Source organism: Phodopus roborovskii, unplaced genomic scaffold (genome assembly GCF_943737965.1).
Source record: "Phodopus roborovskii unplaced genomic scaffold, PHOROB, whole genome shotgun sequence".
Classification (NCBI taxonomy): Eukaryota; Metazoa; Chordata; class Mammalia; order Rodentia; family Cricetidae; genus Phodopus; species Phodopus roborovskii.
Genome location: NW_026126651.1, coordinates 522,510 through 660,744, shown reverse-complemented (window position 1 = coordinate 660,744; position 138,235 = coordinate 522,510). Strand labels below are relative to the sequence as shown.

The window sequence follows — 138,235 nt, the reverse complement described above, 5'->3', positions numbered from 1 at the left end:
CAAGCTCCAAGGATCCCTTTGTCTCTTCTCTCTGAACACTGAGATCTATCGATCGATTTATCTATCTATCTATCTATCTATCTATCTATCCATCCATCATCTATCTACCTACCTACCTATCATCTATTATTACCTATCTATCATCTATCTATACAATCTATCTGTCACCTATTATCTACCTAACATCTACCTATCTATCATCTATTTATATATCTATCTGCCACCTATTATCTATCTATCTATCTATCTATCTATCTATCTATCTATCTATAGCTCTCTGCTACACTTAGCTTTTCCTCTGGGTGCTGGGTGTTTAAATGCAAGTCTACATGCTTTCACAGCAATCACTCTACTAACTGAGATATCACCTAAACTCCACATATCTCTCTTAAATCTGTGTCCATTTCTCACTATCTTCCACTCCAGTTCAAACTCCATTATCTTCTCCTTCAATGTAGACATAAAGTGACCTCCATAGCAACCATACCTAGTTCCCCAATAGTCCCCAACTGTTTTTGAGACCACCTTGTATACTAGAGAGAATCCAGTCTTCCATATCTTGAAAGAGGAAGAAGACAGGAGAGATGGTTAGAAAAAAATAAGATTAGGAAAAAAAAAAAAAAAAAAAGCAGATGTGTTAGGCTCAAAGAGAGTTGTTCCTGTCTTCAAATCTCCAAGCATCTGTTGCCAAGAGGAACCAAGTTCACAAGATAAAGAGCTATTAAATGTAATTGAGGAGACAAAAGGTCCCAGTAAGTAGTGATGTTATTTCTGTCCCCACTACCTACCTCTTTGGCTGCTTCTGTTCTCACCCACCCCAACTTATGCCCCACAGGACATTCATTCTGAGGCCAGAGTCAGCAGCAGGAATCATCCTTGTACTCTCTTGTACCTGGGATGCCGTGGGGGACCTCAGCCCTTCCTCTGTTGTATTTGGGTAAGTAGCACACACTGTGTGACCATTACCTGGGGCAATGGGAAAGGAAGGGGAAGGGACCATTGTTTGCTGTGAGCTACAGCTAAGTTACAGTTGCTATTACAGAGGACCACATGACTCTATAGCTATATCACTTCCCCCAGGAGAGTATTTCTATTCACTGCAGATAGAGAAGACAAACACATCAGACTCTACACAAGACTCCAGCTTGGGGACCCAATGGATTTACTGGGATTGCTTAGAGGAGACAGGTGATGTGGAGACAAGCTGCATCACTAAAAAGCATGTCTGTCCCCAGCCTCCAGGCTTAGATGGCTACTCACAAAAGCTTCATCCCGGGATCTCTTTGCATAATTTGTAGACAGCTCCACTGAAGAGTCTCCACTTTCCCAGAAATCCCTTATTGTCTACATAACCTCATGGAAGGACCTTGCAAATTGTGAAAATGCAATGACCCTCTGGAGTCCTCGTTCTTCCTCCAGGAAGGAAACTACTACACAGAAGTAGTTTTTCTTGAATTCCCACATCACTGCAACATTGGTACTATTGAGCTTTTTTTTTTTTTTTCCCAGTAGTTTAGGAATGGTGCAGGGTGGTGAAGTAATAAAAAAAAATAGCAAGGACAATTACAAAACTAGAAACTGGATTGGGTGGCACTGACAGAAAGAATTCTATTGGGGTGGGCAGTGGTGGTGCACGCCTTTAATCCCAGCACTTGAGACACAGAGGCAGTCGGATCTCTGTGAATTAGAAGCCAGCCTGGTTTACATAGAGAATTCCAGGAAGCCAGGGCAACACAGAGAAATCCAGAGAGAGAGAGGGAGGAAAGGAAGGAGGGAGGGAGAGAGAGAGAGAGAGAGAGAGAGAGAGAGAGAGAGAGAGAGAGAGAGAGAGAGATTATGATCTTGGAGCTGGAGGGATGGGTTAGCAGTTAAGAGCATACTCTTGTAAGGGACATGGTTTCAGTTCCCAGCACCCATGTCGGTGGCTCACAATCACGCATGACTCCTGATCCAGGACACTGGACACTTCTGGTAGCTGTGGATACCCAAACACATATGCACATATCCACACAGAGACAAATACATACACATAATTAAAAATAATTCTTGAGAAGGCAACTTTTTATTAAAAGAGAGAGACTAAATGTTCTGCTGGAGAGGAGACTTCGATATCAACCTTCCATCCCTGGCTCCAAATTTTGGCGAACACTGTGGAAGAAGGGGCAGAAAGAATGTAAGAGATAGACAATGGAGAAGAATGCTAAGAAAGGCTGTCTTCTAGACAAGACTTGGCTGTTACATTTGTGAATTCATAGTAGGTGTAGTTACTTGCCAGTTAAAAATTTCAGCATGAATGAATGGCTCCTCAGCCACTGAAGTCACATCTCTGACTGAGGAGTTACTGACAGTTGATGGCTGCTGCAAGAGTCACCTTGGGAGGTTGACTGCCCGTGCTTCACTGGATGACCCCACCCATTGCAAATATAGGTGTTAAGAACTGAACTCAGTGTTTTAAAATAAATACACAGACAAACTTGAAGTTGGGCGGAGGTGTTGGGAGTGTCCCAGGGGAACTGGAGCAGGGGCTCAGAGTGGGTATGCTCAAGCTACATTGTATACATGTATGAAATTTTTATAGAATAAATAAAATGATATTTAAAAGAAAAAACAATTTAATGGAACTGTGCCTCAGTAGGTAAGGTGTTTGCCTAGCATGCTCAAAGTGCCAGGTTTGGTTCCCTGAATCCTGTAAAGCTGTGATAATCTCAGTACCTGGATACTGGCTACATAGTCAGTTTGACGTCATTCTAGGCTAGAGATTTTTGTCTTGAAAAAGAGACTTCAGTGATCAAAGTATCACTATTTTCAGATGAAATGATAGTTTACATAATTGACCCCCAAATTCTACCAAGAAACCCTTGTAGCTGATAAACAGCTTCAGCAAAATGGTTGGATACAAGATTAATTTTAATAAATCAGTAGCCCTACATACAAATGAAAAATAGGCAGAGAAACCAGGAAAACAACACTCACAATAGCCACAAATTATATAAAATATTTTGGTGTAACTCTACCCAAGCAAGAGAAAGACCTGTATGACAAGAACTTCAAATCTTTGAAGAAAGAATTTGGAGAAGATACCAGAATATGGAAAGATCTCGCAAGCTCATGAATTGGTAGGATTAACATAGTTTTTTTTTTTTTTTTTTTTAATGGCCATCTTGCTAAAAGCAATCTACAGATTCAATGCAGTCCCCATCAAAATCCCAGGACAATTCTTCACAGACCTTGAAAGAACAATACTCTACATCATCTGGAAAATAATGAACCCAGGATAGCCAAAACAACCCTTACCAGTAAAAGAACTTCTGGAGGAATCACCACCCTGATTTCAAGCTGTACTACAGAGCAATAATAGTGAAAAAAACTGCATGGTATTGGCATAAAAACAGACAAGTGGGTCAACAGTATAGAATCAAAGACTCAGAAGTAAACCCACACACCTATGGACATTTGATTTTTGACAAACAGACAAAATTATACAATGGAAAGAATAAAGCATCTTCAACAAATGGTGCTGGCCAAGCTGGGTGTCTGCATGTAGAAGAATGCAAATAGATTCATATCTACCACCTAAACAATACTCAAAGTCCAAGTGGATCAAAGACCTCGTAAATTCAAATACACTGAAACTGCTAATAGAGAAAGTGGGAAATAGGAGACAGCTTCCTGAACAGAACATCAATAGCACTGACACTAAGATCAAAAATTAATAAGAGGAACCTCGTGAAAATGAAAGGCTTCTTTAAGGCAAAGGACACCATCAAAAGGACAAAATAGCAGTCTATAGAATGGGGAAGCGTCTTCATCAATCTCACATCTAACAGAAGGGCACAACCCAAGAAACTAGACATCAGCAAACTAAATAATCCAATTAAAAAATGTGGTACAGATCTAAACAGAGAATTCCCAACAGGAGAATCTCAAACAACCAAGAAGTACTTAAAGAAATGTTCAACATACTTAGCCATCATGGAAATTCAAATTAAACCTACACCTGTCAGAATGGGTAAGCTCATGATGGCAAGGATGTGGAGCAAGGGGAACACTCTTCCACTGCTGGTGTGAGTGTAAACTTATACAGTCACTGTAGAAATCAATATGGCAGTTCCTTAGAAAATTGGGAATTGATCTACCTCAAGACCTAACTATATTATTCCTGGGCATGTATTCAAAGAATCCTGATCCTCCACCATACCACAAGGACACTTGCTCAACTATGTTGTAACAGCTTTATTTATAATAGCCAGAAACTGGAAACAACCTAGATGTCCTTCAACCAAAACAACAACAACAACAAAAAAAAAAAATAGATAAAGAAAATGTGGTACATTTACACAATGGAGTATTACTCAGCTGTTAAAAGCAAGGACACCAGGAAATCTGCAGTCAAATGGATGGAGCTAGAATGGATCATCTGAGTGATGTAACACCAGATCCAGACAGACAAACATTGTACATACTCACTTATAAGAGGATTTTAGCTATAAAATAAAGGATAACCATGCTACAATCCACAGACCCAGAGGATTGTTGTGGGAATTCATTCCACCAATAGCTTTGGGGTACCAGACTTAAGGCATGGCTTCTTGTCTATGGATGTGATCTTGTATAAGGAGAGAGAGGGGGGTCCTGGGCTCTTGGGTTGTGAAGACCAGAGTCAGGCAGTGTGAAGCAGCATGTGGCTCCCTCAACCCCCAACTCCATGAGTCTGTTCTCCTACACACACACACACACACACACACACACACACACACACACACACACTCGCATGCACTCACACACACACACACACTCACACACATGCGTGCACACACACACACACACACACACTGAAGTTCACTCATCAGAGACCTCAAGGAAGGATGTTTGGATCTCACTGGAAAGAGGAAATTGATTTTGAGGGTGGACTGGGGGTGGATGAGGATGGAAAAGGGAAGGATCGGGTCAGAGAGTACTAGGACAGACAACTGGAATCTGAGGCATCTCTCGGATGAGCTAGAAACCAAGTGCAATGAACATTCCCAGGAATCTATGAGGGTGCTCCTACCTAAGACTCCTAGCAATGGGTAATACAGAAACTAAGGCAACCATCTCCTATAACAAGGTAAGACTTCCAGTGGAAGTTCTAGGACACCAATAAAGCCACAAAACATTCATTCTGCAATTAGTCCTGCCTACAAGATGTGCTAGGGTAAAGGTGGTACAGAGATTGTGGGAGTGGGCAACCAATGACTGGACTGTTCCAGCCTGAGATCCATGCCCTGAGAGGGAGCCCATGCCTGACACTGTCTGGAGGGCCAGGACCCAGAGGCCAAAATCCCAGAGACCTAGGATAGAGCCAAACAGGACTAACCAAAAAAGTCAATGTAACGATTCCTAATGAAATTCTTTTCTACTCATAGATTGATGCCTAGCCCAGTTGCCATCAGAGAGGCTTAACCCAGCAACTGATGGAAACAGATTCAAAACCCTACAGCCAAACATTAGGTGGAGATCAGGGAGTTCTGTGTAAGAGGGGAAGGAAGGATTGTGGGAACCAGAGGGGCAAATAACACCACACAAAAATCAACAGAATCAACTAACCTGGGCTCATGAGAGCTCACAGAGTCTGAACTGAGAACAGGGAGCCTGCATGGGCCTGACCTAGGCCCTCTGCGCATGTTACAGTTGTGTAGCTTGATCTTGTTGTGGGGCTCCTAACAGTGGGAGCAGGGGCTGTCTCTGACTCTATTGCCTGCTTTGGGGACCCATTCCTCCTACCAGGTTATCTTGCCCAGCCTTAATAGGAGAGGAGATGCACAGTCTTACTGCAACTTGTATGCCATGGCTGTTTGATATCCATGGGAGGCCTATTGTTTTTCTATAGAGAAATGGAGGAGGGGTGGGTGGGAGGGGGGAGAAGAGGTGGGGGAAAGGGACTGGGAGGAGAAGAGGGAGGGAAAACTGTGGTCTGGATGTAAAACAATAAATAAATAAATAAATTTTTAAAAAGAAAAAAGAAGACTTCAGTGAAGCCATTATCTTTATGGTGATAACCAATTATATCAAAATCACGCAGATTAAGATCAGCAAAAGGAAGAGATGATGGGAGAAGTAGCCAGAGGACTAAGTACAAGCACCCAGTAGGTCTCTCCTAGGGAAGCCGTCTAAATGGCACAGTCATCTTACTGTCAGTGCACAGGGAATCATAGAGTTTAAGTTCGCTTCCCCACTCAGGAGCCCACCAAAGTGTGAGTGCAAGGTTTTCACTGGGAATCTGGTCATGCATTTGTGGGAGACCTTAGCACCCAGTACTTCCAGAGATCAAGAGGATACTTATTATAAGTAATAGCAATGATAATGCTCTGCAGCAAAGAAGCTTAGATGAATTAATGCCTTCCCCTCCCCTCTCCACAAACACAAAGAGCTTCCTCAGGGGAGCGACAGACATCACACAACACAATGTCTTTAAAGTAAGTTGGAGGGACTTTTCTGCTCTTACAGACTCGGGACAGAGGGTAAGTCCCACCAGAAGTGACAAGACAGGAAGGCAGTAAGTACAAGTGACGTTATAATTCGGACCAGGGGAGTGCTCAGAGATTCATGGTATGAATTCAGTGTCTGCAGCCCACACAGTGTGAGGTGAGAATTGACTTCCACTAGTGGGCCTCTGGCCTTCACAAAATGCAATGAAAAAGTAACATTTTAATTTAAGTCTCACCTGGGTATCAGAGAGGGCTGGGATTGCAGCTTCAGAGGGCCTGAGGCCACAGCTGGTTGTATATAGTCTGCTTTCTGTTGCTGTGATAAAACACCGACCAAAAACAACTTGGGGAAGAGTGTATTGAAGTGTACAATTGATAGTCTATTGATAAGGGGAGCTAAAGAAGAAGCTTGCAGTCAGGGACTGAAGCAGAGGCCACGGAGCATTGCTGCTTACTGGCTTGCTCTCTATGGCTTACTAAGTTTCCCATGCAATCCAGACTGAACTTCTTAGGGATGGCACCGTGTCCACAGTGTGTTAGCCCCTCCCACGTGAATCAGAAATTCCTAAGGAATCAGGCCATTTCTCAACTGAGATTCCCTCTTTGGAGATATGCCGTTTGTTGCGTTAACAAAAACTATAACATATCAACCGTCTGTCCAGAGGGAATTTCAGGCAAGCATGACCCAATTTGGAGGAGACTGGCAGCTAAAGAGACTAAGTGAATCCCAAATACTCTGCCATGAATTACATGACTCTTAGAGTATCTGATATGACTGCATCCTAATAAAGACTTCCCAAGAAGGACTTTCCAGAGATGAGCAAACACCAAGCCTGTCCTGAGTGACCTGACCCTTTAATCCATAGGCAGAACTCTGGAAACTTGAGGTGGGACTGCTTTCCATTTTAGATCTCTCCCCACAGGGTTAATTCCTCCACTTTTGGTTGTTATGAAGACAACAACAGTAGAAGACAATCTATGCAGTACAGTCCCTTGTGTGTTTGAATTTCGCAAGGCATCTCCCAGAAATCCCATGACTGTGCACTACAGGCATAATGAGAACATCAGCTTGCATGCAGATACCAGGCAGCCCCGAGCCCCCATGGGTGATCTCTCCACAGAGGAGGTGGAAGCCTGCATCCTGCTGACCCGAGACATGCTTGGAAAAGAAAACATGACCTACTTGCTCTATGTAGGTGTAGGAGATCAGAAAGACACCACCCTGAAAGAGGACATTGGACTCTCCATGTCAGGTGATGGGCAGGCTTGAGCACTAAGTGGTTTAGGAGGTAGGAAATCCAGAGGGAGTGCTGGTGGTCAGAGGGATATTACTTCATCAGGAGTTAGACTTTATACAACCTGAGGCGCACGCGCGCACGCACACACACACACACACACACACACACACACACACACACACACGAGAACACAGCACAAAAAAGTATATGCAAAAGAAAGCTGGGGATTTGTGAGGGAGGGCAATGGATAAAGGCACTTGCCATCAAGCTTGAAGACCTGAGTTCTATCCCTGGGGCCCACGTGGTAGAACTGACTCCTGCAAAATGTCTTCTGACCTCCACATGCATGCCTGATCACACATAAATTAAATTAACTAATGTAAAATTACAAAACTGGGCTGAAGAGATGGCTCAGAGGTTAAGAGCACTGGCTGCTCTCTCAGAGTTCAATTCCCAGCAACCATATGGTGGCTCACAACCATCTGTAATGAGATATGGTGCCCTCTTCTGGCATGCAGGAAGAATACTATATACATAATAAATAAATAAATAAATAAATAAATAAATAAAATCCTTTTTGAAAAAACCCAGAAAACCATAGGTGTTTGATTTCCAAAGTAATATAATGCTTTACATACAGTTAGCATCTCTATAAATAAAAAGTTCAAAGACAGGGCAGGCATAGTGGCTTGTTTGCATAAACTCAGCACTTGGGAGCTGTGGTAAAAGAAATTAAAGGAGCTTAAGGTCAGCCTCTCCTATAGAGGGAGTCCCAGGCTTACCCACAGAAAGCCAGGCATGGTAGCACATGTTTGTAATTTCATCATTGCTATGATAGGATGGAAAGCAAAGGTATTAGGATCCTGGGAAGCTGAGGGTCATCTAGCCTGGCATTCACAGCAGAGAACAAGAGACCATCTTGAGCAAGGTGGAAGGCAAGGTTTTTCTATAAGCTCCACGCATGTATCTTGGCACACTTGTGTCTGTATTCACTTGTATGAACATGCCCATACACATGTACATAGATTTTTTTTTTTAATTTTAAAAGAGCATAGAAATGATCAAAGATCAGTTTGGGAAGGAACTGAACTCAAGGTGAGGGGTCGGTAGCAGGGAGGCTAACCAGGATCTCTCAGTGGGAGCCCTAGTCTGAGGAGTCACAGGCACTGTAGATCAAGAAACTCATTCGCCATCAGTGTTGATCCAGACTTCAGGGTGGGAGATGGCCCAGAGGGTAAAGATGCTTCCCACCAAGGCTAACAACCTGAGTTCAACCCCTGGAACCCAAATACTGGAAGGAGAACCAACTCCTACAAGTTGTCCTTGAACCTCTGTGTTCACTCCATAGTTTGCACACACTCACGCTCGCGCGCGCGCGCACACACACACACATACACACACACTCACACGCCCATGCGCGTGCACACACACACACACACATACACAAACTAGAGTCATCTGCGAAGAAGTAACTTCAGTTGAGACAATGCCTCCATCAGATTGGCCTGTAGGTGAGTCTATAAGGCATTCTCTTGATTAATACTTGGTATGGGATGGCCTAACCCACTGTGGGTGGTGTTACCCCAAGACAAGTGGTCCTAAGTTGTATAAAAATGCAGACTGGTTTCTATGGTTTCTGCTTCAGTACCTTCCTCCAGGTTCCTGCCTTGAGTTCCTGTCATGACTTCCCTCAACGGTGGAGTGTGACATGGAAGTGTAAGATGAAACAAACCCTTTCCTTCCCAAGCTGCTTTTGGCCATGTCTTTATCGCTGCAATAGAAAACAAACCAATATAGTGTGTGTGCATATGTGCATGTCACTGTGTGTCTATGGAAGTCACAACCTGTGAGAGTCTGTTCTTTCTTCCACAGTATGAGTCCTAGGGATAAGCTCAGGTCAGGTTGTTGGAGCTTGTGGCAAGTGCCTTTATCTGTTTAGCCATATTGCCAGCCCCAATAATGTAATTCTAATCATTTAAAAAAAATCCAGACTTCAGAATCAAGAGTTTCCACCTTACTAACTCCTCACCTTGTTCAACTGGTGAGGTCTGGTGAGGTAGGGTGGGCTTCCTGATAGAGAGCAGAAATTGGCAAAAACAAAAAAAAAAACAAAAAAAACAAAAAAACATGGTCATGGTAATCCTGGGTTCTGTGAGGCTGTTGGGAGAAGTTTGAGGATTCCAATTAAAAATACTGTGCAGTGGCCTGCCCCTACCTAAAGTGTAAATCTAAAGTACCTTGTTCTCTCCTCTAGACCTGACCCAAAAGCCAGAGCTTCACATCCCAGAAAGTGGTGTGGCTGGAGAGCCTGCAACTTTGACCTGTGCCATCCAAGGCATCTGCCAAGAACCCAAAGTCCTTTCTGTCTCCTGGAATGGGCCTGACATGTCTTCCAACACAAATGTCTCAATCAACTCCTCTTCAGAGATGTCCACCTTCAGATGCCACTTAAGTCTATCCCTAGATAACCTGGTCAGCCGTAAATCGGTCAAACTACGACTGGTCTGTGAGTGTGGGTGGGCACTGCCGGGGTCTACAGTCTGGGGGGAAATGGTGGGCCCCAGAGAAAGACCTGGGTCATGGAGGGGAGCAGCCATATCCCCCTGGGGTTGAGAGACCACAGGTAAGAGGGAAGTTCAAGTTTTGTGCAGATGATGAAGAAACATGAATGAGAACCTCTCTGAGTCTCAACTACTCGCTCCCAGGCTTCTAGAAAGTCTCCAAAGCTCTTTGGGAATGACAAATAAGAAGTTTGGGGGCTACAGAGATGGCTTAACAGGCTGAGAGAACACATTACTTATATCAGGTACTTTTCTGTTGCTGTGATAAAACACCACAGACAAGGAAACTTGTACCATAAAGAGTTTGTTTATTGTGGTTCCAGAGGGATAAAGTCATCATGGCAGGGAGGCATGGGGCAGGCATGGTGGCTGGAGTGTGATGCTGAGAGCTCACATCCTTTACCATATGCAGGAAGCAGAGAGCAAACAGGAAATGATCCAAGATTTTTAACTCTCAAAGACCACCTCCTGTGACATCCGTCCTCTAACAAGGCCATGTCTCCTAAACCTCCTCGGACAGCACAACCAAAGGGGGACCAAGGGTTCGAACACCTTAGCCTCTGGGAGACATTCTCACTCAAACCATCACACTTCTCTTACAGAGGAACTGAGTTCAGTTCCCTTGAGAACCCATGTTGTAACTCTAGCTCTAAGGGATCCAGTGCCCTCTTCTGGCCTCTACTGTACTCACATGTACATGCACAGACACACATGTTTACATAATTACAAGTATTTTTTGGCTTTGGGAGAAGTGAAGGGAAGTGTATATGTCTCTCTGACCCCTGTTCCTTCTTCTCCACAGCACCTGCTAGGCTGCTCAACTACTCCTGTTTATTGAAGAGGACACTAGCATGTAGTTGTTCCTTCCATGGGATCCCCACACCCTCTGTGCAGTGGTGGGTTGGAGGAGTCCCTGTGAGTGCAAAAAGCATAGATACCATCCTGCGCATGACCTCCACCACACTGGAACCCTGGACCAACAGCACCATCCACCTCCTATGGGAACCAGAAATCATAAGGAGACTACGCTGTGAGGGGAGGAACCAATATGGAGTTCATGCTTCCAGAATTTTCCTGATACCAGGTGAGCAGACAGAAGTCTAGTGACTAGGCTAGAAGGCCAGCACTTAAGGGCCAGGATGAGAGGGAGGAGAGTCATAGTTTGAAAGCCTCAGGACAACCACCCTCTCTTCCCTTTTGTTTCAGATAAAAGCTCCATTTCCAGTGTCTTCCTGAGAGGGCTAATCCAGGGCATTGTGTACGGGACAATAGCATCTTCTTTACTCTTTTTCTTCCTTGTTGTCCTGGCGTGAGTATCAAATTCAAATTCAACACCAAGCCCTCCAAAAGTCCACCACATACACTTATTTCTAAAATTACATTTATTCTTTCATGAGAGAGAGAGCAAATGCACTTGTCATGCCTAGTATACAAATGGAGGTCAGAGAACAACTTCTGGGAGTTGGTTCATTCATTTTATCAGGCAGGTCAGTCTTGGCTGTAGGCTCCTTTATCCATGGAGCCATCTCACTGGCCCCTTCATTGACTTACAATGTTCATTTCCGCCATCATATTTTCTTCTAGTTTAGTTTCTGTTGAAATGGACTCATCATTAAGTTCCAGCCTTCTTTATTTGCATTTAGGGCTACACATTTCCTCTTTAAGCATAAACTTAACTTTAACTCACAGATGTGGATGTGAACTACGTTATTATCACTTGATTGAAACATCTCCAATTTCCATTATGATTTTTGATCTATTAGAAATGTGCTTTCTAGTAAACCCCCCCCCATACACTCTCTTTCAGTACTGAGAGGACTGAATATAAGTCTTTGGACATGGTAGATAATTGTTCTACTACTGAGTCATGGCCAAGCCCCTCACTGGGGAATTCTAGGGAGGGGCTCTACTACTGAGCTACACCCCCAGCCCTCTTCATACTTTCATTTTAAGGCAGAAACTCAATATTATGGTCTTGGACTTTCTCACCTTCCCAATAGCTGGTCTGTACCACCTGGACCAATTGATCCTCTTTCTAGCCTAAATTAAATAAGCTCATACAATATACTATGCATAATACCAATTTATTTTCCTTGCAGCAAATTTTTGTTTATTTTTAATAAAAGTTCTACATAAATGTAAATGAAATGTGCATTTCACACCTGTGAATGCATCATTCATGGTACACACTTCCTTTAAGTCAAATTCATTCATGGTGGGGCTGGAAAGGTGGCTTAGTGAACAAAAGCGCTTGTCCCCCACCCTGACCATCTGCTGGTCCCCCAGGGCTTAATAGTGGAAGGAGAGAATGAATACAAATCCTGCAAGGTGTCCTCTGACTACCACACTCATGCTTACACAAACCCACACACACAATAAATAAAGACAATGTAATTTTATAAAATTCGGTGTGTTGCGAAGGTCAACCATCCAAAGCCAGCCCTAGCCAGTGCGTCTGAGCTTCAGCTTCTGCCTAGTTTGTGGCAGTGCTTTCAAAACCATTTTTGGTCATTATGTAGAAGGATGGCTTTCAGACAGGAAATGAAAATTTGGATCTTACTCTCTCAATTCACACTGAAGCCAAAAAGAAGGCTGTTCATCTGGAAAGGGATAGAGACCAATGGACATCTATAGAAACCTGGCTCCAGCTGTTGGGGTGAGGGGAGGTGTATGATAGGACAGAGCCCACAGGGAGCTAAGAAGTGATCCAGCAGGCCTTTGCAAGAGCATCAGGTGACTACTGATGTAACCTGTGGAAGTTCCACTGAATGCAATACTATAGAGCCACCAAAAAGACTGAGTTCCTTGTGCTCTGATATGAGACATGTGCCAAAAATGTTAAGAGAAGGAAAACATATGCAAAATAAGCTTGTACCCACACAAAAGGTATATATAGATATATAGATATAGATAGAGAGAGATGGAGATAACAATAGAGAGATAGAGATAAATAGAGATAGAGAGATAGAGATAGAGGTAGAGATAGGTAGAGATAGAGATATTGAGAGAGCTATCACAGGGTTTCAAGAGAAGCAGAGAGAAGGCACTTTGTACCGGAGTTTGTGAGGAAGTCCAGGAAAGCTATGACCAAGAGAGAGAAACAGGGCAGTTTCTAGGGCCTAGGACATGAGAGCCTAGAGACCAGGTGGTGAGTAGAGGCCATGGAGAGTCCACCATGAGAGAGATCAGTGGGCTGGTCACAGAGCCAGCATGTGGAGACAACCCGGTGTTGGGGCAGCAGCCCAGGGCTGGAGCTGGGAATGGTGGTGATGTTAAAGAGCTCACCAAAGGGCTCTTTGTCTTAGAATGAAGATGCTTAATTGGTGGGAGGAGAATCAAACTTTCAAGAACAAAGAAGCCCCGGCCCTCAAGAAACCAGTTTCAGGAGGAGCCAAAACGGAAGTCTGAAACTGTTTGGGGTAAGTACCAGTCAGCCTTAGTTGTGTGCTTGGCTGCCAGAAGGGATACAAACCAGGCCCTCCTGCCCCTCCTGGGCACAGGCACAGGGGAGGGGCTTGCACTCTTAGAGAGCAGCCATTGCAGCTCTATCCTGGCACTCCAGCTCTGAGCCCCTCGACCAGCATGGAGGGCCAGGGGCTTCACTGGATGTGGTCTGGATCTATGCATTCTTTACGATGAGCTCACGTGGGACAGTAGAGCTCTGCAGCGACCAGGGCAAGGGCCCTGTGTAACTTCAGACCCAGTATTGCCCCACCTCTCAGACGCCAGCAGATGGAGCCAGTTGAGGACAGTAAATTCCAGTGTAAATGCTTTGCAAATTAGCCATGAAAAAGTGCCACAGGATTGTGCCTTCAAACCACGAATTTTCCCCTTAATCCTGGAGGCTAAAGATCGAGGTGCAGGTATCTTGAGGGCTGGCCTCTCCTGGGGGTGCTGTCCTTCACGTGGAGATGTCAGTCTCCTTTCTGTGTCCTCACAGGACCTTCTCTGGGTGCATTTGCCATCATTCCCTCCTCCTCCTCTTCCTCTGACATTTTGGTCTGATTGTTTGTTTTCTGTAGCTCCAGGTTTGGACTGCAGGATCTTGCTCGTTCTGACCCAGACAAGAGCTACATTGCAGAGCCATGCCCCAGCCCCTCAATGGGAGGATTCTAGAAAAACACTCTACTACATTCCTACATTCCTTGTCTTCTTTTACTTTTTTTCTTTTTTTCTAAGACAGGGTCACCCAGGATGACCCTGAACTCTGAGACTCTCCTGCTTCAGCCTCCTAGTAGGTAGGATAACAATTGTTCCCGGCCATTTCCATCTAACCTTTTGTCATGGTCCATATGGGGTCTAATCCACCCAGCTTAAGTCATCTTAATTGATTACCTTACTTGATTACCTCTGTAAGTCTTATTTAAAAATATGATTGTCTTCTAAGATGGTAAAGGCCTGGGTTTGCCATAGGAATTAGGATGAAGGGACTGTGGCGGTGGCTCAGTTGGTCAAGAGCCTGCCTAGCATGCATGAAACTCTGGGTTTGATCCCCAGCGCCACACAATTGAGGTGTGGTTCACACCACATTCATTCCAGCACTCGAAGACAGAGGCGGAAGGATCAGGAGCTCTGGCTACATAGTGAGTTGGAGGCCAGCTTGGGCTACATGAGACCCTGTCTCAATCAATCAATCAATAAATGACAAAAAGTAAGACTTTTTTAAGATGCCAAAGAAATATTTTTTAATTGAAGTAATGTATGCTTTCCAGCCCAACCATAGTTTCCTTTCTCTCCTCTCTTCCTACTCCCTCCCACCTCCCTTCTCCCCCCCACCCAAATTCACTCCTCCTCTGTTTCTGGTCAGAAAGGGTCAGAACTCTCATGGGTGTTAACAAAGCTTAGCATATCAAGTTGTGGTAAGCACCCCCCCTCTTGTATTTAGGCTGAGCAAGACAATCCAGTAAGAGAAATAGGTTCCCAAGAGCCACACAAAGCATTAAGGGAAACGCCTATTCCCATTGTTAGGAGTCCCACAAACAGACAAAGCTACACCCTGGTCACATGTATGTTGAGGGCTTAGGTCAGTGCCATGCAGGCCCCCTAATTCTTGGTTCAGACTTTGAGTTCCTATGAGCCAGGTTAGTTGTTTGTGTGGATTTTCTTGTGATGTCTCTGACCCCTCTAGCTCCTACAATCCTTCCTCCCTCTCTTCCACTGGGTTCCTGAGCTAGGCTTAATGTTTGGCTGTGGGCCTCTGCATTTGTTTCCATCAGTTACTGGATGAAGACTCTCTGATGACAACTGGGGTAGTCACCAATCTGATCACAGGAGATGGCTAGTTCAGGCTATGTATCCGCTATTGCTAGGAGTTTTAGCTGAGGTCATCCTTGTAGATTCATGGAGTTTCCCTTGCATCAGGTTTCTATCTCAACCCAAAAACCCCCATTTCCAGTTATCTTTCCAGTACTCTCCCCCTCTACCCACTCCCAACCCAATCCCTCAAGTTCCCATCCCCACCTGCCCCAAGTCTACCCAGGAGATCTCTTCTATTTACCCTTCCCAGGGAGATCCATGGCCCCACCCCCTTGGGCCCTCCTTGTTACCTCACCTGTGGATTGTAGCCTGCTTATCCTTGCAAAAAGTAAACCGTTTTTATGAGCAACACCTTTTACCCGAGGCCAAGGATTAAAGGAGCCAGTCCATGCCTGCATGAGTGGGACACTCGGAACAGGACCTGGACTTCCTAACACCAAGGAAAGGCACCCTCTGTTTCCTCTGTGGCCCAGGGCCATGGGGAGAGAGAGGAGACTCCATATGAGAAATGCACATGCATCATGGTACTTGCCAGACCCCAACAGACCTGCAGAGGAGCAAGATGCCATCTCCACCTTAGACTCCAGAGCCAGACACCTACAGCCTGGCTGTCACTGTGGCTGGGCAAATGTACCCTCTCCAGGCCTCCGCCTTCTCCTTCCCCCTTCTGCTTCCCTTTCCTCTCCCCCTTATCTCACAATCCTCCATTTTCTCCCCTTCTCCTTTCCTCTCCCTCTTTCCTTCCTCCTCCCTCTCTTCCTCCCCTTCTTTCCCTCCCCTCCTCTTCTTCTCCTAATCTCCAGGTAGGTGCATCCCACATGGATGACCCAGTCCTTGCTTAAGGCTCAAGGGCAGGTATCAAGGGAGGGAGGCCTTGGCTGCACCAGGAGGTCATGCAGGAAAGGGGCTGAGCGAAAGTTCAAGCATGGGAAGTGTGGGCTCCAGACCAGTGAGAGTGTCGGAGCAAGCAGAGATAGCCGACCCAATCAATCAGCTACCTTTCCTATGTGTGGTGAGATTTCTAAACAGAAAACAGTTACGAATACCATGCCACATTGTTGGCTACACTTATCCTGCTGTGGACAGGCCCCCTTAACCTTACTCGCTCTTTATATCCGTTTTTTTTTTTTCTTTTTAATGCCCTTTGCCTCGCACACACGCACATTCCACCCACCCATCATAACCATGCTTTATTACATTTCTGTTACTTCATATATCTTTGGCTCTTTTGTAGGTTCCATGCATTTTGGGTGCATCTGGACCTCTATCTGTTGCCCCCCCCCCTCTCTATGAGACAGGGTTTCATATAAGCCAGGCTGGCATCCAACTTCATATGTAGCCAAGGATGACCTTAAACTCTTTATCGTCCTGCTTTCCCCGGCCCCATGCAGGGATTGCAAGCATGCTTCCCTATGCCTGGTTTACTGGTACTGGGAAGGATGCCAGGGCTTCACTCATGCCAGGCAAACACTCCACCAACTGAGCCACATGGCCAGCCTTCTTTTGCCATCTGTCACTCTTCCCTCCCTCCTCATTCTCTCATTTATCAAACATTTCCCCTTGGACCCAGGTGACACTCTGCACATGGTCACAATCGTTTAGTGACCATCCAGACCAAGATGCAAATGTATCCCATGGGATGAAGCAAGGGCAGATAGCCCACAGAGGAAGATATTCCTGTCCCCCTCTAGGCTTGGTCACCGCAGGATCTTCTGAACTGTCTTTGGGTTCAAAGGCTGACTAAATCCCCAAGGGAATGTCATAGCAGTTGGTGGTTGATCCTGGAGAGGAGATGACAGAATGTACAAGAAGGAGAGGGCCAAGCAGACAGTTGTGTGCCACTGTCTATTCCTACAGACGAAGGGAGCATCTGAGACTGTGGTCTGAGACCTCCTCAATCCAGCAACCCCAGGACTTTGTGGGGTCAGCGTACCTACTTGTAGAGCTGGAAACTGAGGCATGCATGGTTAAGGAGTCTCTAGGAAGTGAGGCAAGGAAGACATCCTCTGTTTCTCCTTGCAGAGTCCCTCCAGGGTGCTTCTGCTGGCCATAGCAAAGCAGAACTATTTAAAGACTGCAGCTCTGTTTTTGCAATGCACACAATAAAGGGTGATATCTTAGTCACCTTTCAACTGCTGTTAAAAAACAACAACAACAACAACAAAAACATGAAGGCAATTTACAAAAGGAGGAGCTTGTCGGGGGCTCACAGTCCCAGAGGGTTAGTCCATGACTATCATAGTGGGGCACATGACAGGCAGGTGGGCAGGCAGGCGGGCAGGCAGGCAGGGCATTGGAGCAGTAGGGAGCTCACATTTTATCCACAAGCACAAGGCAGAGAGAGTGTGTACACAGAAACTGGGAATGTCCCAGGCCTTTGAAACCTCATAGCCCTGCCCCAGTGGCACGCCTTCTCCCACTCGGTCATCCCTACTAACCCTTCCTCAGAGTTGAAATATTTGAGCCAGTGGGGATTGGGGAAGCATTCTCTTTCAAACCACCCAAAGGTGGCTTCACAGAGTCAAGAGGCAAAATCCAAGTACTGTAACAGTGTGAGGTTCCATAATCTGAAAATGTGAACTCCAAAAAATGCACCAGAACCTGAAACATTTTATTTTGAGAAAGGATCTCATGTAGCCCTGGCTAGCCTTGAACTTGATATGTAGTCAAGGATGACCTTGAACCCATGAACCCCCTGCCTTCACTTCTCCAGAGCTGGGAATACAGGTGAGCAACATATCATCACACCAAAATGAATAAAACGTCATTAAAAACTAAAACCTTCCAAATTTACAATGATTTCAGGTCTTCGGATTAGGATGTTGAACCAAACTTAAGCCCCTTGCTTCCTAAGTTGCCCATGCCAGGCATTTTGTCACAGCAATGAGAAAAGCATTTAATGAATAGCATGCCTGGAATACTTCAAGGGACAGGAAGTGGTTCACTGTAGTGCCCAGTGGGGAAACAGAGGGTGGAGAACTGACGCGTGTGTCCTGTACCTTTTGTGCCATCCGGTCACAGTAGTGGTTGCTGCCCTTTGCTGGTTTTCCAACTCATTCGCATGCCTTTATTAAGAATCCATAAGGTTGGGGCTGCGGTCAACAGTGACTATCTTGTCTAGAATCCCCCGGTGAGGGGCTGGGTGTGACTCAGAGGTGGGGCTTCTGCCTAGAATCTGCAGTGAGGGGGTGGAGGCATGCTCAGTGAGTGGTAAAGCATCTGCTAGAGTCCTCCACTGAGGGGACGCAGGTTAGCTCAGGGGTAATTCTCTTGCCTGGCAAGCCCAAGGCCTTGGATTCAATTTGGGGAATCAGTGAATTCTACTACGGCTTATGCCAGCTATGCTGAGCCCGAGGAGTGTTACTTCCCCATGGTGAACATGGAAAGAGAACCGGTATTTTCCCACTGTCTAGCTTATCTGACTTCGGCTCAGAGTTGTGGCTCTTACAATAAAAAATAAATTATTACATTTATTTATTTTGTGTGGAGGGTGTGAATTCCTGGGTCTGAGGGAGGAAGCTGAGGTTGAACCTTGTCTAAGGGACATCTGGGTGTGAGGGAGGAGGCTGGGCACTGGATTCCCAGAATCTAATGGAAAAGGTTGGGGTCTGTGCATCTGGGTCTGAGGACGGAGGCTGTGGCTTTTGCACCTGGGACTGAGGAAGGAAGACTGGGTCTAGACTCCTATGACTAAGGGAGGAGGAGCTGAGGGTCTGTGCACCTTGGGTCTGAGGGAGGAGGGTTTTGGCTCCTGCAGTAGGAGGCAGCTGGATGAAGTGCATCTCAAGCCCGGGTTCTGGAGACCAGGAGGACGCCAGTGGCACGGGGGAGGGCGGGGAGGGCCGGGCCACAGTAACAAAGGCCTCTCCCTCCAACGAGCAACCCCCCCGGCCCCGCCTCCGCGGCCCCCCGCCTGCCCTGATTGGCCGGTCTCCCTGCCCGTCAGCGCCACCCCCCTCCCCTGGTCTGCTGCAGCTCCGGCCGCCTCGTCGCGCCCCCCCAGCCCCCTCCCCCCGCCCCCGCCGCCCCCCGGGCCGGTGCAGCCGCAGGCGGGGTCCCCCTTCCCCTCCCCCTCTCCCCCAGGCTCGCGCGCCCCGACCGCCCCCTCCCCTCCCCCTCCGCGCTGCCGCGATGCCCCCCCCTGCGCCCGGGGCCCGGCTCCGGCTCCTCGCCGCCGCCGCCCTGGCCGGCCTGGCCGTCATCAGCCGAGGTACCGCAGCGCCGGGGGCGGGGGATCTCGGCGGGGACGCCGGGGTCCCGGGAGGGGGTACAGGGCCAGGGCGGAGGCGGGCAGGGAGGTACCCCTTGAGGGAGGGGGTATGCGGATGTCTGGAGCCGGGGACCCGGTGGCAGTCCTTGGATGGGCAGGGGGTCCTTGGGTGCATGGATGCGCCGGGGTTCAGGTGTGCATGTCCCCATCTGGTCAGCTGCCCCACCACTAGCAAGAGGGTCCCCTGCTGCAAGCCTGAGGTGGCAGGAATGTACTGCTCTAGGTCGGGGAGGGGCTCAGACGTTGGGGTAACAGTCCCCACATGGGCAGAACCTCCAAACTGAGTTGGGGTACCAAGCTGGAATGATGCCCTGTGTGTGGAGGGATCTTGTCTTTGCGGTTTTGGAGAGGGTCCCCTGCGCAGTCCTTGCCTGGGGACAGGGCTCTGCGTCTTTAGGCGAGGGTCAGCAAGCAATGGGGACAGAGTGTCAACAGACTGGAATCGCAGACCCAGGGAAATCAGGCAAGGGGCTGAAACTCCTCTCAGCTGAAAGTGTTGGCGTTTGGGGTGTTAACTGGGAGACGGTCTTGGAAAGCAAAGAAGTAGGGGTGCTGGGCTAAGGATTCTGATGACAATTCGAATGAAGAGATGGACAGGGGAAGGTGTGAAGGTGGCCTGGAGAAGGTAGGTCAGGAAGAGCTAATGCAGGGTCGCAGGGGTCTCAAGCAATCCAGGGGGCCTGGAGACCCTCTGTAACAGCAGGTGTGAGTCTGGACTGCCTTCCCTGCAGGGCCTGTCAATGAGAGTGTGATCAAGGAAAGGGCCAGAGGGCACAGGGGGGAGAGGGATGGGGCAGAAGACTGAGCTGTTGGTACCCAGGAAGCCAAGAAAGTGTTAATTTGGCATTTCCCCATCACTTCCTCCAGGCCCCATCCAATCAAACATCACAGAACCAGGAACATGTTAAGCCATCAGGGATACAGCATTGTGACCCCAGCAGCCCCAAGGGAAGCAGCTACTCTGGGTCTCCAATCAAGTCACTCATAGTCACAGAAACATCCCGTCATCCAGCCAAACCACACCTGCAGACTACAGTCACATAAACAACCCTGTCCACGCAGGACACCCACACACAGATCCACTGGGGGAGGGCATGGAATCTTCCAGGAATGGAAAGTCCACCTCTTACCACAATGCAAGACTGAGCACTGCCTTACTTGCTGACCAAGCGTGGGTGCCTTTGTCCCCTGTCACTTTAGGTTTTGGTTTCTTTCTGGCTTATTTAAGAACACACACACACCCCGTTCACCAGCCTCAGATATTTGCTGGTGACACTCCCAGTCTCCCTGGGCTGTCACTTCATCCCTGCTGGTTTCAGCACTGTGGCAGACAGACACATCGCCTCTCAGACTGACCTCCATCTGCCCCTGTGTTTGAGTCCCTCACCCTTACCGTACCCTTCCTCCCTTCACTCCACCTCCTTGACCCTGACCTCCACCCAACTCTTCTTAAGCTACTGTCCCATTTGCCAGTTTGCCTGTTAGAAATAAATCATTACTATGCGAGTCTCCTGGGGTCCTCCCCTGGGGGTGGTGGGGGCTGGGGGGGTTTCTCTGGCATATGACCTTGATCAAGGAAAACCTGAGAGAGAAGATCGGACCCAGTGGGTTGAACCAAGATAAATCTACCTGTTGGCAGGTGCCCCATTCATATCCCGCTGCTACTTTGGGGTGGGGCATACCTTATTTTATGCAGTATGCAAATTAGTGCCTCCTCTTTTATGCATGCTTTCATGAGGAGTGTGTAAGAGCCAAGCCCTTGACCCCATCGTCCTCACATACAGCCATGTGTTTTTCTAGTCAGAGTCTCACTATGTAGTCAAGATGGCCCTGAATTCAAGGTGATCTTCCTGTCTCGGCCTTTCACGTGCTGTGATTATAGGCATGGGCTGCCCCCTTCTCCCACCATTTTTTTGTTTTTGCTTTGTTTGTGTGTTTGTTTTTTTTGTGACAGGATCTTAATATGTAGCCATAGTTGGCCTGGAATATGTAGACTTGAACTGAAGGCAATCCTGCCTCTTCTTCCTACCACACCCAGGTCTCACACACACCTGAGGGAAGCCAACAGTCAGGCCCCAAGCAGCAGAGGGCAGGCAGTGGAGGGCTTGCCCCCCCCCCCCCCCCCCCCGTCTTTCCCTTTCACAGATTCATCCCACACAGCCTTTCAATGCAGCGCAGAGACCCTGTTGGTTCTTGCTAGTGTTTTCTTCCTAAAACAGAGATAAAGTCAGCCCATGCCCCTGTTGTTGGTTTATTTACACTTAGGAAAATCTCCCCGATTATGTTAACTATGAGCCTACAATTAATCCCCTCCCCAAAATCCTTTATACCAATTCCATCCACATACTTACATATCCATTTACAGAATAAGGCTATGCTGGCTGGGGATGTGGCTCAGTTGGTAGAGTGCTTGGTTAGCATGCAGGAGGTCCTGGGTTGGATTCTCAGAGCAATATGAGCTGGTGTCCACCTGTATCCCCTGCATTTGGGTGGCAGAGGCAAGAAGATCAGAGGTTCAAGGTCAGCCTTTGCTACTGAGCTGTCTGAGACCCTGTCTCAAAACTAACTGCGCCAAAAATCCAACAGAATGAGTGAGTTGGTGGGGGGAGGGGGCACCTTTTGCTCCTGGCAGCTGGAACAGCCAGGAATGAGGCTCAGTGCCACTGCTGACCATTCCAATGGCCCTTGCACCCTGTGCCAGACTCTAACTTGATCCTTTTTTCTTTTTCGTAATGTTACAAGCTGTATGATACATTGACTTAGTTGTGTAGTGGGGGTCAAAGGACAACTTGTGGGGGTCAGTTCTCCACTTCCACCATGGGGGCCTAGGGATCTTAACTCAAGTTAGAAGACTTGGCAGCCCAAGCTGGTCTGGAACACAGAGTCACATGCTGTCTCACCTTGTGAATAGCCCAGAATGGTCCCATGTTTGCAGCAGTTGTCCCCCACACCTGCTTCAGTGACTTAGCAGTGCTCTGCCATTTGAGGCACCTGAGAAATGTGCTGTGTGTGGTGAGGGCTGGGAGCAGGGAGCAAGCCACACCAAGCAGTCCCTCACGGAGCTTATCGTGGAGAGAAGAGCGATCAAGAATTCAGCTGGACAAATAAAATCTAACAAGCAAGTAGACAGGTCATCTCAGAGAGTGTCACGCAATGGGAAGAGGCTTGACGTGCCCTGGAGGATGGCGAGTTGTCCGTTTTAGAGGAAGGTGGTCCAGGAAGCCACCCCTAGGAAGGTGAGAAGGGAGTTCAGGCCTGAAGGAAAAGAGAAGCCAGCCTTGGTTTTCCAGGTCCCAAGAAAAGCAGTGGGTGCAAAGACCCCCAGGAAAGGGTGTCTTATGTGCAGCGCCCCAGGCTTCCGAGTGGAGCAGAGAGGTGGCCTTCCAGGTGTCTGTCAGGTCAGGGATTATCCCCGGGCAGCCCTTGTCTGCAGCCTACAGGAGCACCATGCCGCAGGTCCCTAGCTGCCAATAACAGTAGGAGGGTGGGACCATAGCATTCCAGCCTCAGTCCTCACACACAGCATTCCAGCCTCAGCCCTCACACACGGGCCCCAGCTTTGCCTGAGGTTCATCCAGGGTCCCTAAGCTTGTCAGGAATCTCTTCCTGCCTTGACTGTGACCTCTGTTTATTGATTTATTCTGTTAGTCTAGACTGGAAATCTCGTAAGAGCAGGGATTTAGGAGAACCCTGTCCCCACAGGATACCTCCCTTTAAATCCCTAAGCTCTCTTTCTCAGCTTGTTTAATGTGTATAACACACACACACACACACACACACACACACACACACACACACACACAATTACATATAACCCCAGTTTCACTATGTATTTCAAACTGGCCTAAAACTCACCCTGTAGTCCAAGCTAGTTTGGAACTCTGTAGTCAAGCTGGCCTCAAATTTGGGGCCATCTTCCTGCCTCACTTTCCAAGCGCTGGGATTACAGACATGAGCCACCAAGCCTGACTTTCACAGTATCTTTCTAATCTACCCTGTCTCTAGTTAAAGAGGGAGGCCAGTCATCATTTCCATTTGCCAGTGGGGAAACTGAGCCCCAGAGAAAGGAAGGGACTTTTGTACCTGCTGGAGAGAGGTAAGCCTTGATCCTAGGACTCTGCCTTTTTCTCCCAGGGCAAGCTGAGGCAGGATTGCCAGAACATAGATTGGCAGGAGTGGCAGAACTCAAAACTATCAGCTGACCAGACAGTCCTTTCCTTACCACAGCCAGCGGAGGCTGACGCCAAGCCAGTGGGAAGAGCATGCAATTCTTTTAAAAAAAGAACGTGTGTGTTGGACGCAGCCAGCACGCTTCAGGCTAGTTTACGCGTCAGGTGCTGAACTAAGCATACCATTTGCTTATGTCCTGTCAAGGCAGCACTCAGAAAAAACGCACTGAATTCTTATTCTTTGTTTTCTCCAGATGGAGAAACTGAGGCTCAACCCATGGGGATGTGTAGTCAAGACAAGGAAGGGTAGACACTGGGCTTCTTTGAGATCTGTTACGTCTTTAGATCCATATACTTCCTCTCCACAGACCCCCTCCCTGAATTAAACGAAACAGAGTCCTGGGTCACACAGACAAAAACTAAGAATCACAGCATGTGGGACTGAAGAGATGGCTCAGAGGGTAAGAGCACTTGCTCCTCTTAGATGACATGGCTCTGGCTCCCAGCACCCATATGGCAGCCCACAGCTACCTCCAGGAAACCTAACACCTTCATCTGGTCGTGGATGCTTCTGCAAGCACATGGTACATGTAAACTGGCACAGACACACATGTGTACACTTGAAGTACAAGTAAATGGCTCTTTTTTAATCACACCACCTAGAAATCCAGGTCAGGTGGGGGGAGGTGCTATGTACATCTAAACTGGCCACCTAGAACAGGGCGTGGGGGCTCTTCCCTGAGCAGTCACAGAGTTCTTCCTGAATGGGGTATTTATGTTGGAGTCTTGAGGAATGAAAAGGAGTTCAAGAGTCACAGGCATCCATTCATATTTATTCAGCCAACAACTATTTCCAAGAGGACTCCGGTGGGAGCTGGATGACACTAGGGACACAAATCTGAGTCACAATGAGGCTCTTCAGGGGAGACAGCATCGTGTGTGATTTAGTTATAATGAAGATGCCCAGGCTCTTTGGAAGTCCAGACTTGGTGGAGTCTGGGAGTGTTCTAGCAGGGTTCCCACACTGATACATTAAACATCTTTTGGGGGCATGCTGTGGGCCAGGCACTACACTGGATCATGCTATAGCCCCGGCGGAGTCCCATACATGGCCACAATCGAGAAGCTTAGGCAATACGGAGAGGATTCGGGTCCAGCAGTGTTTGAAGGTTGTCTTTGGGCCAGGTGTGGTGGCGCACGCCTTTAATCCCAGCACTCCAGAGGCAGAGGCAGCAGATCTCTGTAAATTCAAACTGTCCTGCTCTACATAGTGAACTCTGGGAGAACCAGGACTATGTAGAGTGACCCTGTCTCAAAAACAAAAACGAAACAAACACGCACACACACAAATGAAGATAAAATGAAGCTTAAAAAAAGATTGCCTTTGGGTAAATGAATGCCTGCCTGAGGATCTCTACACTCTTTGAATGAAGCACAGGATCTGGGTGTTTTAAAAATATGTATATATGAAGGTCTATGGTGTCCATCATTCACAGGCAAGGAGCTAAAAGCCCATTGAGAAACTGGGACACGTATCACAGGTCTCCTAGGACTGTCCAACACAAGACCACCCTGATTCAAGGTCATGTGACCTGAACACAGAGGCTGGAGTTCACCTGAGCCACTGGAGAAGAAGGCATTTGAGCGTTTAGCAGAGAGGGGCACATCTGGAGTACACCCAAGCCAGGGGGCTGGAGGAGGAGGGGGTCACTGGGTCTTGACAGGTGAGCCTTCGTCACAGGGATTTCAGAAGTGGCAGTGTGCCAGGATTGGGAAGAGTCCTGTGGTAAGGGGTGCCTCTGTGCTGGCCCCTCTGTCTGGAGAACCTGTGGCTGAGAGTATGCCTGTAGTGTGGGCCTTACTCTACCTCAGGGCCCCATTTGCACCCCGAGCCAGTGTGAGTGGGCTGGGCCTGCCAGCTCTAAAGGCACTCACCTTAGACAGCTCACCGGTTCCCACCTATGGTCTTCTCTTCAGAGCCCTGGGAGAGTGGAGTGTGATCTACCCACAGGGGACTTCCAGCAGTATCTGGGGGGGGGGGGTGTCCTGTGTTGTCACTGCTGTAGGGTGGGGGAATCTAGGTACCCACAATGCCCAGGAAACTCTAGCCCTCAAAGGACCAAGGTTGAGGGACCTGTCTAGGGCTAGGACACTAAGAGTCTCCTGCAGTGTTTCTTGTTGGCCAGCTTATGAAGGGATATCGGAGCCGTGCACGGCTGTGTTTGTTCCTGAACCCATTGCCACATTCCCTTGCTTCCTTTGGTCTGGATGCATATTTTGATCTGTGACTTATGCTCAGCCATGTGTGACCTGTCAGAGGTGACAGCATGATTTGCTGTCTAAGAATTACAAATTATTAGACAGGGTAGCCCCTGTGTGTTGGAAGGGTTATGACAGGGTGGTGGTCTGTCCCCTTGGACAAGTGTAGCTTTGGGCAGGTGGGACCCAGAGCCTTCCAAAGTGGGTGAGGGGAATGCCTGCCCAGGCTGGCAGTGATGTGTGTGCCTGAACTCTGGCTGAGTGGGCTTTGCAGCTGTGGATGAGGTACAAGGCTGTTGTCAGTGGAACATGAGGGGACAGCCGGTGACTGTTTGGCCTTTGGTGTCTTAGTGTGCCTGCTTCTGGAAAACACCCGATTTCTACAAATGACCTTCTACCAGGCATGTGTCTGGGACTGTGGTGTCCCTCTGACCTGGGCCATGTGTGTGACAGGGCTTAGCCTTGGCTTTATGTTTTTCCTGGGCCCTGGTGGAGTGCGTATATGTGTACACATCCCATTGTTACCTGAACACATGTGATGAAGTCCCCTGCATGGGCTTTTCAATAACCCCAGGCTGAGAGGCATTGGGCTCAGACCCAAACCCCAGGCCTAGGCAGCCTGCTACATTGGTTCTTTCCTAGCCCCATCCTGAGGGGATGTTGATTGAGAGCCCCCAGGGAGTCATTGGGATACCATGGGCAATTAATTCATTAGATTAATTAGCTCCTTTTCCCAGGCTGGGGGCAGGGCAGCCCTCTCAGGGGCCTGCTGATCCAATCATCCAAGGTCATCCCAGCCAGACCGCCTCTCAGGGCAGTCTCCTTCACCCCCACTTACCCAACCCCCGCTCTCTGGCCCTGGTCCAGCCTGCCGGCCCCATCCACTTGATAGGCTTGAATGGAAGTATGACCAGGCCACACTGGTGCCTGCAAGCTGGCCTGTGTGTGCATTATAGCACTGACATGCTGTGTGTGTGAGAGGGGGGTGGGGAGAGGGAGGGAGGGAGGGGAGAGAGAGAGAGAGAGAGAGAGATTTGTGTTTAACCGCACAGGACATCCAATACAAGCCCATGTTTAATATCTGTGATAGCTCCCTCCTTGTGCATGTGAGTCCTGAGCACTTGTATGTATAAACATACCTGTGTCTGTATGTGAGCACACCTACATACGTGTTTATTATATCTATGACCTGAGAAGACTTGAATAAACGTCTGTCCATGGGGCTGGGGAGACAGCTCAATAGTGAAGGCAGTTGCTGCTGCTGCAGAGGACACGAGTCAGTGCCCAGCACCCATATCGGACAGCGTACAGTTGCCTGTAACTCCAAGGGCTCAGACGCCGCCCTCTCCAAGGGCGCCCCTATGTACATGCGCACACCTCACATACATACAAATAACCAAAGCAACAGCAAACCCCAGACAGGGCCCAAACAATATTTGAGAGAACGTTCTGAAGTTCAAATCTAGCTTAGTGGACCAATGAGTTCTAATGGGGTTACTCACAGGGGTGTGGGTGACGGTGACTCACAGGCACGGGGCAACATGCAGGCAACTACACCATCAAAGAAGAGTTGCCCCCACCACACACACTCCTGGCGAAGTTAATGAGGCTCCTCCTGTGGCCCGTCTTATGTGCACCTCTTGAACTGGCATGGCCAGTTCTTGTACTGCCTCCGGGGCCTAGAAAGTGCCATTCCCACAAGGGAATACTGCTTACTCCAATCCTGCAAACATCTCCTGTGGTGCTCTGCTGTCAAGACAGAAGCTTGTCGTGCCCAGTGAACAGCGCTCATGTTATGTAACTGGGAGTCTGCGTGCTAATGCGGCTATGGGTGATTTGCTTTGCATGTGTATGTGCTCTGTAGCTGAGTGCTTAGACATGTCTGTTTGTCTGTGCCACTGTTTGATGTGTGCATACATGTGTCTGGGTGCACAGGTGTCTCTGTGCATGCACATCTGTCTGTGTGTATGGGCTGTGATTGGGTGTCGTCTCTGTCAGTGCACTGTCCCGCAAGAGTTCCATTCTGTTTATGGGTCAGAGCAGACCCAGAGGAAGGGACATGGCATATTGGCCTACTCTAAGTATGTCCACTGTGTGTGAATTTCTGAAAACAATAAATTCTTGTAGCAGTGGATGCAGGTGCCGGTGTAACCAAAGCCATGCACACGTGTTTGTGTCCATGAACAGACTGTTTGTCACAGCTGGCCTCTCCCCAGCTGCCAAGGCTGAGCAATCCCCTCCCTTCTGCAGGGTTGCTATCCCAGAGTGTGGAGTTCAGCTCACCTGCAGACAACTACACAGTGTGTGAAGGTGACAACGCCACCCTCAGGTACATCCCTCCCCTCTGGACCTTAGTGTCCTCGTAAAAGTGAAGAGATGGAACTACTATGATTCAAAAGCCTGTAGACCACGAGGGCCAGGGATGCTGGCTACGTGAGGGCTATCGGTCTCTGGGGCCCTGTCTTCTCACTAGGGGCTCTCCCCCTGGGTCACTGTCCCTTGTTCTCGCATCTGTTTCTCTCTGAAATTATGTCTCTACCTCGATGTCTCCCCTCCCTGACTCTTCTCTCCTCTCTGTCTCTCTCTTCCTCTCTCTCTCTCTACACCCCGTCTCCATTTTTCGGGGTCTCTGTCCCATCTTTCTTGTTTTCTGTCTCCATCTCTCCCCACTTGCTCTGTTATTTCTCTCAGGGTCTCTATCCCCTCCCTCCCTTTTCCCACCTCTCAGTCAGTCTTTCCCTCCCTCCCTCCCTCCCTCTTTAATACACAGCACTTCCTCAGGAGTCTGGCTTCCAGGCCTCTTCCATCTCTGAGGCTTGGTTTACCCTCCTGTACAGTGGGCACCGCCAGGTCTGCGCCCAGGGTCCTGCAGGTATAGTAGCAATAAATGGGGAAACCCTTGCCTTCTCGCCTCATCCTCCTCTTCCTCCCCAGCTGCTTCATCGATGAGCACGTGACCCGAGTGGCCTGGTTGAACCGCTCCAACATCCTGTATGCAGGAAACGACCGCTGGACCAGTGACCCCCGGGTGCGGCTGCTCATCAATACACCTGAGGAGTTCTCCATCCTTATCACCCAGGTGGGGCTTGGTGATGAGGGCCTCTACACCTGCTCCTTCCAGACCCGCCACCAGCCCTATACCACTCAGGTCTACCTCATCGTCCATGGTGAGCCCTGTGTGCACATGGGAACAAGTGGGGAGGGGCCAGGCCTGCAGTATGGTCGGGGCGGGGAGACACCACTGATCAGCCTGTACTGTGTGCACTGGGTCCACTGCTGGTCACTAGCCTGGGATACAAGTGAGTGGAACATGAGACTACCCTCGAGTGAGGACTCTTCTGGGTGCCGAGGAAACGCCTGTCTGTCTCTTCCTATTTGCACTTATTTCCCAAGGAGAGGCTCGGGGGAGGGTTAGCGAGTGCACCCGTGGGTGTGAGTGAGGAGGCTGAAGTCTGGAGGCCTCGATCTGATGAGACAGGATTGTGGTCTGGCCTCCTGGGTGTGGTGGGAAGGGGGGAGACCTGCCTGGAGTCTGCACCGCAGGGTCTGAGGAAATACGATTGAGTGTGAGTGTGACTCCTGGATATGAAGGAGGGCTGATATCTGGGCCCCGGGGTCTGAGGGAGGAGGGCTGAAAGCTGTAGTGTGGAGTCTACACCCATGGGTCTGAGTGAGGAGGGTCTGAGCCCACATCCCTGAGTCTAAGGGAGGTAAGCTGGGTGGCTGGGAATGCACACTCACCCCAAGTCTCCCCTCTGTCTCCAGTCCCTGCCCGCATCGTGAACATCTCCTCACCTGTGGCAGTGAATGAAGGGGGCAATGTGAACCTTCTCTGCTTGGCTGTGGGAAGGCCAGAGCCCACTGTCACCTGGAGACAGCTCCGAGGTGAGGATCCTCCCCCTGGCTGTAATCTGGGCCCCTCTACCCTCCCTTATCCCTAGCTGGGGTCCCAGACGCCCTCACTCTGAACCCCTCTAGCCCTTCTGGTGACTCTATTCCTGCCCACTCTGATCCCCATTTCTTATCAGACTCGCACCCCCTGATGTCTAGGCTGGGCTTTTGTCTCCGGGTCACCTGACACTCCCCACCCCAGCTTCCTTCTACCTGACAGGCTGTCCTGACTCAGGGCCCAAGCTAGGCTGCATCCAGTGTCCAGACATTCTATCGGCTGGCAGTCCCCTCCTCTCCTCTGCTGGATGTTGTAGCCTAGTGGTCTGAGTGGTCCACAGACCTCAGCATCAGCAACTCCTGGGAATTTTCCTGAAATGCACATTCTTAGGGCCCTGCTATAGATCCAGAGGCAACCAGGAGCTCCCCTCTCCTACCCACAACCTGCTTTGAGTCCTGAAATCCAGTTTCTCTGAAGGTGCTGCCAAGCTGCCTGACATATCAGGCCAGGGCAACAACACCACTTTCTCTCCATCCCCAAATGGCTAGTCTCTGGCTTTTCCTTCGTCTTTGCAGACCTACAATAGCATTCATCACTGGATCCCATTCCTTAGATGCCTTGAGAGCAAGAAAGCCAATTTAGCCTCATGTCCCTTCATCCTGACCCTTGTTTGGTGTCTCCTGAACCCTAGATCCTACTTGTCATAAGTTCTAAATGGTCGTTTGTGACCTCGGGTCACAAGTATCTGGATCACCAATCTCAATAAGCAGGTCCCAATTCCCTGAACCCAGAGAGAATTCTGGACCCTCCCTCACAGTCTGAATACCTGAAAACCAAAAGCCTGGCTTCACTCCCTACTCCCAAGTGGGTCCCCTGAGCATGACATAAGAGTTTCCAGATTCCTAGATCTTTTGTACCTGAAATCCTAGGCCCCTTCCCACTGGGTTCTGAGCTCCCCAGCCCCTCCCTCAGCCCCACCCTACCCCCACAGTACCTTCCCGGCTCCTACTGACCGGGGCACTTCAGGCCCTGCTGTGCCCTGCTGATGTTTGTCCGTGTTGTGCCCGTGTTGTCCCGTGTTAAGTGTTTGTGTCCGGCCCCGCACCCCCTTCCCCGCCTCCCCCACAGACGGCTTCACCTCAGAGGGCGAGATTCTGGAAATCTCCGACATCCAGCGGGGCCAGGCGGGGGAATATGAATGCATTACTCACAACGGGGTGAACTCTGCGCCCGACAGCCGTCGTGTGCTGGTTACAGTGAATTGTGAGCATCAAGTGGGCACACGGGCCAACCCTGGCTGCCTGGGGAGGAGGGGTCTGCCGCATGAAGCTGGAAGCTAGGTGGGAATTCGGATCTGAAAGGGGAGGGTGCTGAAATTCCATGTAGCAAGACTATGCCTCTGTCCCCTATCCCTCTAAAGATCCCCCGACCATCACTGACGTTACCAGTGCGCGCACAGCCCTGGGCCGGGCCGCCCTTCTCCGCTGCGAAGCTATGGCGGTGCCGCCTGCAGATTTCCAGTGGTACAAGGATGACAGGCTGTGAGGACTGCACTGGGCAAGGCTGAGGGAAGAGGGAGGGGAAGGGGAGGAAGGTCCTAGGTCTGGGATCATAGAACCAGGGTGGAGAACCTGGCAAAGCAAAGGTGTGAAGTCCTTGGTCCTGAAGAGTCTAGGGTCCAATTTCTAGGTTATAGAGTCTGTGGGCTCCTGGAGGAAAGACTACTTCCAGCACCAGTCTAGTGAATGCTGGAATTGACCCCCACCCCACCCTGCCTGCTAAGGTCTGGAGTCAAGCGAGGGTGGATGCTCAGTGTGTGGAAGACAGATTTAAAGAGACCACCAGGGCTGAGTTTAAGAGACTGGCGATTAGGGATGCATGCTGGGAATGTACTGAAGTGGCCTGGCTCGTTGAGAGGGGATCCACAGGGGAGCCTTGGGTCCTTGGGAGTATATAGAAGAGTTCTGGGTCTCATGGAGGAAGAGAAGAGCCTGGGTGTTTGTGTACTGAACCCCAAGGGAAGCCAAGACCAACCCTGACCCGGATCCCCACAGGCTAAGCAGCGGCTCGGCGGAGGGTCTCAAAGTGCAGACCGAGCGCACCCGCTCCATGCTTCTCTTCGCCAACGTGAGCGCTAGGCACTATGGCAACTACACCTGTCGAGCAGCCAACCGACTTGGAGCATCCAGCGCCTCCATGCGGCTCCTGCGTGCGTCTTGCTGGGCGGCTGGCGGGGGCTGGGGTGGGGGAGACAGGGCTGTGGGGGATGAGCACCTGTGGGGCACAGACGTCAGTGGGTGGGACAAGACGGTGGAGATACAGGGATTGCCACTGGCCCAGAATTTAGGAAACCCCAGCCGTGCCACGGAATAAAGAAACCGATTCTCAGGTGGTAGGATGCTTGCCTGGCATACACGAAGTTCAAGATACGAACCCCATCACTATTTAAAGCCAGCGTGGTGGTGCTTACCTGTAATCCCAGCATCCAGGAAGAGAAGGCAGGAAATTTCATAGTGAGTTCAAGGTCTCGGGACTGGCAGGGCCTAGCAGAAAAAAACAATAAACAAATGGGCTGATAGATGCATATCAAAGAAAAGGGGGCATGTACAAAAACAGTCAGGGTTTGGGGTGGTAGGTCTGAGATAAGACTGCTGGGGAAAGCCCCCCCTCCCCCTCCCCGTGCAAGTCAGCAGGTAGCGGGAGCTGCCCTTGCAAAGACAACAGGGAGGCCGGTAGTGTGAGAAGGAGCAGCCTTTAGCTGCTCTTAGAGAGAGCTGAGCCTCCCAGCAATGATAGAGGTGTTGGACTTACTACACTGCAGGCTGTGGCTGGCAAACACTTTTACTGCTGCAGGAGCCTGCAGACTGTTACTGGCTGGGTGCAGAAGTCTGAGTAAAGAGAGCAGCTGTGTCAAAAGTGACTGCACCAGGGACATGTATTGCAGGGTGTTAGCAAAGGAAAGTTCAGGTGGAGCCTAACCTACGTAGTGAGACTGTTGTGAGACAGAAAGTAAAGAGAGGTTTCGGATATCATTTAACATTTGCCTAGAATCCCCCAGGGAGGGGCTCAGGGTGGCTTAGAGCATTTTCCTTATATGTATGAATCAGTACATTCCACTCTCAGCAAAACAGTGATTTAAAAAAAAAAAATTTAAAGTCGCCAACAGCCAAAGAAACAAACATAGGCATTGCTGAAGTTTCTGGTAGGCGAAGAAGGTGACTGCTAGGAATGTTGACAGAATTTTTAACAGAGAAAATCAAATCCCAAGAATCCAGACTAACAAATAAAAAGGGAATAGGGAAAATCTGAGGGTATATTGAGACCCAGAGCATTTACAGAAGAGGCAGGCATAGGGAACCCAGACCCTAGCGAGTTCTGATCACAGCAAGCCTGGGAGGCTGCAGGGAGAGGGAGCACCTAGGAGAGACCTGCAGGGCCTCCCCCTCTCAGCCTCCCTTGGTGACCATCTCTCTTTTGCCAGGCCCAGGATCCCTGGAGAACTCAGCTCCGAGGCCACCGGGGCCCCTGACCCTCCTCTCCGCCCTGGGCTGGCTGTGGTGGAGAATATAGATGTCACCCAGTAGAGCGCACCTCCCCCCTGCAGGGGGCCTCGGGCCAGGAGCAAGAAAAGGGGGGTGAGCGAGCGCCCGTGGGTCTCAAGGGAACAGAAGAGCTCTCAGCCACAGAGGAAGAAAGAAGAGGAGGAGGAGGAGGAAGGTCTTTTAGAGAACCCATCACTGTGAGGGATAACGCAAAATTATGCATCTTTCTACAGCCATTCTCGCCACCCGTTCACGTTTCCAATTGTGACCCACCACCCCCAGCCACTCCACACCCCTCTCTTAGCTCAGGCTGTCAACTGGCTCGTGTGTGTGTGTGTGTGTGTGTGTGTGTGTGTGTGTGCGCGCGCGCGCGTGAGCGTGTGTGTGCACGGGCATGTGTATGAGTGTGAGTCTGCATGTTGTATATGTGTGTATGTGTGTGAAGGTGTGCTGGGGGAGGAAACCAGGAGGCCTCCCTCCCTGGAACTGACTCTCCCATGGCCCCTGCTCACTCTTTCTGCCTCTCTTCCTCTGGCTGGAGGTAGGTGTGGGGGGCTTCATGGTGGAAGCTTTGACAAGGAGATTGCCAGCTCTCCACCTTCCCATATATGCACGAGCATCTACCCCTCTCCTCCCTATTGAAGGGGCAGGTCGGGTGGGTGTCAGGTGTCACTCAGCCTTTGTGAATAGGTGGGGATCTTCATTATGGCTTTTTTTCTCCCTGCTCTATCACCAGTTGCCTGCAGCCAGAGGCCCTATCACTGGCTCAGTGGCTTGAAACCTTCCCTGGCCTACCCTTTCCCCACCCTGAACTTTCTGGCCCCCTTCCTGGGCCAATCGGTGCTTCCATTCAACTGATAGACTAGTGGCACTTGTCACCTGTCTGTCTCAGTGCTTTGCCCCACCCAGACCCCCCCCCTCCCCTTGGCCACAGTGGCACCCTCCAGCTGCCCTGCAGCTGACCCATAAGCATGGGCTCCCTGGCCACCTGCTCCTTCACCTCTCAACCCATAGTACCTCCAAAGGCTGCTGTGACCACACATACACACACACACACACACACACACACACACACACACACACCAGCGATTGACCAGCAATAGCTCCTGGCTTCAGCTGCCCCAGAGTCTGTGACTACCTGTAATTCCCTCAGAGTAGGCCACTATTATCCACAAAGGAAGCTGCCAGGCTCTGTGTGTGGGAACACCCAGCCTGATACACCTGGTGTCACAGAGTTGGAGAGAGAAGACACACAGACATCCTGAACCCAGGCAGAGGCACTATGTCACCAGCCCTAACGTAGAAACCACACACCCCAAACCATACCACTCAGAGCCTGGTGAAGATGAGGGCAGAGAGAGGCAGGGAGTCAAGGGGCAGTGACTGTACCTCAGACGGGGGCGTGGGCCCCATCCCACATTGTCTTCCATTCCCAGGGCCCAGGGAAGGGTGGGGAGGGGGAGGGACACAAGGGGAGGTGGGAGGGGGGCCCTGGGAGCCGTGTGTTCCAATTCATGGGGAGTGTTGAGACCACCACACCAATAAACGCCTTTTTCCAAAGTCCCTGCCTGTGGAAGTCAATGTCATTGAGGATTTGGGCAAGTGGATGGCAAAGGAGATGTGGCATTTGGTAGAGAATCCCCAGGGCCGTTCCTACCTCTGCCCTTTATGGAGGTGAACTCCAATTGGCTTAAACTGCTCAACAACCCAGTGAATTGTCTCCAGGAAGGGGGGATCTTCTGCTGGCCATGGGGGCTCAGTCTCCTAGCCTGGGCAGGCAGTGTAGCTTTATTATGTGGAGGGAAGGGTTATAGAGGTTATGAGGAAGTGGTAGGGCAGCTGAATCAAAACCTATCTGAAGCCCACTCTCCCACACACAAGCAATAAAACCCACATTTGTATAAGCTCACTTGTATGAAGCTTTCTGTTTGCAGTGATTAAAAAAGATACAAAATCTTGATTTTTCTCCCCTTTTGTATTGAACCCAGTATTCAGTCCTCACTGGGGGAGTCTAGGCAGAGGCTCTACCACTGAGCCATGCCCCAGCCCCTCACTGGGGGATTCTAGGCAGGGGCTCTACCACTGAGCCATGCCCCAGTCCCTCACTGAGGGATTCTACTCTACTATGGGGGCCTCATCCCAAGTCCTTGGTGTTTTGAGACAAGACCTCCCTATGAAATTCTGGCCTTGAGCATGTGCTCTTCTTATCTCAAGCTCCCAAGTGTTTGTATTAAGCTGGAGTGTGATACCTGACTGTATGTGTTGCTGCTTGCTGTACTCTAAATTTCCCATGAGAGTTCTTGTTGAAAAGGGAAGACATATCTTGCCAAGGATATGTGTGTGCAATGGCAGCAGCTCTTCACAGGCATGAGAACTTTTCATCGGTCTACAGGTATTTATTGAGTGCCTGCTGTGTGCCAGTCTCTTTTTCTGCTAAGATAATGGTGTGGTATATGTCCCACGAAGCTCTCCGTTCAGAGAGGGAAACTTACTGACATCTGTCATTGTACACTTACAGGACCAGAGGGAAGCTGGGGACTGTGGGACTTCACTCATGTGCAAAGAAGGGGAAGGTTCCTTCTGGGGTGGTGATGGCTACTTCAACCGTTGATAAATCAATGACATGGGAAAGAGAAGTGTCCAGGTAGAGCGAACTCTAGGGACAAAGAGCTGGAGAGGCGGGGAAGTATGATTGGCAGAGGCCTGTGGAGGAGTACTCTTGGGAGATGTCACAGGGGTTGACAGAGGCCAATCCACAGGCCTCACAGGTTTGAATGCAGAGACTGAATGATGTCTAAACACTAGTACAGCCATAGAGAAATTTAGAGATAGAAGATGCAGAGAAGCCATGGTAGAACCCAGGGTACTACCCAGTACTCAGCACCCAGGAAGCTGAAGCAGGAAGACTGCAAAGTGTGAGGCCAACCAGGTCTGTGTTGAGATCCTTTATTAAAAAACAAAAACAAAACAAAGGAAGGTGTGCGAGGTGGCCCATGCCTGCAATCCCAGCACTTGGGGGACTGGGGCAGAAGAGTCATGGGTTCAGGGCCAGTTTGGGCTAACAAGTCTGAAGCTGGCCTGGGCTACATGAGACCCCAGGTCAAACAAAGCAAAACAAAAAGGAAATCAAGAGATGGGGGAGGAAGTGGGAGATGGGATACATGCAAGATCTCATGTCTCTGGAGGGCTCAGGAGAAGGTGGCAGACCTTTGAGAAGCTGTGCCAGACTCCCCTTCCAGCTTGGAGAGAAACAGTTTGTGCCAACCACATTTGCCCATCTGTAGTTGGCTCTCCTACCCCAGAGTCACATCGATGTCCTTAGATGCAAAACTATAGGTTGAGTCTTCAGAGACAAGAGGGAGACCGGATGTCCCACCCTGAGGGTCCAATCCTCAGTCATAGTAGGCCCCATGCCACCGGGCCAAAGCGTAAAGTTGCACCCTGTTCGGAACACTGCATGGAGAGTTTTTGTCATACCTGGGTGGCTGCCCGAACAGTCCATGGGCTGCCACCTGAACAGAGAGATGGACTGGGGCTGATGACCTAGAAGAGAGGCAGGTAGGAGGTGACTTCAGGGGTTACCCTGGGTACAAAGTGGCATGCCCAACTAACCTTTCAGAAGCTAGCTGAGGACCTAGAGAGATGGCTTATTGCTTTTGCAGAGGACCTGGGTTTAATTCCTGTATCTCTGTGGCAGCTCACAACTGGCTGTAATTCCAGTTCTGAGGGATATGACGCCCTCTTCTGGCCTCTGAGGGCACTGCATGTTTGTGGTGCATAGACATAACAAGCAGGTCAAATACATAGATAAAAATGAAAATAAATAAATTTTAAAGGAAACTAGTTGAGTTTCCTTTTCTTTTCTTCAACCCCCTTCCTTTTTTCTTTCTTTCTTTCTTATTTTTCGTTTTTTGTTTTGTGGGATTTTTGCTTTTGTTTTTGTTTTTCTTTTCTGTCTGTTTGAGACAGGGTCCTGCTACATCACCAGCATGACCTTGAATTTGCAGAGGTCCTCCTGCTCAGCCTCCCAATCACTATGACTACAGATGTGGACCCTCTGTGTGCCAATGAAAAACTGAAAACAAGAAAATTCCATCTACCTCAGAGTTTAAAAATGGAAGTCTAGCCTAATTTCTACAGGAAACAGAAGTCCTATCTCACTCTCCTTTGGAAGACAAATCGGAATTTATATTCTTTTAGTATACATAAGAGCTGGGAAGGATGTCCAATTATTGGTATTCAAAACAAAACAAAACATGAGGGGCTGGGGCTATTTGCCTAGAATATATAGGTCCCAGGCCCCATCATCAGATCTACATAAGTTGAATGTGATGATTACTGAACATTAAGAGGTAGAGGTAGGCTGGGCAGTGGTGGCACATGCCTTTGATCCCAGCGCTTGGGAGGCAGAGACATGCAGATCTCTTGTAGTTTGAGACTAACCTGGTCTACAAGAGCTAGTTCCAGGACGGGTACCAAAGCTACACTGAGAAACCAACCCTGTCCTGAAAAAAAAGATAGAGGTAGGAGGTTTCCCAGTCATATAGACTGTGATATACAGTAAGGCCCTGTTGCCAAACAATCCAACAATACATAATTGGAATAAGTCTTATCAACCTTTGTGTGCTGGCTAGTTTTATGTCAACATCACACAGGCTAGTGTCATCTGAGAGCTGGGAACCTCAAACGAGAGAATGCCTCCATCAGCTGCAGTAGGGTAGATTCTTAATTAGTGATTAATGTGGGAAGGCCCAGTCCACTGTGGGTGGTCCCGGGCAAGCCAGTAAGCAGCACCTCTCCATGGCCTCAGCTTCTGCCTCGACGTTCCTGCCCTATGAGTTCCTGTCCTGACTTCCTTTGATGAAGAAAGTGTAAGCCAAATAATCCCTTCCCTCTCTGTGTTGTTTGGTTGTGGTGTTTCATCACAGCAATAGTAACTAACCCTAACTAGGACATTTTGTAAGTCATGAAGAAAAATGGGAGAAAAACATTAGAAAATAGAATTAGAATATCCTCTTCTTCCAAGAAGCTACCTGACCCCCATGGCAGGATGAAGCAACACCCACACTCACTTGTTGGGCCTTGATGGGGTGAGGGCTCTGCAGCTGGCTTTTGATAGGCAGCAGCCGTGAGGCCTGCAATGGGGTCAAACTCTGCATCTTTTTTTCTGGCGGGGTAAGTACAGGAGCCAAGGTCAGGGGGAGCTGCTTTTTCGTACAAGTCCGTCCTATGAGAGGATGACAGGAAACATGATTGATTGCTCCAACAGGCCACCCTGGTCAGTAGGAAAGGAAGCTGGTCCTAGATGGAGATAGGGACATGGGACTGTTACTCAATGCATTGATCACCAACCATGCAAGCTTTTGCCTAGGGAAGCCCGGTTGGCCCCAGTTTCCTCTTCCCAGGTCCCTCATCACCTGGGAAACGCCTCAGGCAGCAGATACACAGGAGGAGAAGGCCGACCAGGAGTGCCAAACCCAGCAGAGAGCCGAGGACGATTCCAGCAATGGCCCCTGGACTCAGGGCAGAATCTGGAAGACACACACCAAATGAGACAAGGAAGCAGGACCTAGGGATGCACGTAAGTTTGTCTAAGCTCCTAACTCATCCTTCCTGGGAAGACCCAAGGAATCTGAGTTCAACCTCTGGGACTCTCATGGCAAAAGGACAGAACCAACTCCCTCAAGTTTTTTCTCAACTCCACATGTAAATCCATCCATAAATAAATAAGCCAATAACCAAATGCATTTAAAAAGATATGAGAGAATAGATGCTTGTTGTTTCAAGTCAGCCAACTAAGTGACATTGTTAAAGGAGCCCCCACAAAACTAACAGAAGAGGAGGGTCTGGTGGAAAAACCCAAGTATGGCTGGTCAGGTGCTAAGAGGAAGGCAGAAAAAGGTACCACAGCCCAACTTACCTGCTTGGTAGACCCGGCTCTGGGATGGGGTCCCTGGCAGAGACCCCAAGATGGGCAAGATGCGAAAGGCCCAGGCCCCAGGGTTCCGCGAAGGGACTGGCAGTATGGCTGACCGTTCCTGAGGGCCCAGAATGAGCAGGGAGACCCAGTCCCTACTCATGGTGACTCTATCCAGGTCAGAGCTATCGGTCCATGCCTGGATGTGGAAGCCAGTGAGGAGAGCGCCTCGCTCCACATCCCAAGTGAGTACAACAGCTTCTTGGGTTCTCTGCAGCCTCCATGAGGAAATGGAGGGCCCTGGGAAGGAAAGATGCAAGATGCCAAGGATCTGGTGGGAGACAGTGAGGACAGATCTAGAGGAGAAGGGCTATGATCTGGACCACTGAATGTGAGGGAGAGGGCTGGCTCCTGGAATCTCGGTTTGGCTGCACTCACCAGCAAGGGTGATCTGGTTGCCTCCAGCACCCAGCGCACTGCTGCACAGCACAGAGTAGTTCCCCAGGTCCCAATCCAGGCTGAAGTTTCTGATGAGGAGCTTCCGGCCATCCTGGCTGAGCTGCAGCCGACCCCCACCTCCTGGAGCCAAGGGCCTTCCTTCCCGGGCCCAGGATGCTCTGGAGGGGGGAGGACAGCCAGTGGCCTCCAGTGCTACCACCACATCCCCGGGGTGTGTCTCCTCTACTGTGGGCTGCAGCAGCACCTCCTGGGGGGCTTCTGCTGGTGGAAGGGGCTCAGTTAAGAGAAGCGAGACCTTAGGGATGTGAAGAACTGAGTTCTGTTGCCCTCTGTTAAAGCACAAAGTGGCAAATGCCCCCTCCTGCTCTGTGACCAGACGAGGTCACATTCTGCCTATTCTTTCTTCTTCCTTCCTTCCTTCCTTTTTTTCTCTTCTTGACAGTTTTCCTTTTATGTTTATTTATAGTGGGTGTCAACCAATGAAGGTACGCAGAGATCAGAGGACAACTGCTAGGAGCTGGTTTTAGCCTTTCAACTGCCAAGGTTCTGGGGGTCACCAGGCCCAGGTCACCCGGCTTGCTGGCAAGTGCCTTTCCCATTGCGCCACCTCTCCCACCATCCATTAGCTCTCCTCCTTCTTCAGCACACACTTGGTGAATGCGTGCCAGAGGGCCCTAGACTGGGACACTCGTTATTGTTAGCTATCTGTCCCTTTTTTCTCTTTCTCTGGATACCTGGGAAGATGGCAGGCCTTTTTCTGAGTCCAGGGGTTTTGGATGGAACGCCCTGCTCCTGCTGGCTTCCTATCCTGAAGTTCAGGACAAAACTTTGGGTTCAAAGAAGAGTGAAGTTTGAGGACTCAAGAGAAGACTTGGCAGATAAAAGCGATCGCCACCAGGCCTGACTACCTGAGTTCTATCCCTGTGAGACTTACATGATGGAAGGAGAAACCCAACTCTCAGAGAAAGTGAAGTTTGGGTTTCGTAAAATAATTAAAATTCTCGCTGGTCCTTTACTTAAACCCAAAGGACCAAAGAAAAAGTTACCCACTTCCTTTAAAGATAGAAAGGAGGCCCAACCCCTCTCACCCGGGATGATCGTGCAGGTGCGCGTAGCCACCAGGTGGCGGGCCAGACAGGTGACTGCAACGCCGCTGAGCTCCGGGCGGGCGGGGACAGCCACCAGGAGCGCAGATGACACAGGCCCAGCACGGACGCCTTCGGGGAGACCCTGGAACTGCAGAGAGGCGGCAGGGACCCCGCCGGGCCAGGAGCAGCGAAAGCGGAGGCTGCGGTCCGCGGGACCACCTTCCACTGAGCATTGTGGAGCCCCCGGGGGCAGATCTGCCACGGAGAAGACCATCCAGCCTCAGTCCTTCCATCTTCTCCAGTTCCGCCTCTATGAGGGATGCCCCATTCCTTCTCCGGTTTTCTCTCCGCCCTTTTTGTCCCCAGATAGCTCCACCCTCCCGCGTGCCCTTCGTGACCCCCTCCCTCTGCCTTCGCAGGTAACTTCAACTCTCGCTGATCCTAATTACTAGTCTAGGTGGCTAGTGCCTTCACTTTCAAATCCAACTCTGCCATTTAACTTCGCTGCTCACTCGATTGAGAATCCTTTCCCAAGACCACCCACCTTCTCTTTCCGCTGGCTCTTCCCCCTCTCCTTGGCATCCCCACCCCTTCCACCGGCATTGTGCAAACTTACGGGCCCCGCTCTAAGCACAGGTGTCCTTATGCACTTTTTTATCCTGCCCATTAGCAATTAGTGGGTGTTACACTCTCAAATATCCCTCCTCCTATCGTACACGCCCACTTAAATTGTCCCGCCTCCTCCCGGCTGGACACGCCCCTTTCCCGCCGCACCATCACGTTTCTGTTCCGTCCTGATGATGTCGCTCCTCTCCAGGTGATGCCACCTCGCACACAAACATTCCTGTACCTTCCTGGCTAGCTTTACTCTTTCCCTGGTGGCCATGCTTACTTGAGGTTTTCTCAGAAACCGCTTGCTAGCGCCTCACCTTCCTGGAAGCCATGCCCATCAGCAGCTATTGCCCATCCTTCTCTGCTAACTCGGTTTCTTCTCCAGTAGCCACGACCACTAGTAACTGCCCCAGCTCCTCCTTGTTGAATCCTCCTTCCCCGACGAAGGGCACGCCCCTGAGCTGAACTTCACGTTGCTGTCCCCTCCCTCCCTGACACCCCTGCCTCCATGTGCTTCCGCTCTCCCTGCTGGGTGAACCCACAGCTCTTACCCGCCACAGTGAGGTTGAACACAGAACGCCTGCGGCGGCCAGTGCGAGGGTTTGCGGCGATGCAGGCGTAAGCGCCGGCGTGGCCTGGCCCCACCGACGGTAGCAGGAGGCGAGGCCCCGCAGGCACTGCGGCCTCTGTGGGGTCCGCCAGACTCCAAGCAATGTCTGCAGACGGCCGCGAGGGGGCCGAGCAGTGCAAGGTGACATTGCTGCCCGCAGTAACGTAAAGCGCAGGATCGGCGTCGCGGTCAGAGGAGACCCTGATTACCGGAGCATCCGGGCCGTCTTGGGGGGTGGGGGGAGGAGCGGGAGAAGGTGGACAAGAGGGTGGGTGAGACTGTAAAGGAGTCATAGACACTGGATCCACTTCTCCCCGGGGACTCAAGACTCGAATCCTCCCTGGAAACATCCCCCCCCCCCCACTCACAGAAGACACTGACGTCAGCTGCAGCCTCTGTGTGGCCAAAGGGGCTGCGGACATGGCAGGTGTACCGGGCGTGGTCATTTCGTACTGGACGTGAGATGACCAGCTGGTCCCGTTCTTCGCGGATGCGAGGTGGCTCTATGCCTTCAGGGTCTGGGGTCTCCAGGGCACGTCCGTTTCTGCTCCAGCTTAGCTCCCCACTGCCTGGATTCCACCCGATGCAGCGCAGACTCAGTTCGGCTGCCCCCTCTTCTGTCTCTGGAGCCCTGGGCTGTACCGACAACTGGGGTAAAGGCTCTGGAGACCCAGAACAGGCTCTGATGAGTCGGAGAGTCCATACACCAGAACTCCCTCTCTGAGCCCCAAGTCTGCCTCCTCAGCCCTTCTTTGCTCTCCACACTGCATCAGGAATCTGAGCTCACCGTCCTCCCTCAGATCCAGGCATACAGACCCCAGTCCTCCTCCCTCCTGTTCCGCCAGTCCCAGAAGTCCAGACTCCAACCCTCTTTCAGACCCAGCGGTCCAGACCCCAATCTTATTCCCTCAGACCCAGGGATTCAGACCCCAGGCCTGCTCCCTTAGACCCAGGGGTTCAGGCCTCAGGTCTCCTCTCTCAGACCTAGGAGTCCAAACCCAGACCTCCTCCCTCAGGCGAGGTGTGGTCTGGTCCCTGTCTTGGCTCCTATCCCCACACCCCGGCTCTTCTCTGGGAAGGGAGCATATTCACCCTGCACAGATTTGCTCAGATGTCAGTGAGGAGAGCAGGCTTGTGCTCTGCACCACAAGGCCCACTTACCATATACACCCACCATGAACTCCCGAATCTGTTGGGAGACTCCTCCCCTGATGACCTCAACTGTGTACACCCCAGCATCATCCAGTCGTGCAGAGGTGAGTTCCAGACCCCCTCGAGTCTGGTCAAATCTCAGACGGGCCTGATGCATGGGGTCCAAACTGATCAGCGGAGCCTGTGACCCTAGGCCTCCAGCTGCCAATACCTTAGAGCCCCGGCGCCAGACCACCAGAGGGGCGGGGGGCCTGCGGCTGGGGACTGGGGTCAGGGGGAGCTTGATGGTGGATCCTACTAGCACAGCCAGGGGTCCCCCCACCTGCTGGGGGAAGCTGTCTGTCTGATAAGTCTCCAAAGGAATTTTGGATTCAGGGTTCTGGACAGAAAGTTCAAGGTTGTGATGATCCTGGGGTAGCTTTGAACCTGGTGCCTTGCTCGGTACCGTGGTGTCTGGGACTTGAACAGAGAAGGAAGGCCTAGGGTCTTTAGCAGGATCTTGAGAATGGAAACTATCAAAACCCACTTGGGAAGCAGGTATTTTAGAGAAGGCGACGTTAGGGCTCAGATATTGTCCCCCAGAAGGCACATTGGTCTGGAATGACCCAGGAACATGGCTTGAATTCAGCCCTTGAGGAAACCAGTTGGAACCAGACATTCCAGCAGAAGCTTCTGAACCTGGAGGCTGATCTGGAAAGTTCCCACTGGGGGGCTGGCTGGAGACTTTTGAAACAAAGGTCTGAGAAGAACCCACTGAGTCCGAAGAGGAGGCAGAGGGTGGCCCAGGTCTAGAAGCTGGATGAAGGGCCAGGATCCCTGCTCTGAAGGCTGCAGAGGAGAGGAGGAAGGAGACAGTACTGAGAGACTGCCCGGGGACAGGCTGCTGGGGAGGAGGGTGGCACAGGGAACTTACCCAGGAGTAGGAAGAGCAGCAGAGCCGAAGAGAGGCCCATGGTGATGGTCGCACTCTGGCAAGGACACTATACCGACATCCACGCTTGTATTGTCCCAGGTCTGACAAGTCCAGCAGGAATGGGTGGAGAAGGAGGGCAGACCTGTGGGAGGTGCCAGGGTCCCCTGGCATGATACAGTGGCTAAGTGACCCACCCCACCCACCCTTCTTGTCTTCATCAGAGGATGTATGGAGAGGCCTAGCTGATCCTCCTCACCCCTAGGGGAAGGTGGACTCCCAGCTGGAACTCTGGGGCCTGTGCAGGAAGACTTCCTCCAGGAGTGTCTGAGAAATCAGAGCCCCTCCTGTGAACTCCTTGCCTGGCTCAGGCTTCTTCCTTCCCAGCCCTAAACTCCATTCTGCCTGACCTGCAACTTCTTTCTGACCCTGACCCCTTCTCCAGATCTTTCTGTGACTTTCCTATGTCTTTAGAACCAAGTGTTCAGTTGATGTCTCTATTGTGGCCATCTCCCCTGAGATCTAGAATTCAACTTCCGTTGTTCAGCACCTGCTAAACTCAGCATCTTCCCTCTGACCGATACTTTCGGGATGGCTCCAGTCATCTATGCAAAGGCTGGGGAGCCTCCCTACTGTCCTCCCCCCTGGCACTGCCATCAGTCTCTGATGCTACCTAAACCTCTCTTCCCATTTTCGCCTCTTGGTGTCTACTGCTCAGACCTTATCTTCTTCACCTGCATCTCCCACCTCCTTTCTGCAACCTCTGATTAAGACCCCTCCCTGGCCAGCTGACCCTTCCCTCTGTGTCACAGCCTGCCTGGCTCACAGCATCCTTTGCAGACATCCTTATAGGTACTGCCTACTTCTCTACACTCCATCCCTTACCCCCTGAACATGGTGTTCTTCTGATGACATCTCACCCCGCCCCAGCCTTTGTGAGCATCCTTTACTCTACCTGGAATGCTCTTTCCCTCCCCAGTCTGGCTGCCTCATAACTGGTCCTTCAGGTCTCACCTCATTAATAGCCACAATAACAATGGCAACTTCAGTTCAGCCCGGAACTATGCTAAATTCTATCTGTGCATTATTGTCAGGCTGGTTTCTTCTAAATGTTCTCTGAGCAGGATATTTGGTCTTCACTACACAGGCCAAGAGATGATGATGTAGAGGCCAAACTTCCTGTGGGAGGCTGCACAGCCAGGAGGAGAGGCTGGACTTGGGTCAAGGCTAGTTGGGTTGCTTAGTTCTTCAGAAAGCTTTAGGCCTCTGCTCAGCTCTGAACCTCTGAGACTGAGTATAGTGCTCACAGGGCTGGTGGGAGGCATGGTCTGAATGTACTGAGCATGCTCTGTGTATCACATACAGCTCTTAAACGCTATGTCAGAAAACTGAAAAACATAATGTTTTGTTGGACATGGTGGTACATGTCTTTAACTCAGCACTTGAGAGACAGAGGCAGGCGAATCTTACTGAGTTCAAAGTCATCCTGGTCTACATAGGGAGTTTTGGGGCAGCCAGGACAATAGAGAGACTCTATCTTAAAAATAAATAAATGAATGATAATAATAATGTTTTAATTTATTCTCTGATAATATATTTTGATCATATCTCTTCCTGTCCCCTCACTCCTTCCAAACCTTTCCCAACTTGCCTACCCGCTCATCTCCATGTTCTTTCTCTGTCATAAAATAAGGTGAAAGCAGGGAGTCCACTTTTGTGTTGGCCGACTATGTTTGACCATGGGACCTGCCCTGGGATATGGCCAGTGTTGCACCATTGAAGAAAACTGATTTCCCTCTCCAAGCAGTTATCAGTTTCCCATAGCTTCTTGGCTAGGGGTGAGACTTTGTGTCCATTTCCTGTTGCCCATGCTGGGGTTTTGTCCGGCTGGTGCTTGGGCAGGAATTTGTGCATGCTGTTACAGTCTCCTGGGAGTTCATGTATGCATCAAGCTTGTATCTGGAAAATGATGTTTCCTTGGAGTCACCCACCACTTCTGACTCTCACAGTCTTTGCATCCCCCCTTCTGACTAGATTCCTGAGCATTTAGAGGAGGGGTATGATATACGTATCCCATTTAGATAAACAGAATACATTTACACATTAGAAGACAATTCAGCTGCTTAGAAACATGAAAAAATGAATGGACCTAGAAACGGTCATCCTGAGTGATGTAACCCAGAAAGACAAACATTGCATGCTTTCTGTCATATGTGGGTGCTAGCTTTTAAGCTATAGCTGTGTGCTTTTCACTTGACCCATGGGGAGCTGTCACTCCATCCAACACTTGAGGAATCTGAGACAAGAGGACTTCCTATTCGAAGTTCAAAATTCACAGCCTGCCTGTGCTACAGTGAGCTCAAGGCCAGGGTGGACATCTTAGTGAGACACTCAAAGAGGACTGGGGTATGACAGGTGACATAGTGCTGGTCTAGCACGCTCTTCTTCAAAGGCTATGTGTATAGCTCAGTGGCAGAGCTCCTACCTAGAATCTTCCAGAGAAGGGCAAGAGTATGGCTCAGAGGTAGAGCCCGTGTCTAGAATCCCCTATTGAGGAGCTGGGGGTGTGGCTCAGTGATAGAGCTTCTGCCTAGAATATTCCAGTGAGGGGTGGGGCATGGCTATTCCTAGCAAGCATATGACTCTGAGTTTAATCCCCAGAACTAAATCCAAATAAACACACGGAGCTGGCCTAGTAGCACACACCTGAAATTCCAGCACTTAGAAGGCAGAGGACAAGCCTGGGCTACATAACAAGTTTCAGATCGGCCTAGAAAAATACCATGGCACCATCTCACCACCAATAATATAAATATAAACAAATGAGGTAAGAGAAAAAGAGAAGGGAAAGTAGGGTCTCTATTCCATCAGAGCTAATAAGTTCTGTGATAGCTCTAACCAGAGGACTTAGAGGACATTCCCAGACCACTTTCTGTCCTCAGACTAGTTGCAATGCACTTTGCTGTGTGGTTAAAAAAAAAAAAAAAGCCGTTGGAACACAGCTGCTATTGCTGTGTCCTCTGGAGCAGCCCCTTGGGGAGGAGTCACGGCTGTTGGCCCACAGCCTTCTGAGGCCCTCTGAGACTGTTAGCTTGGGTCAAGAGGCCCAGCCTGCCAAGCATTTCACTGCATCACTCTAACCTTAGCATTAGAGGAGACTGAAGCTGGAGGAGCTTGAGTCTGAAGCAAGCCTGGATTATATAGGAAGACCCTGACTCCACAAAGGGGGCTGGCTGGGAACGGAGGGAAGAATCAGAGGTTAAGACCACTGGCTGCTTTTTCAGAGGACCAGAGTTCAATTCCCAGTACCCACATGGTGGCTCACAGCCATCTGTGCTTCCAATTCCAGGGACTTCTATGTTCTTTTCTAGCCTGTGTAACTGCATGCATGTAAGCGGCACACAGACGTACACATACAATTTAAAAATAAGTAGTGAAACTTTTTTTGAGACAGGGTTTCTCTGTAGCCCTGGCTATACTGGCACTCACTCTGTAGACCAGGCTGGCCTCAAACTCAGAGATCCACCTGGCCTTGCCTCCTGAGTGCTGGGATTAAAGGTGTGGGCCACCAGGCCCAGTAACAGCTCTGTTTTTTTTTTTTTTTTTAAAAAAAAAAAAAAAAAAAAAAAACAGGACTTGGCACAGGCAGGTGTTGCTCTCACTTGGCCAGAGAAGCCTTTCTGCAGTGAGCAGAGATTAACATCGACTCATAACTGCTCAAAGTGCTGAGACTAAGAGACTTTTTCCTCAACGTAATATTTGTATTGATTATCTGGGAATTTCACACAATGTACCCTGATCACACTCACTTCCCAGTCTTCCCAGGTTCACCCTCAACCTGTGCCGCCCCCCCCCCAAAAAAAGAAAGAAAAAAGGAAAAAGAAAAAATACACCAAGTCCAATTTGTGTTACCATATACTCACTGGAGCATGGCTAGACTCCCAGTGGCCAGTCCCTGACAGGAAACTTCCCCATCCCACCCGACCAGAAGCAATCAGCAATGAAGAGCTACATTCCAGCATCCCTATCACAATTTTAAGGGCTCTCTCCAAAGGCTTCCTGCCTAAACTATTTCTTTGCGGGGGGGGGGGGTGTTGTCACAGAAGCCTTTAATGTCTCTCATTCTCAACTGTGAATCTGCAGTCATTAATGCCATTGCAAAAGGAACTTTTGATCTTTGCAGTCAGCAGTAGCATGGACTCCCACATGGTTTCCGGTGACAGCACAGACTACAGACATCAACATGGCCCTTGGCAACAGCACAGACCTGTTGTGGAATATTGCTTTAACTGGCCAAATATGTGTTAAGTTTGTTTATGCTGCGTTCGTTTAATTATGAAAAGATGTGTTGTTGTTTCACCTTGTCTGATGGGTTTAACAAATAGCTGGATGGCTAATAGCCGGACAAGAGAGGGGCAGGTTGGGCTGGCAGACAGAGAGAATAAGTAGAAGAAATCCAGGCTCCAGAGAGGAGAAAGCGGAGGAGGAAGAGTGACATCCCCAGGGCCATAAGCCCGGCAGCCACCGGCCAGTCATACATAGAAGCAACAGAAAAGTAAGATAGACAAAAAGAAGGCAAACCGTAGATGAAGAGAAACAGGTTAAGTTAAAGAAAAAAAAAAAAAAAAGCTAGCTAGAAATAAGCATAAGCTACGGCCGAGCATTCATAACTAATAACAAGTTTCTGTGTCATGAGTTGGGGGCTGGTTGGTGGCCCAAAAGAAAGTATGGTGCACAGGCCTTGTACATCAAGATGGCCTTCAGTGGTAACACAGATCATGGACATCGACATGGTCTCCAGCAGGAGCACAGACCATGGGCATCCACAGAGCCTCTAGCAGCAACAGGGAACACAGACCTCAACATGGTCCCCGGTGACAGTACTGACTGAAACAGGAAAAATTAATAAAAGTCTAAAAACTTAGACTTCAAAAAGATGAGTTTCAAGCTCCTCTGAGCTCTGAAAGGCAGCCAGACAGATAAGGCTAAACAAAGGACTGGGCACTGTGACTAGAGGCCTGAGACCAGATAACACACCCCAGCCCTGTCAACATCTGTCCTCAACAAGACCAGATAGCCATCAACTCATGGTTGTAAAACTCCCTGGCCCAGGAGATAATTAACAAACTTATTTCCCCTACAATATCCTGCTCAATTGTATCCTGCTTAAACATACAGTTGTTTTATCCTATGTAACCATGGAAGCTTTGTAATCTCAAGACTTTCAATCTTGTGGACTTTCCCTTTAAAAATCCCTCTTAGCTGTAAGCCTTATTCCGCTAGCTCCTTAGCAGGTAGAATCCTTGCTGCACCTTGCTAATAAAGGAAACCTTTGTTTTTGCATTCGAGGAGTCTCTCCTTGGTGGTAGTCTTTCTGGGGGTTCCATAACATTGACCACAGACTTCAATTCAGCCACCAGCATGGACCACAGACACCAACAGGGTCTCAGGCAGCAGCACAGGCCACGGACATCAAATGGCATCCAGCAGGAACATGAACCCTAGATATCAACATGGCCTCTGGTGGCAACACAGACCACAGACACCAACATAGCCTCCAGCGGCATATGGATCTTGAAGGTCTTTCAAGAAGGTCCAATCCAGAAAATGAACTGTTCTCCATCTCCAAAATCCTACCCTTGCTCAGAGGTGGTATGATTGTCTGGCTGGGCAGCAAGTTTGGGACCAGAGCCTGCTGCACACCATCATGTACATCCTGTTTGGCAATGACATGCTCCCTGACCAGCAGCCACCCTCTCACACCTTCCTGTCTTCAGCTCCATCCCTTTGTGGATAGCACACATCCTATCCAGCCAGCCATCTTTCCCACCTCAGCTTTATGTGCTAACACTGACTGCAGTGACTCATTGGTCTGGCTTAAGTTTTCTAATTTCCGAAGGACCATAAATCCTGGACTACCACTGAGAAGTGTCTCTCTGTTGTTGCCCAGAGTCAGGGTGATCTTGAGGCTCCACAGGGCATCAGGGGACAGGATCCTTAAGAGCTTCAGGCCAGCACACACCTCCCTGCCTTTGGTGCTGGCTGCCCCAGCAGGCTGAGCAGCACGGGCTGCAGCAGATGTGGCTCCGTGCTGCAGATCAGCCCACTGGCTAAGGACAGGCCCCGTTCAGTAGTAAAGGTCCTTTATCCCCTGCAGCCATCCCCACCTCCCCCGCTTCACTGCCATGTCTAGTTTTACCATTCTCCACCAAGCGCATAGCTGTGCTCCTCCATCTTCCCTTCCAATAAAAAGTGAGGCCACTTTTTAAAAGCATCTTCCCATAAGACCAGCCTGGTTCTAGTTCTTTTTGGAGACACTGTGGGCTCTGTAGACTACTCCTCTCCCCTCAGGGTCTCTCGGTGGCTGCCACCATCTTGAGGAAATTAAGTGACTCTGAGTGCTCAGCCCTAAATTGGACATGGGTACCATTCCCTCTGCCACCTGAACACAGCAGAAGAGGCAGAAAGAATCTAACAGCTGGAGGAGGGAGGAAGTGCTGTGAAATTTGTAGCTATGGTTATCTGCACAAAAATTGGCCAACAAGAACAGTCCAAATTACAGCAGACAGGACTGATTTAAATTAGTGGGTTACAAAAACATTTAAAAATAAAAGGATGTGAAGATAGGATGGGGACATGTTGGAGGGACACGGTCTCACTGTGTAGCTTTGGCTGTTCTGGAACTTGGTATATAGACCAGGCTGGCCTTGAACTCACAGAGAAATATTTACCTGCCTCCACCTCTGCCTCTGTCTCCGACTCCCCAAGTCTGGGATTAAATGCCTGCATCATCATGCCTAGCAAGGCACATCGTATGCATCTATGAAACCTTCAAAACAAATCAAAGGTATCCTAGGCTTGGGGAAAAGGCATGGGCTAAGTGGTTACTTCCTGCTCTTGCTGAGGACCTAAGTTCTCTCTCTGCCAGCACCTGTCAGGTGGTTCATGGCCACCTGTCACTCTAACTCCAGTGGCTCTGCTGCCTCTGGCTTCCAGAGGCACCTTTAATCATACACACATACCCTCCTGCCACATGCACACACATACACATAAATACGGTAAAATAATAAATGTCCTCTTTAAAAAGAAAAGGCTTTGGGGAGGGTTCCAGCAGCTTAGCGATTACCTTGGAGAGGGCTGCTACAGCACATGGCAAACTACAGATGCTCAGATGAGCAATCTAAGCCTTGAAGCATTGGGGTGACTGGTCACCCCACAAAAAGCTATGTGTAGTCATAGCCATTGTTACCTTAATCCCACCTGGTGAGCTGGAACCCTGACTCAAAGACCATCTGCCTCAGGATCCTGGAGCTAGAGACCAGCCAGAGGTGGGGTCTGAACTCTAGGCCTAGATACAGAACCCATTGTCTTAACTATGACACCATGCTGTCCCCATGTGCTCTGGCATGCCAGGGACAGCCTGGTAAGGGTGAGTATGAGGATCTAGACTCTCTGTATTTGACTGTGGGGTCCTGACCTCTTCATCTCACCTGAGCATTTTGGTTTTCGTTTCTGTACTATGAGGCCCACAGTGATCCCCAACTTGTGCCATTCCCCCTGGGACTCCAGTCAACAGCCACCATGCTTGACTCAGTTTGATTCTTCTGCCAGTGGAGTGGAACACAAGGTCTCTTGCATGCTAGGCAAGTGCCCTGCCATTGAAATACAGCCCTGGCCCACAAGCTTTTAATGTCTTCCTGGCCTATGTGTCCCAAAGCAGACAACACACTCTTACCTCAGTAGCGACATGTCTGATCAGACGTCAGACTGCCCAAACCCACTGCAGCTATGAGCCTGTGTCTCCCTGAAATCCCCCAGCACTCATCTGGACTCCAGCTTCAAGTAGGTTCTCTGACCCTACCAGCTGGGCTAGGCATCTCACATAAGACCCCAAAGGTGAGTGTGCCTCCCCACCCAGCCCTCATGGTTCAACCTGAACCATTCCTTTACAGTGACGTCAGTGGCAGGGATGTGACTTGAAAGCTTGCTCCTCAGCCTCACCCTGCACAGGGCTGGTCACATGGGAGATTTATGTAGATGTCTGCCAAGTGAATCAAACAATGCCATCCACAGAATGAGGAAGCAGAGGCAGTATCTCGGAAAGGCACGGTTTTATTGCAGCGGATAAGGGAGGGTCTCAGATCCGCCCCACCTCCTTCAGCTTAGCTACCAGGTCCTCTGTGGTCTCCACCTTGACGCCTGCTAAGCGCTGAGGGGGCTCCTCCACACTGATCACAGAGACCTTGGAGGTCAGGTCCACACCCAGGTCTCCAGGCTTGATCACTTCAATCTTCTTCTTCTTGGCTTTCTGTACACAGGAATTAGTGGCTCACAGGGCTACCCTACCTCCTTCTGGTGAATGGTGTAGAGTCATATCTCTTGCCAGACCCCCCCCCCCAAGACCTCCCTGCTGGCCAGGGCTGGGCTTCCTCAAAGCTACATGGATGTAGTCTATTCCACAGGCTGGGATGCTCACCTACGGCAGGAGATCTCCCTTAGTGACCCATCCTCAGCTTCTCACAGAGCAGAGACAGAATAGATGCTGCCCTTTTGGCTACGGTAACTCCAGACTGCAGCTGAGATGGCCTACTGATGCCTCCATATTGGCTGACTTGACCCACTGAACCCTTCTATAAGCCAGGGTGACACACTCCACCTTCCATTTTGGCCACGATGACTCAACAAACACACCATCTTGGTCAAGCTGACTGAAAAGAACTTATCTTGTTTGCTATGAGGATCTGGGATCAACTTATTAACTTTCTTTCAACCAAGAGACCTTAGCTCCCACCAACGTGGCCTATGCAATGACTTCCAACTGGCAGAGATGGCCACGAGCCTTCCCTCATGAGCCACGGTGAGTGGATTTGTCCAGGATCATCTAGTGAACTCCTTCTGGCTAGGACAACAGGAAGAAACCTCTCTGGGATCTGCAGAGATGTTGCACCAGCTGTGTCTCTGACAGGCTCTCCTGTTGCTACACTCCCCATCACTTTACCACTGGCAGACACAAGCCTGGGAATGGCTAGCCAAGACGGCCAGGTGGCCCTCTCCTTTGGACGTGATATGCCGTATGCCATCCAATCACTGGGGAAAACCAGCCCTTCCTACAACAGGCCCCAGTGGCTTGCCACTGGCCACTCACCATGATGTTGGGCAGTGTGGCATAGCGAGGTTCATTGAGCCTCAGGTCAGCAGTCACCACTGATGGCAGCTTCAGGCGCAGGGTCTCCAGACCCCCATCAATTTCCCGTTCCACTTTTATCTTGTCCCCCTCCAGTGTCACCTGAGAGGCAAATGTGCCCTGGAGGGGACAGAATCAGAGAAAAGTGAATTCAAAACAGGCACTGAGCATATGCTCAGAGAAGTGAAACGCAAGGAAATGACAGCAAAAGACAGAAGTCCCTGTGAGACGTAAAGTCAGGAGGGACCCACAGCAAGCACATCGGTCACATCTTCATTCAAATGTGGCGATGGGGCTGGACGGGTGGCTCAGTGGCTAAAAGCACTTGCTGCTGCTCTTGCAGAAATCCCGGGTTTGCTTCCAGCATCCCTGACTGCTGGCTTACAATTGCCTGTAACTACAGCTCCACTGTAGGTATCTGTACATATGTGCACACCCCTCCCTCAACTCCCTACCAACACACACACACACACACACACACACACACACACACACACACACATACACACACACACACACAGTGCCCACAGTGGCCAGAAGAGGGTGCTGGATGCCCTTGGAACTGGATTCACAGGCAGTAACCTGCCCGATGTGACTTGGATACTGGGAACCGTGTTCTTAACTGACCCGTTTCTCCAGCCCTCCATACAACCTACAGAACCTGAACCAGGTTTTCAGTTCCACTGTTGAATCAGGAACTTCGAGGTTGGGGATGAATTATAGTTTTCCTTGTTGTTAAGTACATTTTGGACTCATCAAGATAGGATAGATACGGAGAATTTTCTCTGAATTTGTCAATTGTTGAGCTACACATTGTTGATGTACTTATTGCCTGTACATATTGTGCATAGTTATTGTACTTATTGTATGTAGTTTTTCTTAAATTAGTTGTAACTTTTTTTTTTTTTTTTTTTTTTACTTTTAGACAAAAAAAGGGGGAATGTGGTGATCTCTTGTTTATACTCTAACAAATTAAGCTTGCCTGAAGATTAGAGGGCGGAGATAGCCACTAGCTAACCATAGAGGTCTGGAGGTCTGTACAGACAGACAGGAAGTGAGACTGTAGCTCAGTTGGTAACAGTGCTTGCCTGGTGCGCACAAAGCTTTATGTTCCCTCCCAGTACCACACAAATTAGATGCATACCTGTCATCACAGAACTCAAGAGGAGGAGGAAGAGAATTAGAAGCTCACAGGGATCGAACTCAGGTGGTCAGACTTAACAGCAAGTGCCTTTACCTGCTGAATCATCTCACCATGTCCTAGTTAGTTTAAATTTAACCCTGACATTTGAGGTGCATTATCATGACTCTGCAATGGGTCAACCTGTATCCAAATGTGTCAGGCCGCAAATCTGGAATGTTTTTGCACATGTGTGGGCTTGCACATGTGTGGGCGTACAGATGCATGTGGAGTCCAGGGGACAACAGTTGGTATCTCCTTCAGTCATGCTCCCTTTTATTAATTTTATTAATCTTAAATTTACATTTATTTGTGTGTGTGTGTGTGTATGTGTACAACTTGGAGAAGTTGGTGTGTGTGTGTGTGTGTGTATAACTTGGAGAAGTTGGTGTGTGTGTGTGTGTGTATAACTTGGAGAAGTTGGTGTGTGTGTGTGTGTGTGTGTGTGTGTGTACAACTTGGGGAAGTTGGTTTTGACTCACCATGTGGGTCCAGGGAAGCAAACAGGTCAGCACCCTTATCCACTGACCCATCTTGTCAGCCCTCGACCTTATTTTTTGAGACAAGGCCTCTCATCACAAATCATACACTTAAGGGGCTCACAGCTTACTGTAGGTCCCTTGTTTCTCAGTAAAGCTGCTACAAAAACCCGGATAATCTAGTCTAGTAACTGGTAAACTTGTCTCTTCAGAACAGTGCTTCATCCAGTGTGGACAAGAAAGGGCCCTCTGAGCAGAGACCTGAAGCAGAGCATGAGGGAGTCAGGAAGTGAGTGGGGGAAACAGCGTCACAGGAGGTGAAGGCAGCAGGTGCAAAGGTCCCAGGGAAGGGCTGAGCTTGGAGGATGAGGTCAGGCGCTCCTTACCCCAGCCTCACCTGCGGCCAGTCCAGAAGTCCAGCTGTCATCTGACCCGTCTGGTTACAGTCATCATCGATGGCCTAGAAGGGAGAAGCGGGGAGGAGTCTGTGATGATGGTTGGGCTTGTGCCAGCCCATTTAGACTTCTTATCACTGACAGTGCCCAGCAGGCAAGACAGGGAACACTTAGGCTTTGCAAACTGTTCAAGCAGGCCACATAGCACCCTAGCTACAGGAGATATGCAAATGAACACGTGTGGGTGTACCAATAAAACTTTATTGGCAAAGCAGATGTTGCTTGAAGCCATAGACTGCTGATTCCTGTTCTAGAATGACTTCCTCCCTGGGACCAAGGCAATAAGCAGTCCCTTGTGCAGGGATGTGAAGCCACCTGGCATCCCTTTTGACCTCTGTGCAGTTGTTCATTCACCTAACTCCCAAGGCAGCCAGGATCTGTGCTAACACAGCAGAAACAGAAGGAACGAGAGCAGAGCCAGTGAGGGTATCCTATCTACCCTCCCCTCCTTATTTCACTGATTGGTTCAGGAATGGGCACAGTACTCAAGCTGGAACACAAGCCCTGGTGTTCCTGGAGCTGCTAAATGCCAGGCTGCCGACACCTCGTCCTGGAGGTACCCAACCCCACCAGGCCCTGTCTCTGTGGTTTGTTCTCTGATTCAGCACTCAGTCTCAGTTTATGCAATATTGCTGTGACTCCCTGGCTTTTGCTAATGTTTTCCATTACCTGACTTTCACAGTGCTGGCAGGATTCCCATAACCTGCACCCATACCGTCTCCCCAAGGCTGGCCCTGGAGATTCCGCCCCCCCCCCAGGTCCCCAGCTGTCTCCTCTGGTTCCTGTATGTCTCATTGATCTCCCACCTTCTCAGTACCATCCATAATCCCTCATCTCTCTCCTCCCCTCTGCCTATGGCTCTTCCCACATCCCCCTTCTTCAGCCCTCCTCTTGAGACACCATGAAGCATATCTTTTTTTTTTTTAAAAAAAAAGATTTATTTATTTTATTTATGAGGCTTTATTTGCATGTGTATGACTTTATGCCAGAAGAGGGCATCAGATCCCACTACAGATGGCTGTGAGCCATCATGTGGTTCCTGGGAATTGAACTCTGCTCTCAACTGCCGAGTCATCTCTCCAGCCTGGAAGCTTTTCTTTGTTACAAGGGTGGAGGTAGCTCCCACCAAAAGGGCAGTGTCCCTGGGTCTCCAAAGGGGACAAGACTGCCTCAGTGAGCCCAGTGTGGTCCACCTCCATTCATCCTGGCCCCAAAGGAGATCCTGTCCCTTTCCTGCTCACAGACCAGCTGCGGCTCCCTAGTGCCCTACAACAGACACTGTCAAGTCTGTGTCAAAGCCAGGCAAGTCTCCTGAATTCCTACCCACATCTCCGTGATGTCTCGGCTCTTCACATACCCACGTGTCTGACTCTTCCACTCAGCATGTTCTTTGGTTGTTCACACTCTTGACCCAAACACAGGCACAGTTACCAAGCCAGACTCGGTATGTTCTTAACCTGTTACTGCCCCTACACTGCCCCTGGCTTGGGCCAGGCCTCTGCCTCACCCATGTGAGCCCGATCCACAGCTCACTGAAATGCAAACGTCTTTCTGACACAGTGGCCTGTGGCTGGCTCATGCTCTGTCAGTGGAGAGGGCAGGGCCCTGTGCTGAGTGTCCTGGGCCTGCTGTAGTGTGGTCTCACACCCGCCCTCAGCAGGGCGAGGGTAGGCAAGGGGAGGATTGACATACCAACCTGCTTGCCCAGGAACAAAAGATCCACCTTCTCCTTCTCAGCCAGCTTGGCGAGGACCCGGGCCACCTGCAAGGGGCCTAAGCTTTCTGCCTGCGCGGCTGGCACCTCCACGTGGATGCCTCTGTCTGCACCCATGGCCAGAGCAGTGCGGATGGTCTCCTAAAGAGGGCAGAGCAGTTAACTAGATACCTTCATCCTGCTCGCAAATACCCAAGACCCAGCCTCCTCCCTCAGACCCAGGGTCCAGGCCCAGCCTCCTCCCTCAGACCCAGGGTCCAGGCCCAGCCTCCTCCCTCACACCCAGACTCCTCCCTCAGACCCAAGGTCCAGGCCCAGCCTCCTCCCTCAGACCCAGCCTCCTCCCTCAGACCCAGGGTCCAGGCCCAGCCTCCTCCCTCAGGCTCAGGGTCCAGGCCTAGCCCTCCTCCCTCAGACCCAGGGTCCAGGCCCAGCCTTCTCCTTCAGACTCAATGGTTCAAGTAGCTTCCTCCCTCAGATCCATGTGTTCACACAGCCTCTTCCCTCAGACTCAGGAGTCGAGGTCCCAGCCTCTTCACTCCTACTCAGGGCCCCTAAGCACCTGGCACTGTGAGGGGCCACAGCTGACAGCGATGACCTCCTTCACTAGCTTCTTCTCTTTCAGCCGCACAGCCTCCTCTACTGCAATCTCACAGAATGGGTTCATGGAGTGCTTCACGCCATCGGTGACCACTCCAGACTTGTCAGGCTTCACCCGGATCTGTGCGGCAGACAGGGAAGGCACGGCATCAGGGAAGGACTTAGGGCGAGGGCCTTAGTGCTGACCCTTGCACAGCTAGATGGTGCCAGCAGAGGTCCACAAAGGGCCAAGACCTTCTTGTCTAGGGTCACCGGTTCTAGGTCGTTCAGAACTCACAGGCGATGCCAGGCCACCCTCTCATCTCTCATTTGGATTTTACTAAGCAGCAGGGCCATGTGACATGGTTGTCTGGCCTCTCTCTACTCTTGGCATACCCATATGCATGTCTGTGTGCGTGCATACACACACGTGTATTTACGGGAGAAAGTTTTGTATGCTTCAGCCCCAGTGAACACCCACCAGGAAATCCCAACACTGGAGTGGGTGGCTGAGGTAAGAGGTTCAGGAGCTGGAGGGCAGGCTGAGTAGTGAGAGCAAACAAAAGCCAAATTCTTTCATTGACCTGAACTCAGGATGTGGGCAGAGCCCTCCCTTTGGAGGCCCAGGGGATCGGTGTACTAAATCTGTGTAATTTTTGAGGACTTGCTGCTCTTCCACCACATCTTCCTGTAACTCCGACTCCAGGGGATCTGACACCCTCTTTCGGACCATGTACATACTGTGCTCACATATGCACATACAAACACACACACATGTAAAATTAAAAATGAAAATGTAAATGTTATTGTTGTATGTTAGTGTGAGCCTTTGCGTGTGTCACGGGATGCACCAGTAGATCAAAGGACAACTTCCCTTCCTTCACTAGTGCCAGGATTACAGGTGTGTGTCATCAGTTGCACCCGGTACCGCCACCCACCACTGTACTTCTAGCCTCAGAGACCAGCTCTCATCACCCGCCATGCCCATAGCAGGAAGCAGGCTTTGAGCTGCAGCGCCTGGTTGAAGGTGTCACAGTCTGGCAGCACCTGTTAGGGAAGAGCTCCATGGGATAGCGGCCCTTAGGCTAAGATCAGAAAGAGGACTGAGGTTACTCAGCTGAAGTGTGAGGAACAGTTTCCAGGGAAGTTTGCAGCAGTTGTTAGGACCACGATGTCTAAAGGAGCCGGAAGAGGAAGTAGAGTCAAGGGAAGCCAATGTGGTCAGGGCAGAGCGGGCTGGCTTCATGGTAGAGGCCACCAGCACTGACTTTAGTGATAGGCATCAACGGCCTTCCAAAGGCATGCAAGGCAGGGGGGCTTTGGCTCTGAGCCACACTCCCAGTCCCTCACTGGGGGATTCTAGGCAGCATTCTCCACTGAGTCACACCCCCACCACTCACTGGGAGATTTTAGTGGGGATTCTACCACTGAGCCATGCCCCCAGATCCTCACTGGGGATCCTAGCAGAAGCTCTGCCTCTGAGGCACGACCCTAGCTCTCATTGGTAGATTTTAGACAGGCCTTCCATCAGTTAGCTACATTGCAGTATCTCTTTGTATGTTGAGACAGGCCTTGAACTTGCTCTGTGGCCCCGGCTAGCCCCAGAGTTGTGATCCTCATTAGTGCTGGGTTACTGGTCCTGGCTTTGATTAGTCCTATACATCACCATAGAAACAAATACTGGTCAACCAAGCAGGGAACATTGCCCCACAAGGTCACAGATAAGGCCCCAGAGTACCTCCCCATGCATTTAGACAAACCAGCAAGGAGAAAAACCAAAAACCAAAAAACCAAAAGACCTTTGCCTTAAAAGATAAAATTCAAGATAGGGCTGGCGATATAGCCTAGTTTGCAGAGTGCTTTCTTGGCATGCAAGAAGGCCTGGGCTCCACCCCAGCATCAGGTAAATCAAGCATGGTGATATGGGCCTGTAATCCCAGAATTTGGGACAGAAGAATCTAAGAATCTGAAGTGCAAGGTCAACTTTGGCTACATAAAATTTGAGACCAACTTGGGCTACATGAGATACTATCTTAAAAAGAAAGAAAGGAAGAAAGAGCAATATACGACTTTCCTCTTTAAAGGCAGGGAGGAAACTCCCTCCCCAGGAAAAGCTTGTGCTGATTAAATTGGGGAAGGCCCAGGGCTGACCTCACTGTGGCTTCCCCAGGACAAAGTGACCAAGGAAATCTGCCAGCTCACCTATCTACCTGCTCAGTGAACCACCTTTTAAGGTGCCTGACACGGCTCCAGTCTCTTCCAGTCTCTTGGAGGGACTGGCCTCACATGGCTACAGTAGTGTTTTATTTTCTTTTTTGGCAGAACTGAGGGTTCAGCCCAACATGCCAGCAAACCCCCATGACTGAGTGGCATCTCCAGACCTCTCTTACGTGTATTTTAGCTACAGATTCAGATGATTCAGCATTCTAAGCTTTGCCCCATGCAGACAGCCCTACCCCCAATGGGTCTAATTCACTTTAGCAGCCTGGATTCTTGTGATTTGTCCTAACAGCCAGAGAACACCATCACTGTCATCGCCATGTTGGAGCAACTGAGGCACATGAAACCAAGTGCTGATCCAAGATCCCCACGGAGGAAGTGGGAACAGAGGAAGGGGTCTGACTTAAAACTGCCTTGGAAGCAGGAGGCCCTATGGAGCCAGCAATTGTGTCTATTGCTTCTACATCCAAGAGAGGGTTTTGTATTTTGAAGAAAACTGAAAGCAGGCATTGTCTGCAGATTTTGACTGATTGGAAAATCAGGACTGTGCAGAGACTGGAATGTTGCAGGTCCAGAGGCTAACTACCTTATCTTGGGCTACTTCTAGTCTTGTCTAGTCTAGTCTAGTCTTGGCCCTCCCTTGTGTCTGAACTAACTTCTTTGGACTAAAGATACAAACTTTTAGAATCTATTAACTTAACAGACCACCAGTTTCCACTGGTCCAAAGGCTAAGAATGCCATCCTGTAGTATATTAGGCTATAGAAAAGCTTCCCCCATCTCAATGAACCCACCTCTCTGGTATAGCCACTACTATATTTTAAACTTGCCTTGATCCATGATTTTCTTTGTTCTGAAAAACTATGAAAATTTCAGGAAACTGCTTCCACATTGGAAGATGTAATGGGGTAAAATTAATCTGTGTTCCAGGCCATGGTCACTCAAAATGGCTCTAGAATAAACGATCTCTTACTCCCTGTAAAAGACACAACCCAGAGCTTACTGTGTTCTAAGTAAACACTGGGCCACTGAACTATATCACCAGCAATGATCCCCCCCCCTTTTAAGACAGGGTTATCACATTACTCAGAACGCCTTGGATTAGCTGTAGCTTAGGCTGGCCTTGAACTTTTAGTGTTCATGGGGAGGCTTCCTGGGTAGATGGAATTACAGAGCAAAAGGGTTTCTATGAGTATGAGCAGAGTGTAGGGGTGCAAACTTATAACCCCAGTATCTGGGAGATAGAGGCAGGAGAGTCAGGAGTTCAAGACCAGTTTAGGACACATGAAAACAAAACCAACAAAAGACAAACAAATATACAGGAAATAGAGGCCAAGCGAGAGGGCTCAGTAGGTGAAGGTGCCTGCTGCTAAGCCAGACTTTGAACCCCAGGATCTAATAGTGAATGGACAGAAATGGTTCCCTCCAAATGTCCTCTGACCTAGGTCCAGGGGATCATACATGTATGCTTGCTTGTGCATGTGCACACACACACACACACACACACACACACACACACACACACATTTTTAAATGGGAAAGTTTTTAAATGCAGTTTCTGGCAGCCTTTCCTGGGCCCTTGACAAAGTGTACAGACTTCCCTTTGGGTATGTGCCATACCTTTCTTAGCTTGATGGGAAAGGGCACAGAATAAGCAGAGTAGCAAAGCCTGATGGGAGATCACACACTGGTGGCACCAGTGACAGACTGGCTAATGTGGGGTCAGAGCTGCCAACAAGGGAGCTCAGTGATAGCGAACTGAGAACGTCCCTTGGAAGTGGTCCAGGGCCTGAGGTTGGGAGGTGAAAGTGTGGGTAGTGAAGGAAGGTGCAGAGAGCCAGTGTCTCAAGCACTAAAGGGGCAGGGCAGTCACTCCACAGGTAGAGACATGCTTCCTGGGTCACAAGGTTCTATTCTGGGCCTCAATTATCCAGCCTCCCCTGGATAACTCAAAGAGAGTTAACCTTCATGGAAAACATGTCCCTGGTCATAACCAAACACCACAGAGTTGCCAAATTAATACCTTCTTTCTCCATCTCTGCAAGTACTGGTTATATTTTAAGGAAATTGCTAAAGAGACTTCTATCACTCACAGTTCAAACAGTTAACAGCACTCACTGCATACCAGGCACTGTTCCAAGGACTATCTAACCTAACTCCAATAGCCCACATGGGGCACTTGCCAGTAGGATATGCTGAACAGGCTCAGGTAGGAGGATGATGAGTTTCAGGCCAGCCTGGGCCACCCTTTTGGGCCACTGAGGTGGTTCAGTAGATAAGGATGCTTGCTGCCAAAGCTGACAATCTGAATTTGATCTCTGAGACAGACACAGTCGAGGAAGAGAACCTACTCCCTCGAGTTGGCTTCTGGTCTCTACAGTAGTGCTGTGGCATGTACATGGCCACCACCACCCCTAAAACAAATAAATGCAATAAAAATGAACTAAACCCCATAAAGTAGGAACTAACATAAGTGCCAATGTCAAAAGGAGGATAATGAGGCTCTGAGTGGCTAATTTAACTTCCTCAAAGTCACAGAGCCAGGAGTGGGCCCAGACAGCTGGTCTTGGGGTCCCTGGGACTGGAGAGAGGATTCAGTGGTTAAGAACACTGGCTGCACTTGCAGAGGCCTGGGGATCAGTTCTGAGCATGCACTCACATGCTATAATTTCAGTTCTAGGGGATCAGGTGCCCTCTTCTGGCCCCCAAGAGCACTGCATGCAAATACTGCACATTACATATTTACAGGCCAACATTCTTACACATACGACAAAAATAATTTTTAAGGGTCATTTTATCAGTGTGCCAGACCATTCTGATGGCATGCCTGCAGCCTGGGGCTGTTCCCACTGTGAAGATACCTGGCACTCTTTCACCAGCACATTTTAAATTCCAGATTGTCAATCAGAAAGTGACACTGGTTACATGCTAATAGTATGAGGGCGGAGGGCCCCTGAGCACTGCGGTCTTCAACAAGAGATCACAGAGGGCCTCAGAGAAGATGATCTTTGAGCAAACACTATGAGAAACTGGGTGACGCTGGGAACAGAGGTGAGGCAGACCTGGTCCAGCTGTCAAGGAGCTGCCAACCTGGAAATTGGCGTCTGGTGGTGCAGTGGGGTAAACCGAGACCACCATGTACTATGGAAAGGGATTATAGAACAAGATCAGAGGTCCTGCGAGGGAGGAGATTGTTTCAACGTTGATGCAATCAATTGGTCAAGACAGGAAGATGACACTGGGAGATAGAGAAAGAACACGTTCAACGTGAGGGAATCAGTTAACATGAGGTACAGGCTTGAGTAATGGGAGCAGAGATGCTAAGGGAGGGTCCCAGGAGGGACGTGGATGACTGTACCAAACAACAAAGGGCTCCCAAAGCCACCCAACGAAGCGGGCCTTTGTATCGAGAGTGCTGGGGAGACACAGAACCCTGAGGAGGGCAACGCAAGGTCAGTCCTGCATGTAGGAAGTCCCCGAGGCTGGATGAACAAGGGCTGAAGGGGAGAGCCCAAGATACAGGGGTCAGGATGGAGCTTGGGTTTAGGTGAAACAGGGGCTGATGCAGAACCTGGGACCTTGGGCCTGAGGCTGGAAAGGAAACAATGGTGTATCAGGGTTGGGGCTGAGAACTGACAATCCATGGGAGGCTGTGGGTTAGGAGAAAGAATGGTGCCTAAGTCTGGCCCAAGTGAGCAGGTGGCTAGCAGGGTGTGACACCCTGACTTCCTTGGAGAGAGAACCAGCAGACACCGGGTATGAAGTAGGAAGCCCTCATAGTGTGGGAGAGAAGCACCACTGACCCCGAGGAAAGGAGAGTGGCAGAGGCCATGCTGTGTTCACCTCTCAGCTCTCAGCTCTCACTGGAAAAACCAGAAATGCCCACCGACTGATTCAAGGCGTCGAGGATCCTGGGAGTGGTGCTGCAGGCCAAGCATCAAAGCCAGCCTGGGCAATAAGACACCTCAGAATAAAACAGAGATGATGCAGGTATGGTAGTGCACATTTGTAATCCCTGCGCTAAGGCTGTGGAGGCAGGGGATCAGGGTTTCAAGGTCATCCTCGCTACCATAGTGAGCTCCAGGCCAACCTAGGGGCTGGAGAGGTAGCACAGCTAAGAACACTTGCTCCTCTTCTAAAGGATCCAGGTTCAGTTCCCAACACCCCATCAGGCAGCTCACAACCAGCTGTAACTCTGGCTTCAGGGGCTCTGATGCCCTATTCTGGCTTTCAAGGGCACCTACACTTATGTGCGCACATCCACACACATGAACATATTTAAAATAAAATTAGGGACTGGAGAGATAGCTCAGTGGTTAAGAGCAATGACTGGGCTATCCACATGCAGATGTCTGTAAACTCCAGCTCCAGGGTATTCAACATCCTCATACATGCATGCTTCAGGCAAAAACACCAATGCACATAAAACAAAATAAGTAAATCATTTAAAAAATATTAAATAAAAAGGACCCTGTTTCAAATAATAATGATTTAAAAATAAAGCAGAAAAAGGGCTGGGGCTATATATAGCTCAGTGGTACAACACTTGCCTGGCCTAGCATTTGGAATTTGGATTAGATTGCCCATCAAAACACACACACACACACACACACACACACACACACACACACACACACACACACACACAGAGAGAGAGAGAGAGAGAGAGAGAGTAAACAAACAAATAAATGGTAGTTGAGCTGGGTCCCAGGAACCCTTGTGTGCCTCAGTAAAGTTGGAAACTATCTCTGCCATGGGCTGCTAGAAGCATCCTCAAGCCAACCTGTTTTCTCTTTAGCAAACAGGCTGAGAGCTAGACTTGCCTGGACTTCTGACTCCTGCTGCTTTTCCAGCTTGAGGATCCTCCCAAGCTTGGGCATCTGGCAAGCAGTAAGGCCTCCACAGGCCTTGGTTTACTCATCCAGTCTATGGGGTTGAGTGTAGAAGATGTACAAATGGATTATAGTCTCTGTGTAGGACTTGTTTCTGCTGGTGCTTTGTACCTATTTCTGCTGTTAGGGTCCCGGCCACTTCCCATCCGAGTCTCTCCTGTATCTTCCCGATACCATTCCTCAGTGGGGTGTGGGGATGTCAATATTAATGTCAACGTTGTAGCCAGTTTTCACCTATTTCAGAGGTCTCTTGGGTCCATAGTCCCTATGCTGGGAATGCTAGGGAATTTGAAGGACACGGAGGGAGAATTCCCAGTATGATGGACACAGACATGAACTGCCACCAACTTTTTCAGGTCAGATCAGTCAGGCCAATCATTGAGAGGGAACCAGTCTGATTTAGTGCTGCCTATACCAGCTTCTTTCCGGGGAGAAGCCAGGACCTCAGGGGTCCAGCTCTCAAACCTCTCGTGAACAAGGACAGGCCAGGCACACTGCACTGCCTCAGTCAAGCTGGCACCTTTGAACTAGGTTCTCCAGCAAACACAAGTCTCCTCTTTCTAGCAAAAGAGTTTCCTCAAGCCACCTGTGGTTATTTGTGTGAGGCAGTTTCTGAGTCCCATGGAGCCAGATGGCTCCCCACGTGGAACACTTGCAGAGCAGGTAATGCAGTGCAGTCTGGAAAGGGGCGACTGACTCAATCACAGGCCCTACACAGAAGTCTCTATTCTGCTTCTCCCTTGCCAAGTGACTTTGTGCCTCAGTTTCCCCATGTGTTAAATAGGGACTATGACCCTGCAGCCCACAGTTTATCAAGGGACTGGGGAAGAGGGAGGGGGGGTCGTAACCCCACAGGGTTCTGATTTTCGGAAACTCACAGCCCTTGATCTTTGCTCCAGGCATGACTGACTGGGTCAAAGGGCAATAGAATTTGAGAAGGATCTCCCATGCAGGGTATGCTCCTGATCTGGAAGCTCATAGCTGCGCTCTCAAGGTGCTGGGACAGAGTCGGGGTGGGGAAAGTCACCTTCACCGCGAAGTCGATGACCCGCTTGACAGCCACGAGCGCGCGCAGCTCCGCCATCTTCCTGTAGCAGTCACTGGCCAGGTCAGATTGCGACTAAGCCAGACCTCAGGTCACTCCGCTCCGTAGCTGTCTCTGCGCCTGCGTGCCGCACCACCAACCAATCAACTGCCGCATAGCCCAGAGAAAGCCAATGGGAAATGGCATTCAGGGAGAGAGGCGGGATCCAGGGTGGGCCGATGAGTGGAGGGGGCGTGGCGCGGAAGTAGGGGAAAGGGCATTGCTAAGAGTGAAGTTTTCTGGGAGACCCGCCCCTCCTCCTCCGCATTTCTGTTGTCCTCAGTTCTGCGGTTCACATCCAGGTTCCCTCTTTCTCCACCACCCCAAGTCTCCATGTCTGTTTCCACGCGCACCCAGTGCCTTTTTTCCCACGCCCAAGGGCCCCTTGCTTGCTTGTCTCCGCGTTCTTTCTGTAGATTCCCTCCATATCTATGCATCTACGCTTTCCTTCCCTGTGACAACCCCGTGTCCGCTCGTCCCCAGCCCTCACGTCCCCTTACGACTCCCCCGTGTCGGCTAACCCCCATATCCTCTCCCTGCGTCCAAATCTCCTGCGACCCCCACCTCCACCCCGGGTCCACTTCATGTCCCAGTGTCCATTCCCAAGGCACACATTGCTCCTGACCTCTTTACTCTCTACAAGCGCCCCCCACCACCCCCGTATCCGTGTCCCTGCCTATTACGTTCCGCATGAAAGCACACAGGACCGGCGCTAAAAGCCATTCCTTTATTCCCCCCAGTCAGGCCGCATTCACAGGCACACTGGGAATCCGCTGATGGCTTCGGTGCTCTGCACGATCATGTCCGCCAGCAGAAAGCAGAAGCCTGGCAGAAGGGGAGTGCAGAGCCGGTGGAGGAAGGTGGGCCCTGGGGCGGATGACATGGCCTGCCTGAGGACTAGGGATGGGGGCTCCAAGGGTGTCTCCCACCGGGTGTGCTGGAGTCTGGAGTGCAGGTGTTGGGGAGTCCCTGGAAGTCATTTAGGCCTCCCTGGGAGAACAGGTGACTGGGAAGTTTCTGGGGAGGGGAATCCTCTAGAGGGGTAATCTCCACCCTCTTCCCCTTGGGCTGGTTACCCGCAAGAAATGAGAAGGGTAAAGCCAGCCATCCGAAAAAGTAGGACCAGGAGAAGAAGACTTCGTGCTTCCAGGCGTTCTTTGCAGTGTATCCCGTCAAAGCAATCAGCAACAGCAGCCCTGAGTCACGCCCACCGGTCAGGTGAGCAGGGACCAGGTAGGGGCAGCACCCAAGCCCACCCCTATTGCCAAGACCACGCTTTTCAGAACGGCCTCTGGCCTGTGCAAAGGTAGCCCAGCTACCCTTTGGCTTCACTTTTGTGACCCCCCCAACCCCCCACTGCCCGTTGTCCTTTCTATTTTTTTTTTAATAGATTCTTCCGTTGTACAGTACATCCTGACCAGTTTTCTCTCCCTCCACTTGTCAGTTTCTCCATATCTTCCCCCCTCCCCAAGGTAGACTTCCTCCCCTCTGCTTCCTCTTCAGAAAAGGGCAGACCTCCAAGAGACCCCAGCCAAATGGACAAAGTAATATACAAAATGGCAAGGCAAAAGCCCTCATATCCAGGCTGGACAAGTCAACAGTCCTAAGAGCAGGCAAAAGAGTCAGAGATACACCCACTCCCCCTGTCAGGAGTCTGTCCTTCCTGTACTGGACTCCTCCACTCCACCCTTCAGCCACACCCCTTAATTTCTAACTATATCAGTCAACCTCTCTTGGCCCACCGCCTTCAGGACCGCCATCACCACCACCCACTCTCCGCCAAGGAGGTGGCTGTCTTCTCACCGCTGAGAAAAAGTAAGACAATGGTATTCTTGCTACGCAGTGACTCGCCCTCTTGGCACCGAATCCTGATCCCCAACCCCAAAGATATGATACTGAAGGTCGCTGCCAACACCATGCATGCTGCGGTCACCGCCAGGGTGTCTGGAGAGACAAGGTAGCGTCAGCCGGGCACTCTGCCACCATGAAAGAGCAACCTTGAGCTCTTCTGGCCACCCTGGCCCCACCACACACACACCTGAGCATCTAGAGCTCAGCTGTCTGCAGGTGTTTATATGGGGACCGATGAGGTCATGTAGGAAGATAGCAGCCAGACAGGTCTGGGGAGAAAGAGCTTTCATGGTAGAGGAGGGATGGATCTGAGCCTGGGGTGGAAGGGCACAGCTGGAGCTGGGGGTAAGGGTGGGCTCTGGAATGTGGTCTGATATAGGGGCAGGTAAGGGTCTCACTCTGGCAGGGAATGTTGGAGCAGATGCCATGGGTGCAGTCCTGCCACAGGCCACTGTGGCCCCCGGGCTGTCGGATCCAGTAGTTGGTAGCAGTGGACAGTACTGTGAGGATGCTGGTCAAGAGATTAAGCAAACTGCCTCCAGTCTGAAGGCTCCTCTTCACCCCCATGCCAAGGAAGCAGCTGCCAAGGACATTGAGGTAGGCTGGCTCACATCCCTGATTGGGGGGGGGGCTCCTCCACTGCAGAAGGCCTCCCACCCCAAGCCCTCCTGCTGGATGACCTCAAGATCCCCAACACTAGTCACGTGGTAGCTCAAACCTGTAATCCTGGCACCAAGGAGGCTGAGTCGAGAGACTGAAAGTCCAAGGCAGACCTGGACCATATAATGAGTTCTGGGCTAGGTGGACTATAGTGTGAAACCCTGTCTCAATTAAAACCTACCAACCAACAAACAAAACAGGAGCTAGACATGTAGCTCTGTGCTAGAGTGCTTGCCTGGCACACACAAGGCCTTAGGTTCCATTCCCTAGTACTGAATAAACCAAGCACAGTGGGGCACACCTGTCATCCTAGGACCTGGGGGTAGGGGCAGGAAGTTCAAGGTAATTTTTCACTACACACTGAGTTTAAAGCCAGTCTGGGCTATGTGAGACTGTCTCAAACAAAACAAAAAGATTCCCAGTCTCCCATCATGCTCCTGGCCTCTTCCTCAACCACCTTGGCAAAGAACTTATGATTGCCTCTAAGAAACTCTCTGCCGCCTAGTGTACTCTAAGACGGGCTCACTGGAAGACACCCCTCCCCCACCCACCATCTTTACTTCAGGGCTCTTCCAGAGACTTCCAAATCAGCTGAATGCCCCATGTACAGGGTCCCATTGACTCAGTGCCCTCCACACACCTACCCCTACATGTATACACCTCAGAAAATGACTCACAGCCGGTCCCCTGGGACAGACAGCCCATAGGGTGGGAGGGGTGGAGGATGGGTCTCTGTGAGGCAGCAGAGATTCCAGAACCCTCTCCTAGTAGCCATTTAAAGGGATACCCTCCCCCGGAAGCATGTTCATTTTCTGACTCTGTCCTTCTGGAATTTTTCATTTTTGTTGGTTTCTGAGACAGGGTCTCTCTCACCTTGTAGTTCTGGCTGACCTGGAACTCACTATGGATATCATTCTGACCTCAAACTCAGAGGTCTGCCTGCCTCTGCCTCCGAAGTGCTGGGATCAAAGGTGTGCGCCACTATACCCAGCAAGATTGTTGTTTTGAGACAGGGTCTTTTAACTCTGTAACCCATGGCGCTTTCAAACTGTCTGAGCAGTCCAGGTGTGACCTTGAACTTCTGATTTTTCTGTCTCTACCTCCCTGGTGCTGGGGTTATAGACTTGAACTGCCATTCCTCTATTCCTTTCTGTTCTGTTTTGAGGCAGAGTCTACCGAGTAGTTCTTAGCTGTCCTAGAACTTACCATGTAGACCAGGCTGACCTCCAACTTGCAGCAATTCTCCAGCCTCAAACTCCCATGTACAGGGAGTGCACCACTAAGCCCAGATCCCAGCAGTTTCACTTTTAAATTTTTTAATTTTTCTTATTTTTGAAAGGTAAATTGTCATTTTTAATCACGTGTATCCATGTGTCTGTGTGTGTTATGTCTTCTGAATGCAGGTGCCCAATGGACGGCAGAGGCACTGGATCCTTTAGAACTGAAGTTCCTTTGGCTTTGAGCCACCCTGATGTGGGTCCTGGGAACTGAACTCAGCTTCTGAGCCCAGCTCCAGAGGCTCTTTTAACAGAACAACAGCTCAGAAAGCAAGCTGGGAGCCAGGTGGTTGCTCCTGTCTGCAATCTTGGAAGGATTAAGCAGGAGGCTTACCTTCAATTCTGAGGCTAGTTTGATCTACATGTGAGTTTCAGGTCAGCGGAGCTCCTGTCTCAAAAAGAAAAGGGAAGAGGATGGAGGAAGGACAGGTGATTCAGGAAAGAAGAAAGGGAGAGAGGGAGGAAGGAAGGAAAACGAGAAGGCAGGAGTTTCAAACCTACAACTACTGCATCGCTGATCAAGTTCTAAAAGTTTCTCTTCCTTTAACTATCATGGTACCCTATAAGCTCTCCTGGGCCCCATGCAGGCAGGGCTCCATCCTCTTCTCCATTTCCCTAGTAAATGCTGATCTCTTCTGGGTGCCATCATAAGCCTCTATCCAGGAGAGCCTTCCTCTCCCCAATCTTGACCATCTCAGAGAGCAACCAAAATGCCACCTCTAGCCCCAGGTTCTTCATCTGATCCCTAAATAGCCTGCTCCTGGCTCTCCTCTATGGCCACTCAACCACATTGCCACTAACATCATGGGCATGGAATCAATCACATCTGATCAGGGATCAAACTTGTAACAGCTTGGCTGTCTCATCCACTTTGTCAGACCAACGCCTTAGGTGCTTTCCTTCTGGTGTACCTTTGACCCTGAGCTCTGTCCCTTCCTACCTGATTTCCAACCTTCCAATCTCCCCCCCCCAGGTCACACACACACACACACACACACACACACACACACACACACACACACACACACACACACACACACACACACACACACACGGGACAGCTTCTCCCCTGTTCAGTTATTGCCCAATGTGTCACCATTGTAAGGAGAAACCTAGCTGTGGCAATAGTTCCCAGATGCTTCTCTGTCATAACTTCCCACCTCCACAGTCTCCACCACCTTTCCTGCCCTTTCCATGTCTCCATCCATCTTTTGGCATCTCTGTCTGGATAGCATCGTTCCTGTGCTAATGAATATTTGTAATCCTAATACTTCAGAGACTGAAGCAGGAGGATTGCTGTGAATTCAATGACTGCCTAGGCAGTTAGTGAGAGAGTTCGGGATGTAGCTTGGTGATTGAGGGCTTGCCTTAGCTTGAAGGAGGCCCTGTATTTCATTCTCTGTGTTAAACCAAAAGAATAGTTGCTAAATGTCATCTCTGGTTTAAAAAAGAAAGAAAGAAAAGAAAAAGGCATGCTTGGGTTTAGTTTTCCTCCCACATCCTCAGGCTGTGGCTGTCAACTGGCCCACGTCAAATGCTAGTGGTTAGGGCTTGTTTGTGATGCATGTCAGTGGTCCCAGAGTGGCCTCACACAGAGAGAAGGAAATGCCTAATAAAATGGGGGCCACCTGGGGAAGAAGAAAGAAAAACAGATGCTGGGAAAAAGAAGAGCCGTTAAATAGGGGAGAGAGGCAAAGGGAGCCTATGTCCACACAGGGCAGAAGCCACTTGAGGTGTGCAGGTCTGCATGGACATGGCTCTCCCTTCCCTGAGGGCTCCTCTGTTACCTACCATAAGGCTCACATATGGTTGACTTAGGTGCTAGAGATGGAACTTGGACCTCACTTGTGCTCAGCAAGCCACCATCCCCGCCCTTGTTTTATTTTTTGCCTTGAGGCAAGGTCTCACTAAGTCACCTAGGCGAGCCCTGAACTCACTGTGTAGCTCAGAGTACAGTGTAGCTTTGAAGGTGTGATAGTCCCTGCTCCAGCCTCCTGAGTAACTGGGATGATAGGCCTGGCTCGGTTTATGTTTTGACTGATCTGATCTTGGGACAATTAGATCTCAGTATGTTTTTATTGAATGTGTGAAGAAACCAGTGAAGGGTAAGGCAAGGTGGGGGGTGGGGCAGAGACAGAATCCTGCATTTCGTCTGTAGCTCCTGAGAGGACAAGGCTCCAAACATCCTGCAGACCCCACTGTCTTGCCTTCTGTTCACAAGTTTTCATACCCAGCCCGGTGGGTTCTACAGTGAGCACCCAGGCTCAGGCATCCTGGGGTGGAGACAGAGTTGTGAGGGGAGAGTAAGTACTTGAATGCCCTGCACTTTCCTCCCGCACCCCAGCAGGGTCCTCCCTGGGGAGGTGGGCTGAGTAGTTACCTGCACAGAGGAAGAGGACAGAGGAGACCCAGCCCAGGTAAAAGGACCAGGAGAAGAATGTCTGGACCTGGGGAGATGGAGTCTGGCTCCATCTGTTACTGGTGTACACTGCCATGGCCACTATTATGGAGAGAGCTGAGGGCAAGAACAAGAGAGAGCTGCTTGGCCACTGCAGGACTCACCAGCTCTGCGGTCCCAGTGCAGCCCAGGTCCCATCCATACCTGCAGCAAAAGCCATTACAGTTGAGACCAGAGGGCCACGGCCTGGGATGGACAGGGCCGGACTGTAAGACAGAATCAGAAAGCCCACGGACACCAGGCTCCACAGGGCGGCCAGGATACAGAAGCTCTGTGTCACATGGATATAGCCTAATGCAAGATGAGACTTCTGGGTGTCTGATCCCCACTGGACATTCCCACCCCAAGAGCCCATTGCACTTTACCTGCTACTTGACTCTCATGTGTTGTTGGCCAGAGACCGCTGTGGGAAGAGGATATGGGGCCTGTGGCCACTATCCAGAAGTCAGTGCTCAGAGCAATCAGAGAAGAAATCAGGCCCAGGGAGCCGGCAAGCAGGGCCAGGGACTGGCAGGGCTCCATGGAAACAGCTCTGAGTTTCCACTTCTTAGGGGATGAAGACACAGATAACCCAGACTGTTGGGTCTTAGAAAAGGGACATGCGCCCAAACTCCCAGGACCTCTGAGCTAGAAAAGCAGTCAACGAGTGGCAGGCTTGACACCTGACTCTTCTGACACCCTCTCTTCCTGCGTGGCTTCCTCTCCCCTCTTAGATTGGCTCTTCTCCACCTGGGTGGTACCAGAAGGCCTGCTGATGTCTTTACTAGCTGGCTGCTCTGGGGGTCTCCACCTTCCGTGGTCTAGGTAGTGGTTTACACTGGTGTCACAGGCTCTGCAACTCCAAAGTTGGAGACAACAGAGAGGGTTTCCTGGAAGAACTTAGGGAGGGGTTTGGGGGGCCCAGAGGGAGGGGGGCCCAGAGGGAGGGGGAGGTGGACTAGTCATACTAGGGTGCAAATTAACTGAAAGGGGAGATGTGGCTGAAGGGACAGTTGTGTCATACTTTCCTGTGGTTTTTACACTTTGCTCCTAGACTCTAGCACTAGAGTTTCCAACAGTAGAGGGGAGGGGAGGTCAAAATACCAGTTCCATGGGAGGAAGGGCTTGGCGTGGAGAGAGATCCCATGTTCCTAGTTAAAGCTTCTGCCCCGGACAGACAAGATTCCATAAAGCTTAGGGACAGAAGGCTGGCTTTCCTACATCCTCATCTCACACATATGGTGAGAAGTCACCCCACCCAGGTGGGCCTTCCAGCATGGGAGTCTTATCACCAAGATGAGGTGTCTGGGGAGTGGAGACAAAGTGGCCCTTCAGGTTCTTCTGCCTCTGTCCTCCAGTAATGGTCAACCCCTTTACAGGGAATCACAAAATGTGTCTGTCATCTCTTTCTCTGGTGACTTAGAACTGTCTTCCCAACACTCAAGATCTGAGGCCAGAGGAGCGTGAGTTTAAGGCCAGCCTGGGCTACATGAGACCCTGTCCATCCAAAAACATAAAATAGAGAGGGGGACAGAGCTGTGCTCTCCCTAGTGAAGGGGTCATCCAGGGAGGGGAGGGGAAGGGAATTAAGGAATTCCTGGAGCTTAGGTGGGTGGAGAGCAGGAAAGCTATGTTTCTAGGATCAATTTGTTCATCCTCTTATCCCACACATTCACTTCCAGACATTACACCATGGCTAGCTCTGAGGGACCCATTTATCTTGTTCCTTGTAGAACTGAGGAAGAAAGGCCAACACATCAGAATATGTCTGTTCCCGACAACCACACTAGCTCGTTTCTCTCTAAACCAGCCCTGTGAGGACTCACACTTTAATAGTTTCACATCAGTTTTATTAGATCCCAAAATGTCTCTCTAAAAGGTTTTCGATTTTTCTACCACCCCTTGTGGCAGATGGAGGTTCATGTCTTCTCAACTCCCTCCCACCTGACCAACACAGAACAGAGGGATCAGGGACTCCCCTATCTAGAATCCAGGAATGAGCCCCCTCATTCCCTCAGGAGCCAGGACTTCTGGCACCTAGGTCCTCCCCTTCCTCTTCAGTGCCCTCGTGGTAACTTCCAGCTGCAAGGTTTACCCCAGGTCTCAGCGTGGGGTGGATAGGCGCCGGCACTCATGCATCCGGTAGGCACACATGTAGAAAATCCCTGTGGACAGAAAGCATTGACACGCCAAACCCTTTGAACCTACATGTCATCCCAAGAGACTCCTCATTTCCTCCCTCCCCTAGGGTCACCAGTCCCCAGACCCCTTAGACCTAGAGTCTGTCTTTAGATCTGTGTAGGATACCTTGCCAACTTGCAATCTGAGGTTGCTTGCCTTGCCCTAGATTTCAACCTTCCCACCCCCCTGCCTCAGTACCTGCAAAGAAGGTCATGAGCAGGGCCACCCAGCCCAGGATGTAAGACCATGAAAAGCGCCAGTCCCCAAAACGGCGGCCCAGGAAGCTGACGGTGACTCCAGTGTAAATGGCCAAGGCCAACAGTACAAAAAGAGCTGGGGAGAGAGCATGGGGTGCGATGGAGTGGGATGAGAGAATTGGAGATAAGGAAGAGGGAGGCTGATGAGGGTGGGGACAGTGGTGTTAGTGAAGGTGATGTGGGGGATGGGATCGGATGAGGACAAGGCAGAGAAGTACAATAAAGCATTGGACAGTTCCTTGTCTCTGGATTCTGGGAGGGAAACTAAATCCCTGCACTGTTCTGGTTTATAGAGTTTGTACCAACTAACAGGTGGCTCAGAAACACCCACCAGGGGACTGGAGGCTGTGGTAGTTTGAATAAGAATGGCCTCCTTAGGCTCATATTTTTGAATGAAGTGGCATTATTTGAACGTATTAAAAGGATTGGGAGGCGTGGCCTTGTTGGAGGAAATGTGTCCCTTGGGGTGGGCTTTGAGGTTTCAAAAGCCCATGCCAAGCCCAAACTGTCCCTCTGTTGGCCAGTGGATTAGTATGTAGCTCTCAGATACTTTTCCAGCACAGTGAATGCCAGCAATTTCCCCTCTATTAAGATAATGAACTGAGATCTCTGAAACTGTAAGCCAGCCCCAATTAAATGTTTTTCTTTATAAGAGTTGCTGTGGTCATGGTGTCTCTTTACAGTAGTGACTAAGACAGAAGGTTATTAAGAGCCTGTGTCTGAGAGTGCTGCCTCTGGGACAGGGGAAGATGGAGGTTAGACAACGTCACGGGCAGTGAGTCCCTTTGTGATGGTTTGGTCTTCAGTGTCAGCTCTACTCACCTAGGAGTGTGTGTGGTCTGTGTGTGTGTGTGTGTGTGTGTGTGTGTGTGTGTGTGTGTGTGCGCGCGTGTGTTTGCCTTTCCAGAGAAGGAGTTATCATTTTTTATTTGATTTATGTGTGCATGCCATAGCACTGTGAGGATGTCGGAGAACAATCATTAGGAGTCTGTTCTGTCTTTCCAGAATGTGGGTTCTGGGGATGCAAACTCAGTTCTCCAGACTTGAAAGCAAGTGTCTTTAGCCACTGAGCCATCTCACCAGCCCCCCAGAGCATTTGAATTAAGGTAGAATATACATCCTGCATGTGGGCAACAGTAGTATCTCATGGGTTGGGATCCTGAATAGCATAAAAAATAAGAAAGTGGGCTGAATACCAACTGCCATCTCTCTGTTTCCTGACTGTGGATGACTGTGGATACAGCTGCCTCATGCTTCTGCCATCATGACTTCTCCACCATGATGGTCTGTGGCCTCCAGCTATGAGACAAACATACTTTCCTACCTTCCTTAAGTTGTTTCTTGCTAAGTATTTGGTCACATCAATGAGAAATGCCACCAATGTCCTTTTCATCACCTGTGCGAAAAAATTCTGATAGGACTCCCCTTACGTGTCTTCATTAGTTGGTCTTCAGCTGACTGTCTATAAAGACTGTCACTGTGAGTGTAAATATTTTTAAGTTCTCGAGGGTGTTAGTTAGTATTGGAATCCCTGCCTAGAATACCCTAGTGAGAGGCTGAGTGTGATTCAGTAGCAGAGCTCCTGCCTATGGTTCCAGTGAGGGGCTGGGGTGTTTTCAGTGGTAGAAGCTCTGCCCAGAATTCCCCAGTGAGAAGCTAAGAGTGAATGCCTTTCTAGTGTGTGTAAGTTCCTGAGATTTTATTCTATCACCAGGACAAAAGAGAGAAAGGAAAGATGGGAGGGGGGAAGTGGTTGTCTTTAATTAAAACACAGAGTTAAGAGCTAAGAAGAAAGAAAAGTCAGTGGAGCTGGGTGTAGGGATGAGAGGGAATGGAGTGGAGAGTCACAGGAAGTGGGTGTTGCAGTGGGGTTGAGGAGTTAGAAAATTTGGGTGGGGAAGGAAGGGTGGGCTCACTCACTGGAGGCAAAAAACATGATGCCGGCGGAGAAGGGCCTGGAGAGGCGAGTGAGGGTGGACTGCTGTGCGAAGGCTAGGACGCCCATGATGATGCCCGAGGTGGCACACAGGGCAGACAGGATCATGAAAGCCCGGGTGGCATTCCAGTATGCTGTGGGGACACATCACAGTCACTCCCAGGTCACTACTTCTGACTCAGCTTTTCCCTCTTTTGACCTAGCACACTCATACTCACACTCCAAAGCCCCAGCTCTCATGACCTCTTCTGGGAAGTGTTGCTCTGATCAGGGCTACTATCCTCAACCTCTGCTTTGGGTTCTAGCTGTCTCTCTCATGTCATCCCCTCCAGCTGACTTCTCCCTGAAGATAGGGACTGGCTTGGGTCTTGCTGTGAACACCCCAGCATGGGTGTGGCTCGATGTAGGTCATGTATAATGTTTATTGAGTGAATGTTTCCCATACGCTCTTAACAGTAATCTCTATGTTACTCATCCTTTCCTTTTCATCCATTATACTTTTCTGCATCCACAAAGTCCTGTTCTTTTGTCTTAACTATATTTGTAGTCTGATCTAAAAAGACCAGAGCTGGCTGCTTCGCTGTTCATTGCATCCCCAGCCCCAGACACCTATCTGGAACATGATCAATGTTTAGTAACAAGTTTTGAGACTGGGTCTCTTAGAGCCCTGTCTCTTGTCCTTGAAGTCATGATGGAGCTAAGGTTGAGACTGAATTCCTGACTCTCCTATCTCTACCTTCCTGAGATACCATACTTTCCTCTGTTTTTGAGACAGGCTCTTGCCATATAGTTCAGGCTATGGGTCCTCCTGGTTCTCCTGAGTTCTGGAATTGCAAACACCATCATGTTTGCCTCTGTCCAATCCTTACAAACAACTGCTTCCCAGCATTTCTGGGAGATGGAAGGAGGCTGACCTGTGAAAGGTGCTTGGGCTAGGTAAGCACTTAGTAGGTTTAGCTTATTTTTGCTGTTTTGGGGAATAAAATTCAATAATTATTAACAAATATATTGTAGAAAATCTTAAATCTTGTGCATGATGTGTAACATGATGTATTATCATATACTGTTTTGTATGATACATTAAACACAAATATTAAATACTACTAATTTCCCATGCTATAGAGCATATTATTCATTAATATTACATATTCATACCTAATATATATATTCTATGTAATATATTTCTCCATGTCATCCTTCTCCCATCGTGTGTGTGTGTGTGTGTGTGTGTGTGTTTGTATGAGTATATGCCTGTTTATGTGGGTACATGTGTGTATGTGCATATTGAGACCCAAGGTTAACCTTGGCTTTTGTTTGAGATAAAGTTGCTCTCTGGCTTGGAGTTTACCAAGTAGGCTAAGCTCGCTGGCCAGTGAATCTCAGGACTCTACATCTCTCTCTGTTGTGTCAGGGTTAGAACTCATGTACCCTTTATTTATTTGTTTATTTGGGTGACAGACAATCCCCTTGCCTCAGCCTCCTGGTTCTGGAATTATAGATGTAAGCCATCATACCTGGACAGCTAGCCAGCCAGCCTGCTTGCCTGTCTGTCTGTTGGTCTGCCTGTCTACCTACCTCTGGTGATTTGAATGGGAATATATTTAAATGTTTGGTTCGCAGTTGTGAAACTATTTGGGAAGGATTAGGAGGCATGGCCTTTTGGGTGGAGGTGTGCCACTGGGGGTGGGCTTCGAAGTTTCTAAAGTCTATGCTAGGCCTAGATCTCCCTCTCTCCCTTCCTCCCTCCCTCTCCCTTTCTCCCTCCCTCTCCCTCCCTCCCTCCCTCTCCCTTTCTCCCTCTCCCTCCCTCTCTCTCCCTCTCTCCCCCCCTCTCTCCTCCCCTCTTCGTTGATTAAGAGGTGATTGCCCAGCTACTGCTGCACCACACCTGCCCCCCCCCATGGTGGTCATGTACTCTAACACATTGAAACTGTAAGCCCCAATAAACTCTTTTTTCTGTAAGTTTCCTTGGTCATGGTGTTTTGTCATGGCAATAGAAGAGTAACTAAGATACTTCCTACTTACCTATTCATTCATCCATCTTATCTATCATCTAGATTGTCCTATCCTTCCTATCTATCTATCCTTCTATTCTAGCCATCATTTTCTACATTATTTATACCTTTATCCATCATATAGCTTATCCTATCTATCCACTCATCCATCCACTCTATCATCTATTCTATCTTTCTATCACTATCTATCATCTACCCATTCTTCATCCATTCGCCTACCTGTTCATCATCTTTCTATCCTACATATATCAGTCAATCAACCAATCAATATCAGCTGGTCAATCACCTATTCATCCATTCATGTATCCATCCATCTATAAGTACACAGTAGGTAGATAGCAAAAAGTCTTTCATCTGACAGGCAGTCCATCAACAGCCTCTGTGGTCCCTGTCCCTAACACTGTGTATTGGTTCATAGCACTTATTTATTTGTTGTATTTTGAGACAGGGTCAAACTATGAAGCCTAAAACTCACAATCCTCCTGTCACCACATCCCAGATGCTGACCACACCCAGCTCGTGACACATATGTATAAAGTGCTGCTCTGGCAACGCCAGTCTCATTGCTGCACCTGACACCACTTTGTGTGAGGAAACGCCACTCCATTAACCAAACCACAAAGCCTGTCACTTACACCCTGCCACTGTAACTAGAGAACAATCCATAGATCCCAAGTCTGTTCTGCCCTCTGTCTCTCTGAGTCACCATGCTTTCCCTTAGACTGCCAGGGGTGATGGCCATAGGGTTGTGCTCTGGGGGGAGAGCTAGACCTCAGCACTGCTCAAATCCTGGCCTCAAGGCTCACCAATGCTCTCGGTCTGCAGGAAGCACTTGCTACCCAGGCAGTAACGCCACAGGCCCTGGTGTGCGAAGGACCCCGACAGCCGGTACTGCATCCAGTGGTCCGTTGCTGTGGCTACCACCAACAGGATGGTCCCCACCCAGGCACAGAAGAGACCGCCACCCATGAAGCTGTACATGGTGACCTGTGGAGAGGGGAGAGCTCAGGTTGTGAGTGGGTACCCTGGGCCTGAGGGAGGAGGGTTGGGTCTGGGCCCCTGGGTTTGAGAGGAAGACTGGACCTAAAGGAGGAGAGAAGGGGTGGAGATTAGACTCCTGGGCCTGAGGGAGGATAGATGCCTGGACCCCCGGGTCTGAGGGAGGAGGGCTGGGAATCTGCATTCTTCATTCCTGACAGAAAGATGTCCATGAAATCTCAATTCAAGACTCTTAGAGAGAGGGGCTGGGAGCCTAAACTTCTCAGGGAGGGGGCTGTAGATCTCATGCTGGTGCCTACCTGAGTGGCAGAGTTTGTTCTGAGCCCTCCTTCTGCTGAAGCCCCTCTGCAGAGACTGAGCCGAGCCAGGTTGCTGGTGTCTCTGCCTCGTGGCCCCCCAAATCCCTTAAGCCTCCCCACACAATGGCTGCACAGCCCAGCAGCTTCCAGCAGGCAGAAACACAGTGACAGCAGAGGCCTCAATGGAATTTGCTGAGACAGGGGACAAGGGGGCCCCATCAGCCTCTGTCTGTGACCCTCCCCATCTCCCAGGCTTTACTCCTGTCCCCACTCTGGCTAGCCTGAGCCTCACAGGAAGCACGGCCCACACAAAAGAGATAGAATAAACATCTTTTTATTGTTCAACCTGGGCTTCCCAGCGTGAGGGACAGAGAACAGCAATGGCAGGGGTGGATACAGGTGTCTGGACATGCCAGGCCAAGGGGATCCGTTGGGGTAGGATCAAGGGCTTGTCAGAGCTGGGCTGGAGAGTTGAGGATGGTGCTTGGCATGCCATGAATGTGAGTATGAGGGTGGTATGATATGAGGTGACCGTGAATCAGGGACCAGAAGAGGAGAGTAAGCCCAGGCTAGTGGTCCACGGCTGACTGAGAGGAGGGTCGGTGAGACAGGGTTAAAACAGACAGACAAGCTGGGGATGATTCGAGACCTTGTGGCCAAAATCTTTAATCCCAGATAGGTGGAAGGTTGAGACAGGAGGGTCGCAAGTTCAAGGCCAGCTTGGACACTTAGCGAGATCCTTTCTCAAGATAAAAACAAGAGGGTTGCAGTTTAGTTCAGTGTTCTACTGGTATCTGGGAGACTAGTACTGAAAAAAACAGCAAATAAGCAAATTAGGAATGAACATGGGTTAGAACTGGAGGCCAAGAGGGGAGTGGGGGAGGGTGGTGAAATGGGTTGACTATGGAATGGGAAGAGGAAGGGCTTTGGGTGATGATTTGGTCTGGAAATGGGGTTGCAGCATCCCTGGGGGCATTGAGAATAAGATGGGATGGGATAATAGCTGTGGCTGGGATACTGTGAGTCTGCGCATGGGAGTTTTCTTATTTGGGATGCTAAGTCAGGCTTAGGCTTTACAGTGTGATCTGTAGGAAGCCTTTGGAGGCTGTGCTTTGGGGCCTGGGAAGGCTGGAGAGATGATGTTCCTTAAGGGGTACCTCTGAAGGGTTAAGAACCCTGTAAGCTCTGGAAACCCCTGGGTACTGGATGCTCTTCAGGGCCCTAGTAGTCTGTCTCCCAGTCTTCAGACAGTGGTGTTGGGGGCAGGGTTGGCTCCAGGCCTCCAGCTTCCTTCTGCCCATCCTGGGATGGTGGTGTCACTGGCTGAGTCTTGGGACCAGCCCCAGGGCCTCCTGCCATGCTCCTCTCCAGCTCGTTGGCTCTCACAGGACCCCACTGTGATTGGCCCCGGCCCCTGCTTCTGCCCCGGAAAGGCCTGCGCCGAGCCTCCCAGCCCCCTCGGGCCTGGTCCCATCTCCTGGGAGGCCTCCTGACTGTGTCTGGTGAGACGTGGCATGGCTGGGCAGAGCAAGAGCAAGGCGGTAAGGACTGTTGGAAGTTGTAGGTTCCCAGTAGGGCACTGTGTAGGAGGTAGGATAGAGTGTCCAGGCGGATGGGTACAGTAACTGAGGCCAGTTGCTCAGGGAGCCCCAGGTGGGCTGGGTCTAGGGTGCTCAGAAGGTAGGGTGGCAGAGTCGGGGTGGCTGAAGCAGGCCATGCATCAGTCCCAGCTAACGGCAGAGAAAGGTTGTCCCTAGAAAGGAAATAAGACCGGTAAATACATCAACTGCCTGGTACCTTTGCACCGACACCAGGGACACAGCACCGTGAATTCCCCCACCTGGTTATTACCTTTTCTTATTAATTCCAAGACACAAATCCCCAGCTCCAATTCCCAGCTGCTAAGTGTCTAAGGCTTAACTTTGTAATTAATTATTTTACTTATTTATTTTGAGACAAGGTCTCATGTAGCCAGGCTAGTCTCAGACTCTGCTATGTAGCTGAGGATGACCTCGAACCTCTGTTCCTTTTGCCTCCACATTTGCAACTCAGCCACCAAGTCCCACAGAAAGAGAGAGAGTTCCTAGGTCATAAAACCTGAGTCTGTCTGTTTGGTTTTCGAGCGGAACTTTCAGTTCCTCCTGGCTCTAACATGCTCTATCCCCTCTTGTTTATGAGGCTCTTCCCTGAAAGGTTTTATCTTACTCACCCACTGCACGAAGCCTCATCTTTTAGCTCTTCCATCTTCTCGATCTTTCCTGAAGTCTTTTCTAGATCCTTCTGGGGGCTTTAACAGGAAAGGGAGGGGCAAAAGAAGAAACAGGGCCAAGGCCCATAAAAGCATACAGCCCTGGGGCGGGGCTAGCGGTCTGCAAGGAGCTGCCATTGGCTAACCCAGAATATCCTCCCACCTAGATAAAAGCCTGCTGTAACTCTTTTAGAGTCAGGGAACCAGGTCAGGCTCCAGCTCTCCAAGCCCCAACTCTCATTGCTTGATCCTATGGCTCTAGACCACAGGCCTCCTCTCTCAGATTCAGGGGTCCAGGCCCTGCCTTCTTTCTTCAGCCCCAGAGGTCCAGGCTGTAGCCCTCTTCCCTCAGTTAGATCCTCACTTAGATCCAAGGGTTCGGCCCAGCCTCCTCCCACAGACCCAGGGCCTAAATGCAGGTGTCTCCTTCTATATTTCTGCAGTTGTCCTCAGGCTGTTCTTACGAATTGCTGTGACTTTTAGACTGAGGACCCTAGGTCATGGTAACCTAGGCATCCTGGGGGCAGGTTCTATTACATGTGACCTCGAACTTGCATCGTGACCTTAAGTTTGCCTGGTCTCTTGGCTTCAATTTCCACATTTTAGAATGGAGCTAAAGTTATTGGTTCTGCTGAGATGCTTGTGACATCTCTTGCTAGTGCATGTGCAAAGCTGTAAACACTATCCTAACTGCTGTGATGTGTCTCAGGTCATTCGGAGAGTCACCAGTCCGACATTAATACATTGTAAACAAAGAAGAGGCTAGAGGCTTTTTTTTTTTTTTTTTTTTTTTTTTTTGCATATAGAGTATTTTTTATTTAATTTTATATAACAAAGTCCAATTAAATGAAAACAAACATTTATACACAATATTTGGGAATTTGGGCGTCGTTCTTTCCAAACTACTTCCTGCTGGTAAGGGGCGCTGTCTTGGGGGATTCGAAGAAGATTCAGATATCCTAGCTGTAGTCTGTAGGGCTGTTTTGTCCAGCTGTTTGGAATGTAGGATCAGCTTGTACTCTGTTTCAGGCGGTCTGGTGTGATCAAACCACATTAGTCTGGAAGGAATCCACATCTTTTCATTTTCTGTGGAAACAAAAATAGAAATACTTTTCCCCAGTAACTTGTTCTTCAACTTAAATTTTGGAGTCAAAGCGTTTTTTTTTTTTTTTTTTTTTTTTTTTTATTATTATTATTATTTTACATGTCGATCCCAGTTCCCTCTCCCTCCCTCCCTCCCTCCCCCCAAGCCCTCCCTCCCTCCTTCCCTCCCTTTTGCCCTCTCTACCCTCTCCCATGCACTCTAAACACCCTCCCCTCCCAACCCCCCACCACAATACAATATGTAGGGGAATGCCATCCAGTTGGGGTCATGTAGATCTGACAGGTCCTGTGAAGTAGGGACTAGGGCTTCTCTCCTATCTCTAGAATAAGGCAGTTATCCCTCCATGGGGGATATGTTTGCAAAGTCCTTTTGTGCACCAGGGATACATCCTGGCTCCACTGTCTGAGGTCTCTTAGACTGCTCAGACCTTCTGGCTGAGACCCATATTCAGGGGAGTCCGAGTCAGACCTCTGTTGGCTTCCCAGCTATCAGTCTAGTGGCCCTTAGCTCCTCCTTGTTCAGGTAAGCTGTCTCTATGTACTTCTACCGCATGGTCTTGTCCTCTCCATCTGCTTCTGGGTTCTAGTTTGACTCAGTGTTTATGTATGGGTGTTTGCTCCTGTTTTCAACAGGCATTAGTTGAGGACTCCATGGAGAAGTTAGTTGTTGATCTCACTCTCCGGGAAGGGCATTTATGATGAGGCTAGAGGCTTTTATTCAGAAACTGGTGCCAGGTCTACACCCAGGACTGGATTCAGCCCAGCCACATCAGTCAGGGGTTTACAAAGTCAAAGAATGTAAAGTTGCATTCTGTCTGTAGGCAAGCAGAAGGCTGGCTGGAGCAAAATAAGCTTTTGTTTACATAAGTAAAGGCAACAGTTAACTGTAGGATCAAGTTTCACGCATAAACAACTGTTTTGTTAAAATTGTACAAGACCAGGCAATTTAAAAATAGCCCTTAAGAGCCCTTAGTGTATTTGCAGGTCCATTTGGGCCTTACAGTTTTGTTAGCACAGCAATTTTTAAACGTTTAAACATAAAATGAGCCATCAATGTAACATTAGCCATTCACTACCATTAGAAATATATTCTTATTTTTAACTCTCTCTCTCTCTCTCTCTCTCTCTCTCTCTCTCTCTCTCTCTCTCTCTGTGTGTGTGTGTGTATGTGTATGAGAATCCAGTATATGCGGAGGCCAGAAGGTGGTGGTGGTGGGGGGATGCAGATTTCCTGTAGCTGGAGTTACTGGTGGTTGGAAGCTGGCAAAACTGAACTCAGGTTCTCTGTAAAGCACCAAGCATTCTAACCAACATTGAGTCATCTCTCCAGGCCCTTAGCTGGAGACAGTGATACCTGCATATTCTCCCTGCAGCTTGTTAAGAAGCCACTGCCCTTCTGTCCGTTTATTTAAGGAATGTTTATTGACAGCTGGCAATGGTGGTGGAGAAAGGAGTTCAAGGTCATCTTCAGCTTCTTAGGGGATTCGTGCACAGCCTATTCTACCTAAGACCCTGTTTCAAAAACAGAACAAAAGCTCAACCAACCAGAGTCTCTGGAGATAGTAAATCAGTATGAGGGTATTTGGATAGATGCTTAGGGAAGGGTACCATAGGAGGGTTCCAGAAGACTTGGAGGTTGACTGGTCTGATAGACAAAACAGAGTAGGGCTCTGGTCACAGCAAGTACAGGAATGAGTAAGGAAAAGGCTGGATTTTTTTTTCTTTTGCAATTTAATTAAATAATTTGATTTTTTTTTTAAACAAGGCTTCATATGGCTAAGGGTGATCCCACACTCACTGTGTAGTTGAAGATGGCCTTGGGTTTCTGCTTCTCCTGCTTCTGCCTCTCAAGTGTTGGAATTACAGACTTGAGCACCACATCTGTTTTATGTATCGCTGGGGTTGAACACAGGGCATCATCGTGTACTCACATTGCCAGCAGTGTACTTACTAGTTGCATCCCCAGCTTAAGATTTTGAACCTTTTTTTTTTTTCTTTAATTTCCTTTTTTTTTTTTTTCCAAATTTGTTTTTGTAATGCTGGAAACAAAACCTAAAGCCTTTTTGTTAAAAAAAAAAAAATATTTTATGAGTATTTATGTCAGCATCACATATATAGAGTGTCTGAGAAAGTCAGAAGATGGCATCAGATCCCCCTGGAACTGGAGTTACAGAGGGTTGTGGGACATCATGTGGGTACTAGGTCTTGAACCCTGGTCCTCTCCGAAAACAGCAGGTGCACTTAATTGCTGAGCCATTTCTCTAGTTCCAAACCTCACATGCTCAGCAAGTGCCCTTCCAATTTTCTTCCACTCCTCCACTAGCCACTCCCTAACCCTCTCCCTTTTCCCAACCCTCTTCTCCTTCCCTCTCTCCTCCCTTCCCCTCTCTCTTCCAGAGTCTCGGGTAGCTTAGGCTATCTTCAGATTTTCTGTGTAGCTGATCCTTCTGCCTCTTCCTTCCCAGCACTGAGTCCCTCCCTCTTTCCCTCCCTTTTTTAAAAACACTATTGGGATGGAATCCAGGGCCTCTGGCATGCCAGGCAAGCCCTCCACTACTGAGTTGAATCCCTGAGCCCTGTTTCATTGTTAAGAGAATGAGGGTGGTGGTAGTGTTGGTTCTAGCTATTGGATTACACCTGCATTCCTAGCCCTGGGGAGGCAGGTGGAGACAGCAATGTTGGGATCAATCCAGGCAAGTTCCAGGTCTGCCTGGGCTGCAGAGGTCCACCCTGTCGTAATAATAAATTAACACTTTGAATGATTTTAAGCTCATGTGTGGCACAATTTGAATGCTGCTTTGTGAAGAGACCTTGCCTGTGGTTGGAAAGTGGGTTTTAACATGTAGTGAGCCTGGAAGCTGGAGGGCAGGTTGATAAGTGTTTGAGAAGAAGGCCAGCCTGTTGGGCTGCTGGAGTGGGTGCCCCCCAAGTCAAAGATGATACCAGATTTTTGTTTGCTTGTTCGTCTTCCCAGTGTTAGGGGCTGAATACAGGACTTGGCACAAGTTAGACAGTTACTTTCCCAATGACCGAATCTCCAGCTTCTCTTTTGTTTCTTGCTCTGCTATTTAACTAGCATATGACCTTGAGCAAGCTACATAGGCTTTCAGAGTCAGTGTGTGTGCCCCTTTCCACAGTGATGGAATTCTCTTACCTAGTTCTTTTATTATCATCCTCCATGTTTAGCTCCACTTGGAATAGGGAAACTCTCCATCTTGGCTATCTATATACCTGGCCCTTTTCCTTCCCTTCGCTCTCCCTGGGTGGGTGGTACCTCCTTGTACCTAGGAACTGTGTTGGGCTCAGTTCCTAATCTGGGTAAGTAAGCCCTTAGGTAAGTGCTAGGGCTTGCTGCAAACTCCAGTGACTTTTTGTTCTGTCCCTGCAAGAAGAGGCAATGCAATTGGTTAAGAGACTGGTTCAGAAAATTCAGTTAAAAGTCACTGTGAGGGTCACGGCGGTTCAGAGATCAGCAGAGGAGGCCCTGGGGATTTGTTGGTCATGGGTGTGACCTCCAGCCTGCATGCTGAAGTGAAGTTTCACCTCTCGCTGCTCGGTAGAGCTGTGGCCCTTTAGCCAAGTCTCACCTCCTGTGGCTTTTACGTTCTTGCCTTGTTAAAGCAGCAGTGTAGAGATGGCCCAGTATGCTGCTTGCTGCTTGTTATGGACATGGGTGTCTATATTTTTATCTTTGTGCATTTATGCCATACAATTGTGTATGGAGGAGGTAAAAGAACAGCCTTGGGGCCATCCTTCAAGCAGCATACACTTTTTTTAAAGACAGGTTTTCACTAGCCAAATAGTTATGTTGCCATCAACCCTTAGGAATCCATCTCTCTCAGTCTCCGTGGCACTGGGATTACATGCTTGGCTTTTAAACTCTTTTAAAATTTTATTTACTTATTTACTTCTCTCTCTCTCTCTCTCTCTCTCTCTCTCTCTCTCTCTCTCTCTCTGTGTGTGTAAGCACGTGCATTTGTAGTGGAGAATGAACATCAAAGGCCAACTTGTGGGAGTTGGTTCTTTTCCATCCACCGTGTGGGTTCTGGGGATTAAACCCAGGTCATCAGACTTGGCAGAATGTGGCACCTTTACCCACTAACCATCTTGAAAGCCTTTTATTTATTTATTCCTTAACCTGAGTTCTACAGAAGAAACTCAGGATACCAGCAGAGCTGTCATCCCAGTGAGGTATCTGTGTTTTGAAAGCACACACACACACACACATACGCGCACGTGCGCACACACACACACTTTTGAGCATCTCAGATGGCAGAATGGTCAGCAGTAGTTGGGATGGTGAAGGAAGCAACTAGCACCATTTGATATTGAGGGTGGAGAATGTCAGGGAATGTTTGATATGAGAAATGATAAGACAACTCAAAGTTGTCACTAAGATTTGTGTCAGGGCGTCTTGAGGAGGTGGAATGGTAAGCTAATTTCCGGTGAGTGATGGCACGGGGGGGGGGGGGGGGGGGTTGGGGTTGGGGGTGGGTATATCTTCTAGAGGGTTGCCTGTAGGAGAGGGTATTGCCTATTGGTGTGTTGAGGCACAGCTACATATGCTGTGCTGCCCTCTAGGGGCGGAGGTCATCGGTGCAGTTGTGGGGGCCTTTATGGGGCCCTTTCAACTCTGTTCCCCATGACCTCATTTTTTCTCTCGGTTCTCCTCAGAGTGGGACAGGAGTGGGATCACTGTCGCCTTCTCCCACTTCAGAAGCTGTTTTTATGGCCATAAGAATGTCACAAGCTGTGTAACTTATAAATGATTAAAAGAAAAACCTATTTCTCACTGTTCTGCAAAGTGCTGGAAGGTTCAACACCTGGCAGAGTACCAAGGTGAGCCTGTGTCAGCTGGGAAGGAAAGGGGACAGGGTTTGGACTGAATTTGAAGTCAGGAATGTAAAACTGCAGTGCATTCATTCATTCATTCATTCATTCATTCATTCATTCATTTTGTGGACTGAAAATTTATGTTTTGTTCTGAGACAGGTTCTCACTGTGGTAGTAACTCTGATGGGCCTGGAACTTGTTATGTAAAACAGTCTAGGCTCAAGCTCACAGAGAGATGCTTCCCAAATGCTTGGATTAAAGCCACATGCCACCATGCCCTGTGCTATGTGTAACAGAGTCTCAGGGTGGCCTCAGGCTTGCTGTGGAACAGAGATGACCTTAGACTCCTGACCTTCCTCGCTGGAGCGCACCATACACCTGGTTTGTGTGATGCTAGTGATTAGACCAAGGGCTTCATGCATGCCAGGCAAGCACTCCCCTAACTAAGCTCTGTTTCCCCCACACATCAAGAAGCTATCCTACAGTTGTAGGACTGGACAAGTTGTGGAGTTCTAGTCTTTTGTTGTAGTTGCTGCCTTTTTGAGGCAGAGTCCCTGGAGCTCACTATGTAGCCCAGGCTGACCTCAAATTCACAGAGACCCACCTGCCTCTGCCTCCCAAATGCTGGGATTAAAGATGTGTGCCACAATGCCTAGCAAGAGGACCTTGTTCTCTTGTCAAGAGAAAAAGAATTGGCAACTCCCTCTAGAGAAGCCCACACCGTACTCTTAGGTATCAGACTTCCCTTTTGGGTCTCTTACTTAACCCTAGTGCTGAAGCCTAAATTGAAACATCCCTATAGAGGGCTGGAGAGATGGTTAAGAGCACTGGTTGCTCTTCCAGAGAACCCAGGTTCACTTCCCAGCATCCACATGGCAGCTCACCTGCAAGTCTAGTTTCTGGGACCCAGTGCTTTCTTCTGATTACCCAGGCACCAGGCACGTACAGACTACACTTGTAGATATGCAGACAAAATTCTAATATCCATAAAACAAGTGAATAGTTTTATTTATGCCCCTAAGACAGAAAACTTTAAAAAAAATTCCCTGTGGTCAAGCATGTCCTCCTACTTTTGCTCCAAGGAGAGCCCATTTTTGGATACTCACCCTGCAGCGAGACAAAGAAAGAAACTTCAGCCAAGAGAGACCACAGTTGTGGGCATTTTGGTCAAGAATCACTTGTTCCATTAGTAGCCATTGGGGCCCCAAGACTTTGCAGAACAAGGCTATGAAGTGGGGTGTAAGGAGTATGGTTTTCCTCCCGCCGCTGGTCTGGTCCTGCCGCCGCGCCAGCCCCAATTAATGCACAAAGACTCTGTATTTGATATAATGCTGTTGGCCAGGTACTAGTTTCTTATCGGCTAGCTCTGTCTTAAGTATTAACCTATTCCTATTAATCTATGTATTTCCACGTGGTCTCATCTTACCGAGAGCAGGCGTCCTGCTCTCTCCAGACTCTCCATGTTGACTCTTCCTTCCTACTTCCTCTTTCCTCCTTGTCTCCTAGTCCCTCCTATCTTCCTTTCCTATTGGCCAACAGTGCTTTATTCATTAACCAGTATGAGAAACATATATACATAATGGCATCTCCTATCATTGGGGGGGGGTGGGATAATAAAAAGTCCTTGCTGAGTCAACTGGTCTGCCATTGGGAGCTGTGCTGCCTAGTTTTGCTTGCCAACGGGTTCCCAGATAAGGCAAAAGCCCATGGAGACAGTCTCAACTGGCAAGGACCAGTGGACTTTGGGATATCCCAGAATACTGCTGGGCCCACGGCCTGCATGCTCTCCTCTCTTGTAATATTGATGGTTGTCTTGGTTTTAGTGTCATTTTGGCAATCATGCCTGGGCAGATGTGACCATTCCTGGGGAATGCCCCCCCTTTTTTCAAATATTTTTCTCTAAAATTCTTTGGGAGCTTATGCTTCTCAGGTTTCTTGTCTGGGGATGCCAGTTGTTACGCCAGACCCAGGGGGGTTGTTCTGATTCAGTGCTGACAGGACTGGAGGCAGATCACCCTATTTCTGTAAATATGTCTTGAACTGTATTGTTCTTGAAAATCTGAGCCCATGTCAATCACTGTTTAGTTTTGTAAAGACAGGATGGACCTGGAACCTGGTTCAATATTTAGCCAAGCTAGCAAAACAATGTGGGATTTTTTGTTTGTTTGTTTGTTTTCTTGTTTGTTTTGTTTTGTTGCTTTGGTTTAAAGATGTTTTGATGTAGAAGTTGGAAGAAAACATATTTGCCCCATGAAGGTGGCTCAGAGCCTGAATAGTTCACACACTCAGGCTTCACGGCCTGGAGAGGTGGACAAGACAGGACAGAGAGGCTTAGGGAATAATCCCAGCAGAGATCCCAGAAGGACTGACTTAACATACCTTGTCAAGTATGTGGAGAGTCCTTAAAATAGACATTTGGCTGGTGGTCCCCTACCTCACGGGACACAAGGCATTGAGCAGTTTATATTGCAGGACAATTTTTGGTTAGAACATGGGCTTTTTCATAAGGAAGGAAAAGTAATAGAGTAAAAGCCAGCATGAGACACAGGAAGATATTCCAGGCTGAGAGTTAGAGAGCAAACATGGTGATTCCTGCTTGCTATGAGCGATGCACTCACTCACTTTGTGTGATGTGTTTCTTTATCTCTAAGACAACTTAGTGAGCTGAAGATTTTGGGGGGCTGCTTTTAACTATGTGGGACAGATTAGGCCCCACTTTTCCCAAGAAATTTTGGGAAATGCATACCAGGATAGACCTGTTAGTATAGTAACATACTGCTAAAGTTGGTTACTGCCTTGCTCTGGAAATTTCTTCAATGGGATGTGCTAGTACATTTTTCTTTTCTTCTCTATCAAATAGGATGTTAAAATTTGACTTGTCTATGCCCATGTGTCCTGAAAGTAAACATTTCTGTTCAATGCTAGATACAGGTTTATTTTATAGCGTATGTTTATGGACAGGCCACGGCTGAACCGTGGGCCACTTGAAGTTGGAAAATGTTGTGGAGATGGACAGAGAGAACAAGTTAACATTCAGATATAGAGAACCAAGACATAAAGGGCCATGACTAGGCATATTTTTATGAATACTTAAAGTCTGAAAGACATTAAACCCAGATTCAGACATTGATTTTGCATGGTCGGGTCATTGGATGATGTTGCTGTATTTATTGTCTTGTGTTTTTTAAATCTGTGTACTTTGTCCAAAGTTGATGTTTTAAAATGTGTTCAAGGTTTTTATAAAATGATTTGTTTTTGGAACATTAAAGGTGGTTTGAGTCTTTTAAAAAATCACATTGTATGTCTGAATGTCAGAGGACAATTTGGGGGAGTCAGCTCTGGTGGGTCCTGAGGATTGAACCCAGGCCCTGGGGCTGGTGGCAAGTATCCTAACCCGCTAAGCTATCCAGCTGGCCCAGAAAAGAGTTTTGACAGAATAGGACTAGATCAGCTATTAGCAAAATAAAGCTTTCTTGTGCTTACATATCTTGAAGGTAATGGTCCTTCATGGGCTGGCTGAAGAGGGACTCTTGGCCATCCCTCACATTCAAGCTGGGTCTCCTGACTCCCATCCTTAAGTTCTTCCCCACCCGCACCTACTAACACAACACTGCTGGTGCCTGAGAGTTCGGGTAAGAATGCCTCTTCCTGAAGTCCTAAGCTGTTATTGCAGAAGTCATGACCTTAACACATGTATTTTGAAATAACTGACCTCTGCCTGAGTCTGTTGCGTTAGAAACACAGGCTTATCAATGCCAAGGCCAAAGAGATGTTCAAGGATAGCTTTAGAGTCAAAGCAGGCTATAATGGGCTCTTCCGTCCTTTATGTTGTTTATGGACACCTGCCCTGCTTTCTCTGGAGTGCTCTCCAGTGTCTGCCCTATACACTCATCCACACCAGGGCCTATATGAGTCCCCATTTTTATGTGTATGTTTGTATGTGTGTGTGTGTCTGTGTGTGTGTGTGTGAGTGAATACATGTGCATATGTGTGTGTTCATATGAAGTATGACATCAGGAATAACCTTCATCACTCTTCTACATTATTCAATGAGTCAGAGTGTGGTGGTTTGATTGGGAATGTTCCCATTGACTCATATGTTTGAATACGTGGTCCCGAATTGGTGAAACTATTTGGGAAGCATTAGGAGGTGTGTGTGACATTTTAGGGTGAGGAATGTCACTGGAGGCAGACTTTGAGGTCTTAAAAGTCCATGCCCTGCTGATTTGGCTCTCTGCCTCATGCTTCATAGCAGTAGAAGGGTAACTAAGAAATAGGGTCTCTCAATCAAACCCAGAGCTCACTGAGGCTAGAATTGCCTTGTTGGAGGAAGTATATCACTGGAGGTGGGCGGGCTTGAGGTTTCAAAATCCCATGCCCTTCGCAGTCAGCTCTCTTTCCCTGACTTGTGCTTATGGGTCAGCATGTAGCTCTCAGCTCCTTCTCTAGCACCAAGCCTTCCAGCCTGCTGACATGTTCCCTGCCATGATGATCAAGGATTCCAACTTTCTGCAATTCTGAGCCTTCAGGTGAAAGCTTTCGTTGATAAATTGCCTTGGTCATGGTGTTTTGTCACAGCGTTAGAAAAGTAACTAAGTGTGCTTACTAATCCCATGTCAACTTAACACAAACTAGAGTTATCTGAATGAACAGACCCTTCACTGAGAAAATGCTGCCATAAAATTCAACCATAAGGCGTTTTCTTGATTAGCGATTGATGTGGGAGGGCCCAGTCCATTGTGGGTGGTTTCATCACTGGGTAAGTGGCCCTGGGTCCTGTAAGAAGACAGGCTGAACAAGCCTAAGAAGCAGGCCAGTAAGCAGCACCCTCCATGGCCTTTGCATTGTTCCTGCCTCCAGGTTCCTGCCTGTTGAAGAATATTTCCTCACACACACTCTGTGAAGATATGTCACTGTGATTGGTTTAATAAATAACTGAATGGCCAATAACAAGGCAGGAAAGAATAGGTAGGACTTTTTGGAGGAGAGAGGAACTCAGGATGAATCTAGACACTCACAGAATCCACCGTAGAAGTTGGACACATGGTACAGAGGTGAGGTTAACTGAGCTAAATGTCAGAATGTAGATTTATAAAAAACAGACTAATTTAAGTTATAAGAACTAGTTGGGGAAAAGCCCAAGCTTTCGTAATTAATAAGTTCCCATGTTATTATTTGTGAGCTGGTGGCCCAAAGGAAAGTCCCTGTTTGAATTCCTGTTCTGACTTCTTTCAATGATGGACGGCACTATGAAATGAAAATGTAAACCAAATAAACCCTTACCTCTCCAACTTTCTTTTGGGTCTTGGTATTTTGTTGCAGTAATAGAAACCCTAAGATACTAAGGACAAAGAAGCTCTAAGTAGGTCAGTGTACTTTTTGCTTCAATATTTCAGATAGCCAACTTCCTGCTTCTCCTCCCTTAGAAGGACTTACTAAATGAACTTTTTCTCACTGAAGGCAACTGTCATGTGGGACTTTCAAATCTTCCATAAGGCTTTGATGAAGGCCTTCTGCCTCCACCACAGTATGACAGATGGCATCTTGGTGGGTGTGCATGAGAAATATATGAGTCATTGGAAGATAGGAATCAAGAGAGCCAAGGCAGCCAAACTTGTAACCCCCTCTCTTGAGAACTGGTCCACTCTGATAGCGGCATCACAACACCTTCCGAGGGTTGTGCTATGCCCCGTGAACTACCACCTTCCACCATGTCCCACCCATGAAAGGTTACATCACCTTGCCACCTCCTCAAAGTGGGCTGCACTTCTAATACATCGACCTTTGAGAGACACACTCAGAGCTGTCATTTTTAAGGTAAATTGTTCTATACATTTATTTATTCATTCATTCAGTCAGTCAGTCATTCAATTTACATATGTGTGCATACACAGGCATGAGCCATAATGCACACTGGGAGACACGTGAGCCATCAAAGACAGCTTGTGGGAGGTTCCTGCCACCTTGTGGATGCAGGCTTGGTGGCAAGCACATTGCCCATTGAGGATTGTTTTAAGAAGAGAATCTGCATTCTTTGGGTGTCCTCTTCGCTGTTCTACTATTTTCTTGGTAGGAAGTCTCAGTCCTCAAGCCCGGGACACCCTCAGTGGAACTTGACTTCAGCGTAATCAGGGTAGCTGTCTTGGGGGTTCTGGGTCTCCCACAGTCTGAGGCGGGAGAAGTTGAGGGAAGCATAATGTAGTTCTTCAGGGTTATTCTCAGAGACTGGCGCCTGAGAGGATGACTTGGGGTTTGAGCAACCAGGAGAAGTGAAATGTGGTTCCTTCTGTTGGTTCTTTGCTTTAGGCGAGTGAGTGTTCAGGGGCGGGATCCGGGAAGGGGTGTCGGGTTTGGCCTTCCAATTTTGAGCCTGAGGGAAAAGCAAATATCCTTCACTCATTCACTCAGCAAGTAGTTGTATACCTAGCATGTGCCAGCTACTGTCTTAAGGACTGGAGCTCTAGCTTTGGAGAAACACAAAGCAAGGAACAAACATCACACAAAAACATGATAATGGCAAATGGTGAGTGCTGTGGAGAAGAGAAAGCAGGGCTCTGGAAAGATGTCTCAGCAGTCAATACTGCATGCTACGCTTCCAAGTCCACTTATCAGCACTATCTCCTGGCAGATCCTAACTGTGTGCACAAGCATACACAAACACACATACACACTCACACACATGCCACATGCCACACACACGTACACAATTAAGAATAAAAATAAAACATAAACCTGAGTGTTGTAGCACATGCATTTAATCCCAGCACTCAAGTGGCAGAGGCAGGCAGATCTCTATGAGCTTGAGGCCACCCCAGACTACACAGTGAGTTCCAGGCCAGCCAGAACTACATATTGAGACCCTGTCTAAAAAACATTTTAAACAAACAAAATTAAAAGAAGAGTCATAGCTATAGATAAACTAGTCTCACTATAAAAAAATAATTCCAAGGTAGAGGGCATCTGTTAATTGCCCCAATTTGATCACTACACTGTGTGAGTATAGCAGCACATTGTACCTATAAATAGACACAGTTATTATATATTAGTGCCAGAATGACAGGTCATTCTGGGCATCTTTGATGCAGTGACTATCAAGCATAGAGTATTAAATGGAGCCAGGAACCATGCAGTTTTGGAAGGAAGGGAGGAAACGACAAATTCAAGTATTCTAACAGATTCCGGGGTATGCTTAAGAACAAGATGTGGGTTGAAAGGATGGCTTGATGAGTAAATGTGCTTGTGGTGCAAGCTTGAAGACTTGAGTTCCATCCCTGGGACCTAAAATTCAAAGACAGAACCGACTCCTGGAATTGGTCTCTCAACTCCTTGTCTGCACTGTGGCATGCATGCACACTCCCCAGTAATAATGCCGATGAATAATTTGAAAAAGCAAAAAGAACAAGTCAGTCTTGTAAGAAAAGGGAAACTGTCTACCTCAAAGTCCCTGGAGATGGCTTTGGAAATCCAAATAAGTGATCCATTGGGGGATTTAATGGGCAATTGGGGTGTTTTCATATGTGATTTTATTCCATTTTACATTTTGGAATGATCTTAGAGCTATGAAAGTAGGGCCAATGTTGTAGCTCAGGGTAGAGCATGTGCCTGGTGATGTAGCTCAAAGTAGAGTGTGTCCCTGGTGATGTAGCTCAGGGTAGCGTATGTGTCAGAGCCCCTGAATTCCAGCACCATACATATCTCAAGCATGGTGGTCCATCCTATTATGTCAATACTCTAAGAGTGGAGGCAGGAGGATCAGAAGTTCAAGGTTGTCCTTGGCTATTCAGGAAAATCCTTGACTATTGAAGGGAATCTGAGGCCAGCCTGGGCTACAAGAGAGCCTTTCTGGAAAAATAAAACACACAGAAGTAGTACAGAGAGGTCTCTGTATCCTTACTCTAGTTTTCCAATGAGGTGATATTCAGAGAAGGATGCTGATGTCTATACAATGTACTTCATTACCCTACCTTCGAGAGGAGACTCGTATATTAACTCACCTTCAACATGTTCCTATCCATTTTTATAGGCCAGTCTGAGCATGCCCAGAGGCATTTCTGCCATGCACATTTCCTTCTTGAACTATGACCTTAAACTGAGCAGGTGTGTGTGTGCTCCTTAACTGAGCATGCTCAGGAGTGTTGTTTCTTTAGCTGAGCACACTCAAGGGCATGCTCCTGAGCTGGGCGTGTGCAGAAATAAGTATATGCCCAGTTTAGGGCTCTTTGTTACTGTTCCCATCATTCTAGTGCTGGGAGACACATGTGACCATTTCAGTCAAGATCCAGGACCCTGGGTCATCATGGAGCAACCCCCTTGCTGTTCTCAGAGTCTCACTCACCACTCCACTTTCCCAATCACAATCATTTACTCACCTATTATCCATCTCATACAGTCCAGGTTGGCTCTGAATTTTACACATAGCCAAAGATGACTCCCTAGTGCTTGCCACACACCACTATGCTCATATTAGTGCTGGCCAGGAGATGGACGCATGCTAGGAAAGCACTCTACTAACTGAGCTACATTTCCAGCCATTTATCTCTGTAATTTTGTTAGTTTGTCAGTGTGGTATAAATGGAATCATGAAGCACGTAATATTCAGAGACTTTTCATTATGCATAAAGAGTTTGTTCATATAGCAAGCGTTCCAGGGAAAAGGTACGCCTGTGTGGTTTCTACAGGATGTCACATGCAGAAAAAGTAGAGTGGAAAGGACAAGAACAGAATTGGAGGAGGTCATGAAGAAAGTAGCTGTGGTACCCACTTGAGAATGACACATGGACTGCAGAGTTGAGGGAAGACTAGGGTGAAGCGGTGTGGGTGCATTTTGAAGAGGATGTGGTGATAGGTCAGTTGTGGGGAACAGGAGCAAAATAGGGAGTTAAATATTATGCCAAGACTTCAGTTTACTTGGGGAAAGCTGTTAATATTTTCTGAGAGAGAGAGAGAGAGAGAGAGAGAGAGAGAGAGGGAGGGAGGGAGGGAGAGAGAGCAGGGAAGAGGGGCATAAAGGGCAAGGCTGGACAGAAGTTAATTTTGTAGGGGCTCAGGTAAGAATTGCCCACTGATGTAGATGCTGCCTGACAGGTTGGATAAGAGTCTAGAGAGCAGGAAAGAAGCTGGGAGACACTGGTGTTTGTTTGAGTCATCACTAAGTGGATGCGACCTCATAATTCTACCTAATGTTTACTGAGAACTCCATAAGGGCCACAGACTCCTCTGACTATTTTACAGATTTTATACATACGCACATACATATTTCCAGGAGGCAGGCACCACTATTGTCCCAATATTATAGCTGAGGCGCAGAGAAATTCAGTGACTGCTCAAGACGATGATTAGCAAAAACTAAAAGGGGGCGGGGGATGGGAGCCTAGGCAGCCTACTTTGAGCCTTGTGTTTAATCAGTAGGATGTACTATATCCCAAGGATGCTAACAATTATTAGATAGAACAGAGGATGTAGTTCAGTGGTACGGCACTTGTCTAGCATCCACCAAAGAGGTCTGCAAGTGTTGCTCAATGGTAGATACCTTCCTAGAATCCCCCAGTGAGGGGTGGGTGTACCAGGCATGCACAAGTCTCTGGGTTCTATCCCCAGCACAGCAACTACAAATTAGGTGGTCACACATAGTTATCCCTTGGTGGTGACAGTAATGGAAGATATGTAAGCCACCTATGGAGAGTGTTCATGTTCTGTTCCTCAGACTTGGAAGCAAGGGAAGATGTGAAGACTTGGAGGGAGCCAGGGTTTGGATTGAATCTTGGATGCTTCATGTCTCTAAGGCAAAGATGTAGGAGTAAGGGGAGAGGTGTGTGCAGAAGAAGCTGGGAATGTTGACTTAGAAAGCACAGCTGGCCACTCACCAGGGACCTGGTCCTGGGGACCACATTGATGTAATCCAGGATTGTGCTGCCCCTTGAGATCTTGGGTCTTGAGGTTTCCTTTGGGCTTTCCTTCTTCTGTAGGATCTTCACACTGAGGAAATGACCTCTACATTTACTGTAGCATTTGCCCTTTCTCAGCTCAGGAAGCCCAGATCCCAGCCCCACCCCCAACAGCTCCTTCCAACTCACATGATCATGAGGCAGAGGGTAAGGAGGGCTGTAATGCCAAAGCCCAAAGCTGCTCCCTTGGAGAATGCTGTGGAACTGTCCTTGTCTGTAAAAGAATGAGCACATCCCAAGTATGTGGGGATTCATACACAGCACTGGGCATTCTGGACTCCAGTTCCTGCTGCACACTGTGGCCAAGCTTCTTCCCTGTTCCCTTTTAGAATACATGATTGCATCCTGGGCTGCGTGTCAGGCCTTCCCTTCTGTTCCTCTCCACACACACATCTTCCCAGACTGCTCCAACCACAGAGCCCTGCTGTATATGCCACTCACATCCTCCTTAGAAAAGCTTAGCCCCAAAGGACCCTTACCAGGCAGTAGCAGAACAGAGGCCCTCTGGGCCCCATGGGTGTTCCAGGCCTCACAGCTGAGCCAGAGGCTGGGCCAGAGCTCTCCATGGAGGCTCAGGGAGCTGTTGGCCCAGGGTCCTGTGGAGCTGGAGGTGACTGCGAAGGAGACGTTGCTGCTGTTCCCCTCCAGCAGCCCCTCCCCCAGCCTCCAGCGCAGGGCGGGGGTGGGCCAGGCTCTGGAGGAGCAGCTGCAGCGCAGGCCCTCGGCCTCCCAGGAGCAGGAGGGTCTGGGCATCTGCGGGGGATCTGTGGGGAAGGAGGAAGATCAGCAGGTGTCCCCTCATCACAGGTCCCAGGTGTCCCTTTCCCCACTCACAGTTCACAGAGAGACTCAGAGAGATGCTCCGAACACCCAGTGAATTCTGTGCAGCACAGGTGAACTCTCCCTCGTGTCCCCTCAGGACCAGAGGCAGCTCCAGCACCCCGGGCTCTGAAGACTGGCTTGGAAGCAGTGTCTGTGCCACCCCAGTCCAGCTCAGACTGGCTGGGGGGTTGCTGTGGGTGATGCAGACTAGACACAGGCTTTGGCCCTCCAGGACTGGGAGGGAGGTGCCATTCCTGAAGATTTCCAATACTGGTGAGGACAGGAGGCAGAGTTACCATGAGGTCCATCAACTGGGACACCTCCCATCCCCCCACCCAGATGTCCAGCTTCCTGTGTCCATCCTTTCTACCTGTCCTGTTCGCTTGGGAAACAGTCACTCTCAGGTCCTCTGGGGGATCTGCAAGGAAGACAGGGGACGGGTTACAGCCAGGCCAGGGCCTTCTCCCTAGGTACAGCATCCTTCCCAGATATGGAAGCTGTGGGTGGTGACTCACTCACTGGTCCCCAACACGAGCTGTCACCCACCCGGTGGTCTGACTGTTGTAAGTCTCATGGGCTCTGACCCCCATCACTTCTTTCTCCTCCCCAGAACTTGGAACATTTGGTGGATCACACTCACACAGCACAGCGAGCTCCAGGGTATGTTGCTGGAAGCCCAGCCTGTTCTCTGCTTGGCAGGTGTACCGTCCAGAGTCGGCAGCTTTCACCTGGGGCAGCTCCAGGCCCAGGGTTCTGGAGCCCACGGGGCTGGACCATGCGAGGACTCGGTGCTCCAGGCCCCAGCTCAGCGTGGCGGGAGGCTGGCTGTCCGCAGCACAGAGGAGGCGCAGAGACTGGCCTCGCTGGACTTCCACATGTGAGGTGGTCCCATGTGGTTCTGAGCCCAAAGAGACACACAGGGAGAGGATGAGCTAGAGACAGTGGCAGAGACACAGAGAAGGATGAAGAGAGAGACAGACAGAAATAGAGAGATGCAAAGATATAGACAGAAGAAGGATGGGCATTGATAGAGTGGATACAGACATAGGAAGAGATATAGACACAAAGTCAGAGGCTGACAGAGACAGAGACAGAGATAGACACAGAGATAGAGACAGCTAAAGAAGGGGTGAGGGAGCAGGACAGAGGGTAGGGGGAGACAGCAGAAAGGGTTCAGGCCTGCCCCTCCCCCCTCTCCAGGCTTTTCATTTCCCCAAGAGGAGTGGACCAATCTTATACCGCCCAGGAGACCCTCGTACCTGACACATTATCACGGAAAATGCTGATAGCAAGATCTCTGGGGGCATCTGGGAGAAGATTGTGAGCCAGCTTCAGGGGGAGTGGATGCTTTATTCATCATGAGAAGGCAATCTCTCAGAGAAAGAAAAGCACCACCATCCCAAGACAGGCGAGTGACCAGCCAGAAATGAAGCAAGGCCGCCATTGCCTCACAGGGCACAGGCAAACCCAGGATGACATGCCTTCCTCTACTTCTTTTTTTTAATGTATGTGTATGTGATGAACATGCATGTGTGTATAGGTGCACATACATGTATGTGGAAGCCAGGGGTTGATGTAGGATGCCTTTCTGAATCATCACTGTTTACACTGTTTACCAAGGCAATGTCTTTCATTGAACTCAGGCTGCCAATTGGATAGCCAATTTAGCTTGCCAACTTGCCTTGGGACTCACTTGTCTCTCTCTGCCTCAAAGCAATGAGGCTACCAGTGGGCCACCATGCCTGACCAGCTTTTGTGTGGGTTCTGGGGGTTCAAACTCTATTCCACATGCTCATGTGTTGAACTTTTTATCAGCTGTGTCATCTCCCCAGCAACCCTTTCTCCTTTGAGACAAGATCTCTACTTTGTATGTGTGCTGTGTAGCCAAGGATGATGACCTGGAACTCCTGACTCTTTGGTGCTGCTATCCAGATGTGCACCACCACCTCTCATGTATGTAATGCTGGGGATGGAACATGTACATGCTAGGCAAGCACTGTACCAACGGAGTTACATCCCCAGAACATACACGGACTCTCCTGAACATGGAGCTGGGGGACTGTCTACCTCTACCTCCCACCACCAGGACTCTAAACCAAAGCACCATATCATACTCACAGGCTATGCGTAGGCGGACTGTCCTCTGCAAGCTCTTTTTAGAGAAGGTCACCTGGCATGTGAGCTCAGTGTCCTGGTCCTGAAGTCCTGGGGTAAAACTGAGCACCGAGTAATAGGAGTGCGATCTGGTTTCCTGAGGGGAGATGGCAGCCCCCATCCAGGAGAAAGAAGGAGCTGGGCATTGTTCGAAGGTCCAGGAAAATAAGCAGACAACTGTCACTGGCTGTCCAGGATCCAGGATCTCAGGAATGAAGACATCTGGCTTGTGAGTCAGGGCTAAAGGAGAAGGTGCCAAACCTGTGGCTCCAGCTGCCCCTCCCTAGAAGTTGTTTTCTTTGCATCATGGCTTATCTCCCACTGTCCCTCCCACAGTGAGAGACGGAGGTCCCTGCTATGTCCACAACTCTTACCTTCCACTTGCAGAAAGAATCCATCCTGGAAACTGAACTTCTCAAATCCTCTCTCCACCCGAAAGAAATAGCTTGTTGAGTCTTTCCACTGCACATCTTTGATCATCAAGGAGCAGTTCCTTTTTGGGATATCCCCCAAGAGCTGGAATCGCCCCTGGGTTTCTGATTGTATTATTTTATCCTTGTTATTTGTGGCCACTAAAAATGTAGGTACTAGTTTTTTGGAGCCTTTGAACCAGTAGCCATAAGCTGGGACAGTGTCAACCCAGCGGCTCTCGGGGGAGGAGAAAGAGCAGGGCACAACAACACACAGACCCTCCTGCACCTTCACAGATCTTTTCACCTGTAGTATGTATCTTCTGTCCTGACCTTGAGACCCTGAGGAAGACAGAGGCTTGACCTGTAGCCCTACCGCCAGTCCCAGCCCCAACTTGGGTCACTCTGTCCTGGAGTGTACTCACCTCCTACTAGCAAGGGCATCAGAAGCAGCAGCAGTGACATTGTAGGATGTTAGACTTGCACAAGTTGGCTTCCTTCCCCAGCTGTGATTGATGGGGTAAGAGTAAAGAGGAAATGTAGGCGGAAGCTGAGTGCTGGGAACTGGTGCGAGACGAGGAGCTGCTGATGGCAAGTTCTGAAGTAACTGGTCCCTCCTTTTCTCATCCGCTCTCCCTATATTCACTTCCCCACTCCATGTTTAGTGGGGCATTTGGAGCTTGGACATTTGAAACTGGTCTCTGGTGGCTGGGAGGGGAAGGACAGGGCTGTGTCTAGCCTGAGACCTGGCTGTAGATGGATGTATGTTGGGGGCTTTCCCTTTAGGAACCAGGTCAATGAGAAAGCAGAAGTAAAAGTTGTAGTGGATGCTTCCTGAAAGGGGTCCTGGTGGGTGTAGCAGAGTGAGACCTGCTGGAAAGAGATGGTCTCACCACATAAAACTCAGAATGCCTGGCTAAACTGATAATCATTCTATTTCTTGGTATGAAAGTGTCTCATACACCGGATGGGACCTACTTGTGCTTTTTTTTTTTAAATAAAAAGGTTTTGGTTTATCAGATGTTCAAATGTAATTGGATATTCCTCACCACTTGTTTTCCTTTGCCTCTCCCTTAATTAGGTAAATATAGACTGGTCTTAATCCTACCCCTTCATCCTCCCTGCTGAGCCACTGACACTTCGAACTCCAGAAGCACCCACAGACTTTAATACAACTCCCCATTTTTCCTTCCTCTTCAGTTAGAGATTTTCAGTTATGAGATTTTCCATATCTGGGACTGATACTGGTACCAGAAATCAAGCAACTTAAGAGTGTGGTGTGTGTGTGTGTGTGTGTGTGTGTGTGTGTGTGTCTGTGTGTGTGTACATGCATATAATAAACTTTTATAGTTTGAGTGTGAAGTGTTTCCCCCAGGTTACGGTGGAGGCTTGACCCAGATGCTGCTGCTGCTTTGAAAGTTCATGGAAACTTTGGAGTGGGAAGGTTGACAGAGGTGGGTCACTTGCGGGTGGACCTCTAAGGGCTAAAGTTATGCCTTACTCCCTTTTACCCTTGAGATATGACCAACTGCCTTATGCTTTCAGCACAGACTGGAGACAGGCTTCCCCTGACACAATGGACTGTTCCTCTGGCATTGTGAATTATAGGCTGGTGATCCTTTGCTCTAGGTATAAAATTCATATATGAGCGAGTACATACCATGTTCCTCTTTTTGTGACTGGGTTACCTCATTCAGGATGGTTTCTTCAAGTTCCATCCACTTGCCTGAGAATTTCAAGATTCCATTGATTTTTCCTCAGAGTAGTATTCCATTGTGTAGATGTGCCACATTTTCTTTATCCATTCTTCAGTTGAGGGGCATCTAGGTTGCTTCCAGGTTCTTGCTACTACAAATAATGCTGCTATGAACATAGTTGAGTACATGTCTTTGTTGCATGGATGTGGATCATTTGGGTATATGCCTAAGAGGGGGATTGCCGGGTCCTGTGGTAAACGAATTCCCATTTTCCTGAGGAACCGCCATACTGGTCTCCAAAATGCCTGTACTAGTTTGCATTACCACCAGCAGTATAGGAGTGTTCCCCTTCCTCCACATCCTGTCCAGCATAGGTTGTCATTGGTGTTTCTATTTTTAGCCATTTTGGCAGGAGTAAGATGGTCTCTCAAAGTTGTTTTGATTTGCATTTCCCTGATAGCTAAAGATGTTGAGCACTTTCTTAAGTGTCTTTCAGCCTTTTTGATGTCCTCTATTGAGAATTCTCTCTTTAGTTCTGTACCCCTCTTTTAGGTGTTTTGTTGACTAGTTTCTTGAGTTCTTTGCATATTTTGGAGTTCAGCCCTTAGTCAGATGTAGGATTGGTGAAAATCTTTTCCCAGTCTGTGGGCTGCTGTATGGTCTTTTCAACTTTGTCCTTTGCCTTACAGAAGCTCCTAAGTTTGAGGAGGTCCCATTTATTAATTGTCGATCTCAGTGTCTGTGCTACTGGAGCTATATTCAGGAAGCGTTCTCCTATACCAATTTGTTCAAGGGTACCTTCTACTTTCTCTTCTAAGAGGTTCAGTGTGGCTGGATTTATGTTCAGGTCTTTGATCCATTTGGACTCCAGTTTTGTGCATGGTATTAGACATGGACCTATCTGCGCTCTTCTACACACCATCATCCAATTGTGCCAGCACCATTTGTTGAAGATGGTTTCCTCCCCTCATTGTATACTTATAGCTGTTTTGTCAAAAATCAGGTGATCGTAGGTGTGTGAGTTAATATCAGGATTTTCAATTCGATTCCATTGGTCTACCTGTCTATTTTTGTGCCAATACCAATCTGTTTTTCAGGACTATAGCTCTGTAGTAGAGTTTAAAGTCAGGGATGGTGATGACTCCTGAAGTTCTTTTATTGTACAGGGTTGTCTTTGGCTATCTGGGTCTTTTGTTTTTCCATATAAAGTTGATTATTATCCTTTCAAGGTCAATAAAAAATTCTGCTGGAATTTTAATGGGGATTGCATTGAATCTGTAGATTGCTTTGGGCAAGATTGCCATTTTTACTATTTATCCTACCTACATTGGATATCTTTCCATTTTCTGGTATCTTCTTTAATTTCTTTCTTTAAAGCCACAAAGTTCTTATTATATAGGTCTTTTACTTATTTGGTAAGCGTTACCCCAAGATACTTTATGTTGTTTTTTGCTATTGTAAAGGGTGATGTTTCTCTGATTTCTTTCTCTGTCCCTTTGTCATCTGAATACAGTAGGACTACTGACTTTTTTGAGTTTATCTTGTATCCTGGTAGTTTGCTGAAGGTGTTTATCAGCTGTAGGAGTTCCCTGGTAGAGTTTTTTTGGGTTGCTTATGTAATCATATCATCTGCAAATAGAGACAGTTTGACTTCTTCCTGTCCAATTTGTATCTGCTTGATCTCCTTTTGTTGTCTTATAGCTTTATCTAGAACTTCCAGTACGATATTGAAGAGATATGGAGGGAGAGGGCAGCTTTGTCTTGTTCCTAATTTTAGAGGAATCACCTTAAGCTTCTCTCCATTCAGTTTGATGTTGGCTGTTGGCTTGCTGTATATTGCTTTAATTGTTTAGGTATGTTCTTGTTATCCCTGATCTCTCCAAGACCTCTATCACGAAAGGATTTTGAATTTTGTTGAATGCTTTTTCAGCATCTAGGGAGATGATCACGTGGTTTTTCTTTTTCAGTGTGTTTATATGGTGGATCATGTTGATAGATTTTCATATGTTAAACCATCTCTGCAACCCAGGGATGAAGCCTACTTGGTTATGGTGAATGATTTCTCTGATGTATTCTTGGATTCGGTTTTATTGAGTATTTTTTGCATCAATGTTCATGAGGGATATTGGTCTGTACTTTTATTTCTTAGTTGTGTCTTTATGTGGCTAGGGTACCAAGGTAATTGTGGCCTCGTAAAAAGAGTTTGGTAATGAACCTTCTGTTTCTATTCTGTGGAACAATTTGAGGAGTATTGGTACTAGTTGTTCCTTGAATTTCTGGTAGAATTCTGCACTGAAGCCATCTGGCCCTGGGCTTTTTTTGGTTGGAAGGCTTTCGATGACTGCTTCTATTTCATTACAGGTTATAGGTCTATTTAAGTTGTTTGTCTGTTCTTGATTTAATTTTGGTAAGTGATAGTTATCCAGAAATTTGTTCATTTCCTTTGAATTTTCAATTTTTGTAGAATACAGGTTTTCAAAGTATGATCTGAAAATTATCTGGATTTCCTCTATGTCCCTTGTTATGTCCCCCTTTTTGTTTCTGATTTTGTTAATTTGCATGTTCTCTCTCTGCTTTTTCTTTAGTTTGGCTAAGCGTTTGTCTATCTTGTTGATTTTCTCGAAAAACCAACTCTTTGTTGCATTGATTTTTTTGTATTTTTTTCCTGGTTTCTATTTTATTGATTTCAGCCCTCAAATTGATTACTTCCTGGTGTCTCCCCCTCTGGGGTGAGTTTACTTCTCTCTGTTCTAAGGCTTTCAGTTGTGCTGTTAATTCTCTAATGTGACTATCCTCTGTTTTCTTCATATGGGCACTTAGTGCAATGAACTTCCCTCGTAGCACTGCTTTCAAGGTGTCCCATAAGTTCAGGTATATTGTGTCCTCATTGTCGTTGAATTTTAGGAAGTCCTTAATTTCTTTATTTTTTCTTTGACTCAGGTATGGTGCAATTGTACGTTGTTCAGTTTCTATGAGTTTTGTGTTGTTAAATTTCAATTTTAAAGCATGGTGATCTGATAAGATACAGGGGACTATTCCATTTTTTTTTTTTTTTTTTTTTTTTTTTTGTAGCAGTTGAGGTTTGTTATGTCGCCTAGTATGTGGTCGATTTTAGAGAAGGTTCCATGTGGAACAGATATCCTTTTGTGTTTGGATGGAATGTTCTATAGATGTCTGTTAAACCCAATTGAGACATAACTTCTGTTAGTTCTTTTGTTTCTTTGTTAAGTTTCTGACTGTTGATCCTGTCTAGTGGTGAGAGTGGTGTGTTGAAGTCTCCCACTATAAGTGTGTAAGGTTTTATGTGTAGTTCGTGTTTTAGTAGTGTTTCTTTTACGAATGTGGATGCCTTTGTATTTGGGGCATAGATGTTCAGAACTGAGATTTTGTGCTGATTGATTTCTCCTGCTATGAATACGAAATGACTGTCTTCATCTCTCTTGATAATTTTGGTTTGAAGCCTAACTTGTTAGATATTAGGATAGCCACACCTGCTTGCTTCTTGGATCCATTTGATTGGAAGATCTTTTCCTAGCCCTTTATCCTGAGGTAATGTCTATCTTTGAAGCTTAGATGTGTTTCTTGTATGCAACAGAAGGATAGATTCTGTCTTTGTATCCATTCTGTTAGCCTGTGTCTTTTTATAAGTGAGTTAAGACCATTCATGTTGAGGGTGAGTAAGGACCATTGATTGTTGATGCTTGTTTGTTTTAGATTTGTTGTTGGCAGTAGTGTTGTGAATATATTTGTTCTGCTTTACCCTTGGGTTCTGGTAAAGTGGGTTTATCTATTGCCTATGTCTTTGTGAGCATAGTTAACTTCCTTGGGTTGGGGCTTTCCTTCCAGAACTTTTGTAGGAGAATCTGGCTTTGTCATTAAATATCTTGTTTTCTCCGTCTATAGTGGGTATAGTAGCTGGGTATAGTAGCCTGGGCTGGCATCTGTAGACTCTTAGTACTTGTAGAACATCTATCCAGGACCTTCTGGCCTTGAGAGTTTCCATGGAGAAGTCAGGTGTGATTTTGATAGGTCTGCCTTTGTATGTTACCTGGCTTTTTTCCTTCGCTGCTCTTAATATTCTTTCTTTATTCTGTATGTTAGGTGTTTTGATTATTATATGTTCAGGGGTCCTTTTTCTTTGGTCCAGTCTATTTGGTGTTCAGTATGCTTCTTGTACTTTCATGTGCATGTCCTTCTTCAGATTGGTAAAGTTTTCCTCAATGATATGTTTGAATATATTTTGTGCACCTTTGAGCTGGGCTTCTTCGCTTTCCTCTATGTCTATTATTCTTAGGTTTGGCCTTTTCACGGTATCCCACATTTCCTGGATGTTTTTTGTTAAGGATTTGTTGGATTTACAATTCTCTTTGGTCAATGAATCTATTTCCTCTAGTTTATCTTCCACTCCTGAGATTCTCTCTTCCATGTCTTGAATTCTGTTGGTTATGCTTGCATCTGTAGTTCCCGATCATTTGCCCAGTCATTCTATTTCCAGCATTCCTTCAGTTTGTGTTTTCTTTATTGTGTCTATTTCAGTGTTCAAGTCTTGAACAGTTTCCTTCACCTGTTTAATTGTATTTTCTTGGCTTTCCGTACTTTCTTTAAGAGATTTGTTCATTTCTTCCAATTTTTTGTTTTTTTCTTCCATTTCTTTAAGGAATTTTCTCACATCATCTTTGAGGGCCTCTATCATTTTTATGACGATAATTTTTAAGTCGTTCTCTTCTGCATCATCTGCTTTGGGGTGTTCAGGTCTAGTTGGTGTAGATTCCCTAGAGTCTGGTGGTGTCATGCTTGTCTTTCTGTTGTTAGGTGTTTTCTTGTATTGCAGTCTTCCCATAGCTTCTTCCAGTAGGTGGAGGTTGGGTCTCTCTCTCTATGGTACTCTCCAGGTTGGCTTAGGTGGGTCAGAGTTTAAATGTCTGTAGCTCTGGGTGGCCCAGGCTCTCTAAAGAGGTCTCTCCTCAGGCAGGGGCCTGGCAATGGGGGTCAGAGATCAGGATCCAGCAGAAGACCGGTGATGGGGGTCAAAGATCCTGAAGACTGGGACTCAGGATGTTTAGATAGGGGATCTACCCTGGGCCTGACACTCTCCAGCTGAGGCCTCTTTAGCATAAGCCCGGTGATGGGGGTCAAGGATCCAGCCCACAAGGGCTCAAGATGGCCCCACAGGGATAGGCAGATCTCCGGGAGGGGCCTGGAGCTCCAGTAGAGGACCTGCGGTGAGGGTCTGACCGGGCAGGTGGAAATTATGGGTGGTCTGCGTGGATAGGCAGGTCTAGTGTGCTCAGAACAGCTCCATGATGTTCCCCAAATGGTGGCAGGATTCTTGGCTCCACCCTCTGTCCCAGTGCTCAACCAGAGTGGTGGGACAGTGGGCAGGGTAGGGTCAAAGAAGCCATTTCTTTCCCAGGTTGCCTTTGGCCAGAGTGTTTTTATCACAGCAACATCAAAGAAACTCTCATGGTGTAGTAATATTAAGAATAAATAATCTAAGGTAGTATTAGGGAAATTAGTCCTGGATGGAATGCTTTGGAAATGCTTTTTTTAAAGTCGCCAGCTACAGTTCCCATGGAAATTAGGGACAAGAAGACAATAGAGGAAGGGCAGGCATTCTTTATAGACTTGGACATGAGAGCGGCAGTGTTCAATGCCAAGCTCACTGGCCTTGAGAGAAAAAAATCACAAGGCAATTAAAAGAGACTTCACTTCAGCAGAAACCTCAGAATTTTGTGATAAAAAGTCTCTGAGAATCAGCCATAGAGGACACAGTCTTCCTTCCAGCTAAGAATGATGTTACTAACGGTTCCTCAATGGGCCCACACCTCTGTATACTAGGGAGAGGTTTCCTTCTGAGGCCTTGACCTCTGAAAGCTGAAGGATGCAGTGTACTTCTTGCTCCATCCCCATGGTGGGGTCCTGAGCAGGACTGTGGACCTCAGAGTCCTGCTGCTGACAGTGTGGAGAAAAAGAAGGAAGTCAGGGTGGGCCTTGGGGGCACCCTGTGAGGTCAGAGAAGGCTATGGAAATGACATTCCAATACATCATTTATTTACTCTGGTGAAATGTTTCTGAAGTGTCAGTTGATTACATTGCACTGATTTATTTCTGCTTTCCACTTATTTATATTTGTTGCTTCCATTATCCACCAGCCACACATCCACTTTCTACATTCTATGGCCTAGGTGGAAAATATGATTACATGATCCATTTTACAGACAGGAAAACCAAACCTTAAGGAGGCTGGGTCTTTTGCAAGGTCACCAATCTACTGAACATGGACTCACCCCAGCTCTCCCTGAGATGTTTCACGTGCTAAAGATGTATCCACAGAGAAACAAGAGATGGGTCATGTGACTCAGGTGTTAGAAGGATGACGACATATACAGAATCTTCACGATGGTATTGTGGTCATGTTAACTGGACAGAGGCCAAAGGACAGCTGTTTCCCAAGACCCACACTTCTCTTTTTGGGTCTCTGTGTGGTGGGAACACCATGGGAGTTCTGCTACCATAGTATGAGATGTCTGTCACAGACAAGTGTGCGGCATGTCCTGCAGGTATATCACTGGACACTGATAAAAATGGCTGATGACTGCAGAGCACAGCCACTTCCTGCTGCTGGCCCATTCTCCAGCTCTGATTAACTACAGCTTTTCTCAAAAACATCCTTAGCACACATAGTGCCCACCTTCTCACCTCCCTTTCTTTCTTCAGTTCCTGCTGGTAAGAGGCGTTTATTTCCACTCAGCTCCTAGACCTTTGAGGATCAGGATTAGCTTGATCCTTTTAGTTAAATATCAGTGTCATTCTCACCCCTGGTCTCCTGTGCCTGTCAGTATCTGGTACCGACACCCAGTCCCCTCCTTGAAACTCCATCATCACTGGTGACCACCGGACACATCTCTACGCTCTCCTCATAGGTGGCTCCACTCATTGTCTCCTCCTCTCAGCTTTCTTGCTTCTACCTCCTCTCTGACTTTAGTGCATTTTCTGTGGGCTTTCCTTGTATTTGTGATTTCAACCACATTAGACCTTCATGTGGAGAGTTCCCAAACCCCACTCCCTGACTCCCAGGCTCTGCTATCTACTGTTTATCTTCACCTGGATATCTCAGAGGTTTCTCATCCTTGTAGGAACCAGAGAGATGGTGTTTTTCATGATTTCCTCCATCTGCAGGGCTAGCTGTGTGAATCATTAGCAGCTCGGTTCTTTCAATTACTCATGGCAACTACAGAATGATGTGTGACCTCTATGGACATTGGTGACATCTAGAACTATCTATGAGTAATCTGGAACACATGTGACAGAGACAGCAAACTCTTTCAACCTGCTTTCTTCAAACTAGAGGTTACAGTCATGATCTTAGACTATATAACTAAGACAGGTCACAGAAGCACTTGTCAAGTGTCCCTTGTGACATGATTGTGACAAGAACTACTCTTACTTCCTAGATAGGGCACAGACTGTGCTCACCAGTGACTGTAACAGGGGTTCTCAATACCCTGCTGCCTGTGCTCTGGCCACAGGTTCTAAGCCCTTCCACGTAACTTCCCCATGCACCCAGAGCTAAAGATGAGGCAGGCTGGGCTGTGGTGGCGCACACCTTTAATCCCAGCACTTGGGAGGCAGAGGCAGGTGGATTTCTGTGAGTTCAAGGTTAGCCTGGCCTACAGAATGAGTATAGAGCATGAAGTCCACCTGAGCCCTCTTGTCCAGGTCATATCCCTGTCCACTATAGTCCATTTCTCCCAGGACCCATATTCTTGTCTACCTGAAACCTCTACATCAGACACACAAACAAATAATGAGGAGCACAGTTCTCTCCAGAGCGCTGGGAAGATGCTAAGCACTGGTGATGTGGTGTTGACATCTGTGAAAGTCTTTGTGAGGGTTTAATGTTTCATTCCTTATTCTTGTAAGGCCACCTTCTGAAATTTACTTTCTGGTAAGTAAGCAAAGGTGTTGGAAGGTGGGGCAATCTGACTCCCCAGTTAGTAGGTGTTGGACTATCCCTTGCTGCTTTAGCTCCCTTGAGCAAAAGGATTCTTATTTAAGCAGCCAGCCAGCTACTCTGTTATGCAAACAACAGACAACTGAAGTACTCCCCATACTCACAGCTGGTTGTCTTGGTTCTCAAGGGCCAACCCCAGTCAGAGGGGTTTGGGGAGTTTGTAGGAGACTTTTTTTTTTTTTCACAATTTTCAAAGAACTCCAAATGACTCTGAAAGTATTTTTTACTAGAACCACAGTGGTAGGGTTTTCCCCCAGTGGCCAAGGAAGGGGGCCCCTGTGAAGAGGTGAGCTGTGGCTGGTCCAAACATTCTTAAGTTATAGACACAGGATGCCCTGGATTCTTTCAGAGTGGGCTGGAAAACAGGTGTCACAGCATTAGATCCAGTGAAGTTTCTCTTGAACACAGGTTTTCTTGTCTTTTTCCAGGAGCATAGGCTGAGCTGGCACCAGGAAGAAGAAGGAAGCAGAAGAGAAAGCATAGTAGGGTGTAGCTGGCTGAGAGAACACCTCTTAAGAAATCAGCAGGCAATGAGGAGGGACAAGGCAGCCAGCCCTTGACAGCAGCCGGGCACTTTCAGAATCTCCAAAGGACCGAGGAGAAGTCATCAGAAGGAGAGTGTGGAGAGCCGAGAGTAAGATGAGAAGAAAGTTAAGCATCTGTAAGGAGTCAGAGGACAAAACAGCCTTAGAACCCAGAAAGTCTCCAAGGAGCTATCAAGGCAGAGAAATTCCAGCATCCTAAGCCTAGACAAGAACTGTATCTCTTGTAGGGCTGGTGGTCTAACACTGGTGGCTTGCAAAATTGGAACACTAGGTAGGGCCACCCGCCTCTGCTTGCCGCTGCCAAACATCCAAGTGCTCTGAACAGCAGAATTATACAGTGAAGGCCCAGCTGACAAAATCATGACATGAACCCACTGGCATCTCTCCAATGGAGGAGGCCCACATGGAGGGCAGTGGGAGTACTTGCTTTATGAACAGTCACTGTCCTTACTGTAAATTTCCTGTGAAGCCATAGCGCCCCTTTTCTATGGTGGGATTGAACCCCAAACTGCAGCAGTGTGTTGATTGTTTACTGGGCACATTTCCCCCAACACATTGGTATATTGGGTGACTCCCCCAGCAATGGGTGATTCTGGCAAGAAAGTAATCACAGTCAATACCCTTACTCTCTCAACCAGGTCTTTGTATAAACTTAGAAGTCTGCCCCCCTGCAGACAGATGGACAGTGTTGGTGTCCTGACAAAGAGACCTCAACTAAGACATTCACAGATGCCCAAGGACAAGAATTACGGTATGTCTGAAGTTGTTGACCATAGCTCTCAGAGAGGTAGAGAACAAGACTGTACCGGATTCTCTCTGCCAGCAGATAGGAAAGTGCTGTCCCAAGCTAATCTCACATTAACCTTAAAGCATGCCTGCCCTTCACTTGCCAGTCTACTAACAGTAGATATGTGTCTTAAAGTTGTCATTGGGTACTGTGCCCTCCATGTCTGGTCATGGCTTTGCTCCTATAGCCTCAGATCCTGTGTTGCCATGGCTCGGCCCTTATTGCTTGCTCTAGGAATGTGCTTTCAACCAATGAAAGAAACTTCTTCATCATTTCAAGGTTTCTGAAGGAAAAAAGTTTTTAGAATAGAAGAATCTAGAGGAAGAATAATGAAGAAGTTAGAAGTACGACATGGCTATTAGAGTAGAAACAGAACAATAAAGAGCATATGAAATAAAGAGCAGGGCCCTCAGATTGTGTGTGACGTTACTATAGAATTCTCTTACCCCTTCCTTTGTTCCTAGAAGCATTTCACCTTTGGAACCCTGGGTAGGAGCTGGAGCAGGTCTCTTAGCCCTTACACAGGGAACAGGGATCAGAAAGTGGTAAAGACCATTACAAGCTTCTTGATCAACTACGGTTTCTAACCCAACAGAGCAAAAAGATAACCCCCAACTATGTGCTGGTAACAGCAGGACCAGAATCTCTCTGAAGCATTCAACTACAGTGACAGAGAGTACATGGATTCACACCTTCTCTTCTTCTCAAGGATGCTGTGAATCTCACTCCAGGTCTCTTGTCCATCCCTCAGGATCAATGTGGCCATCTGTGCCTATGGAAGAGGTTAGATCAGAATGATTAGGAGGGTGGTTGTTAGAGCCTTGAATGAGACCTGGAGAGCCCACATGGTTCTGCCTGGTGGTGCTTCCTGGGATCCTATCACCCAGAATCAGGTACTTGTTTCAGTATCTCTTGTCTACATTGCTGAGGGAAACTTCCCTGCTCTTATAGGCTTGTTGTCCAGTAAATGTCTCATGCTGTTAACAGCATGAACAGGGCAGGGTAGGAAATGCTGATGGCTGGGAGGGGTCAGGGTTAAGAGCTTGAAGACTGTCAGCAAACAACAACAATAGCAACAATAATGATAATAAAGCATCCTCGAGAGATTTTTAGAGTTGAGTCAATATTCTGTTTGACTCCATTATGGTGGAGCCCATCATACATGCGTGAAATAGTGCATCCCAATGTGACCTGTGCTTTCTAGATCATGGTGGCATGTCTATGAAGGCTCATCCTTTGTGACAATGGAACATCTTACGGTACCACAGGAGGCTGCACACTGTGAGGCAGCAGGCATATGGGAAATTCTTGCATTTACTACTCAGTTCTACTGTGAAACTTAAGCCAATCTGAAAACCAAAGATCATTTTGTAAAAATTCCCCCCCAGGAGGGTCTTCCACTAACTGGCAGAACAACATCAGCACACAGAGGCAGAGGAGAAGTTGCTGGTCTCTCGTGAACATCCTTGCAAGTATCAGAAACCACTGGGGAGGAGGCGTGGTGGGTGGTTCATGCTGAGCCTTCCAGTCTGAGAGAGGCTGGTTCAGTTGTCTCCAGCAATGCTTGGCCTCATGCTGGGAGGCATGGATTGGGGGTTGTCTGCATCATCAGCACAGAGAATGGGGTTCTCTCCTCACTTGAGGTGAACATGAGGTAAGGCAGCAGTCCCTGACACCACCACAGAAATCAGCCTTCTGTAAAGTGGTTTAATAAGGATCGGGAGAAACAAATAGGCCGAATAGATGTTTATTCAGGGAGAAATAACTTACAACATAGACAGATGAACACCAGCAGGTTCCTGGTCCCAAGGATGCCTCCGGATGCTCTCCTGTCTGCGTGCTGCAAGCAAGAAAGTGCTCAAGGGCTCCTCAGACTTAGTTCCTCCAGGTCACTTCCGCCCCTGTCTCCACCCCCAATGGGCGTGGTCAGTGCCACTACACTTCTGTGTCCCTCCTTCACTGGGTATTCAGGGTTTACCCACCATGGTTCTCCAGCCTCATTTTCCTGTCTCTACACCTTCATGGACAGGGTGTTCTGCCTTTACTCACAGGTGACACTGAGCTGCATTGTCCTATCTACAGTCACACCAGCTCCAGGGAAGGTCACCTGACAGGTGAGGTTGGTGCCATGGTTCTGAGGCCTGTGTGTGAGGCTTAGCACTAAGGAGAGAGGGGTCATTGGGCCCAGGGAGGTGAAGGCAGTTGACATCCAGGAGATGGGAGGTGTCCTGCTCTCAGAGGCCCAGGGCACAGAGTAGGTCAGGTTTCTGGGACAGTTAGGTTCCAGGGTCCCCAGTGGAAGAATGTGTGTGTGTGTGTGTGTGTGTGTGGGTATATGTAAGGGCTAATGAGGAGAAGGGAACCATGTAGGATTAGGTTATGGGTGAGGTGCAGCTGTGAAGAAAGCCCTGGCTGTGATTTGGTTCCTGTGAGGGTCCTGATGCTCCCACCACAGCCACTTTCACAATGGGGTCCCATCCCAGGTCTGTCCTGTGGCTCCATGATGTTCCCAAATGTCGAGAGCCCACAACTCATCTGTCACACGCACCGACACATGCTTCCCACAGTAAGTCAGTCCATCATGAGCTTCCTTTCTCTCTCATGAAGGAGTAGGAACCATTGTCACCTCTTTGTGAATCTCTGATATCCAGGGAGCCCTTGAAGCTCTGCCTGTCCCCTACGAGGGGACTGTTCAGAGCACGGGGACACAGAGAGCCTCCGGTACCATCACCGTCTCCAACACTTCCAGCTTGTGTTTATTATCATCCTTGAACGCTGTGGCAGTAGGAGGCTAGGTCTGAGTGTCCTACCCACACCAAGAGCAGCACCAGGAGCAGCTGCACAGAGAAGGGTTCCTGGGCTTCTGTGAGTGAGTAGAGATGGGAGGTCACGTGCAAAGAAAGTGCTGCAGAATCCAATGAAGCTGGAGAGAAGCCAGAGACTTCAGTTCACAGAAGAGGAACTGCAGAGGGCTGGTGTTCTTCCCTGCACAGAGCAGTTGGAAACCCTGAGAGCCACCGAAGGAGAGAGTGGGGTAGACAGAGCAGCAGGAGGAGAGCAGGGGGAAGCGAAGGAGGTAGAGACAGGGAGGGAGAGTAGGGATCCTACCACCAGATACGAGGCACAGATCAGGCCCTCCCACTCGGAGTGGCCATTTTTCATTCCTTGCAGTGCTGTGGATCCAGCCCAGGGTCTTTTGTAAACACTCAACCACTAGCCCTTTGGTGGTTTTGATACTTGACATTCTTAGGTAGATCGGGCTGGTCTTGAGCTAGCTTTCTTCCATTTAGCCTCTCTACTGCAGGGATTACAGGCACCTACCACACTCAATTTCTTTTTCTTACTGGTTTAACTTGTTCTTTGGCATACAGGTTTAGAGCTATTCACTGGGGCCTGGTGGGCACACCCTTGTGTACTCAAATGAAGACAGTTGTCCTCTTCCCAACTCCATCATAGAAAACAGCTCTGCAATAGTTTGGGTTCCTGTTGCTCTAATAAAACACTGTGACTGGCAGCTACTTGGGGAGGAAAGCATTTCATTCATCTTATAACATTTAGGCTATACTCTATCACTGAGGGAGATCAGGGCAAGAACTCAAGGTAGGAACCTGGAGGCAGGAACTAAAACAGAGGCCATGCATAAATGTTGCTTACTGGTTTCAGCTTCTTCCTTGCTCAGCCTGCTTTCTCATTACAACCCCAGGACTACCTGCCCAGGGATGGCATCTCCCTCTGTGGGCTGAACCCTCCCCATCAATCATCAATCATCAATTTAAAAAAGTGTCCCATAGACCAGTCTGTTGGAAGCAGTTCCTCAGTTCAGGTTACCTTTCTCGGATGACTCTTATTTGTGTCAAGTTGACAAAAACTAACCAACATAAAGGGCTAGGTCCCCATATATCAATTCCTGGTCTGTGACTGACTATGGAAAGGCCCCATCTCATACTGGCCCAGTGCATGCAACCATGGCTGCTGTGACTGCTTATATGTGATGGCTGTGTCATGCCTTGAAGTCAGCATTTTGCTACACCACACTCAACTTCTGAGCGACCTCCTGTGCACAACTGTTTATAGCATGGGCTGGGGCCCTCATACCCGGCCTCACAGTGTCACTCTACACTCATCAGGTGGTAGGTACTTAAGGATGCAGGATGCTGTAGGGTTGCCGTGACTGTCTTAGCAGAGGATGGGCTGGGATAACTAAAGCCTGCATTTATTCACTCATCCATTAATCAAACATACAGTGTGCTCTGAACATTGGTCAAGGGGCTGCCACATTCTGGTCCCTGTCCACAGATCGTGGGCATTACCTTAAGAACCTGATCTCAGTGTCCAGTGTGCAGAGTCAGAGACAGAGTCGCCGGTCCTTGTGTCTGTGGCTAGTGGAATTTCCACCATCAAGCTCTCTGCGGCAGCTGTGCCCTGTCACAGTCTCAGCAGTGGTACCTGACGTTTCAGTTCCTCCATCCCCTTCAGAACTTGTCAGTTCCTATTTTTAGCCATTGGTCTTGAAGTGGGTGTGAAGTAATGTCTCGCTGTGGCTTTAAATTGTTATTGGCGTAAGTCATGCATAGTGCTTTTCCTCTCATTTGCCCCTCAGTTGCCTTTCCTTCTGTCTTCCTCCCATCAGCATCTCTAATGATTGTTCTACTTTCACATCATTTTACTTTTTCTAGATTCTGCACATAACAGAAAAGAATTTTACACCTGAAGTTCTTAGTCTGGCTTATTTTACCTAAGAGGATGATGCTCCCTTGTCTCTCCCCTCCCCCCACACATACATCATGTTTTTATTATGTTACAATGCAAACCACATTGTTATTGTGCTTTTGGTTTTGTTTTTAAATTTTATTTCTTTTATGTGCATTGGTGTTTTGCCATGGGTGTCAGGTCCCCTGGAACTGTAGTTTCAGACAGCTGTGAGCTGCCATGTGGGTGCTGGGAATCCCAGGTCCTTTGGAAGAGCAGTTGATGATCTTAACCGATGAACCGTCTCTTCTCTTCGGCTTGTTTTTTTTTTTCATTTCCTCAAAAAGCTCTATCTTATTATTGTTGTGTGTGCACACATGCATCCCATGAAGCATGTTGAAGTCAGGGGATGACTTGTGGCCCTTAACTTCTACCAGTTTGAGGAATTAAGCTTAAGTTTAAGCTCACATCTTCACACTTGCATGGGAAAGACTTTTACCCCATGAGCCAACTCACTGACTACTTTTTGTTTGTTTTTCAGACAGGGTTTCACATATCCCAGGCTGGCCTTGAACTCTCTATAGCCAAGGATAAACTCAAACTTCTGATTCTTCATTTCCCAAGTGCTAAAATCACAAGGGTGTGCTGCCACACATGTTGTATGTGATTCTGAGGACAGAATCCAGGCTCCGTACATCCTAGACAAGCACTCTGCCAACTGAGCTACACCCTCAGCCTCCATTTGATAGTTCTGACTTGCATATCTTTTAAAACTATTCATTTAGTGTGTGTGTGTGTGTGTGTGTGTGTGTGTGTGTGTGTGTGTGTGTGTGCTTCCTATGTGTATGCCATATGTGTTCTGGTACTTGTACAATGCAGAAGAGGGTGTCAGATCCCTGGGATCTGGAGTTGTAAGAGGTTGTGAGCAGGCAGATGCAGGTGCTGGGAATGGAACCTGGGTCTGATGAGGAGACATATGTACTCTTAATTATTGAGCCATCTCTCTAGCACTGTGGCTTGCATTTCTAATGACCAGTGAGCTTGAGCCTTTTGGCATGTGTATATTGCCCATGTATGTATCTTCAGACAGAAGTCTATTTAAAACCCTGAACTGTTTTTAAAAGGTGTTGTTCCTGTGTTGATGAGTGGCTGGTTTTGAAAAAAGAAAATACACTGAAGTTATTATTTTTTTTGTTTGCTTGTATTTTTCTAAAGAAAAGATCTCATTTCTCATTCTGGTTTTGAAATTCCTATATATCTAAAGAAGACAAAAAGCCCACCCCACCACCCCCAAGACAGAATTACAGATCAATTTTCCTGATGAACATAGATGCAAAAATACTCAACAAAATACTTGCAAACTGAATTCGAGAACACATCAAAAAGATCATCCACCATGATCAAGCAGGCTTCATTCCAAAGATGAAGGAGTGCATCATCATATGAAAATAAATAAATATAATCTACTACATTAAGAAAATGAAAGAATAAACACATAGTCATCTTATTAAATGTAGAAAAGTCTTTTGACAAAACCCAACACCACTTCATGATAAAAGTCCTCAAGAGATTTGGGAGGGATATAAGGGACAAACTTAAACATAATAAAAAGGCTTTACAGCAAGCCTATAGCCAAAATCAAATTAAATGGAGAGAAATTCAAAGCAATTCCACCCAAGTCAGGAACAAGACAAGGATGTCCACTCTCTCCATATCTACTGAATATAGTACTTGAAGTTCTAGCTAGAGCACTAAGACAACTGAAGGAGATCAAGAGGAAGATACAAATTGGAAAGAAAGGAATCAGAGTATTGTTATTTGCAGATGACATGATAGTATGCATAATTAACCCCCAAAATTCTACCAGCAAATAAACACCTTCAATGAACTTTCTAGATACAAGATTAAGGAAAAAAAATCTGTAGCCCTTCTATGTAAAATGGCAAATAGACTGAGAAAGAAATCAAGGAACAACACACTTCACAATAGCCCAAACAATATTATAGTATAACCCTAATCAAGCAAGTAGAAGACTTGTATGATGAAAACTTCAAGTCTTTGAAGAAAGAAATTGAAGAAGATATCAGTTATTTCCCATGCTATGGATCTGTAGAATTAGCGTAGTAAAAATGACCACCCTACAGATTCAATACAATCCCCATTAAAATCCCAACACAATTCTTTACAAACACTGAAGAACAATACTCAATTTCACATGGAAAAACAAAACAAAACAAACAAACACAAACCCAGATATCTAAAACAATCCTAATCAATAAAAGAACTCTGGAGGTATCATTATCCCTGATTTCAGCTTGTACTACAGAGCTATAGTAATAAAAACTGCATGGTATTGGCATAAAAAACAAAGTTAATCAATGGAACTGAAAATCCACACACCTATGGACACCTGATTTTTGACAAAGAAACCAGAAATACACAATGGAAAAAAAGGAAGCATCTCCAACAAATGGTGCTGGTCTAACTGAATTTGTCAATGTAGAAGAATGCAAATAGACCCATATCTATCACCCCCGCACAAAACTCAAATCCAAAGTGATTCAAAGACTTCAACATAAAACAACACATACTGAGTCCAGCAGAAGAGAAAGCAACATATAGCCTTGAATGCATTGGCACAAGAGATAATTTCGTTAGCAGAACACCAATAGCACTAAAATTGACCATTAAAAAATGGGACCTCATGAAATTGAAAAGCTTTTATAAGACATAGGATACTATTGTTTGTTTTTTGTTTTTGTTTTTATTTTTAGTTTTGGCTTTTTTGTTTGTTTGTTTTTTGAGGATAGAAGGACTGGTTCTTTATTTCAAAATGTCGCTTGTTGATACTCAGTATCAAAACAGTTGCACTATGGGGTCCTTTCTCAGGTCAGAGGAAAGTACAAATAAGCCAGTAAGCTGCACCGTGCCCACCTAACAGGCCTCAAAGAGACTGCCTGAACATGGCAATTAGGTGGGGACAACTTGAGAGATCAGCCCACAGACTGCAAAGAATTCTCACAGCCCAACCCCCAAAAGCAAAATTTCAAAGTAATAGAAAATTTAAAAAGTTTTCTTTACCTAAGCTATTCAAGATTTCTCCAGCACGAACTGATACAAAGCACAATGAGATGGCACTTTAGAGACAGCGGCTTCGGGAATGGTGATCAGTGGCACATAGTTTTCCTTTTCTGGGGTCGGGCACGGACACAATAAGTGGTCACCTCAACATCAAGGGACAACATGGTCCATTCTGTGAGCAATTAGGAAAGGGGGAGATGAGACAAGCTTGGTCTCAGCGCTAGGCCGCACAGTAGCATGCTCGCCTAGCATGCACATGGCCCTGGGAGGTGGCGGTGTCTCAGACAGCTCACCATCTTATTTGGTCACATCTAATGGAAAAAGGTAAAAAGTAAAAACAAGGTTATGAAAGACCCCCAGAGACCCCAAGAGTTTGGAGCCTGTCAGGGGGAAGGCCCTTGCCCCCAAGAGACAAGCCCAGACCACTGGATGCAAGTGCAAGAGGTTGTTTATTGTTTACACAGGTACCTGTGGACGCTTCAGTCTTTCAGGGGGACTGAGCGTGCTGAGGTTAAAACTCAGGCAGTTTATATAGGGTTGGGGTGGCAAGAAGCAGGCTTACAGAAGCAGAAGCATGGTTACAGGGATTTCATTGTTTCATCTAAATGTAGCAGTTGTAGTTAACCAAGGACAGTTGGTTATTCGGGTTGGGCACAAAGAATACAAAGAATTCAGTTATGACTATCTCAGCATACTGGACACTGTCCTGCTGACCTTGCTTTGGTCCAAGCTGCAGACCACAGATATCTGGTTGGCGTTGGATGAGAGCAGCACCTGGTTCCCTCCTGTACTTTTCTCATAACTTGGCAAATTAGCAAGAGCAATTTAAACAGGCAATAAGCATAGTGGGGGTCTTTCAGTTAAAGTTATTCAAAGATATCAAAGCTGAAAACCTTCACAGCCAAGCAGAGGTTTTTGTTTTTGGCTAACTTCTAGATCCCCTGTTGTTTGGCTAGGACTTGGTGAGGAGAACTGAGGTTTCCTGCAGGGGAGCCTGCCTGGGCTCTGTAGGCTGTCAGCGAGGCAGGGCAAGTCCTGTGTTCCTCCTCGATAGAGAGAGCAGAGTCCATTAGGCTGAAATGTCACCTTTCAAGAGTGAAAAGGAGCTGGGTTGCTGCTCCAAGCTGTGGAAGTGCTTGGAATGTTACAAATGGTTGCTAAGACAAAAAGTAATCACAATGTGCATATCCCAAGTGCACTGAAGACACCGCATTGTACTCACATTCCCTTAAGTATTGTTCCCAAGTGTGCTCAGCCCCTCCAGCTGGAACTCTGCGAAGAGGCAGACACAGTTTTGTGAAAAAGACATGATGGGGTAGAGGGGGTTGGCAGGAGGGGAAAGCAGCCTTCAGTTAAAAAGATCAGCCCTCAGCTTCAAGGTCAGCCTCAAGCAGGCTGGCCTCAGGCAAAGTCAGCGTCAGAGGGTGGATCAGACTCAGGGCGCTCTACATCTCGTTTAGTTCCAGCAGAGCCTGGTCCAGCATCCTTTGTGTACACAGGTGCACCTCTTTGGTGCACTTCCGCTTATCTTCCAAGTCATCAATGGTCTTTTCCAGTTTGGCTACCGATCTTTCGGCAAACTCGGCACGAGTCTCTGCTTCTTTGGAGTTTGTCAGTGAGAATCTTTATCTCCTCTTCATACTTGTCTTCTTTTTGAGAAGGCTTTTCTTCAGCAGCACACAGACTCTTCAGGTTCCATCATCAGGCTGATCTGCTCATCCATCTCTTGGCAACGGGACTCTGCCAGCTCGGCTCGTTCCAGGTCTCCTTCAGTAATCACCAACTTACGAGCCACCCCTTCATACTTCCTATTTGCCTTTTCTGCGATGTGCTTGGCTTCCTTTAGCTGGATTTCCTGGAGCTGCATTTTTTCAAGCTCGGTTTTCAATCACTTTCATACCTCTTTCACTCTCATCTGCAGCCTTTTCCGCTTCCTCTAGCTTCTGCAGGGCAGTGGCAAGGCGCTCCTGAGCACGGTCCAGCTCCTCTTCAACCAGCTGGATCCTACGGTTCAAGGAGGCCACCTCAGCTTCGGCCTGCTCCCTGGCCCTCTCCTCGGCACCATCCACCTGCTGATGCAGAACCTGGATCTTACACTTTACCACCTCGATGGTGGTGATCCCGGCCATGGTGCCCACCCAACTGCTTCTGGATTCCTACCTCCTCCACTTGGCGTTGTAGCTGCTTCTCTGGGAAAGGATTTTCACCAGCTCCATATCTAATAAAGGGCTAATGTCAAAATATATAAAGAACTCAAAGAAATTAGAAATAAAAAAAGCAAATAATCCAATTAAAAATGGGATACAGATCTAAATAGAGAATTCTCAATATGGAATCAGAAATGACTGAGAAACTCTTTAAAAAATGTATTCAACATCCTTAGTCATCAAGGAAATGCAAATCAAAACTACTTTGTGATTCCATCTTACACCTGTCAGAATGGCTGAGATCAATAATGCAAGTGATAGCTCATGCTGGAGCAATGGGGGACACTCCTCCATTGCTGGTAGGAGTACAAATTTATTCAGTCACTATGGAAATCAATATGTCAGTTCTTCAGAAAATTGGGAATTGATCTACTTCAAGATCCAGTAATCCAGCAATGCCACATATATCTGCCTCTGTCTCATGAGTTCTGGGATTAAAGGTTCGTACCACCATTGTCTGTCCTATATAGCTTGTGACTGGCTTTGTATCCTCAACTCTCAAGCAAGTTTTATTACATCATAAATAATATATCACTATACCCCATCCCCCTTTTGGAGACTTCAAAGGTTGCCGTTAGGCCAGTCATGGTTCACTACAGAGTGCTTAAACATTTTAAGTGTCAATCAAGCAGATCTTGAAGAGGTTAAAGGACCATAATTTGTTATGCACACCCAGAGAACAGAAACTTAATTCCTAGTCACCTGATAGAGACTCAAACCCAAAATCAGGCACAGGGAGCTAAATGAAGCCCTTTTCTAGAATTAGTTAGTACTCAATATGACCATTAATGTCATGACAAAAAGTATATATATATATAATAAAATTTGAGATAATATTTATACCTTAAGAAAAGCTTTAAAGAGTCAAAATAAAACCAAAGGATTATGAGATTAGGGGCCATATTTTTTTTCTTCTATCCCATATCAGGAGGCTCTTCTGACATGAGACAGAGATTTTGGATTTTCCTTTAACAAGCATCCTTGGGTTTAGAGAAGGAGAGAGCCACATTCCAACTCCAAAGCCAACTTTAATTTTTAGTTGTACTGGGACTAAAAAAAAAAATAAAAAGATCATTTGCATTATATTCCAAAGAGATCAGTAGAAACAAAGATTTGGCAAGATTAAGGAAATTTTATTCTGTTGGAGATGTGATTTACTAACAAGCCAATTTATATTTTTTCTTGGGACTTCTTTTTTTCTGGATGGCTCATCATTTTCTTCAGATATCTCACTTATGCAGTGATCTCTGAACTCCTTAGTTGGATGCCTTCATTCTCCTGGAAAGACAGAAACAAAACCCTGTCCCAACCCTAACTTTGGAGAGGTTCCCTTTTGGCAAGTTATATCTGACCAAATGATGATGGGAGATATCATTCTGTATATGTTTCTCATACTGGTTAATGAATAAAGCACTGTTGGCCAATAGGAAAGCAAGATAGGAGGGACTAGGAGACAAGGAAGAGAGAGGAAGTGGTAAGGAAGGGTCAGCATGGAGAGACCAGGGAGACCAGACACCTGCCCCACTCCCCGGTAAGGAGACCACATGGAAATACATAGAAATGGGTTAATAATTAAGACAGAGCTAGCCTTTAAGAAACTAGTAATGGGACAACAGGATTATATCTAATACAGAGTCTCTGTGTGTTATTTGGGGCTGGCGCGGCGGTGGGACAAGACCGGGAAGTGGGTGGAAAAACTGTACTCCCTACAAAATGAAAAGTATTTGTTAGTTTTATAGGTTAGTTTTGATTAAATGGCTGTTTGATGAACTGTCATTTCTTCTAATTTTGAGGTCTCTCTTGTTCAAATCTAATCTTCATTAATTTTCATGGTTTCCATAGCTTTTATTCTCCTGTAGAAACAAAGACAGAATCTCTTCTCCAACATAACTCACTTCCTGGTTTCCACTCTGAGGTCAGCGCATCTTTAAAGTGTACAGGCTGATTTAATTCTGTAGCCTTTCCCTATTATCCAATGTCACTGTAGCTGTTGTTCCTTTCTCATTAACATTTAGAAAATTCAAAGTTAATAAAGCACTATGCAATCTGCTTCTGGGGGGTCTTCACCATCCCTTTCTGTTTATTCAGCATTTCCTTCAAAGATTGATTTTCTCTTTCTATTATTGCTTGCCCTGTAGGATTATGTGGTATTGCTGTATTACGCTTTCTATTATAGTAAGCAAAAAACTGTTTCATTTTACTAGAGACATATGATGGAGCATTGTCTGTTTCCATTTGTACATGTATACCCATGATGCCATAACTTCTATAACTGTGGGAGTACTGAATTAGTCTTTTCAGAACTCAAAGCAGTTACCCATTGAAACCCTGAATATGTATCTATGTGATAGTGTACATGTGTTAATTTTCCAAATTCTGCAAAATAAAACACATCCATCTGCCAGATTTCATTCCTTTGAGTACCCCTTGGGTTGCTTCCTGCAGGTAGGGGAGTTTGGTTGTATAAAAAACAAGAAGGACATTTCCTTATAATTTCCTTGGCTTCTTGCCAAGTGCTAGAAAAATCCTTTCCCAAAACTTTACTATTGACATGGTGGGTTTATTTTTTTAATGAAATTCTGAGGCCTCCAGCACATTTCTTACTAATAACTGATCAATTTCATCATTACCTTGTCCTAGAGGACCTGGCAGACAAATATGGGATCTGATGTGTGTTGCATGTATGGGATGATTCCTATTCCTGATTATTTCTTATAACTGGATAAATAATAAAGCCAATTCTGTATCATCAGGTATAAATTCAGCAGTTTCAATATGCAAAACATCTCTTTCTACATATTCAGAGACCATCATTATATTAAGAGGTTCTGGAAAATCTAATAATGAGAATAGCACTTTTTAAAGCTTAAGGTATAAATATTATCTCAAAATTTATAAGACATATATCATGAAAGTAGAAAAGGAGTGGGCTGGAGAGGACACAGAGAGGCAGGGAGGAAACAGGTAGGGAATCTGAAAATCACCAAAAATTTATTTAAGAAATAGTATAAGGAAACTTAATACTTTTGTGCTGATTAAAAAAAAAAGTAAATAGGGGCCATTGAGATGGCAATAGGTGAACTCGGCACCAGTTCTGGTGACCTGCACTTGATCACCAGACCCACATGGTGGAAGGAGAGAACCAACTCCTGCTATTTGTCCTGTGACTTCCCCATGAGTGCTATGGCATGAATGTGTGTGCGTGCGCGCGCACACACACACACACCCACACTTAAATAAATTAATTAGAATGTTGCATACCCAGTTTGATGTGCATTTTCATCAGCTGAGTAGATTTTACAAATAATGTGAAATTCGTGTTTTTCCACATTGTTGTAACAGTATTGATTTTAAAGTGAACTTTTACTTTATTATTGGAAGTAGTCTCCCTCCCTCCCTCTTCCTCTCTTCCTTTTTTTGAAGCTAGAAGACATAGCATCTTTACTCAGTTGCACAAGCCTACCATCAGAATGAAATTCACACCAAGCTCTGCTTATTCTCCTGTAGGTGGCAGTATAATGTTCTAGTATATGAGAAGGCACTGGAATGCTACAAAGCAGAATTGATTTGTTAGCACAGCATTAACTTTATTTTCTTTAAGGCTTGCACAGCATAACACTCCCCATATTTCACTAAAAATGTTTACTAATGTGTTAGATGTCCACATTAATGATGTTATCAGTGATATTTCTTTTTTGTTTGTTTCTGGGGTTTTTTTGTTTGTTTGTTTTTGTTTTTGTTTTTTGTTTTTTTGGATTTTCTTTTTGGTTTTGTTTGTTTGTTTGACAGGGTTTCACTGTGTAACAACCCTGACTGTCCTGGAACTCACTTTGTAGACCAGACTGGCCTTGAATTCAAGAGATCTGCCTGCCTCTGCCTCCCAGCTGTTTTTGTTTTCAATACAGAGTCTCACAATCTACTTTTGGCAGGCCTAGAAGTCACTATGTAGACTGGGTAGGCCTGGAACTCATAGATATCCACCTGCCTCTGCCTTCAAAGTGCTGGGATTAAAGGTGTGTGCCATCACACTCAATCACAGCTATTTCAAACAACTTGTTTGTAATTGTGTGAGTGCGTGCGTGCATGCGTGCGTGCGTGCGTGCGTGCGTGCGTGCGTGCGTGCGTGCGTGTGTGTGTGTGTGTGTGTGTGTGTGTGTGTGTGATTTGCCTGCATATATGTATGTGCACCACATACATTCAGTGCCTGTGGAGGCCAGGAGAGGGCAGTGGAGCCCCTGGAACTTGAGTTACAGTTTGTGAGCTGCCATGTGGATGCTGGGAATTGAATCCAGGTTTTCTGGTAGATGAGCCCAATACACCTGCCCGCGGAGCCATCTCTCCAGTTCTTCTTTAGTTCTACTTTTCCTTACACATGTGATTTTTCTGGAGCTTGTTTTTGTGTAGAGCCTGAGACCAGACTTCAATTTCATCTTTTCCATGCTGTCTTCCCAGTTTCTTCTAACGGGTGCCCGGCTATCTACCATACCAGGTACCTATATTCCTGTGGGCAACATAGTTTCTGTTTTGCTTGTTTTCTGATCTGTTGATTTGACCTTTCAAAGTCTTTACTGTTGTGCAATATTATTTTAGGATGTGTTACATTTGTTTATGGTGTGGCAGGCAGAGAGAATAAATAGAAGAAATCTGGGAAGAGAGGAGATAAAGGAACAAGAAAAGAAGGGGCCAGTCACACAGCCACACAGCAGGCATGGAGTAAGAAGGAAAGAAAGATGTACAGAAATAAAGAAAGATAAAACCTAGAGGCAAAAGGTAGACAGATAATTTAAGAAAAGATGGCTGGAAATAAGCCAGGCTAAGTCTCTGCTCTGGTGGCACACACCTTTAATCCCAACACTTAGGAGATAGAGGCAGGTGGAGCTGTGTCAGTTAGAGGCCAGCAGTGCCAGGACAGAAAGCCACAGAAAAATCCTGTCTCAGAAAACCAAAGACCAAAAACAAACAAGCCTCTGTATATTTATTTGGGAGCTGGGGCTGGGTAGCAGGCCCTCACAGAGCAAAGAGTAAAATAAAACAACAACAGTTTGTACCCTAAATTACTGTCGTTATGTTTAATAACTGATGGCACTAATCCTTAAATGACCCATAATCTGAGAGATTCATACTTCTCTTACTTCCTGTCCACAGACACTGTTTACATGTTTGGGGGAAAGCCTCGATATTATCAGCTGTTTGCCATTTGGTTCTATCAAATTAAGCTGTGGATATTCATGAACACCTGTGCTGATTTTATGTGGTTTTACCTACTTGGAAGTAGAATCATCTGTCATATTTTATGTTATTTTATGTTTCTTTTCTCTTTATTTAAGGCGAGGCCTTTGTATTTAGCCTCAGCTAGCCTTGCACTTACTGCGTAAACCAAGCCAGTCTGAAACTTGTCCTTGACCTCTTGCCCCAGGATCTGAGCACAAGGGAAGCTGATAGCTACTCCTTCTTTGTTCTTCACTTTAAAATTGTTGTTTCTATGAGTGGTGGTATTCTGGTTTCAGAGAGAGGTGGAGAAATGGGAAAGGTAGGGAAAGAGAGGGAGGAAAGGAGACTTCTGAGAGTTTTCCATCAGTCTGTGAGCTCAGGCTGTGACTGTGTACCTTGGACTATTTATCCCAATTTCTAAGACTGTGCGGTCTGACTTCAGGGCCTCCTCATGCTGCCAATCTGGTAGTAGCTCCTTTTCCTCCTCCTAATATCATGGAGGTGCTTCAATGAAAACTTATTATGGTAAACATCACCTATTCAGATTTTCTATATTGAGCTCCAATCAGTAAACCATGATTCTTTTTTAAATTACTGTAATATACCTAATATGCTAATATAAGGAGTGTCATCAAGAACAACAAAAAGCTGTTTCTGGAAAACACACTGAAAGACCCCCACTATGCTTATTGCCTGTTTAAATTGCTCTTGCTAATTTGCCAAGTTATGAGAAAAGTACAGGAGGGAACCAGGTGCTGCTCTCATCCAACGCCAACCAGATATCTGTGGTCTGCAGCTTGGACCAAAGCAAGGTCAGCAGGACAGTGTCCAGTATGCTGAGATAGTCATAACTGAATTCTTTGTATTCTTTGTGCCCAACCCGAATAACCAACTGTCCTTGGTTAACTACAACTACTACATTTAGATGAAACAATGAAATCCCTGTAACCATGCTTCTGCTTCTGTAAGCCTGCTTCTTGCCACCCCAACCCTATATAAACTGCCTGAGTTTTAACCTCAGCACGCTCAGTCCCCCGAAAGACTGAAGCGTCCACAGGTACCTGTGTAAACAATAAATAACCTCTTGTACTTGCATCCAGTGGTCTGGGCTTGTCTCTTGGGGGCAAGGGCCTTCCCCCTGACAGGCTCCAAACTCTTGGGGTCTCCCGGGGGTCTTTCAACACCAGAGTGCTGCTGTTCACCTGTTGACAGGTGCGTTTACTATCAACCTAATTAAAATGTCAATCATATGCTCAGGGCTGGAGAGATGGCTTAGTGGTGAAGAGCTCTTGCTGCTGCTCTCCCAGAGGACCTGGGTTTGATTCCCAGCATCTAGACACTAGCTCAGAACTACCTACAACTCCAGTTCCAGGGGATCTGATGTCCTCTCTGGCTTCCTCAGGCACCAGGCATGTGCATATAGATGTACATGCAGACATACATGTCAAATTATAATAACCCTTTAAACATTAAAAATAAGTGAATACATTCTTGTTTGTACGGTTTTGTTTGTTGACTTGTCTTTTGAGACAAGGTTTCACATAGCCTACGCTAGCCCAAAACTGGCCAGGCAGGATGACTTTGAAGTCCTAATCCTTCTGCCTTCATTTGCCAAGTGCTAGAATTACAGAAGTGTCTCCTTCAATCTCTCCTTCCTCCCATCTCTCTTTCCTTTGTGTGGCAAGGTCTCATGTAGCCATGGCTTTAAACTCTCTAGGCAGATGATAATGGCCTCTACTTCCCTCATCCAAAGAGCAAACAGGCTTGCTCCACCATACCCGTTTAATTTCTGTGTGTGCTGAGCCAGCAGGCTGTCAAGCAAGCCTCATCTCTATCACATTTTATAATGCCTTAAAATAATTCAGGTCCAGAAAGAAACTGGCACATATTCATCTATGCAGTGCATACATGCAGATTTTCAGATGAGGGAGTTAGGTTTTCAACAAAAGGCCAATGAATTATGTCTTAACGAATGTGTCTGTCCCTTCCTGCCTCATTCACAACTCCCGTTGCTAGGTTATTTGTGAGAAAACACAAGATTCTGTCATTTCATTCATGCTTTGGGGTGTATCTTTGAGTGATGGTAAGTTTTTATATAGCCATAGCTGTCACTCATACACCTAAAACACACACACACACACACACACACACACACTTGATTTTTCAATATTACCACATCCCACATAAGACATCTCACAAGCAGGTTAAGCTTTCCAACTCAAAATGACATGGCAGCCACACCAAGTGTATTTCCTTGTCCCTGATTTGACTTTACTAACAGTGTGGTTTGTGTATCATTTTGCCATGTTCCCTTTGTGACCACATAATTGAGCCTGTGTCTTTGCTGTTTTGCAAGTGTCTGAGTTTCTAGAACAGTAAGGCTTGTGTGAGGGTGCTTGGCCCCAGCATAGCCTGAAACACTTGCTGAATATCATGCTGTGTGTTAGGGAAGGGGGAAAAACCATGACTGTGCATGCAAAGGATGATAATCTTTCTCCTTATTATTTTTAAACTTTATTGCCCAAATACAATGTGAAATGGGTATTTTTAAATATATTTATTTTTTATTTTACATATTGATCCCAGTTCCCTTTCCCTCCTTCCCTCCTTCCCATGCTCTCCCTGATCACCCCCCCCCCCCGTCCCATTCCCCCACACATACATTCCACAGGGAGGATGATGCTTTCCAGGAGGGATCATCAAAATCTGTCAAGTCATTTGGAGTAGGATCTAGGCCCTCCCTCCTGTCTCTAGGTAAGGGAGCATCCCTCCATGGGGAATATGCTCCCATGTGAAATGAGTATTTTTGAGATGCCTGATAATGTCACCGTGGAAACATTCTGAAAGCATTTGCATCGTGCTGACTTTTCCATTTGTCAGTGATAAGAAACTGACTGAGCTGTGTTGTTACAGACATTGGTATCATTTGAGGGTGAGATTGCGGACCTCAGCCAGGAGTGGGTGGTCTCTGGACCCTGCCCAGAGACATCTATACCAGTGTACAGCACAATGTGTGGCTGGCTTGGGGATCTAAGGTAGGCTTAACTAAGGATTTCTTTCCTTCTCTTTTCGGAATACGGTATAGTTATCAAATGTGTGTCAATTTTACCCCCTTGGCTTGTTCTGGGAACACCACCAAGTATTTTGCATTTATTTAGAAATGTTAACTTTTTAAAAATAAACCCTTAGGAATTTCATTTAATCACCACTAAAACCTAAGACTTTCCATATCCTTTCCATTTACAGGACAGTTCTTTCCAGCTATCATCCTAGGAGGGAGAAAGGAAATGAGGTGTGTGAAGGGCTGACAAAACCCCACATTAGAGGTGTCAAGGTCAGAGATAGATTTCATTTGAGGACCACCATCTGTTACTTCACTTATCCTATCCCCCAGAGGTGAACATGTAGGCTATCTCCCTGTCTTAAAGAGGATGAATGTTGCTGTGATGAGATAATCATCATCATCATCTTAGGGGAGAAAGGGTTTCCTCTCATTTTACAGCCTCCAGACCACCATCCAGGGAAGTCCAGACAGAAACTCAGGGCAGGAACCTGGACGCCAAAGCTGATGCAGAAGCTGATGACAAGGGCTGCTTACTCAACCCACTTTCTTATACAACCCAGGACACCTGCTGCCCAAGGGTGGCACCACCCACAATGGGCTGGCCCCTCCACACCACTCATCAGTCAAGATAATGTTCCACCAACCTGCCTACAGGCCAGTCTTATGAAGGCTTTTCTTATTGAGGTTCCCTTTTCTCAGATGGCACTAACTTTTGTCACCTTGACATTACAATTTACCCATGACACCCCCTCTCCCAATTTTTATAAGCAACAATATAAGTCATTTTGTTATACATGTGGAATACGGGGGTAAGACTTCTTCAAAATTGAGTCCTGGGTAGTTAGCTGACCTGGTCATGGAAGTATGTGGAATTACACAGCCTTTGCCAGTACACAATCACACATGCAAATGAATTTGTATTCACACATCTTAACTGTCATCATTAGATATATTAGACAGACTCCTCATTCTGAATTTAGTCTAATAGCTACATAGAGTACCTCATCACTTCTCATAGCTGACCCAATTCATATACAATGCTTTTTGTATCTCCTTTTATGCCAAGTAGTGCCCTGACCAGCGTGGCCTAGTTATTCGTGGGTTGAGGTGGGCTAGAACCTGAAAATAATGGGAGAGAAAGAAGGAAGGAGACCAAGCAATCTTTGTCAAGGTCTCACTTTATTAAGCACAAAGAGGGGTTTTTAAAGCCAAGCAGGGAGGAAATGGGGAGGGGTAGCTGTGCTGACTCTGGGGCTCTGGCAGTTATCTCAGACCATGCTATCTGCTTATCTCAGTTCCTGAAGTAAACAGACTGCCTTTCAGCAGTTTCCTATTTTGCCAAGATAAGGCTCAGCTAGAGCTAAGGAGTAAACAACTTTGCAAGAGGATGTGGCTCAAGGCTGGCTGTGACTCGAGGCCGGCTCCCAACATCTCCCTATTTTATTATTTTTATGGAGGGTCTGTCTTAGGCTACACGGTGGGCTCCCACAATCGGGACACTGGGGATGGGCTTGTCACTATGTGACGAATGGGTAGGACCTCTGTCTTAGGCTACATAGGGTGCATCTGCCCTCAGCACTCAAGGACATAGTCAAAAATCAGGTGAGTCAGGCAAGATGAGTGGGCTCCTGAGAGACGGTCCTATGCTACTCCCATCGTTGAGGGAAGCCGAAGAGGAGGGTCCGCATCTGCTTTGTGGCACCGCGATACTCCCATCATTGACGTCTCCATATTTGAGAGAACCAGGTCCTCTGTTGTTTGAGTCCTGTGAAATCAAGTCCTTGTCTAGGGGGATCAGGACTGGCATTGTCACCATCCTCATCAGGTTCCTCAGAGGAGCCCTGTTCCTTTTCCAAAAGCTGAAGGTAGTATACAGAAATAGGTTTTTTGAGCATGGAATCAATTTGAGTTTTGATCAATTGAGTTAATTTCTGGAATGCCCAAGGCCCTAAAGTCAGCAGCAGCAACAATCCCACAAATAGTCCCAGGAGAGAAGGAAGCAGGGTAGAAAGCCAAGGGGAGGTAGAAAACCAATTTTTATACCAGGACTCAGCCTGTTCCCCGTTGTTTACCTTCCTCAAGACTTTTCTGCACTCTATCTAAGCTGTCTTCCACTAAGCCAGTCTTATCATCATAAAAGCAACATTCATCTTTGAGTGCTGCACAAATTCCTCCTTGTTGTAAAAACAATAGGTTTAAGCCTTGTCTGTTCTAGAGAATGACCCCTGAGAGAGAGAGAGAGAGAGAGAGAGAGAGAGAGAGAGAGAGAGAGAGAGAGAGAGAAGAGGTAATTATGCTTCTGAGGTCTCAGCCACCGGTCCTCATTTTCTCCCTGCAAGAAAACACAAACATGCGCGACCCCCCTCAACCCCATATTTAGGAGAGGGTAGGTCCCTTTCCATAGTCTCATGCATGGATCTTTCCATTTGATTTGAGTAAAAGTCTCTTGAGTTCCATCATATCAGAATCTGTCTGCCACAGATTGCTCATAGGCCTCCACATTCAAAAAATTTAAAATGAAGAGTGCATGATTTAATGTATCATGTGGAGACTGGGGACACGACTCCCTTCTCCTTGTAAGCTGCATTTTTAAGGAGCTATGAGCACGTTCCACAATTCTTTGCTCTTGAGGATTAGAAGGAATGCCTGTTATGTGTTTAATTTTTTTATTGGGCACAAAATGTTGAAATGCTTTACTAGTATATTCAGATCCGTTGTCTGTCTTTATAATTTTTTGGAACGCCCATGTAAGCAAAACATTTTAAATAGTGACATCACATGCTTAGTGGCTTCTCCAGTTTGTGCAGTGGCCATCAAGAAGCCTGAATATGTAAATTGTCACATGCATATACATTAATCTGCCAAATTTTGCAATATGAGTAACATCCATTTGCCATAAATGATTAGGAAGCAGGCCTGAGGGTTTACTCCTATATTACTGGTAAATATTGTGGGCACACATCGCATTGTTTGACAATTTGTTGAGCAGTCTCTGTAGTTAAACCAAACTCTTAGAGTATTACTATTTTGATGATGACACCACCTTCTTAGGGGAGGCTGACAAATGAATCCAATATACAGGGCCATTTTGCCTGAGTCCGGGTGTGAGGGTCCACGCCCTCTTCTGGTCTTTCATAGCCAGTGGGTCGGGAAGTTTGAATGAGCTCTTGTAAGACCCACAAAGCACAGTGACTCTCTTTATAATGAATGGCACTTTGAATTTGCCCAAACAGTAATTTAACCTGATTATTACTAGTTCCAATGTATGGAACTGTCTCTAAAACCTGAAGAGCTCTGAAAACATAATGACTATCAGTATGAGTTAAATGAATCATTCATTAGAAGCTAAAAAACTATTGCAACAGCTTGTAACTCAACTATCTGAGCTGAAGCTGGATCTGTCTGTACTACATAGTCTTTTCCCATCAATAAATAATATAAGCTGCTTTTCCATCCAAAGAACCACCAGGAGAAACTAACAACATTTTTTTTTATAGGATTACCCATTACAATTTTAGGGAATACAAAAAGGATGTATTAGTACAAATTGTAATAGTCTATAAACTGATTATCAATTTTTTCCAAAAACTGAGCAAAACCTGATGGACCAAAAATTGTAATTAATAAAATCTTGAAAACTTAGGCCATAAATCTATACAGAGGAAGGAAACTTCTAATGATAAAAGAAAATTAACTCCGTAAGTCAGGAGTGCCAGGGCTGGTGCCTGAGCCCACTCTCAGAAAAGGGGAGGTAACCCCTCACCATCTAAATAAACATTCCTTTGCCTGTTAATTGCTGGTTGTAAAGGTTTTGAAATAACCATTAACTTACTATTTGGTATAGGGAACATGTATTACGCTTGGTTCTCTGGCCAAATATCTCTTAGACAGCATTTTGTACCATACAAGCTACTGCTCTAAAATAAGGCTTTAACACTGAGGAAACAGGTAAATGCAATCATAACAATGGTCCCCTTTGCCATAAGACAGAAAGAATTCAGACTATGCTGTGTGGGAAGTACATAAGCCTCCCATGCTTTTGCGTAGTCAATATAGCTTATCTGCTGATGCTGGATTGCATTCTCTGATTGTAAGAGAACTTGTCTACTCTCTTCAGTTGGCTGTCTAGGTGATTTGGGATCACTATCTTCTTTTAGGCTTAAAGGTTTCAAATCACCAATAGGTGCTTTTTAAAAAAGGACATAACCATTGAAATATTTCCTAATAACTTCTGAAAATTATTTAATGATTACAAGCTATCTTTTCTAGTTTCTAATTTTTTGAGGCCTAATTTCTTTAGGATGTAACATAAGTTCCAAATACTTTGGAAAACTTTTTCTACTCTGACCTGTAAAGCTTTCATTAGCTGACCTGGTCTCATTTGCATTTTCACTGACAACTTTCTAGGTGGAGGGCCTAACAGGGCTGCAATTTCCTGAGGCCTCCTTTCAATAGCTTTTTTCAAATTTTACATTAACCTCCATTCTTTTAATTTATTTTTTAACCACCAGAATTTAAGAAGATTTCTATATTCTGCCCTCTGCTAAATTCTTTTGAGACACCCATACAGATTTCTCTGGCTCTCAGGCCATTCTGGCTTTGATAATTTCCTATTGTTTCGCTCTACAATACAGTCCTCCAACTGTCTTGCAGATCTCCAACCCTGACATCTCTCTCTCTCTCTTTTTTATATCCCAAACAATTCAAGTAGTACCTATTGTTGAGATTCACACATTCACATATTCACAATCAACACTTCAGACACTACCATGGGTGGCCCCAGCATACATACAGAGCATACATACATTTTTCAGCTCTCTTTTTCTCTAGGCCAAGATTAGTTTGTTGTGAAAGACCAAAAAGTGAAGTTAAATGAAGGATGGTCTGACCTGGAAAGCTAACCAATATCTGTTCCTTGGAATTTGCTAGCTTCCTCTCACCAGGCCCTGAGATAACAAGAATTCACATTGCCCCTCCTTTCCTGTGAGTCAACAGGTGGTAAATAGGGTCCTTAGGAAACAAAGAGATAGCTGTAACTCTGGTTTGCCCAGACAAGATTAATTAGCACACCCTGAGGCCCTAAGGTCTACTGACCCTAATAGCAGACCATCAGGCCTCCAAGGGTCATGTACTCAATGGACAGAGGGTCCCATCCCCTCCCTAAGCTAGTGGGTTTGCCTTTAAAAACACCTGAGCCCAGGGGAGGGGGCTTCTAGCCTGCATGCTGGAGGAGCCCGTTTGAGCAAACGTTTCCTGTTCATTTAAAGCCTCTTGCGTTTTACAGCAACTGGACTGGACATTGAGTTCTTGGGGTATCGACCGAACCTGGAAGACTCCTCATTCTGAAGGTCTTACAGTTGAAATAAAGCATCCTTAATTGAAATCTCTTATAATGGGGCTGCTATAGATAACCCTTAAATTATGAGCAATACATTCACCAGTTTCTGACAGGCTGCATTAATTTTTCTATACACTTGGCTGGGCGTTAGCCACAGCAGGAGTTCCTAAGGCTTAGGGCCTCTAGGTCCTGTTCTTTAAGTAGTCTGTTAAGATCCTCACCCACCTTTTGCCATGTCAGGGGGTGAATATCTGGTCCTTCGAGAATAAACCAAGGACAAGTTTTAGAAATGAAGGCAAAGAAAGTTATTAATTCTTTATATGAAACTCTAATTCCTCTTTCTCGAAAGGAAGACTTGAAGTCCCTAATGAACTTAACTTCCTTGGACAAATATTGACCCATTATTATTGAACGGAATGAAGGAGGACTCACCAGGAATCATGAGCGGTGAGGACAGATTCCAATTTCTTGCCTTGCTGCAGCTCCCAGGTCACCAGGTCCGGCATTCTTCTCGGTGCGCGCTACCGATTTTCTTCAGGGTTGGGGGCCTCCGTTCGGTAAAAACCCACCCTTGAGTCCTGTGTTGGGCACCACTTGCCCTGACCAGCGGGGCCTAGTTATTCGTGGGTTGAGGTGGGCTAGAACCTGAAAATAATGGGAGAGAAAGAAGGAATGAGACCAAGCAATGCTTGTCAAGGTCTAACTTTATTAGGCACAAAGAGGGGTTTTTAAAGCCAAGCGGGGAGGAAGTGGGGAGGGGTAGCTGTGATGACTCTGGGGCTCTGGCAGTTATCTCAGACCATGCTATCTGCTTATCTCAGTTCCTGAAGTAAACAGACTGCCTTTCAGCAGTTTCCTATTTTGCCAAGATAAGGCTCAGCTAGAGCTAAGGAGTAAACAACTTTGCAAGAGGATGTGGCTCAAGGCTGGCTGTGACTGGAGGACAGCTCCCAACAAAGTAGTTCCTGATTTTTTTCCCCCCTTCTGTTTTTCTCTGAATCCATTGGTTTTCTTTACGGTACTTGAGCATTAAAAATACCCTTTTTACACTTAACTAATTTGTTTGTTGATTTGAATGTGGAGATGGAGTATGCCAGTAGCCTGCTGTGTGTGCCACAGCTATGTGTGGAGGTCAGTTCCCTCCTTCCACTAGGTGTTCCCAAGATCAAACCCGGGCCCTGGGCTCAGCAGTAAGCACCTTTTCCCTCTTAGCTGTCTCGTTGGCCTTCTGTACTGGACCCTCTTTTGTCTTTTCCTCCTAATTGTGGGGCATCTCACTCGGTGTTTTCTGCGCTTCTCTTAGAGGAATTATCAGAAAGGGATCATCTGTTGAGGGTCCTCAGTTCTGTGACTTTGCTGCAGTGACTTCTGTCCCAATGCCAAAGGTGACTGTGCCTCCGCTGCATCTGGTTCTTTCTGTAGCTGCTTGGGAAGACAGTGCAGTGATGGACTCCTTCCTTCATTCTGGAAGGTCAGAAATTGGGGTCACAAAATTTGATCTATTTCCCCAGATCCTTCTGTTTTTCTGGACACCTCTTTCTTTGTTCTTGGCCTTAATGTATTTCTTTTGAGTTTGACCCCTTTTCCTTTTCTGTTGTACCCCACATTGTTGTTGTACGTATTTTATTTTCAATACATTTTGATATAAACTTAAAGCTATTCTGCTCACCCACAAAGCCCAACTCAGTATGAATGTTTGTGCAATAGGAAGATGAAACTAACCAGAAACTGCCAATTGTCCTGTATTTAGAAACTATATTAATTAAAATTTCATTTCACTTTAACCAAATCAAGACATTCCATTGATTTTCCTTCCATAGGCACCTCATAAAACTTTTCCTTTTAGGGGCTAGAGAGATGCCTCATATGTTAAGGGTGCTTGGTGCTCTTGCCAAGGACCTATGTTCAGTTCCTAGTACCCATATTACATCTCACAACCACACCAATTGAAACTCTAGTTCCAGGGATCTGACACCCTCTTATGTCCTTA

General features: G+C 47.6%; 10 protein-coding genes, 1 long non-coding RNA gene and 1 pseudogene across 12 annotated transcripts; 2 read left to right on the top strand and 10 right to left on the bottom strand.

Moving 5' to 3' along the window:
• Positions 1-897: 897 nt before the first annotated feature.
• LOC127213752 (sialic acid-binding Ig-like lectin 5) lies at positions 898-13,674 on the top strand. The gene is made up of 6 exons (XM_051174215.1): positions 898-937; positions 7,391-7,679; positions 9,958-10,211; positions 11,069-11,350; positions 11,473-11,575; positions 13,572-13,674. Exons 1-6 carry the CDS (start codon positions 898-900, stop codon positions 13,672-13,674), a joined length of 1,071 nt encoding a protein of 356 aa, XP_051030172.1.
• Positions 13,675-19,637: 5,963 nt separating this feature from the next.
• On the top strand, positions 19,638-34,020 carry Iglon5 (IgLON family member 5). The gene is made up of 8 exons (XM_051174359.1): positions 19,638-19,732; positions 28,471-28,549; positions 29,155-29,387; positions 29,986-30,105; positions 31,238-31,372; positions 31,530-31,650; positions 32,164-32,318; positions 33,591-34,020. Exons 1-8 carry the CDS (start codon positions 19,654-19,656, stop codon positions 33,677-33,679), a joined length of 1,011 nt encoding a protein of 336 aa, XP_051030316.1. The 5' UTR covers positions 19,638-19,653; the 3' UTR covers positions 33,680-34,020.
• A 2,598-nt stretch (positions 34,021-36,618) lies between these two features.
• Vsig10l (V-set and immunoglobulin domain containing 10 like) lies at positions 36,619-44,442 on the bottom strand. The gene is made up of 10 exons (XM_051174214.1): positions 44,403-44,442; positions 43,499-44,317; positions 42,706-42,999; positions 42,279-42,563; positions 41,116-41,370; positions 40,007-40,285; positions 39,572-39,868; positions 39,069-39,182; positions 38,724-38,878; positions 36,619-37,194 (listed from the first exon to the last, which is right to left on the bottom strand). Exons 1-10 carry the CDS (start codon positions 44,440-44,442, stop codon positions 37,123-37,125), a joined length of 2,610 nt encoding a protein of 869 aa, XP_051030171.1. The 3' UTR covers positions 36,619-37,122.
• An 8,051-nt stretch (positions 44,443-52,493) lies between these two features.
• On the bottom strand, positions 52,494-66,247 carry Etfb (electron transfer flavoprotein subunit beta). Its single transcript, XM_051174277.1, has 6 exons — positions 66,129-66,247; positions 57,974-58,132; positions 57,394-57,552; positions 55,640-55,702; positions 53,545-53,703; positions 52,494-52,707 (listed from the first exon to the last, which is right to left on the bottom strand). The coding sequence occupies exons 1-6, from the start codon at positions 66,183-66,185 to the stop codon at positions 52,537-52,539; spliced, it is 768 nt and encodes a 255-aa protein (XP_051030234.1). The 5' UTR covers positions 66,186-66,247; the 3' UTR covers positions 52,494-52,536.
• Positions 66,248-66,910: 663 nt separating this feature from the next.
• On the bottom strand, positions 66,911-68,797 carry Cldnd2 (claudin domain containing 2). The gene is made up of 5 exons (XM_051174259.1): positions 68,755-68,797; positions 68,435-68,616; positions 67,989-68,129; positions 67,262-67,381; positions 66,911-67,010 (listed from the first exon to the last, which is right to left on the bottom strand). Exons 2-5 carry the CDS (start codon positions 68,601-68,603, stop codon positions 66,937-66,939), a joined length of 504 nt encoding a protein of 167 aa, XP_051030216.1. The 5' UTR covers positions 68,604-68,616; positions 68,755-68,797; the 3' UTR covers positions 66,911-66,936.
• A 3,239-nt stretch (positions 68,798-72,036) lies between these two features.
• Positions 72,037-73,054, bottom strand: Nkg7 (natural killer cell granule protein 7). The gene is made up of 4 exons (XM_051174199.1): positions 72,797-73,054; positions 72,576-72,722; positions 72,354-72,488; positions 72,037-72,246 (listed from the first exon to the last, which is right to left on the bottom strand). Exons 1-4 carry the CDS (start codon positions 72,951-72,953, stop codon positions 72,188-72,190), a joined length of 498 nt encoding a protein of 165 aa, XP_051030156.1. The 5' UTR covers positions 72,954-73,054; the 3' UTR covers positions 72,037-72,187.
• A 1,398-nt stretch (positions 73,055-74,452) lies between these two features.
• Lim2 (lens intrinsic membrane protein 2) lies at positions 74,453-80,293 on the bottom strand. The gene is made up of 5 exons (XM_051174292.1): positions 80,098-80,293; positions 79,606-79,786; positions 76,769-76,918; positions 74,790-74,924; positions 74,453-74,575 (listed from the first exon to the last, which is right to left on the bottom strand). Exons 2-5 carry the CDS (start codon positions 79,778-79,780, stop codon positions 74,514-74,516), a joined length of 522 nt encoding a protein of 173 aa, XP_051030249.1. The 5' UTR covers positions 79,781-79,786; positions 80,098-80,293; the 3' UTR covers positions 74,453-74,513.
• A 915-nt stretch (positions 80,294-81,208) lies between these two features.
• On the bottom strand, positions 81,209-82,341 carry CUNH19orf84 (chromosome unknown C19orf84 homolog). The gene is made up of 2 exons (XM_051174357.1): positions 82,307-82,341; positions 81,209-81,850 (listed from the first exon to the last, which is right to left on the bottom strand). Exons 1-2 carry the CDS (start codon positions 82,339-82,341, stop codon positions 81,319-81,321), a joined length of 567 nt encoding a protein of 188 aa, XP_051030314.1. The 3' UTR covers positions 81,209-81,318.
• Positions 82,342-94,105: 11,764 nt separating this feature from the next.
• On the bottom strand, positions 94,106-102,094 carry LOC127213912 (sialic acid-binding Ig-like lectin 10). Its single transcript, XM_051174373.1, has 11 exons — positions 102,038-102,094; positions 101,577-101,954; positions 101,167-101,442; positions 100,308-100,355; positions 99,689-99,946; positions 99,419-99,466; positions 99,061-99,318; positions 98,706-98,990; positions 98,356-98,440; positions 98,146-98,257; positions 94,106-94,652 (listed from the first exon to the last, which is right to left on the bottom strand). The coding sequence occupies exons 1-11, from the start codon at positions 102,075-102,077 to the stop codon at positions 94,386-94,388; spliced, it is 2,055 nt and encodes a 684-aa protein (XP_051030330.1). The 5' UTR covers positions 102,078-102,094; the 3' UTR covers positions 94,106-94,385.
• Positions 102,095-114,696: 12,602 nt separating this feature from the next.
• On the bottom strand, positions 114,697-116,962 carry LOC127213749 (sialic acid-binding Ig-like lectin 6). The gene is made up of 4 exons (XM_051174213.1): positions 116,898-116,962; positions 115,243-115,343; positions 115,121-115,190; positions 114,697-114,922 (listed from the first exon to the last, which is right to left on the bottom strand). Exons 1-4 carry the CDS (start codon positions 116,960-116,962, stop codon positions 114,697-114,699), a joined length of 462 nt encoding a protein of 153 aa, XP_051030170.1.
• Positions 116,963-121,254: 4,292 nt separating this feature from the next.
• LOC127213867 (tropomyosin alpha-3 chain-like) lies at positions 121,255-122,569 on the bottom strand (annotated as a pseudogene).
• Positions 122,570-132,067: 9,498 nt separating this feature from the next.
• LOC127213859 (uncharacterized) lies at positions 132,068-137,177 on the bottom strand. Of its 2 annotated transcripts, none has more exons than XR_007833676.1 (2): positions 136,678-137,177; positions 132,068-133,132 (listed from the first exon to the last, which is right to left on the bottom strand). It is a non-coding gene; the product is annotated as an uncharacterized LOC127213859 (long non-coding RNA). The 2 variants fall into 2 exon arrangements; XR_007833677.1 differs by having other exon boundaries at positions 132,068-132,672.
• Positions 137,178-138,235: the final 1,058 nt, after the last annotated feature.

What these genes read in the sequence shown, in the direction of transcription:
- Lim2 (XM_051174292.1), bottom strand. Translation starts at nt 79,780, where the DNA reads ATGTACAGCTTCATGGGTGGCGGTCTCTTCTGTGCCTGGGTGGGGACC. An exon ending in CCTGCAGACCGAGAGCATTG is followed by an intron (nt 76,919 to 79,605) that starts GTGAGCCTTGAG and finishes GTGTCCCCACAG; the next exon opens with CATACTGGAATGCCACCCGG. An exon ending in GCTCATGACCTTCTTTGCAG is followed by an intron (nt 74,576 to 74,789) that starts GTACTGAGGCAG and finishes TTCTGTCCACAG; the next exon opens with GGATTTTCTACATGTGTGCC.
- LOC127213749 (XM_051174213.1), bottom strand. Translation starts at nt 116,962, where the DNA reads ATGCCCACGATCTGTGGACAGGGACCAGAATGTGGCAGCCCCTTGACC. An exon ending in CTTCATGAGAGAGAAAGGAA is followed by an intron (nt 115,191 to 115,242) that starts GCTCATGATGGA and finishes TGCGTGTGACAG; the next exon opens with ATGAGTTGTGGGCTCTCGAC. An exon ending in ACCTGGGATGGGACCCCATT is followed by an intron (nt 114,923 to 115,120) that starts GTGAAAGTGGCT and finishes TAACTGTCCCAG; the next exon opens with AAACCTGACCTACTCTGTGC.
- LOC127213912 (XM_051174373.1), bottom strand. Translation starts at nt 102,077, where the DNA reads ATGTCACTGCTGCTGCTTCTGATGCCCTTGCTAGTAGGAG. An exon ending in CCTGGAGCTCGCTGTGCTGT is followed by an intron (nt 99,467 to 99,688) that starts GTGAGTGTGATC and finishes TCTTCCTTGCAG; the next exon opens with ATCCCCCAGAGGACCTGAGA. An exon ending in CTCTGTTCTGCTACTGCCTG is followed by an intron (nt 98,441 to 98,705) that starts GTAAGGGTCCTT and finishes ATTCTTTTACAG; the next exon opens with ACAAGGACAGTTCCACAGCA.
- Etfb (XM_051174277.1), bottom strand. Translation starts at nt 66,185, where the DNA reads ATGGCGGAGCTGCGCGCGCTCGTGGCTGTCAAGCGGGTCATCGACTTC. An exon ending in GACTTCTGGACTGGCCGCAG is followed by an intron (nt 53,704 to 55,639) that starts GTGAGGCTGGGG and finishes TGTCCCCTCCAG; the next exon opens with GGCACATTTGCCTCTCAGGT. An exon ending in CCACACTGCCCAACATCATG is followed by an intron (nt 52,708 to 53,544) that starts GTGAGTGGCCAG and finishes TCCTGTGTACAG; the next exon opens with AAAGCCAAGAAGAAGAAGAT.
- Nkg7 (XM_051174199.1), bottom strand. Translation starts at nt 72,953, where the DNA reads ATGGAGCCCTGCCAGTCCCTGGCCCTGCTTGCCGGCTCCCTGGGCCTG. An exon ending in ACATGAGAGTCAAGTAGCAG is followed by an intron (nt 72,723 to 72,796) that starts GTAAAGTGCAAT and finishes ATCTTGCATTAG; the next exon opens with GCTATATCCATGTGACACAG. An exon ending in TGTCCTCTTCCTCTGTGCAG is followed by an intron (nt 72,247 to 72,353) that starts GTAACTACTCAG and finishes TCTCCACCCCAG; the next exon opens with GATGCCTGAGCCTGGGTGCT.
- Vsig10l (XM_051174214.1), bottom strand. Translation starts at nt 44,442, where the DNA reads ATGGGCCTCTCTTCGGCTCTGCTGCTCTTCCTACTCCTGG. An exon ending in AGCTGACGTCAGTGTCTTCT is followed by an intron (nt 42,564 to 42,705) that starts GTGAGTGGGGGG and finishes CCACCCCCCAAG; the next exon opens with ACGGCCCGGATGCTCCGGTA. An exon ending in GAGCCGGGTCTACCAAGCAG is followed by an intron (nt 39,183 to 39,571) that starts GTAAGTTGGGCT and finishes TGTGTCTTCCAG; the next exon opens with ATTCTGCCCTGAGTCCAGGG.
- LOC127213752 (XM_051174215.1), top strand. Translation starts at nt 898, where the DNA reads ATGCCGTGGGGGACCTCAGCCCTTCCTCTGTTGTATTTGG. An exon ending in GGTCAAACTACGACTGGTCT is followed by an intron (nt 10,212 to 11,068) that starts GTGAGTGTGGGT and finishes TCTTCTCCACAG; the next exon opens with CACCTGCTAGGCTGCTCAAC. An exon ending in CAGAATTTTCCTGATACCAG is followed by an intron (nt 11,351 to 11,472) that starts GTGAGCAGACAG and finishes CTTTTGTTTCAG; the next exon opens with ATAAAAGCTCCATTTCCAGT.
- Iglon5 (XM_051174359.1), top strand. Translation starts at nt 19,654, where the DNA reads ATGCCCCCCCCTGCGCCCGGGGCCCGGCTCCGGCTCCTCGCCGCCGCC. An exon ending in CCTGGCCGTCATCAGCCGAG is followed by an intron (nt 19,733 to 28,470) that starts GTACCGCAGCGC and finishes TCCCTTCTGCAG; the next exon opens with GGTTGCTATCCCAGAGTGTG. An exon ending in CGCCTCCATGCGGCTCCTGC is followed by an intron (nt 32,319 to 33,590) that starts GTGCGTCTTGCT and finishes CTCTTTTGCCAG; the next exon opens with GCCCAGGATCCCTGGAGAAC.
- CUNH19orf84 (XM_051174357.1), bottom strand. Translation starts at nt 82,341, where the DNA reads ATGGAAGAGCTAAAAGATGAGGCTTCGTGCAGTGG. An exon ending in GATGAGGCTTCGTGCAGTGG is followed by an intron (nt 81,851 to 82,306) that starts GTGAGTAAGATA and finishes TTTCCTTTCTAG; the next exon opens with GGACAACCTTTCTCTGCCGT.
- Cldnd2 (XM_051174259.1), bottom strand. Translation starts at nt 68,603, where the DNA reads ATGGGGGTGAAGAGGAGCCTTCAGACTGGAGGCAGTTTGCTTAATCTC. An exon ending in CTCCAACATTCCCTGCCAGA is followed by an intron (nt 68,130 to 68,434) that starts GTGAGACCCTTA and finishes TTGTCTCTCCAG; the next exon opens with ACACCCTGGCGGTGACCGCA. An exon ending in TGTCTTACTTTTTCTCAGCG is followed by an intron (nt 67,382 to 67,988) that starts GTGAGAAGACAG and finishes GGCGTGACTCAG; the next exon opens with GGCTGCTGTTGCTGATTGCT.